This window comes from Opisthocomus hoazin, chromosome 10, assembly GCF_030867145.1.
Source record: "Opisthocomus hoazin isolate bOpiHoa1 chromosome 10, bOpiHoa1.hap1, whole genome shotgun sequence".
Lineage (NCBI taxonomy): Eukaryota > Metazoa > Chordata > Aves > Opisthocomiformes > Opisthocomidae > Opisthocomus > Opisthocomus hoazin.
Window position 1 is genome coordinate 21,835,938 of NC_134423.1, and position 138,909 is coordinate 21,974,846.

At 42.9% G+C, this 138,909-nt stretch overlaps 5 protein-coding genes across 13 annotated transcripts in view; 2 read left to right on the forward strand and 3 right to left on the reverse strand.

Moving 5' to 3' along the window:
• The window catches only part of RAMAC (RNA guanine-7 methyltransferase activating subunit), a 3,957-nt gene extending 2,611 nt beyond the window's left edge, over window positions 1-1,346 (forward strand). For all 4 annotated transcript variants that reach the window (XM_075432108.1, XM_075432109.1, XM_075432110.1 and 1 more), the window contains one exon: window positions 220-1,346. In XM_075432108.1, the coding sequence (XP_075288223.1) occupies window positions 220-409 (190 nt within the window). In that variant the 3' untranslated portion in view covers window positions 410-1,346. The remainder of the gene's footprint in view (window positions 1-219) is intronic.
• A 17,097-nt stretch (window positions 1,347-18,443) lies between these two features.
• On the reverse strand, window positions 18,444-22,925 carry C10H15orf40 (chromosome 10 C15orf40 homolog). Of its 3 annotated transcripts, none has more exons than XM_075431461.1 (5): window positions 22,784-22,924; window positions 22,582-22,708; window positions 22,236-22,363; window positions 20,097-20,226; window positions 18,444-19,360 (listed from the first exon to the last, which is right to left on the reverse strand). In XM_075431461.1, exons 1-4 carry the CDS (start codon window positions 22,856-22,858, stop codon window positions 20,134-20,136), a joined length of 423 nt encoding a protein of 140 aa, XP_075287576.1. In that variant the 5' UTR covers window positions 22,859-22,924; the 3' UTR covers window positions 18,444-19,360; window positions 20,097-20,133. The 3 variants fall into 3 exon arrangements, 2 of the variants coding, with proteins under 2 accessions (XP_075287576.1, XP_075287575.1); XR_012765128.1 differs by lacking the exon at window positions 18,444-19,360 and adding an exon at window positions 19,442-19,925 and having other exon boundaries at window positions 20,047-20,226; window positions 22,784-22,925; XM_075431460.1 differs by lacking the exon at window positions 18,444-19,360 and adding an exon at window positions 19,442-19,925.
• Window positions 22,926-23,414: 489 nt separating this feature from the next.
• BTBD1 (BTB domain containing 1) lies at window positions 23,415-41,186 on the reverse strand. Of its 2 annotated transcripts, none has more exons than XM_075431458.1 (8): window positions 40,777-41,186; window positions 33,989-34,145; window positions 33,327-33,432; window positions 31,511-31,708; window positions 31,052-31,244; window positions 30,409-30,496; window positions 25,104-25,250; window positions 23,415-24,202 (listed from the first exon to the last, which is right to left on the reverse strand). In XM_075431458.1, the coding sequence occupies exons 1-8, from the start codon at window positions 41,157-41,159 to the stop codon at window positions 24,044-24,046; spliced, it is 1,431 nt and encodes a 476-aa protein (XP_075287573.1). In that variant the 5' UTR covers window positions 41,160-41,186; the 3' UTR covers window positions 23,415-24,043. The 2 variants fall into 2 exon arrangements, with proteins under 2 accessions (XP_075287573.1, XP_075287574.1); XM_075431459.1 differs by having other exon boundaries at window positions 24,109-24,202; window positions 25,034-25,250.
• An 8,539-nt stretch (window positions 41,187-49,725) lies between these two features.
• On the forward strand, window positions 49,726-71,035 carry TM6SF1 (transmembrane 6 superfamily member 1). Of its 3 annotated transcripts, XM_075431859.1 has the most exons (10): window positions 49,727-49,904; window positions 51,975-52,078; window positions 53,467-53,564; window positions 54,545-54,648; window positions 55,515-55,597; window positions 56,936-57,057; window positions 61,826-61,930; window positions 63,925-64,017; window positions 65,025-65,144; window positions 70,660-71,035. In XM_075431859.1, exons 1-10 carry the CDS (start codon window positions 49,810-49,812, stop codon window positions 70,849-70,851), a joined length of 1,116 nt encoding a protein of 371 aa, XP_075287974.1. In that variant the 5' UTR covers window positions 49,727-49,809; the 3' UTR covers window positions 70,852-71,035. The 3 variants fall into 3 exon arrangements, with proteins under 3 accessions (XP_075287975.1, XP_075287976.1, XP_075287974.1); XM_075431860.1 differs by lacking the exon at window positions 63,925-64,017 and having other exon boundaries at window positions 49,726-49,904; XM_075431861.1 differs by lacking the exons at window positions 61,826-61,930; window positions 63,925-64,017 and having other exon boundaries at window positions 49,726-49,904.
• A 225-nt stretch (window positions 71,036-71,260) lies between these two features.
• Window positions 71,261-111,559, reverse strand: HDGFL3 (HDGF like 3). The gene is made up of 6 exons (XM_075431862.1): window positions 111,117-111,559; window positions 88,266-88,342; window positions 84,824-84,962; window positions 83,365-83,523; window positions 81,651-81,797; window positions 71,261-73,621 (listed from the first exon to the last, which is right to left on the reverse strand). Exons 1-6 carry the CDS (start codon window positions 111,198-111,200, stop codon window positions 73,616-73,618), a joined length of 612 nt encoding a protein of 203 aa, XP_075287977.1. The 5' UTR covers window positions 111,201-111,559; the 3' UTR covers window positions 71,261-73,615.
• Window positions 111,560-138,909: the final 27,350 nt, after the last annotated feature.

Below are 138,909 nucleotides of genomic sequence, written 5' to 3' on the forward strand. Positions count from 1 at the left end.
TTCCATCGTTTAGCAAGTAGTGTGTTTGGCAGTAGTAAGAAATTAATGAATGATCTCTGATGACTGTAGATATGTTTTCATCAGTTTGTCATAAAAGCAGATAAGTAATTGAATCTATAAACAGTTTTCATGAAAACTGTAAGATTTGGGAGTTCATTATCATTCACCTTTTTAAAAATCACAATTTGTGTGAATCTTTGACATTTCTTTTCATTGCAGGTTTCAAGACGGTAGATATTTTAGAGGGGACAGATACAACTGGCAAGGTGACTATAGATCTAATCAGAGGCCAGAAAGAAGCTGGGGTAATAACTACCAGCAGCACAGACAAGGACAATCATACTCCTCCCACTACGGACAGTATGGCTACAACTCCTACAGCCCGGGGCCTCGTTACCATCCCTACTGATTATACTTGTAGTTTGCAGGTCCAGTAATGCTATGTAACAAATTCAGTTAGACTTCAGCTTTCTTATTTTTCCACAGTTTTACAGATAACTAAAGAATCAGTATTACGATCCATTGCTGTTTATCTGTGCTGTGAATTGAAAAAGGGAGTACCTTTTATGAATAATAAAAGCATATTATGTGAGGTTTGTTTAGAGTCTGTAGATCTTAGATTACATTTCTGTCTCATTTTTTTGTCTGAATACATACTAGCACACTTTTCTTCCATCACTGAGATTTCTCTCTGTTACGTTTTAGAAGACAGAACGGGTCAGGGGAAAACAGCTGTGGTTTGTGTGCAGCCTGTAGCAGTGGCACATTGCCTTAAGATAGCTCTTTTTGAAAGTGACGTTCTGTGTCTTTGGAGAGAATTTTTTAGTTTGGCTTTTGAGAGTGAGAAAAGCTCAGTTTGGTTTGAATTTCAGATGCCTTAAAACTGAGAAGAGAGATGCTATTACGGAAGTATTTTACGGGGTCGGCACAGTGTCTGTTGACTCAATGGCTTCAGCTGATTTACAGTATTCCTCTTAAAACATGGTCTAAGAGTTTGAATGAAAATTAAGTAGTTTACGTATGTGTCTTCCGTTGTAGGAGTTCAGTAATATACAAGTTTCACCTGAGGAGTGATATCAGTATCATCTTAAAATAAATGTGGTATGTGCGTAACAAATTTTGGAATTCCTATTTCAGTAAAGCTGTAAAATTGTGATGATAATTGTAATTAGTTTGTATGAAATACTTTGTGCATGTAATAGAAGAAAAGAACCATGATCAGTACTGCTCTGTGCTTTTTTGCATGAGAAAACAACATCAGCCATGCAGAGTGTTCTTCAGTTCATAGAGTTTAAGTTCTGTTGTTTTTTTTAAGTATTCACAATAAAAGTATAGATCGCATGTAAGGATGTTTCTGAGTATTTCTGAAGCCTACTTTTGAAACTTTCAGCACTGCACCACTGTCAGCAGGCTGTCAGCTGCGCAGGCAGCAGTACTGACAGAGAAGTGTTAGTACGGGACAGCTGTTGGCAGAAGTTAGAAGAATGGCCTACTCAGCTACACTCAAGAGAATGAGACACATAGTTGATTAACACTCCAGACTTCTAATTAATCACTATCTTACATTCTACTATAATAGGGTCAAAGTTCTCTATTTCACTGTTTACATGATAAGCTAATTTGTATCAGGAGAGCAGTGCATTTCTTTGTACTTGGTATTTTCTTCAGCTGTTGTACAGAAACATGGAACCATCCACGCTGGCTGTTGTAAAAGTCATGACATTATGTGATAAGGAGTGCAAATTAGTCCATCTTCATTTAGAAACACAGAATAAACACAGAATTCAAAAGCACAGTCTCCCAGCTTGTAAGATGCTTTTAAGAGCTAAAGAGCATGTTTACTGTTGATCTCAGAAACACAGGCTCTGTGTGGCTTTTATGGAGTCTGACACAGGAGCCGTGACAGAAGTGTCTCCACCTACCTGCTAAGAATTTCTGCTCTCTGCTTCTCATGTAGTATTTATTAACTGTGTCGCAGGTTTTAATATCCCACTCCCGGAAGTATTTGCCTTGGTTTCAGTTGGGTAACCTTAGAAATCTTCTAGTGAGAGGTTTGTTTCTTCTTAAGGAGTTCTACTGGATGAAATGCACCCTTTTTAACCACCATTGACATGGTGGAGCTGTTACACTGGGGGCTACAGGATCACGCAGAGTTCTTATCTGTGCCCTGGGAAGAGCCTGCAAGTTGGCATGGTGGAATTCCCTTGCAATGCAGAATCACGTGCCAAGTGCCAGATACTCCAGCCTCCCACCTCCAGGAAGGGAGCGCATCTCTTCCTGCAAGGAGCCCGACGCTGCCAGCTATGCCACGGAAGTCAGGCTGTGCCAGGGTCTTCTCCTTCCTGACCATCTGCGGTAGCATCTTGGGCTGGAATAAAACCTGGCAAAAGGAACGGATCCTGCCTCAGCTGGTGCCTTTCCTCAAGCCCCATCACTGCCTTATTTTTAGTGTTTTTCAGCTAGTGAATAAAAAACCTACCACAGTGTGACCAAGCTGCAGAAGCAGATTGACTAGGATGGCCGAGGTGGAAGTTATGGCTTGGAATCACACATGTCATGACCTCAGCACTCTTACGCCGAGTTTCTTGACTGTGGTGCCAGGAGAGACACAGGCGAGTGCAGCTTCCTGGTTTCTGTCTTGACATTCGTGACTCCATCCGGCTCACCGTTAATTGCTCTCAGTTCAACTTTAAGGACCTGTATGATTTACAAACCTTTCCATGGAACAATTATGGCAAGAACTTAATTTTCTTGGGGGAATACATTTCTAAATACATGCATGCCTTGCACGGGACAGAAAGGTAAACAGAATTCAATATATGTTCCCTCCAGCAGTTTCTACTTAGATGAATTAGTATGTATGATTAAGTCCAGTTTATCATTTCTGTCAAGCTAAATAAAACCAGTAAGTAGTGCCTGCAATTATGGTTTGCGCATTATAGCGTGTTTGAGATGACAAAACTGAAGCAGAGTAACTTTAACATTTGCAACTTCCAACACTACAGAAATTGTTTGCTTTAACTATGCTGGAGATTGCAGGGTAAACATTAAAATTCAGCATCGGGAATCTGACTTTAAGAAATCTCTTCCATCTGACATTTGCTCAGACATCATTATTATCATGAATAAAACAAAAGACCGATAAGTGTTCTGTATTAAAAAATGACTGCCACATTACCGAGAGCTTGAATACCCCAGGAGTTCTGAGCACGGCTGTTGCAGGAGTTCTAAATCCTGAACACATACAGCAGTTTTGTATGGGCTGTTAATTGATACTGAAGAATTACAATGCTAAATTACAGGTGCTATGCCCAACAACTAAGAAAACTCGGTAGCTTTTATACAATTTCTTCACTAGCATTTTAAAAAATGCTAACAGCTTTCAAATCATAGCTAAGCTGCTAGGTACTTGAAGGCAAAAGAAAGTGCATAGGAAAAAAACCAAACCTTACTGTGATCTGTGAGATACAATTTTACAAGCGTTCACTGCTATTCAGCCTCTATTTTGCCTAACTGCAGCTGCAAACAGAAGTGTGTCGACGTGCTTCGCAGGGTTAGAAGCTGAGCTACTTTTAAGAGGCTCTCTAGTAGAGAATTCAGACAGGGAAAACAAGTGTCACTTCTGAGATACAGATAATCAACATTCAACTTCTAGAACAAAAAATATATTTAATCTCCTACTGTTTAAATATATTTGAATATATTTAAACTCATACTATTAATTTGGTAATAAATATTCTGCTTAACCAAGAAACGTTCATATTTGCCTCTTACACTTCTTATACTGAGATGTTGGAAGGAAAATGCTTTTTGTATGAAATTTAAGCTAAGGTTTTGCCTGCCACCACCACTATTCCTTGGGGGGAGGGGAATCTCTGAATTTCACAACTCTGGGTGAATTCTGTTAGCTGGTCCAACTGATGCAGTCACACCTTCTCCACCTCTGACAAACAGGAGGGGGTAGGAACAAGGAGCAAGCAGGAACGGGGAACAGGACTGCTCCTTATAGCAGCTACTGACCCCCTTAGGAGCAATTTAATGGAACAGCACCTCCCTTGCCTTTCATTTGCCAGTCAGGAAAAATTACTATAATCTGTCCCCTTGTCCCTGTATGTTAGAAGAGAGCTACGTAACCCTGCTTAAATTATGCATGGTGCTGATATGCTAATGACCAGAAGCTAAGCAAGATCACAGGGCCGATCGGGTTTCCCTGAAATTAAGTACCTAGGAAACATGCAGCCTGATTCGAGACACGCGGAGGTAAATCCTAGGGATCACAGCAGAGTCCAGCGGCTCCAGCGCTGCCAGGAGAGTGGATGGCGACTGAACTACGGTGGTGCACAATGATCTTGCCTCTCAAGAGGATTATTTTTTCATTAGGCCCCACGGGCTGGCATTTATTTTTGTGTTTACCACAGCCTATATTTTTCTTCAGTAAAGGATGGACTGCACTTGGTGGTTGTCAGTCCTCACTTGCTTATGTGAAACAGTGATGCCAAAGTGTTACTTCTATACAGCTCAGCCCCTGACTTTCCAAGTACTCTGTCCTGTTAAAACACAAATTTATTACGAGAGATGGTGCAAGTTGATAATAACTATATTTTCCTTTAAGTCTAATCAACACAGAACAGGATAAATCATATCATCATCATCCCCAATGGTTACCTCTTGTGTTACCTGTGACCAGCAGGAACACAAACAAATGTTGTCTTCTTCCTAACACAGAGATGCTTTTTTTTTTCAAATAATACTTCAGCAGCTAGATCACTTTTTTCAACAAGTATGGCAAGTATGGGATGCCTTTATTTTTTTTTTGCATATTGTGTAATTCAAACTGCTTCACTAATAAAAGTTGCAGCAGTAACAAGTATCAAAGCTGCTCCTGCTCATTGTTTGAAAAAAACAAACAACCTTACCTATTAAAAAGATGAGTTGAAGAAAACAGCTTAGTTATGTGTTATAGAACTACAAAAATAACCAAGGCCCCACCTTGTCCACAAAAAAAAAATCTTCCAGGATTCAAGCACAATCTTCAAACTGAAACATGTTACATGTTAAAAAAATGATTAAGACACTAAGCTTTTGCAAAACTTTTATTCAATGTGAGGAAAGACAATTTGGTATTTATATACCCACATAAATGAAATACTTAAGATTATAATTAGTACTGTTGAAATAAAGATTAAAAAACCAACCATACTGTAAGAAGTTTCACATAGGTGTTGGCCACCATGCCCAAAGTCAGATCTGAATTTTTTTCTGAAGAAATGCTTGAAATGATACATTTTCTACTGAAAATGTGCTCAAGAAGAGTAAAGTAACAGTAGTAACTGCCAAGTGCAACCAGCCTCAAAAGCTTACACTTTTTTTTACAAAATAAAAACTAATTTTTCCATAGCAAAGGCCTGGTTTTTAAGTTTTACTGTTCCAAAGTCATCAAGTCATCTTGATTTATGAATGCCACTGAGACTTAAACCAAAGTACATTGAAGAACGGTGCTTTGGTGGTTTTAACAGTACGAACATTTAAACACAGCATAGGAAACGTCTGGAGTTTCGATCAGGTTAGCGCATGAGCTCTGGGTGGACACATCTTCTTCTCACAGCAAGCTGATGTTACTGGTTTATAAGCCACGTGCTTGAAACGCCCGCTCTGAAGGGAGCTGATGGAGCATCAAGCTTGGGGGTACGCACGCCCTCCTCTAAATCTCAGCTACAGCCAAACTGCTACAAGAAGGTAAAGGAGCTTCACGTTAAATTGCCAACACTGGCAAATCCTATTTCCCCAACTCTGAAGCTGGGAGGATACTCCCATCAGCAGAATTACGTTTTTAGTGGTTCTAAGGTATGACAGGAGCAGGAGGGTACGTTGTACAGCCCAGGCAATGGCAACAAGGAGCACAGCTGAGCTAAAGGAACAACTGTTTCATGGCCCACTCCTCACATATTCTGAATCCTGTAGGGGAAAATAAGTTTTGAGATTTGATTATTGGTTATCAAGTGACTTTACCACCATGCCACAGCCTGGGAGGTGGTGGGGAAGAGAAACTGCTTCCTCCTCCACAGACTCCAGGGACCTCCTCAGCATCAAACAAGCTGGCAGAATACCGACCTAGGAACCTGGAGGCAGTTAAGCAGCTGAGTCATTACACTGGCACAGCTTAAGTCCTTAAGCAAGGTGGAGAGATCCAGGGAACGATAAACAAATAGCTATTGATCACATATCCTGCAGTCTGAGTAAATCCAGTTGAAGAACTTCTTTAGACCTTACCAGCAGGATTTTAATTTTTAGTGATAAAATAGATTTATTGCTAGGTAATAAAAGATCAGCCTAATCTTGCTTCCCTTCATACCTGCATTAGACATATTCTCACTACTGGCCTAAAAATGTTTTTTTAAATCCGATACTGTTTTTACTCTCTCCTTCCTATCACTACACAGGCATCAGGCTACTTATTTCAGATATATCTGTTTTACCAGTTCCTCATATTCTTGAACACTCCTGAATACAAGACTTTTTACAGCTACTTTAAAATTCTAAAAATACAACTTTGCCACAGCACCAGTCATTCTACCTGAACTAAAATGAAAGTTAAAAGGAAGGGATGTTTTCAAAGACAGAACCAGACACACGTGTTAATTCCCAGCTCAGCTACAAACCACTTTTACTGCTTTTGTGTCTTGGCTTCCATCCGTAAAACAGTGGTTCAGTCTGCCCTGTTTCCCTCTTCCATGCTCTCTGTACTTCAGCTACAAACCCTCCCGTGCTGGGGCTGCTCCATTCAAAGCCTAGGAATGGTATATAGAATCATAGAAAGTTTTGGGTTGGAAGGAACCCCTAGAGGTCATCTAGTCCAACCCCCCCGCAGCGAGCAGGGACACCGCTAACTAGATCAGGTTGCTCAGAGCCCTGTCCAACCTGGTCTTGAATGTTTCCAGGGATGGGGCCTCCACTACCTCTCTGGGCAACCCGTTCCAGTGTTTCACAACCCTCATTGTAAAGAATTTCTTCCTTATATTCAGCCTAAACCTACCCTGTTTTAGTTTAAAACCATTACCCCTCATCCTGTCACTGCTGTCTCTACTAAAAAGACTGTCCCCATCTTTCCTATAGGCTCCCTTTAAGTACTGAAAGGCTGCAATCAGGTCTCCCCGCACAACGCGTTAGAAACGTTCTGGTGGAATTAAATTTGTTTGATGATTTTTAATTTTTTTTTTTTTAAACTAAAACCAAACACATTATAGATATTATGCAGGCAATGACTTGATTTAAACACTGCCTTTATGTCACTCCATAGTTATACAGCATAGTATTTAGAGGCTTACAGCTGGGATTCTGTGGCCTAGCTAGCTCTCAAAGCTAGACCTGCACAAAGAGTAAGTGATTCTAATCCTATGGGTGTAGTAGAAAAGTCCTTCAAAAATATAAGTAGCATAAAGACAGCTTCACCATAGCTAAGAGCTATGGGTAGTCCAATTTGATAGTTAACACTGAATTAAAGAGAGGTGCACTAAAACCGAGGGGGAAATCTACGCAAACTAGATTTCACATCAGAAAAACTTGTGACAGTTACTGTATTGAATGTACTATTCGTATAGTTAATTGATTTTAAAAGCATTCAGGCACACACCATACAATCACGGCAAGAGTGAGCAAAATTCCACCCTTTTGCAAGTATTACAGTGTTTGCCTTTTTTTAAAACAAATAGATGTAAAAATTTTAATGCAAACTACTAGAACTACATAGTTCAGCATCTAAGTTTCAAAAAGATTACAGGTAAAGTTGTTCTTTGCACCTACAGCAAAAGAAGAGGAAAGAAAATACAGTGGTAAGGGGAGGAGTGGACGAGGCAGCTATGCTGATCGAGGGAATGTCCTGGTGCAGGGAAAGGAAAGAGAGGAGTGACAGAACAGCCATCGCAACAAATGTGTCTTGTCAGAAATACAGAGTCGTCTTCTAGAAGAGTCTGTTGAAAGGTCAAAGCGTCCTTAGTAGCTAAGAAGACGAAATCATCTGACTGAAGGTAAAATACAAATCTATTTAAAAGCCACTTGTGATTGATGAGAACTGGAAGACAAAGACGGCATCGCGGTCCCTTGGCAAGAAAATTCCTCCAGATGGCATCTATTTCTCATTAATGCTCTGGGGGAGGATCCTAGACATCCCAGCAGGTCCCATCGTGACTTTGGATTCAAAGCTGTCCACAAACTCGGCTGCTCTTTGGCTCAATTCCACTTTTGCTGTGCATGCATATGGCATGCAGCAGTGCTACAGGACATTGGCTGATGAATGACTTTTAACTGTTAATTTCTGTCTCTTTTGATCACACCTCCTATACCATGTTTTAAAAGGCAGAAACTTGCCTGTAACCATACCACCCAAGACACGCCTCAGAAAACCTTCTCAGGCTCTTCACATTTTCTACTACTAGTATAGAAACTTTAAGGATTGCTAGAAAACACAAAGAATTGTAACACAAAAAAAAGAAAGGAAGTCTTAAGAAGTGAATGTCAGCTCATTTTTGTTTATTCACACCTCTCAAAGTGAGCATCAAGATGACCAAAATGCCAACCCTGAGTTAAGACCATATCAAATATCTGCACCTTGGTTTCATTTGGCAAAATCAGAGGAGGCCTTTAAAATAATCTCTAAATGGAAAAACCTTTACTCCCTGCCCACCACCAGCTTGTTCCACTCTACCTGTTGTGATGCCACCATACCACCATCCCATCCCTCTGTACGCAGAACATTTGTAGTTGGGTTTGGGTTTTTTGTCCAGTCTAATTTCAGATTGAGGGACAGATTTTCCATGCTTCCCTCTAGAAGCTTTTCTCTGGACCTCCTGGAGCTCATTGCCAAGTCCTTCTTTCTTAACAATGGCTTAAGTATGGGACCTCTTCCTCCTTTACACTGTTTATCATTAGCTATGGATTTGTTACTTTGGGACAGCTTCATTGTGGAATAGGGTGGGGCAGTGACCTTACAGTATTTTCGGCCACACCACTTGGGATAAAAGCAGCCTATCCAGAGATCCCGGCTGAGTTCAGGAGAGCCTGGGATCCTCACAGTGCTAAGCACCTACTAAAGTCTCTACTGAGCTCCCCTACTATTGCTTGCAAGACAGACAAGTAGAGTTTAATATGGCAATCTCATAGTTAACTACACAGGTGCCTCATTTCAACAGCTGAGAGGATGTTATTTAACAAAAGAAAATGACCACTAGTAATTAAAAAAAAATCACTGACACCTCACTAGGATTTGCCTGGATTAGCACAGAGGTGGAGAGCACTACGGACCTGCAAACAGGCACAGGGTCCAAAGAGTAGAATTCGAGTTCCTACGGATTAAACTGCTAAATAAACCACATTCTTTCCTGTGAGCATAACAGAGACAAATATACAGGAGCAGTCAGTCCACTCCAGCATGCTGAGAACCTAAACAAATGTTCTAACGCACGAAGGATCTTGTGTGTATAACATCTGCAGCGCAACTGGGGTGGGGAGGTGCCGTGCTGGGTCTGCACTGTTTCCGAGGCTGACGATGCCCCACTTGTCCCCGTGACGTTGCTGGCCCGCAGGCAAAACTGGAGAGAGCACGACTTGGTAACTGGGCTGATCATCTGCCGGCAGATGATAAACTGCAGATTCCCATGCAGTAACAGCAAGGCCTTCTATTTTAACTAGCAAAACACTATAGCAGAGTCACTTAATCTGTAGTCACGATTTTATTTAATTCACTAAATTGTTTACTTTGTGTCCACATACTACTCTGCTTCCAAGTCAAATTAACACATCACTTCAGGTTAAGATAAGCATGCATCCTGAATACTGATACAGGCCAGAATGTGATTATATAAAATCAGTTTATAAGTTCTCTTCACTGGCCCTTTGTCAGGAAACTTCACTATACACAAGAGGAAGTAAAGGAATAAACCAAAATCAAACACAGTATGCTTAAGGAACAATTTAAATGGGTATTTTAATTCACCATTGTAACCTTCTAACAGCTTTCAAATTTATGTGGCTTTAAATGATAATGATTTTGACAAAAACCATTTTTTTCCTCTGTGAAAGGTATTAGCAGCAAATTGAAAAGCTGAGGGAAAATGAAGTTGCATTTTTCGCATTTGTTGTGAGCCTAATCTAACTGTGCAGTGGGAGAGGTATTTATCATGCACAGCCCGTCCTTCTCTCTGGATGCTCTCTTCCAATCTGGACTGGAAGCACCGTGTGTTAAAGGATCACTGACCAAAGTCACGTACATCATCTCTCCCTCACAAACGAGCACTGCGAACACTGCGATAGCCACAGACACACTGAATAATCAGGCCCCAATGGGGACCTTGTGGCTCACGCAAAAAGTAGACAGACTAAACTACCCAGAGGACACAGAAGACAGTTTTTTTCCCTAAGCCATACCGGTCCCAAAGAAAGGGCAAGCCAATGGCTTGGAGCTGGTCTGTCTCACCACGAAGTACAGACATACACACACACCTCCCCGCCCGTGGAGCCCTGCCACCTTAAGTCTTAGCACAACCAGTTTTATTACCTGGCTTCTAGACGAACAGTGCTCTTATCCCTTGTATTTACACAAGGTTTCAAGTACCTAACAGGAGCTTTACACTGTGAACACGTTATGAAAGAAGACAGGAGACAAATACCACCTTACGCTGGCTTGTACACACCACGGTGTTGAGACCAAGCATTGTTTCACAAAACAAAAGGCTGGGTCATAGAGCTGCATCATATAATGTTGTCACATCAGCACACTCCAAAAGAAATCTGAAATAGAGTTGTAACCTTGGCTGCATAGATTCATCAAGTAATCAGAGCCCATGGTGAGAGGTACGCTGAGGTACACAGAACTGCTTTCTTCATAGTTTCGTATTCCTGTCTCCGGGCACTAAATGCAGTATCTCCAACTACTAAATGCAGTCAAATTCAACGTGCTTCCAAAATTACAGAAAAATAATTTGTGAAACTGAATCCACGCCCATTTAGTTTCTTCCACATAAACCTGCCTGTTATATAGCACTCTTGGCCCCTAACACAGAGGGATTGATATACGCCCCAACATTTCGGAAATCATTTTAGGTTGCTCTTTTTGCCATAAAAGAGGAATGCAATGCCTGAGGTAGTGAAGAAAACTGAGCGAGATTTTCATCTCCTTCCAGGAGTCCCATGATCTACTTCTAAATCTTTTGCCATTACTATTTAATGGTATTATAATTACTGTAAGTCTCTAGCATTCAGCATAACCACAAAACAAATACAGCCTTGATTATGCTCTTATTATTATTTGTATTACAGTGGCAACAAGTGACTTTGAGCTTTACCAAAGAAACAGAGGAGTGTGCATCTCCAAGAACCCACATCTAATCTAGAATGAGATTTGTAGGTTATTACAAACAGAAAAGACTGAGGGAAAGGGACAACACAGAGGTTGCTATACCTAGTTTATATGCTCTTATTTTCTTACTTCAGAAGTCTGACATTCTTGTTTGGAAAATATTCTGTCCCTCGTTAAACTGGACACAAAGATCATCAGCAGTCCTAGTCTTTCTCAAACATTGCCATTTAGGACAAGTTCTTCTCTAAAATCCTTAAACACAGCTACCTCCCTGGCTGCCAATACAATGTTTGCAAGTCTTGATAGCTTATTCTCTGCTGCCAAACCTGCCTCCAGTCACACCCTTCTGTTGCAACTAAGAAGTCACAGATTTATTTATTCTCTGAAACTGTGGGCTGTATTTACCCTCTGCAACTGAACAGGCAGGTAACAGTAGATCAAAGGCTCCTTTGTGGAGAAAGCACATCATTTCGGAAGAAACAAAGATGGGTGTCTCTTCTGCTCAATGCTGTTCGCAGACAGTAAAGAAACAGAAAATCAGTCTTTGATTTACCCTCTCACATATTACACTATTAAAGGAGTCAGTTAATAGGAAGATGTGGTTTTACCATTCCCAAGTGATTTCACTTAAACCTTGAAGTGTCATCCCCTTTTGGCATTTGGACTTTTTCAGTTGTGGAAATTAATACAGCATAAGGGCTAGGTCTAAAAATCAGAGATGAAAAGTGGCAATGATGGGTATGAATTTCTCCGAGTTCAAATTTCTTTTCTAATTAGAGTCTTAACACTTTATTTTCTGACACAGAAACAGAAGACAGTGTCTCCCATACTGGAACAATTCTCAATTCCATCCACAGTTACCTTCCCCTGCAGCGCAAGCTCTCACTGTACCCACCGACCTGAATGAGTGTTTCTGGCAGCAGCTCCTTCCACTGCAAAAGGCCGGCGGCTGGGCTCCCAGTGCTGCCAGTTCAGCGTAATGGAAACCTGTGGGAGACTTCACAACACCTTGGATGAAGCGCTGCAGATTAGACAAGACCCTGGGAATTGCAGTTGGCAGACTCTGGTGCTGAGGGGATGTGCCAGCCTCTCACAGCAATTACAAAGTGTTAGTCCTGACTTGCTGTGAAGGATAATAGCTCAGTCACCAAAAGGAAAAAATGCTGGCGAACTGTAGCTCTCTTTGTAGAACCAATTTACTTAAATGAAATGGGAAGGCAGAATAGATGAACTAGTTATGAGCAGCTCACAAACTTTTCCATCTGAATTTGCATTTTAATCCACACAGCTCTAAATAACAGCAACAGTAGATGCTCCTTCTATATTAACACATCAACAGCCCTTACATGAATCTATCATTTCAGAAGATGAATCTTTCCTTCCTGAAAAATTTCAGATTGGCATTTAAAGGCTCAGGATTCACACTAAGAGGGCCACAGGTAATATCTTCTTCCCACCTAGATTCATACATTGCAAGTGAAAAACATCTGTGAAAGTTGTATTGCCAATGATTAGATTTACAGTCTTTGAAAACATGACAGGTTTTTCCACATTCTAACTTGCGTGCTAAACAGCAGAGCAGGTGCTATAAAGTATCTAGAGTCTATCACACCCTCTATTCTGTGCAGGTTCCTCCCCAGCAGAACTTCGGACATGCAGCAAATACTTCCAAGCAGCCAAGCAAAATTGCTCCTAGCCCAATAAACGACCTTTGATTCATGTAAATTATTCCCTTTCTTTTTTTCCACTCTCCCCATAATGTTTTATTTTCTTTATTTTTGGACTGAAGAAGTTCACCTCATATGCAGACCCAGGAATCAAACTTAAGTTCTGTTTCTTCAGAGAGTCTAACCAAGGTACCTCCCACTAGATAACCACAGGACAAAGCCTAAAACCCAGCCTGCAAATAGGTAAGATCTGAAAATGAACTAACAGAAAATGCTTATTTAAGTTCATAAGCCCAAATATGTAAAACTTCGATCACTTCACTAAATTCTTCCCCAGGTAAAAAACCCAAGCAGGTCCACTGATGTGAGCAGGAATCACATGCAGCTAAGAAACCAAAGCTTTTCTATAGGAAAGGTTGTTAAACACGATTTTCCATATAACACATTTCAGTGGAAATTTTCTTCACAGCCTTGTGACACGAACAGTGGTGCAGATTATCTTCTGTTTCTTGTGGAGGTGTATCTTACAGCAAGATCAGAGAAAAAAATAGTTTCAAATTCAGATATGCAATGGCAACCCCACAAAGCTGGCTGAAAGGCTTATGGCAAGCTCTGACATTAACATGTTCCTTTTGTCTTTGTTTCTTTAAGTGCATAACACCTGTATGCCAACACCTCCACTGACAGGATCACTTTACTTATTTTTGCAGATTTAGGATTTATATACTTTTCAGACAACTGAAAGTTGTGTTTAATTAGATCTTACACCTTCTCTGCTTTTACACACACAGGCACTTAGCTACTGAAAGACTGGCCTTGCCGCACATCCACAATTTACTGACAGCTATCGTCAAACCAGTATTTTCAGATGCTCTAATTTCGCATTTATCTTTTGTTGGAAATACTGCCTGGCACTGTATTAAATAAAGAATAAAAATTCTATTCTAGCTGATATGTGACAGCAATCACAGCACACAGAAGTCGTACAGTTTGAGAACTACATTATAAGCTGATAATATTTCAAAAATATTTAACAAAAAGCTCCTGGGTCTGCTTTAGTAGCTGAACCTGAACTCAGTGAGGAAGTGACTGAGCAGAATCAAACATTCTCATTAAGTAAAATCAGCCAAGTGCACTTTGCCTGGCTGGTCCCCTCTATGTATTAGCATTTATAGTCTGCCAGTGATGAGCTTAATCAGGTTTTTCAAACAACCCCCCCCCCCCCCCCAAACCATAAACCAATCAGGTTTATTAGTAACAGATTGCACTTCCATTGTAAATAGGCAGCTAAGAAACTGAAGAAAATTGTCTGTTCAGAAGCGCATCCTAGCAGCTAATAGCAATCTTTCCCCATAGCAGGAGCATGACCTCACGTATGTGCTAGCTGATTGCTGTCAGATTTACTGCAGACAACATGAGAGATTTTATTAAAGGGCAAATGCCAGGAGGCTATGCAGAGCTGTCACAGGGCCTCACTGGCAGGGAGAGGTTTGCCCTCTGATTGCAAAGACTGTATCACAAGGTCTTTTCTTCCCCCTTCCACAACAAATGCATCTCAAAGGGCTGTCGGGCCCAAGAAACAGAAAAAGAAATGCAGTAGCATCTAAGGAGGTGTCAGTAGCAATGCTGAAGTGACAAATAAAGAGCAGAAACAACCCCAGAGAGCCTGGTCCTGCTGAAGGGCACTTACCTGACCCAGCACCAGCCGAACCGACCGGGAGCGGCAGCCAGCGGGGAAGCGAACCCAGGGCCCAAAGATGTCAGGAAGGTGGCTGCTCGAGCTGAGCATGTGGGGTGATATCACTACCAAATTTAGCCCCGCAGACCTTCTGAACATCAGCAAAGAAGCAGAAAACTTCGCAGATTTTAAGACAAGCTATCGAAAGTAGCACCAGTAAAAAAAGGTTCCACAGAAATAGCTTGTTTTAGAAAATTCAGCTTATTAACTCCCCTGTCAAACAGACAGGCACCAAGTATCTCCTAACACATACTGAGAGCTTTGAAATTTTTTATAAATTGTGCCTGAACACATCCTGGTTTGCAAAATTCTACTACACTGAAAGCTGGCCAAAGGAACAACATGCCGCAGCCCTTCCCATGTGCACCGCACATGTACTAGGTAATAGAAAAAAGGCAACGTAATGACAGTCACCCCAGAACTACACTGTGTAACCCCAGTTATTCTCCTCAGGCAGACAACTGCTTTACCTGCGCAGCACAAAAATGAGGCTTTGACCCTCTGTTGTTCATTCCAACATTCTTTTCTCCAGAAGTCCATAGTTAACTGTTCTCTTTACAGCATGTTTCTATAGTGACCAACTGCTAAATTGATACTCAATGTATTTTCCTTTCCATCTGCCTTACGTCAGACTTGGAAACTGAAAATGTTATTTAGACAACATTCCAAAAACTGAGCCTCAAGCTGTAGTAAGATGCTATGGTAGACTACTTCATCACTCTAACTTCCTCAGCTCTTGAAACAATGCAAAACCAAATAAATGCAGTATTTACAGGTGAAAGAAAAATTCTTCATGGCTCATTAATAATTACTTTGAAAGCTAATATATAAAGGACCAGGAAGAAATGAATTCCTAGTACCTTAGAGAAGTATCAGACTCGTCCTTTCAGGCACGTATTTCCTTTCTTCAGCAGCTTTTTGACTGTTTATTGTGCCCTGGTTACATTAACAGCACTTTGCCCCAAGTGCAGCAGCCTTCCTAGAGAATAATAACCAAGATATGCATTATGTGTAGGTAAAGCACTGTGTTCCCAGAAGGAGACGGGGGAGCACATTTTCATAATAGCTAATACGGCAATGAATCATCCTCCTGAGGTAAAGACTAAAAACATAAAGAGGGGAATATAGTAGGCTGAAATAAAAAATTTAAAAAAGGGACTCATCTGGTTCAAACTTTACATATGCAAATAAACAGCATGAGAGGGGAAACACAGAGTGAGACATGCAGTAATGAGCAGAAAGATCAGGTGTATCTATCTTCCTGGAGGCTGAAAGAAGGAAGATATTAAACTGTGCTTTCTGGTAAATTGCCACTGCCAGTTATTGACAAAGTTGTCAATTATACAGGATTATTTAGACTGATGATACCTGAAGAAATGGGGATTCAGAAACACTTGGGACTAAAAGGAGAGATAGGAATGTGCTGCAGATGATAAATGGAGTGGATTGAAAGCAAAAGAGCAAAGAGGCCAACTTCAGAGGGTATAATTAAATATCCTTAATTAGCATATTAGAGTACTGCAATGAAACCACATACCTACTTTCAAAGTTGGATTTTAGACAATAAATGTAACCAAGTCAATGAAAGACCAAGAATGTTCTATGCCATAAGACTGCCTGGCACGGAATTTATTCAGATAATTCCTATTTTGCTGATGTTTAAATAACTTGATTACATTAAAAAAAATGCACTGTCTGCCCAGGTCTGTAAACAGTATGATATTAAATCACCATTAGACAAGTTTTACTGAAATTGGTCAGACAATGCATCAGGAAAAGAGGACAGTGCTCGAGTCAATAGTAGGATTTTCAAGCAGCTGAGTAATCGTGTAGCTTTATGCACACGGACAAAGCAGGGACCAACAAGGAAAAAGAGGGCAGCAACGGTAGCATAGGAAGTTCCATCCAAACATGAGGAAGAACTTCTCTACTCTGAGGGTGATGGAGCACTGGAACAGGCTGCCCAGAGGGTCTGTGGATTCTGCTTCTCTGGAGACATTCAAAACCCACCTGGACGTGGTCCTCTGCAGCCTGCTGTAGGTGACCCTGCTTTGGCAGGGGGTTGTACCAGATGATCCCCAGAGCTCCCTTCCAACCCCGAACATTCTGTGATTCTGTGATTGGCACCACAATGTTTTTAAACTGGTCTAGGAGTAAGAGTTAAAGTTTTATTTTGAGGCAGGGGATGCGAGAAGTGTTTTTAAAGTCTTGGAAGAAGCCTCCTACAAACACCACACAGCTCTGTTCTATTAAAAACATACTCTGCTGAAGAGTTAGGGATATTTGCTACCACAATTTTCCTCAATAGAATGAAAGATATTTCATGGTGTTCATGCAGAGGTAGTTGACAGATTAGGATTTCAATACAAGATTTGAAAGAGTTAGGCCTAAATCATGGTTTTGGCATTGACTTGTTTGGCCACGCAAGCTGCTTAACTCTTCTGTACCTCACTTTCGATATACAATGGACCAGCAACTCCTGCCTCCCAGGCATTCCAGCAGGATACAAGTATCCACAACCAAGATATGATGGATATAACTGGAAGACTGAATGAAAAACACTGATACGAGGCTCCCAAATATGGCAGCACCCTGGTGTTATTTATACTATCCTTCTAAAATAATTTTGGTTACTCATATTAAATAAATTGTCTGTTCCCAGCACACAAAGGCTTTATTTGCCACACTGCTAGCTAGTCCATTGTTTCAGTCTTACGTGAGACAGGGCACTACTACCAGGCTTTGATTACTACTGTGGCTTCCATCTGCTGTGGCTTTTTTACACAATCACCAAGCCCTCAACTAAGTAATGCCTTGAGCAAGAGAAGCTTCAATATACGCGACCAATAATATTTCTGCTTCCTAAGAAGCAACACTAAAAACCAGCCAACTGCAACAAGTTTTGAAAAAATACTGTATGATGACTGGACAGATTAAAGCAAGTCTTAAACGCCATATTACAATCCAGACGAAAGAAAAAGTACTTGGCTTGGCCAAGCACAAAATCAGTATTATAAAAATGGCTCCTCCCTCCCCACATGCACATTTACAAATGCAACAGAAAACAGAAATGCAATAGAGAGGAGCACACAGTGGTTGTTTTCCCAAGGACTAATAAACTTCCTAGCTGAATGGTACTTGTCTTCTGATTGATAAGTGATGAACATGACAGTATGTCTGGCTCACATTACATAAAAATGACAGCATAATACACTGAAAGCTGTCTCCAATACATTTGCCTTCAAGTTACTTTCACCAATTAGGAAAAAAAGATGCAGAACGCCAGCCGAAGGTGTTTAGGAAAGGTGAAGCCTCTGAAGCAGAAGCTAGCAAAGACTAGACAGAACATGTCGACAAGACAGAGAGGGAACTGAAAGCCTAAATCGGCTATTGCTGTAGATAATCATCACTGAAGACCAATGTACTACCGAGACTGTACCTGCCTACCCAGCTCCTCCCTCAATCTGGGTCTGAAGTCATGGGAAAGCATAATAAGTTATTTCAATATAGTATATAATACACATAGGGTAACACATGGTGTTAGCTTCCAAGGAAATCTTTATAATGGCTGCCGCAGCATCCAACTCAGAATATAACTCATAAATGCAGGATTCCTCAGTCTTTGGATTGCTGTTTTCTATTCACAATAAAAAGAAGTTTAGGCAATAAGAAAAACAAACACATACACTTAGTTTTGGCTTGCTTTGCTTTAATTTTTCCGCAAGACATGGCACCCCCTCTGCTGGACAAGAAAAGATGAAACAGCACGGAGCTGTGAACCAAACCCGACTAACTGTGACACAAAACCAGCCAGTACGGACTGAAAAGGGTAAGTAAGGAAACACAACTGCAGCAATGTATGGCTGACCGAAAGCCTGAGAAAATAAGGAGCCCAGGTGCAAACCATTAAGCAAAGAACATTCACAATTTAGACTTAGCTCTCCAAACACTGTCGAAACAGGAAAGTAACATTTCTCACAACATCTTTAAAATGCATCACCTCGAAGGAACTGTCATCTTGACAAGCACCAGTTCTCTAACTCTAAAACCAACTGTTGCAATATTTAGGATAACAGGAAGCAGAAAGAATTTTCTAAAGCAAAATATTTTTGTCCACAAAAAACTGAATTATGAGCTATAAAGTCTGCACTGCATGAAGCTGGTAAAGAAATTTAGCTGTAACTTATGCATTTATAACATTGTTTTCCAGGAGAAGGTATGACAAACCTTAGGCAAACCTTCAGAACAATTTTTCTTTTTTACTTCAGGCATTACATTTATATATATAAATTTTTAAATATGACCACCATAGCAAAGGTAGGACAATTTCAGACATCAGCAGCAATGCAGGTGAAAAAGCAAATGCCTACCAGAGACACGTGCAGTATCACATACACTTTTGGGAAATACTAGTTAAATCTTACTCTGACCTCTGAAGCATGATAAAGAGAGAAGTTAAGCCTTCTTCTTGTTAGCCCTGAGACTGGAGTACAGTTGCCCATTTTGTCTCAGACTTCTTGTTTTGTTCGATTAACGACTCTGCCTGGTTCTCTATGGGTTGGAATATTCTGCATTTTCAATCCAAGGAAAGATTGTAGAAAAGTCCTGTTTAAAAATAACATTCTAATAAGTGACTTCTAGGAAACAATTTCTTTTTTGTTAAAAAAATAAACACAGAACAAAGTCTGACAATACTTTTTGCCCCTTTTATTAAAAACAGTCATCACACTTGACATACATTTGGCAAAGATACATGATTATATCTCTACTTTTCCAGGAAACTAATTATTACAAAGTGACACCATGTATGCAATTACTAGGTTCTGGGTCAGTTTTTCATACTGCAAATTCCTGGTTTTGTTTCAGTTGTTTGGGTGATTCTGTTTTTAGCTTGCCTGTGTGATCAATAACAGTATATGGGCTTCAAATTGGTTTATTTTAGATGTACATATGTGCACATAGTGCAAAACTGCACCCAGTACCTGCCGCTAGATATTGAATAGAATATTCTTCTAGGGCCTTTGTTGTCAAGACAGACTCATCCTTGTGTACCGCTTTTCACACGAAGCCTGTCACTCCAAGCCTTTCACTTTGTTAGCCAAAGCTTCTTTAGGCACCAGGAAAGAGGACAAATCTTACCAACAGGAAACTCTCCACAGGGGAAAAAAGTCTGTAGTGACAGAAGCAGTTACAGAGCCTCAGTAAAGACAAGTTTTTCTAACCAAACCTACACAAAAACTTCAACAGCAGCTATATCAATAAGGGGGGTAGGGGTGAAGAGGTATCTTTACCCATATTCTCAACAGGATTAGATTTACAGAAGGAATATCAGTCCATTTACCAAGACGCATTGTTCCATTTCCCACTCTTGTTTCAGGTCAACTGGAAGCTTCCTTTTTCAGTTTTTCTAAAACCTCATCTGGCGTCATCGGTACCAAAACCTTCACCACTTTTTCACGGGATTTACCACCCTGGTTTAGACACACACAAAGAAAACGTCTGTCAGAGAATCACCACCAAATACACATTCCAAAAAAGTCTCACTATAATGCAAACATATCAGGTACTTTAAAAATAATTCTTGAAGCGTGGGTATGAAGACTTAACAGCACTAAGAGACAGTTTATCAGTGTCCTTTCTAGTTATCTGAAAGGTGGAAAACAATGTCTCATCTACTCTCCTTTTAAAATTGGATACAGCTCCCAAAGCGTGCCCTGAATCGATGCTCTTTTTATAGGCTAGAACAAAAAGCAAGGAGTAATAAATTTCCATAATTCACTTGTATCATCTAGAAGCAAGACTCCAACTAATATGCGTTGTTCTTTTAAAAAACTGGGTATGTATATATATATATATGCATATTTGCTAACTGTGTACTTTCAGATCTTTCTTCAGAGTTGTCTCCCACAGAGTACTAGTCACTCTTAAGCTGAGTTCTCAGGCTGATAATATCAGCTAAATGAAATCACATCATATATAACCTATAAGACACTCAGATTCATACAGCAGTTATTTGAATATCATGAACCTGTTTTTGTGTTACTGAAAAAAAAGGCTGTTTTACATAGGAACTCGCAAACCTGCAACCTCATTTCATATTGCCTGAAGACACAACTTTGCTACTGTTCAGTAAGCCGTGAGAAACAAGTTGCTTGCTAATCTGCAGCCTGGCAAAAACTTTGTAAAGCCCACAAGGGATATCCTGAAGGAGGAAAAAGTCCTTAACTCCACTTTACAGAAACATAGCGTGATAATTAAAATGAAAAATAGATTCTTGAAGCAGTCTAGCCAGCTGATGATGAAAATCAAGGCCCCTGTCCAGAAATTTGGTAACCTCAGTTTTATACTAGATCATTTCCCACCAATTTCCCTGATTTGGATTGGTTTTGTTAATGTTAGCACTTCTCATAAAGCAAGTAGCACGTAAGAGAGCAACCAGTGCCAAAAATCACTTGCATCTTACACGTAACAGATCAGGGTGGAAAAATCTAAGCCACAGATAAAATACAGACTTTGCCACAACGCTTTGCCGAGAACAAACAGTGGCTTGTGAAAAACAAACACCAGCATGTAATTATTTGGATGTTATTTGGTCAGAACAACAGAGTCAAGAACATCAAGAGAACGCTGTCCCCTTTTATGTTCAACTCTGCTTAGCACTTCTGAGAATAATCTAGTTAAACCTGAACATCCCTTTAAGGAAGGAAAACAGTGTTCTCTCTAAAATGTTGACAAACAAATGAAGCAGCTTGCCCATGATTCAGGAAAAAACAGACTCAAATCTTCACACCTCTACCTTTCGGCAACACAGCGCTCAAGTCATTGCTCATGCTGCCATTTACCACTGTCCTCTAACGGACTTCCACAACTACTGCATTAAACCAACAGACAAAAATAAAATGCGCAATTTTTCACTGCGCTCGTATGTTCATAAACTGTAAATGAACATGGCTGGAAAGACTGACTTTAAGTACAATGAATTAATAAAACAAATTATTTATTCAGTGCGATGAATAAAACAATTTCACTTGCCAAAGTCAAGACGTGTAAACTCTAATGCACAGAAACTCGAGGCCCAGCTATAATCCAAGTGCTTATCTATGCCCTTACCTACGCGTGACAGCTGTCAGAAAGTTCTCACTCAAATACAGAATTTACTTCAAAAAAATGAAAAGTTATTAATAAAACGCCCATTCTCCACAAACCACAAATTTTGTGAACTGCATTTGACATGAAAACAAGAGAATCTTTGAAGAACACATGAACCACACAAATCTGGAAAACGCATCGTGCCAAGAGCTGCCCCGATTCACGAGCTCCAGACCAGCCGCGGCGCCTCCCGCGCCAGGCCTGCGCCCCGCCAGCCGCCCCACCCCCCCGGCCGGGCCGCGCGCGGAGAACAGCCCCGCACCCCTCAGTACGCCTCAGAACCGCCGCCGGGCAAGACCGAGCGAGAAAACCCCAGCCGAAAGGCACGCACCTTCTCCACGGCCAGGCCGCTCCTCCTCACGCCGAGCACCGCGGCGAGGAAGCGGCAGAGCTCCGCGTTGGCCTCCCCGTCCGACGGGGGCGCCGCGACGGCCACGCCCACCGCCGCCGCGCCCACCTCTGTAACGAAGCGCGCGGGGTTGGCGCTCGGGCCGCCCCCCGCGCCCAGTCACCGCCTCCCCCCCCACCGACGCCCGTCCCTCCAACGGCGCGTTAATTTGAAGCCAGGCCAGATTGCGGATTGGCAGGTAACGGCGCTCTTAGGCGCCGCGGGCCCCCTCAGGCTAAACGCGCCAGCCCGCGGCCGGCCGGCCCTCCGACAGAGCGCCGGCGCCTACCTGTGACGGCGCTGCAGCGGGCGCCCGGCTTGACGCGAACCGCCACCCTCACGCAGCCGTCGCCCGCCGCCACCACCGGTCCCGCGGCGGCGCCCGCCTCCGGGGGCTGCTTCGCGGCTCCTTTTCCCTGAAAGAGAGGAACCGGCGCGGTCACCGCGGGAGCCACCCACCCGCCGCCCCCCCGAGGCCCTCCCACTCGCACCTTTCGGGGCATAGCCCGGCCACCGCTCCGCACCGGCGCCGCCAGCCGCCGACGGAAGCCGGCGAGGGCCAGCATAGTGCGGCGCGTCCCTTCCAGCAACACCGGCTAGCCCCGCCCCGCGGCGCCAGGCTCCGCCCAACACTGCGCCACGGCCGCCGAGCGGCGCGGGAGGGTGGGGCCCGGCCCCCCCCGCCCCTCGCCCCCCGCCGTAACACTGCCCATGTCGCGACCGAAGGGGAAGGCGGCGGTGGGACACCCAGGGCTTGGGGCACGACCCGCACCGCAGCAGGCGCGTAAGGAGACAGCAGGGAAGAGGAAAGAGGAGCGCTCTGGGTGTCTGTGCTCTCAAATCGTTACTTACGTCTGACGAGCAGGGGGGCGCAGCGCTCTGTAAGACCCCCGCCACGCGCTGGATACAGGCACCAACTGCACCAAGGGAGGGCGTGCAAGCTGTGGAACTAGCCGCACACAAACAGTCCTTATTTCATACTAACGTTTTAGTATTAGAATGTCCCATGAGAAAATGACATCATCGCAAGCCCTGCATTCTCCCACCTTTTCTTTAGGCACCTACGTATACACAGTGGCTATTCCCCCAACCAGTGCTGTGTTCCAAAACAGCCCTTCTGAATTAAAGAGACATTCTGGAAAGATCTGTTTATTGCTGAATTTGACTTGGCGTTTGCTCAGTGCAGCGGCAGGTGCTGTCTGCAGTGCTGTGTCCGTTGATTCTCCACGGCTCATTGAAGAAGTCAAGACGATAGCAGTGTGAAGCCAGCTTTGCCGATGGGCTTCAAAAAACATATACAGGAGCAATTCAAGCCCATAGAGTCATTCCAAGGTAATTTTGCAAAGAAGTGTAAGCTGGGACTATGGCAGCAGCTTCACTGTCCTTTTAGGACAAGTTAGGGAAAATGTACACAAGAAGTTCATCATGAGTAAGTATTTTCCAGTTCAGAAAATGAATTTTACTACACGAGAAATGAAGGGGTGAAAATATAAAGCAATTAATCACAAGATACTATTTTAAACAACCTTTTCAATATACAGAGTACTTATTCCATTTGACGTTTTGTTAAGAGGAAAGGCTAAATTACATTCTGCCAATAATGATGCAGAGAAAATAGCTTTTCTGGTACCTCTCAAACAAGTTAGTTTTGTTTTTACACATTCATGTAATTTCACAGAATTTTTTAACTGCTGCCAATAGTGAGCTGAAGTCCACTGATACACTGACACATTCGAGATGATCATGTAAAATTATGTATAAAATATTATTTCTGGTATCTGTCCATCTTCTATTGATGTACCATTGTTGTTACCTGGAGAACTATAAAAGACAAAACATGTTTTGCTAGCAGTAGGAGATTCGTGGATCACTTTCTTCAAACCTTTTGTTCCATAGTGGGAATCAGGACCCTGAAAAACACCAGCAGACATTAGCAACTGAATGGAAATGTGCAGCAGGTCCCATAAAATGTTCAAGCTTAAACACTACTGGCTTAGGTTATTTTAATAGTACAAAATTTCTGTACCCACATCATGTAAGTTATATACAAAACCACAGACAACAGAAGCAAATGCCCTATGTCTAAATATTAAAAAAGTTTCTCTCACAACAGACTTAAAGCACTTGATTTTATCCAACTAGTAACGAATAAATAATTTTCTAGCATTTCTCCTTGTCACATAGGTTGTCCATACTCTCACTTAGTTCCTCACCTCAACTTCTTTTAAAGTGAAACATTTTTTTTCCAACCCACTCAACTTTGGTTTCTGTATAGGGAATTATATTTAAAAGAACACTAAAAGATTTTTGAGAGAACACGGAATAAATAGATTTGTCTATAACATTAAGGGGAGAGACTTTCCCAGAACAAGTAATTCCTTCCTACATTTCAGCACTAGTATACTAAAAGTTACAAAAATAAACTTTTAGTTTTCTTTCTTGACTCTAGCTAGTGGTTAGAGTATCCTTGATAAAAGAAATCAAACTTAAATTTTGATAGATAGCCGCCAGATTAAATATTCTGGATAATGCTTTTACCCACACAGAACGAGTGACTTCCATTAGGACTCATTCTAACTCTTACATCGAGCCAGTAAGTGGGAAGGCATGAAGGATCCAGTTACGAATTCTGTGCTATGGCACAGAAAAGCGGTAGCAGTCTTAAAAGTTGCTGTGGAGTTTAACTATGGCCTTCTTTAGCACTAAATATAAAATAAATGCAAGAACTGAAAGACTCTAACCAGAAGACAGATAGAAGAACAACTCTTGCATCAAAATAACGTTTTTTTCCGCACTGTTAGCCACTCTTACTTTCAACGTTGCACAAGCTGTGTAGCAAACTGTTGGTAAAATCTCTATTGGTTCTTTGAACATAACTCTGAATGTACTGGCTGTTCCATCACAACTAAATCCAGTATCGTTCTGTCCTAGTGTTTGATTCTTCTCATAATCAATTATCTGTATAAAAACATAAAAATAGTATTTTTGGTTTACAAGCTTGAGCAAGATTCTTACTGTATATGCATATTAGAGTGTTACAAGCAAACACTTGCCTACTCCACCCAGTTTAATAGCAAGGATAGTGCAATCTCAGAACTGGAAGGAACGTGTAATTTCCCGATACCATTAGGGCTGGCCCAGCAGCATGATGAACGATGGCCTGCGAGTTTTACACAGGCTGTCCAATTCATGTGCTAGATTCAACACTGCTCCACCCAGGTTATAGTTGTTGCTTGGGAGATGAAGAATAGCTCTTAGACCTTCAGCTTCTGACCTTCACGTACTACATATAATCCTGTACTTCGATTTGCTGATCTTCGTATACTTACACAGCCCACATGAGGGAAGCACCTTCACTGGCTGTGGCTAATTTAGTGAACGAGTTTTTACAGATAATGTCAGCAGTCAGTGATACATTTTTAAAAGAAAACAGGAACTTGTGCTGCCATATTTTACACAATTTATTTCTATTCTAGAGTCAGTATAAAAATCTGACTACATATTATTTCTTTTGCTTTCAATTTTAGTGGCAAATAGGAGCCACTAAGATGTAGTAATAGTAGGTACCTCACTTCTCATTTTGGATAGCAATCCTGATCCATGCTGCAGAACACCTCTTGCAGAAACTGGGTATCAGAGCCTTAGAATAACATGAACACTTCTCATGATTACTGCACTAAGAAGAATTCTATAAATTAATATTTTATTATTAAATTGCAACATAATTTTTAATATTGCACAAATGAGATAAAGCTCTATTCTAGACAAAATGTGCTCTTTTTTCCCCAGCCACAACCAATAGAAATATTAATTATAATGCTGAAGTCATAAGCCACTTTCACATAATATGTATTGCAAATACATCTTTTATCACTATTTTATGACAAGTATTAATTGCTTAACTCTCTGAAGCTCTGCTAGTAGTGATGTAGGTCCAAGAAGAAAGGTGGAGACACAGGACTTAAACACCTGTCTGAAAAGATAGTGACAAGCAAGTTTCAGATTCATCCGGAACTGAGGATGCTTCCTGAATAAGGAGAACACGTATAAAATGGATGGCCTTCATCTCTCCTATGAGGAAAGCCTGAGGGAGCTGGGCTTGTTCAGCCTGAAGAGGAGAAGACTGAGAGGGGACCTAACAAATGCTTATAAATATCTGAAGGGTGGGTGTCAGGAGGATGGGGCCAAACTCTTTTCAGTGGTGCCCAGCGACAGGACAAGGGGCAACGGGCACAAACTGAAGCACAGGAAGTTCCATCTGAACATGAGGAAGAACTTCTTCCCTCTGAGGGTGATGGAGCAATGGCACAGGCTGCCCAGGGAGGTTGTGGAGTCTCCTTCTCTGGAGATATTCAAGACCTGCCTGGACAAGATCCTGTGCAGCCTGCTGTAGGTGACCCTGCTTCGGCAGGAGGGTTGGACTAGATGACCCACAGAGGTCCCTTCCAACTCCTACCATTCTGTGATCTGAGCCATAAAGGTACATTATCCTTTCAGTCTGGATCAGGAGCATGTTTTTCAAGTGAATCTTTTGAACATTCTCACTTAATATGTTTTGGTTTGCCTTCCAAGAACTAAATTCTTTTCAAATGAAATAAATCCAGCAAACATGCTGAGGGAGCACACCAAACGCTCTCCTCTGCTAACAGGAATTTAGCCAAGACGATCAAACAAGAGTTAGTGCAAAGCAAAAATCCCCAAATACATGTAGTATAGCTGCTAGGTCCTCGGTACCAACTCTTTTGTTCAAAAGATCCAATCTAGTGCACTATGCTACTCCTTCACATAGATGTATTGTTTGAGAAAACCAAACTGATGGCACTTCAAATAGAGGAATTTGCAAGTGAGCTTTTAAACTGTGGAACATAGAAAAGCCAACAAATTCCTTCAAAACCTCATTAAAGATACATTCTCTTTGGAACATCGTAAGCAGAAAGGCACAACATTTTTTTCTTAAGAGACAGACACAAAATTCCTGTCCTTAAGTACAGGATGGTAATGATCAAATAGGAAACAGAAGACATAAATTGTCATTTAAATAGGATGCCCAGAAATGAGACAAAACAGCAGTTCCACCACATGCCTAGAAGTCTATGAATTAAGATAGGGACAATGACATTTCTGTCCCTAAATTAAGTCACAGATTCTTTCTTTCACAGAATTTCCCACACACCTAACAAATCAGTGTGATGCGATAGTACCAGGTTATGAAATACACAGCAGAGTAAAACTGTGCCAGTCACAGAATACTAGTACCCCATTAGAAAGCCTAGAATCAAATCAAAACTCATCTCAATAATAAACAGAATTCAAAACGGACTGAAATTCCATACTTTGAAAGGAAAAAAAAAAAAATACAGTGCTGGATCAGTATTACTAGAAGACAATCCTGACCACAACATGCTAAGAGAGATCAAACAGGCTACAAGAGAAGGAAATACAATTTCAGCGGTGTCTTCAATTACCCGCTCAGACAGGGCAAGTGTCATATCAGGACATGAAGCAGGGGTGACATTTTTAGATGTCCATTTCATGAGCTTGCTAACCAATTGCTCAGTAGGAAGAAATGCAACCCTTGATTTGGTACTGAGTGATGAACAGGATCAGATTCAAAATTTCATACTGGAAACACTATGTAACAGTGTCTATAATATACTTAAGAGTCAATGCTCCCAGGTGAACAACAAAAGCAAATCCACCACAGCTGTGCTAAATTCCGAAGAGAAAAATGAGGAAGCTTGTTCAAAAGAAGCTAAAAGGAGCAATTAAGAACATCAAATCCTTATAAGAAGCATGCATGCTACTGAAGAAAATCACATGCTCAAGTACAGTATTGGTACATATCACCTACTAGGAAAGGCTTGAGAAAAAGGCGGAAAAAAGCTGGCATGGCTGGTCAGCAAAAGGTTGTTACTGGAAACAAGCAAAAAAGAGAATCCTATAGAAATATGAAGTCATATCCAGATTAAAATAGAAAAGTTCAAACTGAGAGATTAAAATGTAAAAAATACAATTAAGCAGTCAAAAGAACGTTTAGGAACAGCTATCTGAAAGCATCAAAACCAGTGTTACATCATTCCTTCAACACAGCAGTGGCAAAAAGCCCAATAGACTCTCCGGTGGGCTAAACAGCACGAAGATATAAAATGCACAGCAAGATAAGGATAAGGTCTTCACATAGGAGCCTGGAGAACATCCACACAAATGAATAATTTACAAGAAGGAACCGGGGAGATTCCCATGCCGGGACGATGGTTTCAGCAAACCTAAAATCGAACCAACTTTACAGAAGAAGTTATGGTAACAGTAACATACAACCTTCTGCCTAAGGCTGAATCAGCTGCAAAAAAGATGTCAATCTTTCCAAAAAGCTCTGGGTGAGGACAAGCCTCTAAGCCCCAACGCGTGTACCAGGCGAGCTAAGAATGTAATATAATGCCCAGTCAGGTCAGACAAATGGTCCAGTATGCTGTGACAGTGGCAAGGGCAGAAGCTGCTGAGCACATAAGTCTGGGCTCTGCTGTCCGTTCCCCCAGCATCCACAACTGTTCTACTAGGGGTGCTACAGTGCACATCCCCCTTCTGTTCCTTCTGGAATCTTCTAATGGCTCTGCCATTGATGAACGAACATGTTAAAATACCACCAAATTCAAAACAGGGTATCTGCTTTCTGGTGGCAGTATGTTTAGTACCCTCTGCATTGCAAAAGTACCCTTATCTGTTTTGATCTTCTGCTGGTATCAGTCAGAGTCTCTTAGTTCTAATGTTCTGAGGTTTGGTGAACAACAAACAATTCTGCATTTACCTTATCCATTGCCCTCGTGATTTTAGAAGCATTGCTCACACCTCCCCACAGCCTTCTCCCCTACAAACTGGTGAGTCCTAGCCTTTTGGCAGCTCTATCCTCTCAAATAATTTTAATTACCCTTTTCTCTACCTTCTGATTCTACTGTGCGAGACTGGGAACTGCACACAATACTGTCATGGTTTAACCCAGCAGCCAGCAACTAGGACCTTGCAGCCGCTCACTCGCTCCTCCCCATAGTGGGACGGGGAGGAGAATGGACAAAACGTAAAACTTGTGGGTTGAGATAAAGACAGTTTAATAAGACAACAAAGGAAGGAATAATAATAAAAGAATATGCAAAACAAGCTATACACAACACAATTTTTCTCACCACCCAACAACCGACTGGACAGACAATCCCTGAGCAGTGATCGCAGAACCCGTGGATTTCCTGGAGCTCACAGATTTCACTGAACTCATGGAAAAGCAAGAGCATTGCTGCTCCCCAGCCAACCCCCGTTATATAGTGAGCATAATGCCTATGATACGGAATATCTCCATTGGCCAGCTTGGGTTAGCTGCCTGGCTGCGCTCACTCCCAACTCTTGTACTCCTGCTCATAGCCGAACATGGGAAGCTGGGAAAAGTCCTTGATTTCTTAGCATAAAACCGTCAGTGTATTATCAACATTCTTCTGGTACTAAATCCAAAACACAGCAGCTACTGGGAGGAAAATTAACTCCAGCCCAGCCGAAACCAGGACAAATATTCCAGATGCGGGTATATCTGGTTTTCATACAGAACACAATGTCACCTTTTATCTTGTTTTCAGTGTCTTCCTGATGACACAGTGGGCTTTTTCAGCAGTCACTGCATGTTGTGTCACTGATTTCAGAGAGCTGTTGACAACAAATCCAAGATCTCTTTCCTGAATTACTAGAAACTTTTAATAAAGGAAAGACTTTGTGCAAAACTGAACAGATTACAAAGCTATGAAATTCCTCTACAGAAAGCTTACAGGAATTAAAGGTTAGACCAGACAAGTATCCTGAGGAAAGATTCACCAGGAGCTACTAACCAGAGAAACAAAATTGGTCTCAGGAAATGCCTACACTGAAAAAGACTGAAGGACAGGAGAATACAGCAGAAAGTGAGAAGAGTTTCATATTGTTCTTAGTCATCTGCTCACGACCACTGTTGGGGACAAAACACAGGTTAGATTCCTGGCCTATCAGATAGCTCTGACTCAACTCAAATACACACCAAACCTTTTGTAAGTACTACAAGTGTAGTTTCTGCATAAGCCTATTTAAACAGAATATACTGTACCTGTATATTAACTTGATAGTCTGTGGGTCCATGAATAGATCCATATAATCCAAATCCCACTATGGAAATTCTTCTATTAACTGTGAACCTAGTAACACACAAGCCAGGAAACGAATTTTAACAACTGTGACAAGTGTGTTACCTTATTGCCAGTCAAGTAGCACAAAGACTCCCACTGAAAAGTGGGGAAGAAAATTGAAAGTGACATTATTTTTTTTCTAAAAAAGTTACAATTTAGATTTCAATAGTAAGAAAAATGCTTTCTAAGGTATCAACTTCACAGATTAAGTTTTGCTAATCCCCCAAGATATTCAGAATCACTAAACAAAAATAACCAGAGATTCACTTGAATATCTCCAAAATAAAAACAGATCGAGAATTGGTATTTTAAAAAGGAATATGAAGATAACAACCAATCACTGTAGAACGCACCCAATCCTCCTGAACTATGTTCTTTGCTACTTTATATTTTACGTGCACAACAGCCCAAGTTATTTTAAAATAAAGGAAAAGATCAAACATCCCCAAACAGAAGCAGCATGTTTGTTACTGTATCTTACGCCCAAAAGCCAAAGTTGAGTAATACTTTCCCTTTCTTCCCACGCTTCTCTGTCTCTCCTCCAAACAGTTTCAAAAGCCATACCTAATCCGATCACTTGTTCCACTGTAGCCCCAGCGACTCTCCACTTGCTGGAACCTGTTAATGCTGCATTCTTTTCCTCTAAGGCAACATCTTGGTCGGTCAATATAATCTACTTTAGGTTTAGGATTGACAGTAAAATGCAGAAAGAGATTTACTACTTCCCGATCTGACAAGATTCCAGACTGAGCAGGGCCTGTAAAAAGAAAAAAAACTTCTAAGATGATTTGAAAAATTACTCCAACTGTTGTATTTAAACTACACATACTTGCAAACTGAAGATGACAATAGTATTTTCCAACAGCCAGAGTGTACTCTGCAGAATGTTTTGCTTTCATTTGTGCATCACAACTTTTATTTGTGCGGTATTATAACAGAATAGAGTGTTAAGCATCTAAACACTCACGGGTGAACAGTGCAGAGACATGGTGTAACAGTAAGACAAAGAATCCCAAAACTCACCTGCTGCAAACTCTTCAATAGTCATTAATGGAAAACGGATTAAGGAAAGAGCTCTTCCAAGGACTTTCTGTTTGTTTCCAAATGTCACAGGCAGTTGTTGTCTTTGACATTCTGCTTCTGCCCAGCGAACAACAGCTCCAAAGAGTCTACTTTCTCGAATACTAAGGGTATCTCTTTCTAGAACTGCACATAATGTGTCTAAAGAAAAAAAATTTAACAGATTTAGATCAGTTTTCATCCAACCAACAACAGTGCTACACATTAAGTAAGCTTAAAATGTTAAGTGAACACTAAGAACATTCATAATATGACATCAAAGATAAAACAACTTATCTTATCTATAAAGAAATCTCCCAATGGTGTAGACTCCAAACTAAAAAAAAAACCCACCACTTTCCTGCTATGAAGACAGCATATGTACTTTCTTCTTGATTCCTAAGAGTGTGATTATATATAATCTATGTAGTGACAACCAATATCCTAAAGAGTTTCTATGGCTAGGGCAAGATCAAAATTGGAAGTGACAAAGCGGTGAATACATACTACTAAAAAACCAAGTTATTCATGATGACATTGTCATATTCTGATCAGCGTGGCCACCTGCCAACCTGGATCAACTATAGACACAAGCAGCAGTAACACACACAAAACCAGTTTAAAGATTCATGAGTGTGATGTTAAACATTGACATATTTGCCGCCCACAAAGCCTGAAGGTGGAACACGGATGTGGGCCAAGGTAGTCTCAGGTGTTTTACAAAAGCAAGTTTTCCTGTATTTCTTACTTGTTCTGACATTTTATGAGTAATAGGTATGCAAAAATTCTCAGTTTATCATAGAACACAAGCCTGAAACAAAGGTGTTTTCATATTCTGAATCTTCTCTCTTTGGGAATTTTTATATGCCCTAAATTTAAGCAAGGCATGTTTGCAGTCATAGAAAATATACTGGAGAGTCAAAACAGATTGGCACTTATCAAGAGTAGAGATGAACACTCACAGTCGGGGTACAAATCCTACTGAACATGAGCTAACAATGACTACAGTTTCTTTAAGGAGCTGGAATATGTTCCTTAAGTCTGAGTTTTTCACACAGTCTAGCTGAATTGGAGTAAAATCTTAGACACACAGGAACAATGAAATTAACTAACCAAATTTACAACTGCTGCCTTTTCATAAAAGATGAAACACAGAAACCAGCAGGTCAGATTTTTCCCCCCCAAACAGATTTCATATGTGATCTGTGCAACTCTGAATAGAAAAGTACCATGTGGCAACAGAACAGTATGATTCCTGTTATGTGCAAAAAGCAGGTGTGGATCCCTCAGGGCTGAGGTACAGCATTAAGCAAGTGGAAGCTCTGGCTTTAATGAAAGTGTAGCGTTACCATGGTGGGAGCCCTGGGACACCAACACTAATCAAATGGGGACCCAATGCAGTGGAACCCTGCTCAGGAGTGAAGCTCGAAGGAAAGCACTGCAGGGGTGGATAACAAAACTCGCACCGGTTAACATATCGTACATATGCAATGTCCGTTTTGCTCATTAGCAAACTCGCTGACGTAACGCAGGCGCTCTTGTCCGAATTCTGAGAAAGACAGCTGGCCACCGCCTTGGTGCCCATGCAAAGGTGGGTGCAGATGAGAGGGAAAGTGAACTACCCCAGGTCACCGTGACAAGGAAGGAGGCAAGATGCGCTTGGGCCTCTACATACTTGGATGGGGGAGGCGAACTATCTTGGGTTTCTGTCACAAAGGCTTCTCGTGCCCCACAACTGCCTTCAGAATTTTAATGCTTAGGACACGTGAAGTTAACTTACCTATATCAATATCAGTAAAGCCTTCTGCACTTATGGCATCCATAGTACTTTTGTCTATTGTGTCAAGACAAAGGCTAGCAAGCTGAGGTTCATCAAACAAACGAGCCTAAAAAGGTAAAGAAATATATCCTCAGCATAAAGTTGACAAAACACTGATCTTAAAAAGCAAGCATTTTTACTCTAATATAGATCTAAATTAAAATACATTGATTTGTCTAAGTACTCTTCATGTTTATACCTTAAAGAGCACTTAAATTCTCAAAATAGCAAATAACTAAGGAGAAATCACCACATGCAAGTCTTCCTTTGTGCTTATGTTTGTACTTTTGGCAAGATAACTAAAACAAGTACACATCAAATCCACTATAGTGAACTGAAGCACAGTCTTCACAAAAAATAATTAAGAGATTCATGAAAACACACTGTAGAATAAACTGGCTCTATTTGAAATGTCCCAGTCCACTGCATATTAAAAAAAAAACCCAAACAAAAAGCCTTTCCTCCACAACCGAGTCTGTAAAAATGCTAACAGAGCAACAAGGCATTTTCATACATAAATTATAGACTATGTGATAGCAAACCTGCTGTGAAGTAATATTTAGTCATTTCCCTCCAAATACTGATTTTCCTAGTAAATCAAAACTAAGCTTAAATTTACCTACTTGAGTAAGCAGCATAAAGGCATTATCTGCTCGGAGGTGCTTTGTTAGAAAATCCACACAATGTGCTTCCAGGGCTGGAACTGCATACTTTTTAGCAGTGTATAAAGTGGTCATGACTGTTTCTGGACCAATCTGAACTTCATCTGAATAAAGAAACCTAGAAATCAATACACAAATATAGATCATAAAAACATATCTTGAGGGGGGCAGTCAAGCACATGTCACTCTTTCTGCATTTAGAAAACAGGTCAAAGATTTGCACTGTGAACATGCAACAGTTCATCATGTAGCATTTTTACAAACTAATAAGCTAGTTAAAAGATTGAAGAAAGAATATTACATTAACCTAATGGCATACATTTGTTTTAAATATGTATTACTCCCTAAGACTCATCTGGCTGTACTAGTTATACATAGCTACCAAACTGAAAACAACAGCTGAGCTGCAGAATTACTTCACATACGAATGCGTGCTCTTTCAGTTCACTAGGAAGAGCTATGTTTCTAAACATCAATACATAACCCTCTATGGCTATATTACTGAACTTCATTTACTGACAGCGCACACAATCTTCCCCACCATGAGGGGAACAGCGTCAAGGACTTGCAAAGTGCTAACACCTTATGTCTAAGTTACCACTCTGTAGTGTTCAGAGGAGAGGAAGGGGGCAACACTCTAGCAGATGACCTTGACTCTCCTGTTCTTGCCACAGCAAAACACTCTGGCTTGCCGCCACTGTTTGAGGCTAGATGATTGGTTCAGATTTTAGCATAAGCTGCACACCAAAAGACAGAAGCCTCCACCAAAAGCCAGAAAAACCCTGTTTCCCAAGCAGCTGTTATTTGAGACCAGACAAGATAACATTTATTTTAAGGTTCTGTATGGAAAAGATGACTTTTAAAAATAGCTTTTCTTACAGGTGACATTGAGGACAATCTTATCAATATTTCATCAGTTTTCCAGATAGTAATCAAGAACAGCATGTGATTTACAAAAATACATTTATCCCCAACACACAGGTGATTAAACATAATAAACCAGGGTACATTAGTAAATGCAGGAATTCCACAATGAAGATCAAACCTTTCCTTTATATTTCTTGGTATTTTTTATTCAGAACCTCCTGAACAATGCATCACAAGCAACACGCACAGACAGAAGGTGTTTAGCAGAGTTTGTATTTAACAGAAGAAAACTGTGAAAGTAACAGGCTCAAACTTGTTTGCAACACAGGGAAATCTAAGTAGTAGAAACCTAGAATGAAAGTCTCAATAGAAGTTCTTCACTGTTTATATTTCTTATATTCCAAGAAAACTCTAATTCTCTGTAATTGCTAACACACAACTAAATACGGCATTCAACATTAAATTTGCTGCCACTTACCAACAGGTACAATTTACCATTACAACACTCCAATCTACTCACGTTTCAAATCACTTCTGAAATGTGAATGATGCTCTAGATTAAGGCTTTAAACTGGATTTACATCAAACAGCTTTTAGAAAGAATGAGTTAAATTAAATGCTAAAATTATTTCAGTAAAAATTTCATAGAGTTCATTTAGAACTTACTCGTGAAAGTTATAAACTATTTTTTCTAATGAAAATGATGGGCTGACTTGCCAGTCAATCACTGACAAATTTACTTTCAAGAAACTAACATCTCGTAGGTACACAGGTTTTGTATACCAAATTGACGAGCAGTTCATTAAAGCACTAGAATAGTGCATTCAGACTTTGGTTTTAAGATTTTTTTTAAAATCTGTTTAAAATGCCCTAACCTTCCTTTAATGACTTCATAGGAGCTTGGAGTCCAGATCACCTAAGAACTGAACATAAAATAAAATAATAATAAAAATAATAATGAAAAAAAAAATCACCAAGTTGTTTTTAGAACATGATTTTGAGTTTTTTCCTTAAGCGTGTCCATTCTGCAGCCAATGAACCAAGACACCAGAGGAGCTTATCTAGCTTGTGGTTTGTTTTCTACTACACCTTCTTAAGAATCAGGCTGCAGTTCCAAACTGCACTTTTCTGACCCTTGTTTTCCCAGGAATTTTGCAGGCTTTTTCCCCATACAATCAAAAACCAATTACACAGCCAAATGACAGTTCTTATGTGGCAACAGTGCATACGCATCCAGGTTTTTCATTCACGTAAGATGTATGAGGTACAGGATGCTTTCTCATCCCACGAAGGACACAGCTGAGGCTCCGTGCTCCAACTCCTCCCCTGCCGTACGGCTGGATCCACGTTAAGAGACACTCCCCAGCTGAGAGTGTGTCACTGACAAACTAACAGGACTTAAGTGAATGAAGTTCGGACAACTAAAATTTGCACAGCATCTCAAGCAGTAACTAACATATCAGTGTGTTACCAATACTATTTTTAGCACAAATCCAAAGCACAGCCCCGTACCAGCTATTATGAAGGATTCAACTCCATCCCAGCCAAACCCAGTACGTTCTCCACCCCTTACTGCATACTATTCACATCTTGTTCAGGTCTCACACTATCGCAACACACCCTCATTAACCACCTGTTCCCCTGTAAAATGTACATAAATATCCACAAAGCGTTCAATGAGTTCATTCGGTCTATGACTCTGGGCTCCATCCATTATGGTAGTAGCTCAGGACAGGAGAGGTGGTGTGCTGCGCGGAGTTACTGGGCACTACTGACCTCTTCTGTTTCTAGACATCGGTCACCACAGGGCATAACAACTCATAGCTGCAGAACATGTGATATCATTACATACTTTGAAACTCCGAAAACTCATGACAAGAAGCGTCCAAATACATTAAGAAAGTCACATTGTCAGGTTTTTGTGCTTAGTATTTCAAGTTTTTGACAATGCCAATACTTTTCTGTGATTTTCAAAGCCAAACAGTAGTCTTCTGCAAATACTAGAAACTGTGAATTTGCAGAGCTAAAAGGTAGCTGTAAAAAACTGAAAAATGGTAATAAAGTACCTTGCTCTAGGATGTTGTATAATCCTATTTCCCTTCAGTATACAGATGGATGATCACGATGTATTTAACTACTCATAAAATAGGAAATCTAGGTGTGCCTTCTCTTCAAAAATCCCTCTGCTCATGCGCCAAGAGTTCTGTCTGTGTTAACTCTCCCATTTGTGGCACGCCTGAACTAGCACACCTTTATGTTTATACCACTGTTCCTCCTCCACTTAACTCAGTGGGGCTCAAGGTCACTCATCCTTCCTCCTTGCCTTCTTCCCTCCTCTCCTTCCCTTCGAGAGACTTCTAGAAACAACCTGCTCTTCAGATATCGACTAATTTTACTGTCATCCAGGACAGGAGGTGTGTGTGCGTGCATATGCATAGTGGAAGAACACTTTTTGTGACCTGAACAAACAATTTTTCCAAGTGACCACTCAATTTTTCGCTTTACATAAGCCTCTCATACATTTTATGCCACTTTACTCTCAGATTAGAGCTTCTTTCTCCCCTAGTCTTAGCACCTTCCCAACAGCTGAAATATTTTCACCATTATCACAGGAATCTTTTTCCAGTTAGTTGTGATTACCCCTTTATTTACTGCTTGGCAAAGTCCTCTGCAAAGACACTTGGAAGATGGACTGCTAAATTTGTGCCATGTCATCACTTTTCTTTATACCACAATCAAAGGACAAGTTTACTGTAAAATGTGAATGCAATAAAAAAAACCACCTTATTAAGATCAACAAAATGAAACCCTAAGGCAGAATCCTACTGACACAACTCTAATTTTCTTCATAACTGCTATCCAATTTGTACAGTTAGAAACATACAAAACAAAGCTGTTTAATTGGGAAGCAGATTCAAACTTCTTAACTTTGATATTATTTCAGCTCTCATGGATTTATCTGTCAAACTACTGAAGTAATCAGGTGCTTCTGAAAAACTCCTCTGTCTCACATTTGAAAACTCTTCAGGCAAAAGGAATGCTGGATGAGAAGCCAAAACACACACCACAGTCACTTCTAAGCCTTTGAGCTCAGCCAGTTGTTTTCGAAAAAAGTTCTCTTGCCTCCCCCAGCCAATTTTAAAAGGCTCCCCTTCTCCCATCTTTACAGTGAAGAATTTAGCCCACAGACAAGGAGGACTACACAACTTTCTCTAAGAGAAAAAAGAAACCCTAAAATGTACTATTGGCGTTACAGTGGTACTGATTCGAAGATCCAGTAATAACCTAACGGTACAATGTATACTGTTAAGCAGGTATTCTTTATTACGGCGCTGGGCACACAGGAGATCTCTTCCCCAAACACACGCGCCAAACACCCTTTTCATTCCAGGTTAAATACAATCACAATACGTATATTCATTGTATTTCCTAGAAATGCTTAGCATATTCATATATCAATTAAAGTTTCAGTTCATTATTTTTAAATACTTTAACTCTACAATTTTATTATTTGAGAGTCCTCTGTCAGAAAAAGGTAGCAACTGTAGCCAATTTTAAATTGTGTATGAATATACCCTAAAGAAAAATTAAAAAGCAGACATCACATGACCTTGGTGACTATCAGCTGTTTAAATTGTTCCATTTCTAACTAACGAAACACATCAACTACAGACAGGACCTAAAAAAACACGTAAGTAAATAAAATGCAAGTGAGCTGTGGAACATTAAATAATTAGTAAATTATCCCTAAAAGTTTTTGCATCACTTGAACATCAAGGTAAAGGAAATGTTTGTTACATGTATTCAAAGATGCCAACTTCATTTCTATACAATACACCTCAAATTGGTCTTTGCAGAGATTAAAGAAAGGTCCTATAAAAGGCAGCCATCATTATCTGACCAATTTACTAATGACAGATAAAAGAGGCCAACAGCAAAAGGTATAATTCTGGCCAACACCATGAAAAAAACCAGATTGTCTTATAGTTGGTATACTTTAAAAACAGTGTATGCAAGCATGGAAGAAGTCCAGTACTGGTCTGTATCAAAGAAGTTCTCCTTAAATATGTTTTTAACAAGGTGTTGCAATGTATGTTGCAAGGTATTTATTCCAATATAGGCCTAAAATATATGTACATAATACGGAAGAACGTACTAAAAAGCTGCCATGTATTTCATACCAAAGACGACATCAAACCCGAGATGTTTCAATAGTTCATCAGTCTGGTGATATTTAGACAAGATACAAGTATAATCAGTTTACTTACGCAAGTCTCTTGGCCACTACGTACTAGCAGCTCTACCAAGACAAGATGGCTTTTGTTTGCTTCTAACAACATCTCGTCATTCACTTCTACAGTTTTCAAATAACATCCTTCTTATCTTTCCTGACAACTCTCCCGTTTCCGTGTTTATATTTTTATCCAAACTCCTCTCATTATATTAACTTTTCACTGTCCAGTGTTTCCTCCACATATATATAAACACACCTATGTCCATAGTCATTCAACTTTTGAAACCATTTTGCTTGAAAGACATTTCCCACTATCTACCACTCTGCAATGCAAACTCTTCACCTTGCCACTCCCTCTTTGCTGAGAATCCACAAAATACAGTTCATTTGCTAACTGCAACAGAGACACTGCTGCTGCATGCTGGTTTGTTTTGATTTTGGGGGTTTTCTTTTTGTGGGGTTTTTTTTTTCTCTAATCAGTTACTGCAACTCCTGTGTCCAGGATTACCAAAATGACTAGGTGACTTTATCTCACTGTTCTTACCTGTCAGGCCTCAAAACAAAGAGAAAGTTGTTAAGACTCTGGAGCTTTTCCCATTACAGAAAGCTTTGAGACACTATACTTTTTCCAGGCAATGATATTACTTGTTTGCCCAATGTCCATTACAGAAATCTGTTTCCTATATTTTATAGTGGTTTTGCCTAGCAGAGGAGTTTCTTTGAGAAAAACCTTAAGGTTAAGCAGTTTAGTTACACTACCACACCACACAGCCTGATGCACAAAGAAACTATTAGTAATTGTTTCTATGAACACCATAAATTTTATTTACAACCACACTGAGTAAAAATAAATGGTAAACTCATCAGTTTTGTGAGCATGAGAAGTAGCAGGTCCTATTCTGTCCAAATTAGAAACCACTAACCCATTTTACATACTTTTTGTAACCCATTTTACATATTTTGCCATCACTGCACCCATGGTCTCACTTGGGTGGTTTCTGTGTAAAAATCAGTTACAGGCTTCTGCTGCATTGTCCCTCTCCACCCCAAAGTATCTGAGATAGGTGTCATTATGATGGGTATTACTCTGGTAAAAAGATACAGCAGTTTATCACCACTGCTGAAAAAGTGAACAGTGAGCTGAATAAAATTTTCAAAGTAAGTATCAAATGAAGTGAAAAGCTGGGTATGACAGCCTCTGTCCGTCCTTCGCCGTTACTACGAGGTGGATGGAGAGCTGCAACACGCAGAGGAACCACCAATTCCCATCATCTTACAAAAAAAAAAAAAAAAAAAAAAAAAGGAAAAAAAGGCAAGCCAGACAGCCACCACTATCAATGCGCTTTTCTGAGCGGACAATTCGCTGCCCTGAGATTAGGGCACTTCTCCCGGGGAAGGGATGCAGGGGAAAGAGCAGGCAGGAGCCACACCGTGCTGGGGGGGCGGCATGACCTTGCGTGCCAGCCCACAAGGTGCTCACGCCTTTTCTCCGCACCTCCCTCCACGGGCAGGCCCACGGGGGACAGGGAGGGCTCTTCGGGGACAGGAGCCAGGCCCGGCCCGGCGGGAGGAGAGAGCCGCCCCCCCCACCCCGGCCCCGCTGCGCGCAGCCCCCGGCCCAGCAGCCCCCGCCGCGCCGCGGCCTGACCTGAGGAGCGCCAGGAAGGCGGCGGGCTCCACGTCGGGCAGCTCGATCTCGGCCGAGGTGGTGGCCATGCCGCCGTTGAACATCGCGTCGAAGACGGCGCTGCCGGCCGCCAGGACGAAGCGGTGGGCGGGGATGCGCTGCTGGCCGGGCCCGGGGGGCGCCCCGCCGCGGGGGCTGCCCTTGCCCACCACGAAGTGCACGTCGCTGAGGAGCTCGTTGGAGAAGAGGAAGGCGAAGCGCTCCCGCAGCGAGCCCTTGGTGGCCTGCCAGTTGTACAGCGGCTCCCGCTGCAGCGCCGCGCCGGCCTCCGCCCCGCCGGCCGTAGCAGTGGTGGCGGCGGGCATCTCCACGGGCGCACCCGAGCCGCCGCCGGCCGCCGCCATCGCCGCCCTGAGGGGCCGGGCCGCTCCGCTCCGTGCGCTGGCGGCACCCGCCGCGCGCCCCGACGTCAACCGCTCGCCGCCCCTGCGCCGCGCATGCGCCTCTGCCTCGGGCGGGCGGGCGGGCGGCTGAGGGGAGGAAGCGGGGCGGGAGGCGGACGGGTCCGTCGCGCCGCCCTTTGGACCGGGGTCGCTTGGCGGCTTTGCGAAGGCAGCCGGTACCCGCGGGTGCGGGGGGTATGCGCTGCCAGAGCTGCCAAGGGGGAAAGCCCGGACACGCCAAGCGCAGGGCGCCGCGGCAGTTTGTGTCGTCTGCGTGGGGACGTGTGGGTCTTGCGGCTTTTCTGTTTGGGCGCGTGAAATGCAGGTTAACTTTTATAGTCCCTGGTTCCTTACGGTAACGGGCAAAAGAAGGATCGATCACCGATTTCAGCTTTCTGAAATAATGCCGAAGCGCTAGTGACGGGGCGCGTGTACCTCACCGTTCTTTGGCGAAACAAATCCATTCGGCATCCCGGGTTTTACACCGAGGAGAAAAGAGAAAGCAGAACTACCCGTAGTGAGTGTAGCAGAGCAGCAGTGCGGGTTTTGTGCCTAGCGCTGTTAAAATTCTGTGTTAAAATTTAAATTACCTGTTAAAATTTGGGGCCTAACGCGGTTAAAATTTCAAATTCTGGCAAGCAAACCAGGATGGTTTTCAGCGCACTGCCTCAGGGGCTCTGGGGAAGGGAAGGGGAAAGAAAAAGCAGGTCCGAGTGCCTTTCCCCAGTCCTGCCGAACCAGGCGCCGGCCGTGGAGAAACCAGGCGGGTTGCTTGGCCATCTGCTGGGGTTTCGCTGTAAATACAGCAGCAGTTCCAATGCCGGAGCTGAAAGCTATTTATCATGGCTCATGACTTGTCAGCATTTATGGAAGCGTGTGGCTAAAAGAGGAATGGAATATGTCACCACTCTGCATTTGGGTTTATAATTAGGACAAAACTGAGCCCAAGCAAATGTGGTGCGTTTCGCAGAAGAAGTTTTAGAGAACCTTAAGCAAGATGGAAGCAATTTCAGCAGGGTAACATACAGTGGGAAAGGGCACGAGAAGACACAGTATACCAACCAGAAAGCAGCAAGTAGCTTTGCACAGAGGCTATATTTAAAAATAAAATCACACTGCTGACTTAGAAGAATGAAGGTATCACCTTTGCGCTTTGCTTGTCCCAAGGTGGGCAAAGAAGGGAAAGCAGGAGAAGCCCAGATCCCCTCCAACAGCGTAGGAACAGGGATGGAAAAAATCATGAGGGAAATGGTGACACCATGGACAAAAATAAGTAGTTTTCTGGGGGTGTTTTTTTCCGGTCATGGGATGATCTGGGTATTAATGAGAGTTTCCGTCACTGCTGTCTTTCTGCTTTTACTTTTCTGTGTTCACACGTGACTGCTCTGCTTACAGAGAACAGTGTTTGTAAAAAGTGAACATATTGGCAGTTCCACACTAGAGGAATTTAGCAAGGATGGAAGAGGTTAAGGAGAAAATAGGGAAAGCTATGCCAAGGAACTGAAAGGAAAGCAGCTGAGGCAGGCAGAGTATGTTAAGATAGCTTCAGGGATGAGAAATCAATCAGAAGAAGACAAACCTATGCAAGATAGGAAAAATGGGAAAGACCTATGACATGGGCTGAGAAAGTTGAGAAAGAAAATGAGGGCAAAGAAACAGAAATAAAAATAATAATTTTTATAAAAATAACATGAAAGAAATCAAAAGTCTAAAAAAAAAAAAAAAAAAGAAAAGCAGGAAAGGAGAGAAAGGAAAGGAGAGAAAAAAAAGGAGAAATGCGACCTGGATGCCCATCAGATGTGATCAGCTAAAAGCCAAATGCACGAATTTAAACAGTTTTGGAAGTGAGAGTTAAGATAATATTAAGTAACAGAATTCCTTTTGAAACTGAGCTTTTCTGCATGTAAACAATGAGCCTCAGACATTTGTTCCACCTTGTAATCTTTATGCCAGCTTCCTTCTTAAAAAAAAAGTCAGCTAGTTTTTCTTTGGCATTATCAGTAGGTGGATCATAGCCGTGGATCGTAGCCATTTTAAAATGTGATATCATGGGATTGTATCGAGCAGCCCAGATCAGAAATAATACACAATGCTTTTCCCAAAAGGGGCTACACAGGAACGTCTCTAAAATACCGTCCCGTTGTTTGCTTTCTTAGCATGTTAAGTTTTTGTCTAGGAAATACAGCAGAAATTAATATCGAGAAAAATATTTATATAACATAAGCAGTATTGGCACAAGAACAACTTTTTGTTTGATCTCATGTATCAGAATGGCTACAAATCAAGGGCTGCAGACAAAAAGTTCAGCAGTATTATATTATGTAGCTGTGAAGGTTGTCCTGATCACTGGCCAGCAAACAGAAGGTCAGGGAGTGTCTACGCTTTTGAGCAACCCACTTTCATGGTCTACCTAATGGCCTGAGCAACCTTGTGTTGAGCTGGTGCCTTTTTGCTGCGGAAATCCATGAAGGAAGAACTCCCCCAAGTTTTGAGGTTCCTTTTGCCTGTCAGCAGGGAGAGAGAGGACAAATTGGGTTTACATATACTGAAGAAGAACCAGAGAATGTCCTGATCAAACTGCAGGGATTTCTGAGATACTTGTGATGCCAAGGATGTCCCAGAGACACAGGACTGCCTGCCCAGTGGCCCTGGCCTTCCCCGCCGGTGAAACGGGGCCAGTTCTGTGAGAGCCATCAAAAGGGTTTGAGTTACAAAGCGTATTGTTTTCAATCATTTGTTCCTGAAATTATTTAAATTCTCCTCCCTTTCCTTTTTTCCCCTACATGAACTCAGCTTTGTGTACGGTCGAAGGAGCTACTGGTTGCTATAATCAGAGTTTTTGAGCTGGCACATATTTTTACAGTGATTAGCAATTGTTCTCGTAATGGTTAGCATCCTTTCTCTGCTTTAGGAGGGAAGAGAATAATTCAGAGTAAATCACGGATTTGTTTGTGATTAAACTTCCTGGTTGGGGCCATTTGATGACATCTTTTCCTTTCCATGCTCAATTAGATTCTTAAAATCTCCTACATCTGATCCATGCCATTGCTGTGAATGACAGCCATGCGTATTGCCATTCCCGTGACTGAATTACTAGTAGCATTAAAGTTACTCAAATGTGTAAATTTGTAATAACAATGCTTTCAAATAATAGTATTGTTATCTCCTTGGGCTTTTTGTTGTGAGTATTATTGTTTTCTTCTCTCTGGTTTGCATTAACCTACACTGTTTTGATGTGGGGTCTGCAGCTAACGTAACCTTGCCGGTTTTGGAGCACCTGATCCATGTATGCACAGAAAACAAATTCAGAGTCTTAGATCTGAGGAACACTAAGGGCAGGGAATCTGTTTTTTTCTTATGTTCTTGTAAGGTGTGTATATAATGTTGATAAAAAAGCCAAAATAAGAGCAATCGGTATTTTTTCTTGGTTATAAATTCAACTCTAATCTAAAACTGACTGTAAGAAGTATGCAACATTCTCAGAATTTTTAAAGTCATAATAATTTCTATCATTTCTACAAATGACTCTCATATGCGAGCACTTTATTGCGCATTTTCAGCTGTGCTGGTTAGTTGTCCTGGAGTATTAAGGTTGTTATGTCTTTTGTGCCCTCAATTATACTGATAAACTTATGTGATCTTCAGTGATAATAGTAATAATTTCTACATTAATTTCTCTTAATATATTGTAATCATTGCTTACAGTACACTGTTGCCATAAACATTCCTGCTAATCAAAATAGTTCAGTGAAAATTTTCAGAATCCTGATTTAGAGATGTGTACAGCCGATACAAACATCACATGGAAATTTTTAATCACTCCAGTTGTGGTGGTAGCTCTTTCAGTTTTCTTTCTGCACAAATTTACAACACATGGCAGCAGGAATATCCTTCCTTAGCTGGAAGTAATTACCCAACAAAACCAATTAATAAGCCTTAGAAGATTCTACTCACCACATACCTATTTTACATACAATTTCAAATACTGACATGGCTGGCTCTGTGAAAAATCTTTGACATATTTTTTAAATAATTAAACATGTTCTGTTACTGCATAGCTGGAGAAGCAAAGGAGGGGAAAATCTTTTATTACTTATTACCAGCATATCTTTGTGATTGAGCAGTGACTATTTTGTGAAGCTATTTACTTTGCAATCCCTGCTAAACGTGTTGAGGCACAGCAGCATTCCAGACAGAGCACACATTTCCTCCGTTTCCAGCAGGGTGTTCAGCTAGCAGTTCAATTTCCACACGATTAACAAGATTCTCACTGAGAAGCCGCACTCTCGCCATTTACAGTTTAAATCGAATAGTACAACTGACATAATCCCTTTTACTGTAATGCCTATTAATTTTACTCTGACACGTCCCTTTCCCTTTTAAGATTATTCATTGGTGAATAGATGGGTGGTAGCACAAAAAGCAGCTCCATTTTTGAGGTACTGACACTCAATTTTGTAAGTGGAATGGCCACTAATCACTAATTCCTCTTTGCATGCTTCTTTGGTGCTGTGATTGCTGCTGGAGAATCCCCCCAGATCCTCAGCAGATCTTTAGCATGTGGCGTCCTGACCCTCAGTGCATACCATGTGAACTACATTATATTGCCTCCCGTGCACCACGGAGCCTGTGATTTACCATACAGCATCATTTATTAGGTCTTATTGCCCTCAAATGACAAGAGATTCAGAAATAGAATAGGTTGGATTTAAAGCTGTTGGAGGGTTACAGTTATGTGTGGTCTAAGCTGCTCCCTCAGCAAATCAACAAATTAACAGAAGTCCCAAACATGAAGCTTTTAATTCATCTTTTAATTCACCCTTTAATCTATCTTTATCTGGACTATTGGCAACTGACTTCTCACTCGCTTGCGAATAGAGGAATTATGCTCTCAAGAATGTATCAGCTTAGTTCAATAGAAATTGAATGACAGGAGTTGTTTTGTACCAGGATGGCATTTTGTAGCTGGCATCATAATGCAATGAATGCTTGCTGCTTGGCACAGCCGTATGCGAACACATGAGCAATGCTTCCATGAGCTATTAATAGCACCTCTTAATCCTTGCATTGATCTTCATGTGCTTGCTTAAGGTTCACCTACCTATATTTGTATACATTAATGCCATTTATATGATGTAAAATAAAATCAGCTATGTCTCAGTATAATGTTAAGCCGTACAATTTGTCAGGATTTAACAGGCAGTTGTTAAAGATATGAGCTGTTTCCCAGACGAAAAGTAGACACAAAGACCTAATGGCCAGTTAGTCTCCTACTTTGAAGCTGGCCGTTAATAAATCAGCATTTTTATGTCCTCCAAAGTATTCTTTTGCTGGCACACTTACAAATGCCTTCTTAGCCCTGACATCAAGACTGATCTGCTGCCGTTTGGTAGAGAAACTGAAGAGAAACATCTTCCACATTATAAATACTGATTATTGATCCAGTAATGGTCTAACCGAGAAGCTGACAAACAGCTGCCCAAGCATATTCCTTGTGAGTTGAGTACTGCCAGCCAAGGGGCCACGCAAGTGGGTCTGGTTTGTTGCTGCGGTCAGGATTCCCTGAGGAATCTGCCATGTGGCGTAAGGCTGACACTTGGGATTCGAGAGAGAGTTGGGCTACCTATTTAAAGATTACCATTTAGACAGAAATCATGTCACTTCTGACACAGGAATGTTACAGTACGGTGAAGGATCATCAGGCTTGACACCGTGCTGCTGAAGGGACTGTCTTTCAGATGAAACGTAAGATCAGAACTCAAGGAATCTCATGTTGTCAATAAATATGATCCTCGGACGATTTCTGCGTGGGAAGGAGTCTTAATTTTCATGTCTTCATTACTCCATTTTGCTGTCCTAAGCTTCACTGCAGTTTACATAGGATGTACATGTTTTTCAATCTTATCCTGACATCTAATATTGCTAAATAGTTAAATAGTTATAGATTTTCTAAAAGTGATGGGATCCACGTGCCTCATGATGATGTTACCTTTTACAAAATTCAGGAAAAAGAAAGAAAAAATGCTTTTGCAACATCAAGAAATTAATATAATTGAGTATGTGACAGGAAGCTGAGGAGTTACACTTACTGTGGTGACAGCAGCTTATCAACACCACTTTCACGTAACACTTTGATGAGTAATGATATTGTTAAAGACACCCTATTCCTACCTTCATTTTCATACTGCTGTTCTAGTACGTGTGAATAGAGGGAGGTGTTATGTACAGTGGAAGGTGAAGTTCTTCTTTCCCCTTCCTCCCCCACAAGAACACTCAACGCTTTCAAGAAATGCATGTGTTAGTTTTTGAGGACTCCTGCTTTTAAACTGAGGGTGTTGTTTGATCAGTAAGGTAGTTTGCTGTTTGACAATTTCTCACTGAAAGCCAAATTTTGAACTATTTGCTGTTGGAGAAGTTGATCCGTGGCATTGGGCTGCACTAACTGAGCAAGTTTTCCCTTTTTCTCTAGAATTGGTGTCAACTATATAAATAAAGGCAACAAGAATGCCTGCGATGTTATTTTCTTTATAAAGGCTGAAATGAAGGCCAGGATATTTTGGCACAGAGAAGGAAAGTTGGAATTGGAAGGATGTGTAGCTACTAGAAATCAAGATTTCTGATATGGAAAGTGTGGAACACCAGAATCCACGTGTTCAACATGATCATGGGTGGACTCGGGAGCCTCCTCTGTCAGGAAGTGGGGAGGAATGATGGAGCTAGAAGGCTCACTAGTGCTTCTTTCAGGGGGCAAGAGATGACAACGAAAGGAAAAACATGGCCTTTTGAACCAACACTTCAAACATCCCGCTTCAGAGGTCTTTTCTGCTACCAGATGACTTTTTTTTTAATCAAAAGTTGATAAACCTCAACACAATAGACACAAACAACGCATCCCGTACAGGTGAGTTGCTGTGTGCCTAGCACATGACGTGCCCTGGCAGTTTCTGCTCAGAGGCTGAAACGGGACGGGATTAACCAGCCTGGTGCAATCAGTGCTGGAAGATGCTGGCAGAGTGGTAAGGAAGAAGGCTGCCGGACAGCATGTGGCTTCACAGACACACGAACTAGGAAGAGAAGCTTGAGCCGTGACTCCTGAGAGTGCATTGTGGCAGCTGCGTACGAATAAGCAGCCTATACGTTTGGAAGCTTGAGAAGTAAACCAGCTGTGCATCAAAGGTAGGCATTTGGAGGTGGTAAATTTAGCCCTGACTCATCCAATGGCAATTTTGACACTTGAGTGGACTAAATTACTTTTAGGAGTTGCATCGTGTTTTTACCAGATAGTTTGATTGAGCGTAGTTTAACCCATTCATATACCTATGGCCAGATTCTAGACCTTTCTCACTTGAAATAACTATGCAAGAATTTGTTTGTATTTATTATATCGGACATAGATATGTTCTGGGTGACCAAGTTCCTTTCTGTCAGAGGCAATCCTATCAATTAGTCTATTGCTTAAACTTATCAAATAACATCTTAAAACTGGACTTTTATTTTTTTCACTACTCTTACTGTAAAAGACTTAGAAGACCCTCTACTGCTCACAGCTAAAAATCTGTTCCCCAAAACCAGTGAGAGTTTCTTCACAGCTTTGTCCTTCCAATTAAAGAGCTCTTTCCTCTCCCTGGTGTTAACTCCTCAGGTATTTACAGGGAGCACTCGTGTGCCAAGCTCCTCGGGCTCTTCCCGACGGACAGGAGCCCCACTTCCTCGGCCACCTCAGCACCCTCCTTCCCACCCCTGCAACACGAGGCCGTCGGAGCTGTGCCCACTGTTGCAGGTGGGTGCGCTTACAACAGCGTTCACACTCCTGAGCGCTACCAGAAGGAGCTGGCCCCTCATGCCAGCAACGCATTTGCGGTTTTTCCCCCAAGCACGGCAGGGTGACCGCTCTCTCTTGCCAGTGCACGGGACCGAAACGCTCAGAAGCTCCCAGGGACAGCGGCTTTCACTCCCGTCTGTGCCGCAGGCGAGACTCACCCCACCTGTGTGCTTAGCGTTCATACTCATGTACAAACAACGTCTGGAGCCAGAAAAGAATGCTGGATAAATTAAAACGTGCCTAATTTTTGTTATTTTTTTGGCATTTAAATGGAAAAGGTGAGTTCACAATTAAAACATTTTTTACAGTGCTAATGTCCTTGCTCTTAATAACCCAGCTACACTCTGGCACAAGAAGCGACACACGATTCTCCCTTGCGGGTTTCTGTGCCAGAGACCCACGCCTGGCTCAGAGCACGGCCCCGCCCCGCATCGGGTCGCGTCGGGCCGCGATCAACGCCCGGCTCGGCGGGCGCGGCGGCACTTCGCTTACAGCGGAGCCCCCTCCCCGCCGCCCTCCGGGCCGCTCCCCCCTGTCGCCGGGGCAGGGCCGAGTGGGAGCGGGGCGAGCCCCGGGGCGGGCGGAGGAGCGGCGCGCGGCTCCGGTTTCTGAGGCGGATTTAACCTTTCCCGCCGCGGGGCGCGCGGCGCGATGGGGCGCGCGGCGGGCAGCGGCCGGCGGGGGCCGCTCGGCGGGGCCTGAGGGGCTGAGGCGAGGCGGCGCCTGGGGCCGGGCGCGGCGCCGGCCGCGGGGCGCAGAGGGCGGCCGCCGCCTCCTCCCGCCGCAGGGATGAGCGCCTCGGCCGCCACCGGCGTCTTCGTCCTCTCCCTCACCGCCATCCCCGTCACCTACCTCTTCAACTGCCTGGCGGCCGGCGGCGGCAGGTGAGGCCGGGCGGCTCCCGCCCTGCGGGGAGGGGAGGGCGGCGGGGGCGAGGGAGAAGCCCGGCGGGTATTTTTAGCGGCGGCGCAGGGAGAGGGCGGCTGCGGCCGCGGGGCTGAGCGGAGGGCGCGTGTCGGGCCTCGCCGCGGGCGGCCGGGCGGGAGACGGAGACGCGCCCCCGGGTCCTGCCCGCGTCTTTTGACGGGAGCCGCGCCGGGATGCAGCCGGGGAGACGCGAGCGGGGCTCCTGCCTCGGAAGCCCAGCCTGGCCGCTCGCCCCGGGACCCTCGGAACTGCCGGTCCCGCATCACCCGAAGGGCGTCCCGGCGTTACCGCCGCTCCCGCACGCTGCTCGCCCCGGGGCTGCCCGGTCGCGCCGAAGGGACAGCCCGGCGCGGAGGGTATCGCCGGGCCTCGAACCCGCGGCTCCGCGGCCTCCTCCCCACCCCCGCTCCGGTCGTGGCATCCACAAACAAAATCCATTTCTATTTAAAAACGAGTGGAAGAACTGCCCGGGCTGGGAACGCTCCCGTGCACGGCGGGACGTGCGGGATTTGATCGAAAACGTGCGTGTGCCCTCGCTCTGCCGAGAAACAGGATCCCAGCATACGCCGCAGATCTAGGAAAAAAGGGTCTTCCTCGTGGAAAAAACGGTGTACTTCAAGGTCCTCGTAGTCTTTCGTGATCGCACAGCCCGGGGCGTTCTGCAGCTTTACTGCACAAGTACCTGCTGCATGTTTTTAAGGCTTTGCTACACGTGTTCCTTCTTCATTTTCCTCCTTCTGCCCGCCGATAACTCATTTTTTTTGTTTATCGCTGCTAGAGAAATGCTGAATAACACAAGCTGACTTGCTTGGTTCATTGCCAATATTTATTTCACATTGATAGACCACAAAAGTCACTGCAATACTAACAGCTGTAATGGTATGAGGAAATTCGTCACTGGGAACACAGGCTAGCAGAAGAGTCAAACAGTAAAATAAATCAACAAGCTAGTACTGCTTATCCTGACTCGGAAAGTATGCGTGTATATATTCTGAAATAGTTGATCTTCCAATTTTTTTTGCAATAACTTTAAGTCAAGTTTCACTAAGGCTGAAATTGTCGGTCAGTGTTATTTGTTTGTACACAAGTTATTTTCTTGACACACGGAGTGACACCATGTATAAAATCATGTGCCAAATATTTTTAGCTTATGCTTCTGGACTTTACCTAACTTTCCCCTCCATTTTTTTCCTGCGTGCACAAGCGTAGAACTGAAGACTGAGAAGGAGAGTCTGTCTCAAAAAGAGCTAAATAAAATTTGTGCACTAAGAAATGTAAACCAATTGCAAACTGATTTTCTTAACTCATGTTTTCTTGGGGAAGGAAACAAATTTGGTTTGTGCCGAGGATTTTTGTGCTTTCTTCCACCACCACTTTACGTGCGCTATCATTAGAGCCCCCATCTTCAGAGAAGAGTTCTTTTCTGCCGAGCCCACCTGTGCTGATTGCTGAATCCCCCAAGCGATCCTGCCTTATAGGGCCAGGGAGACCTTTAGTAGCACTTCCATAACTGGAAATTAAACCTAGAGCCATCACAGGCACTCCACACTGCTACTGCTAGTCCATGGGACTGATGTGTTGTATTTGCAAATACATAATTTCCTGAGTAGATAATTTATTGCTGAGGTTAGACTAAATGTCTGTAACGATCCTTTTTGGCCTTGAAATCTCTGTTTGTGACGTTCACCTCTTGTTGGCCTTTAAGTTTTCCATCATTTTTGTTTATTTTTGCAGATACCAGTATGAAAACTGATTTTAGTCAGACAAATCTAGACTCCTGGATATGTTGTTTATCTAGCTATTTTCGTATTTTCTTTTTTTAGATGATCATGTGAAAAGACAGGCACATAAATGCTGCAAAACTATAAAATGAATAATGTGATAGACTATGCGATGGACTTTCAAAACAGCCTTTTGAAGTATTAAAAGTTACTTTAAGAGTATTTGCATTTGAGGATAGCTGGTAAGAAAAGCTGAAGAAATTCTGTCTTTCTTTTAAATTCTTTATCTTTTTAATACTATTACAGTTCCTGGGCAATTGTTGCAGTTGGATTCCTGGTTCTGGTTTTTATTGCTCTGTTGGCTCGTGTTCTTGTCAAAAGAAAACCACCAAAAGACCCGCTGTTCTATGGTATGTCTTGGTAACAGTGAAGCTACATTCAGAAAGTGTTAATTTGTAGACATGATAACATACGACGGTTATTTCAGATTGAATATTTAAGGCATGGCTTCAGAACCCAGTCTGGTGAGGTGCTAAGGAGCCAAGAAAGAAAGACTGGGGAAAAAGGAGGAGAAATAATGCTTCTTTTGAAATTTTTTATTCTTCTCAAATAGGAGATCCAGCTTAGGGACAAGTCAATCCCCTATTTGAAAAGAATAAGAATAACACTCCAGTTGGGCTGTGAAACTGTTTGAAATACTGTCATACCTGCTCTGTTAAGATCCTCCTTGTAGCAGGACTTAGGCACCACAGTGGACTTCTCATCTTTATCTCATTCTGAGTGGACTCATTTGGGATTTTTAGATCTTTTGGATCAGTGGCCTCCATGGCTTGGTTCTTCCTACGATCGAATTCCTTAGCCCTCCCATTTTTATTAGGCTTCTGTGTTAACTCACCTTGGTGATATATAAGAAAGTTCAAACCACCCCAGCTCCTGGCTCAGGCTATCTGCAGACTCAGGCAGACACTGGGGGGTTGGGCTAGATGACCTCTAAAGGTCCCTTCCAACCCAAAGCATTCTATGATTTCTATATTGATACTTTGACATAATAGAGATATTGATAACCTTTTAAAAGGAAACCTTAGACCTAGATTACCTTATAGTAAAAATTTAGAAGGAAAAACACTGCTGTTTCTTCAAATTTTGCAAGACAGGCCCATAGGCAAAGCAGTGTACAAACCGCCTGTATTTGCCCTCTGCCTTCCTCCTCGTTGCAACTCATAGGTGTCTGTCGCCAGTGTTCTGTGTGAGGCCGGGAACCCTCAGTTCACACTGGAGTCAAAGGAAACAGATAACATAAACCTACTGCAAATACATTTCCTGTCTCAAAGGAGCAACTCACCAACTTGCCAGATAGGTCTCCTGTAGCTAATGCACTTTGCCTTGTTCACCTCCAAAAATGCCAAGTCACATTTTCCTCTCCACCTCCTTTTTGTTGTCCTTTCTCCTTTCCAAGAGATGACTACAGTCAGGGTTGTATATTTTGTGTGACCAACCTTTTTGAAAGGCTACATAGTCCTTTCTGCAGACACTGACTTTCCATGGAGGCTGTGCCTACAGCTCTACAGAATTTCACATTCCTAAGAAAAGCTTCCTAAGAACTTTGTTGACTAACCACTAATTAAAAAATACTAAGCTATGTTAGAAAGTCATATTGTATGTTAAATATCCGTGACCTCAAAGTAGATGCATCTAGTTCAATAGATCTCTGCCTGACTGAATTTATCAGACTGTAAAGCAACTGCGTGATTCCAAATCTTTATTAATTTGTTATTTTTTTCCCTTTATCTTATTATAGTTTATGCTGTATTTGCCTTTACCAGTGTGGTGAATCTAATAATTGGACTGGAACAGGATGGAATTATTGATGGATTCATGACTCATTACCTGAGAGAGGTAAACAATTGTTTGGCTTACAAATGTAAATAAAATCTTTACTAGAAAGAACTCGGTATAGTATTTGTCACAGAAAAATAGCCACTTACACATTCAGAAAGGTCATCTTGAATTTGATCATTGACCTGTTTCATTACTGTTATGGACAAAACCTTCACTGACTTGAAATCACTGAGTCATTTCAGAAAAATAGCACACCTTCCAAGCTCCAATGTTATTGCACTTAGCTTGAGTAATACTGTTCTGTATTAACTTCTGTGGGACTTGAGTAGACTACACGTTTGCAGAAAGCCGTAGATACTCAGCACTCTGGAGGGGATGAGTACTGCAGCACATAAATGTGTTACCAAGAAGGAAACAAAATTGCTCCTTTATTTTTGCTAAAATTCCTTTACTAAAAGGAGTTAAAGTCGAGTTAAAAAATGATGATGCCAGATACCTAGTCAGCAGAATCTGTTGGCTGCTGGATATCAACATCCACCAAAAATAGCTCAGTAAGAGCTTGATACGAAAGTCACCGAAGTCGTTGAAAAGATTCCATGAACTTCAGTGTGAAATGAGGTGCTCCTTACAAGGTTATGCATTGTCATCAGTACATTCAATACTGTTGTAGATCTCTAGGTTGCTAAATATATCTTTATTTGTTTCACATTAAATGCATCTTTATTTTGTAGCTTGTATCACTAAAATATGGAAAAATAATGTTTCCATAACGTAGCAGACCAATGCTGACAGTGATACGTAGGAGGTTTCCCTTCCATCTAGCACCCTATTTTGCAACTATAGAACTGATTTAATTATACCTGATCCTACCTAAATCAGGTTTGTGCTTGGGAATGCGTATTGTCAGTCAAAAAATGTACCTCTGGATTCAACGAACATCAGTTACTTTTCAGAAATTGTTTCCCGCTGTTCTTTATTAATTGATTATTTGTTATTCTTCCTCTAATCACTGTATCTTTAAAATAAATGTTCCCTAGGGTGAACCACATCTAAACACTGCATATGGCCATGTGATCTGCTATTGGGATGGCTCCGTTCATTATCTGATGTATCTGTTGATGGTGGCAGCTATTGCATGGGAGTAAGTCATTTTGATTTGTGCACAGTTTACTTTGCTTGCATTCTCATATAACCTACAAAGGGCTTTCTTTTCTATGCAGTATTTAGCTTTTTATTTGAGGACTGTTTCATGTCTTAGGCCAACGCAACGCTATTAAAATTTCATTATTTTTAGGAATTGTACCCTCATCAGGTTACCCTTTCTCTCTGCTGAATAAGCCCAGCAAATGCATTGAGTTGTAGTCTGTCTTCTTCATTCTGCAGCAGAGAGCATAGCCCCTCTGAATGCTTTGTGTTTGTTAAAAGAAAAGCCTAAAGATGATGCACATTAAAACCATGTGTGAAAATTTTTTTTTCACATAACATTTATGATAGGAATAGTGTATTGCTTAGCATGACAGTGATCTCTCATCCATGTTAGAGAGTATCATGTAGTTTAAGAGAAAATAGTTATGTCTAGGTTATGTTTCTTGCTGTTGAATAAAGAGTTTGAGAAAATAAGTACTTAAATTCCAGAGGCTAACATGTCCGCTGGTAATAGAAGCATTACCAGAATGAAATTAATTATTAATTATTTTATAATTTTGTACAACCTGATGTACAAAATCATGCAGTCAGCCTTCAGATGAGTGAAACATAACAGCAAATAACTGAGTCTGCACAAATCTCGTATTGTTCATGTGATAACCTTCTCACACATGAATGTAGGATCTCTCCATCTCCCCCTCTCAGAGGCAAGAGTCCACTGTTGACTTGTGGTACAGATTTTAAAACCTTTACTTACTAAGATACAACCATGGCAATCAGTATAATATTGGAGGGTGATTTGGGGTAGTGGACTTTTAGGGATGGTGCAATAATGATGTCTTGTTTTCTTTTTTTAAACAGACAAAGCTATAGAACCATTGGCCTTTACTGGCTAGGTTCCATTACCATGAGCATCATTGTCTTTATGCCTGGAAACATTGTGGGTAAGGACATAATTTATATGACTAACTTTTTCCCGTGAAACGTTTTCGAAATTCACCATTAGGCTATCTGTATTTTACTGCAGCATTAGTTCCTTTCTGTAATAATACAAAAGAGGAATTTTAGGAGTGTCAGTAAAGAGATGCAAGATACTTCAAAATTTAAATATGAGGAGGGGAAGATAGAGACCAGGAAAAAACCCCTTTCAATTTACATTGTTGTCAAGGAAAAAATATGGGTATTTTGTTATACCCATAAGGCTTTCGTCCAAACTAGGTTTAATTTAAGCAATGAGACATAAAATTTACAATTTACATAATAGTCTGACTTTCCAGCAGCTTACAAGAGGCATCCAAATCACCTTTAAAAGTGAAATCTGGAAGTATTCTATTTTCAAAATGAATTTAGCATTCCTACATTACTAACAAAAATCAGTGCATACCTGTGCTGCTAGAGGTTGAGAATTGTAATAAATTTTACATCATTATTACTGACAGGCGGTCCTTGAAGAGTGCCCTCCCTCAGTTAAATATTTCCTTTTTAGCAAAGATTAAATTGATGCAAAGTTGACAGGTGTTCAACTGAGAAAAATGTTCATGGGTCCAAATGCTGTAGACAGCTTTAGAAAAGCTCGCTATGGACCTGCTCTTTATGACAGAGGAGGAATATTCATGGCGCAGCCTGGGGCCAGTCCAGTTCCCTCTTCTGTAGATAGACATGCATCACAGAAAACAGTCAGCAGATTTAAGTCGACAATATCTCTTCCTCTTTCCTCTAAGGAAGGCCAAGAAACTTGTTCTCAAGAGCATGCCTTCTGCTTTCCTTTCTGGGAGAGTAGCCAGTGTAACAGACCGTTTTTCCTGATTTACCTGGGCTGAGGATAGCGCTCTCTATTTTGTCCTCGAATATCAGCACAGAGAAATCAGGACTTTGGAAAACAAATGCAATATCAGATCCTAAAAAGCCGATGCATTCCTTTTTTCCAGTTTTTAGAGAATGATGTGTCTATTTGAAGCAGGTTCCATTAAGAGATTTCAAAGCTGTCCCATCCGATAGGATTACCTACTGCAGAGTGACAGAGGTGGTTTGCTGTCCCCTCAGAAACCCTCTGATTTCCGAAACGGCTTCCTGTCTGATAGGCTCTCTGTCACCTGTGACTCCACCACTATTGAGCACGTGACTTTCAACAAGATTTGTGTGTTGCTTTAACAGCGATTTCTAATGTTGTATGTTTACATTACCATAGCTGCTTCAGGTTTGGTATTAGGTAGGATATTTTTTTATCTCTTCTGCAACACAGCTTACAAATACTCATACATCTTATAATTATTTTTTAACAGGCAAATATGGAACAAAAGTGTGTCCTGCATTTTTCTTAAGTGTACCATATATTTGCCTTCCCATATGGGCTGGGTTCCGAATTTATAACCAGCCTTCGGTGACTCACGACACTCCAGTCAAGGTAATATTATTGTATGTAACTATTGGCTACTGCTAGGACAACTGAAACATGCTTGCTGTTTCTAGTGAGTTGTATAGGTCCTTCAGTGAGCATGGAACGTACTGTAACTGTTCACTGTTAGGACAATTGCTGTCACGCTGTGTAGACACTGTAAAAATATCTATACTACAGGACCATTTCATTATGGTGGGATAAAGAAAAAGCAAAATAATATTATGTTTAAAGAACTAATTTCTCAGTGTAATCGTGTTACTACCCTCTATCTATTCAGTTTCTGACTGTTTCAGTTTCTAAGCTGATGAAAATATTGACATATACCAGCTTCATAAAGCACCACAAAATCCTTAGAGAAGCTCTGCAGGAAAGTATTCTTCTGCAGATGACTTACAGATTTCATGTAATTTAGTAATGTTTCATATGTGCATTCTGCAATATTAGATTTTACAGGTAAGACATTGTACATTAATTGATATGAAAATTATGTACACACTTTTTACTTCTTAAAAAAAATCTGTAAAAAAATGTTTACTTAAAACTCCTTAGACCTTTGCCTTTGAATTTAGTAGTTGGGCTATAGTAACATTAACTGAGCAATCAAAAAATGGACTGTTTTGTAAAAAAAAATCCCTGCAGTACAAAGCACAGAACAGATCTTTAACTTTTTGTTGCTATAAGCAAGCCAGTTTATTGCCACAGCACACCATATCAGTTGTAAGTAATATAATCAATTAATATTTTTGCATCACAAGAGCTCTTAAGTCTCAGTCAGGTTTATTCCATAACTGAAAACATAGACATAGATGAAGCAGGCAGTTCCTATTCCATAGCTAACAGGCAGTCAGTGTGCATGGGGTGAAGCCTCTGGCGTAGATTAACAGCAGTTATTATATTTATATTATTATTATATGATGCACTGACAGATTTTCCCAGACATGTATGAAAAAAAAAACATTCAGCCATCCATCCACGACTCTTCAGTAGGAAATAGAGGTGTAGACAGATGGTCATATCTCCTGAAGTTTGAAGAACCGCTACAGAATCACCATTTTTAGGGCAAATACCCATGAAAGGCAAGCTGGGCAGGACTTCAGGTGCCAAACCCTCTTCTACCCTTCTGCATAGGTTTACAGGAAGCCACATAGAATCATAAGTTGGAAAAGACCTCTAAGATCATCACGTCCAACCATCACCCCAACACCACCATGCCTGCTAAACCATGTCCTGAAGTGCCACCTCTACACGTTTTTTGAACAGTTCCAGGGACGGTACATCAGGCTGCCCTGGGCAGCCTGTTCCAATGCCTGACCACTCTTTCAGTAAATAAATTTTTCCTAATATCCAATCTAAACCTCCCCTGACATAACTTGAGGCCGTTCCCTCTCGTCCTATTGCTAGTTACTTGGGAGAAGAGACCAACACCTGCCTGCCCAGTTCCTTCAGCTGCTCCTCATAAGGCTTGCTCTCTAGACCCCTCACCAGCCTCGTTGCCCTTCTCTGGACACGCTCCAGCACCTCAATGTCCTTCTTGTAGTGAGGGGCCTGAAACTGCACACAGTACTCGAGGTGCAGCATCACCAGTGCCGAGTACAGGGGCACGATCACCTCCCTACTCCTGCTGGCCACACCATTCCTGATACAAGCCAGGATGCCATTGGCCTTTTTGGCCACCTGGGCACACTGCTGGCTCACGTTCAGCCGGCTGTCAGCCAGCACCCCAAGATCCTTTTCCGCCATGTAGCTTTCTAGCCACTAGAATGTCCCACATGTCCCATCCCAAAGCAATTTGAGCTGATTTACATAAAGGCATCAGTAATTGTGACCAGAAACACATTCTTTAGAGTCATCAGAGTAGAGAAGTTAAGTGTAGTTCAAGGTAGTGATGGCGATTTTTGCCATTATATTAGTGAGAAATCCTTTGCATGGAGGATGGATGAAGGTTTCAGTTTATTTTCCTAGTACTGCGGACACCACAGAAATTGCTGTTATACGTGATGGACTGCTTATTTGCTGAAAAAGAGCTGTGTCTCCTATGTTTATCAGGAGCTAAACCACTTACCTAGGTTTGATATTTTACTTCGGTATATATTCCAGACAAACTTTGTTTTAAAATTTTTATTTCAAAAAGAGAGTGCATAAAAAGCTGGTGATTTGAAAATTTAACATTGCACTTCTTACTGAATCCTTTCCTGTAAACCTAAACTTCCTTGCTCAGAAGGTCATAGAAAAAGCCTTGATTCCTTTCACTGAGGCCTCCTACCCTTCCTAAGTAATTTCTTTTTTAGAAGTTGTATTTTATCTTCACAGCTAATTTATGCTCCATATCTGAGCATAAATACCTGGGTTCAATAACTGTATACCTTAAAATGCCTGTAAATCTTAATATGACTACTCACAAATTTTCCTTATTTTTGTATACAACTCTCTCAGTCCTAAATTAAGTGTTCTTTCCAGGAAATAATTGTGCGTAAAGCTACTAATCAGTTAGCTAATTATTGTGAGCCCTGAAAATATTTAGTTCTCTTGCAAGAGATCATTTGCAATTAGCTGTAAGATTGAACTTTTTTTAGATATCATTATTCAGAGTTGGTATTAACAGATTTAGGAAGAAAATGCAATAATGCTTTTAAACATGACAGTGCAAGTATATAGAAAAATACATGAAAGCAGCGGAAGCAAGGTATATTCTGTTGGCCAGGGTATTTATTGCTATAATGCTATTAAAAACCAGTTAGCTAAAAAAAAAAAATAAATCACTGTGGGGACAGAGAAGAGGTAATCAAGTTTGGGGTGTTTTCTAACAGAGGCAGGTGCATGAGAGACGAATGGAGTTATGCCCTCATCTAGAATCAAACCAAGCTGTGCTGCAGTATTTACAAAGCCCAGCAGGTTCATATACAAGTGTACCAGCTCAGAAAAGTTCATTGTAATTTAAAATTCATTAACAGAATTAATACACAGAAATTCAGATCTGCGCATGAATTCTGAAGGGACTGAATTCTATGGACAGCAAACTAGATTATCCCAATTCCTTAAAACTGATCATATAAGAAACCTCTTGGAAGCTGTGGAAAGTAGCTTTTTCCTGGAAGTGAGAGATCCTGCAAAGTGTGCCTACATACTTCCTTGCTAGACAAAAGAAACAGCAGGGTTGGCGAGATCTGTGCAGAGTCCAATGTTGTTTCTAATAAGTGGGAAACCTGTGGCAGGTCATCTCTAGTCGGTCAGTGTACTTGATGCATAATTCATTTTAGCATCTACTGATGTGACTTTGCTGTGTAAAAGAAGGGTAAGGCAAAATGACTTTCCATTATCCTTAGGTAGTCTACACTGAAAATGACTTGCAACTCAGCAGCCATGGGAGGCCTTTGTCTTTCATAGGAGTAAATATTAGAATGTAGATACTCTTTGCAGGTAGTATTATAAACATTCCTACACGAGTACTTTAAATAATGTGAAGTGACACCGTACTGCCAAGATAGATCTGTTATTTGTGTTTGAAAAATGAACAAGGGTGTCACTTTTTTTTCTGAAAAAGATCCTTTGAAAGAAAAATAGAAGTAGTTTTCTGACAGGGATGGCCTATGTATTTAAAATAGCCTTGTTTTTGTTAAACTACAATTCAGATCTTGCAGTTCTTACTCAGGAATTGTGCTTGTAAGATCGGTTGTCCTGTTTCAATAACTTTATTGTGAGTATCTTGATCCTGAGTGCTTTTAACTGTGCCTCTACATCCTAATTATTGTTTTGTGCTTTGGAGACAATTCCACAAGTGTATAACGGGAAGGAAATCAGATTTTTCTTTTGCTGTCTGCGTGCCAACACATGGCTAATAAAAAGGAAGGGGAAATGAGTAACACATACAAATGGGGAAGTTTTTCCTCTAAACTACAGAAAGATACTCTGATGTGCTTATAAATTGGTCTGTGACAAAAGTGCTGAAAAGTCTACCTCAGATTATTTCCATGGGTCTTGTCAGTTTTACTGTGTAGGCAAAGAGATGACTTTGGTTCCTCCGAGCCACCTTCCACATTAGATATCTATGTGGCCTTTGCCACCAAAGAGCACGAACCCCTCGCATCTGCCCATGTGGTGCTGCTTCCTGTTCTGAGGCCGAGGAAAGGAGGCACAGAACCAATCAGATCCAGATGCTCAGAAAGTGCTTCAGCTTTTATTTTATGCCAGCGATACTCCATTAATTTCAATAGTGTCACAGGCTGCTGAAAACCAGCATTCACCACCAGTAATGAGATAGACCCTCATTTTGCTGTCCCTCCAAACAATCCTTTTACAAAGTGTATTAGATACAACTTCAAATGTTTGAGACAAACCTACGTTCCCAAAGTTTTTCTACCTAGGGACATTCAGGAAAATTAATTCATTCCAATTAAAAAAAGGCACAACTTTGAAGAAGCTAGTTATGCTGCTTTAAAGCCTTATGTCATTTTGGAGTTAGAGCAGTATTCATTTGATTGAGGTTGCTTTGAAAGTAAACTAATCTGTATCGGAATGGCTTTAGTTGGATCCATCCATTTCTAGCGTTTATTCAGATTAATTTTGCTCACTGCATCCTATAAAGTCTGAAGTCACCTTTTTAGATGTGGAAAACTTTCTGTCTCTGAAATCAGTGGATAAACGGGGTAATTAAGTGAGAACTTCTTATGCTTCTATCATAATGTCTCATTGTTTGACCCTTCTTGTAGTGACTGATCTGGATTTAGATACATGTCACGTGGAACCAGGATGCACTTAAACACGTTCTGTGTTGCAGGTGGTTCAGGAAGTCCAGAAGAAAGGACTCTTAAGACGACCAATAGATTTAATATTAGCTGCGTACCTTATTCTAGCAATGGGGTTTTGCATATTTAGGGGCATGGTAAGTTGAACATATTTTAATGTTCTGGCCTCTAATTTTCAGTCAAACCTTTACATTTGAAATCATTGTGTCTGTGTGAAAAAGTATGTACAACCTGTGACTTTCAGGGTTGGAACAGGCCTTAGGTATATAAAGGACAATTTGATTATTTATGATAATTAGTGGTGCTTTGCTTCTCCGTTTTGTCCCGTGTGAAGTATGTTTTTCAAAAGCAAGTAGGTGCACCACCACAAGAGTAAATAGCATCCCAAGTGCAGATCAACACGACCTAAAAATTTTTTCATTGGTCTGGTGTTACATTTATGGCCAAGAACATGGAGGCAAACCAACTAAATTAAATCACGTTCTAAACAGAGATGCATAGTTAAAATTAAATAGGAAACCAAGTTAATTTACACTGCATGAGATAGAACATTTCTACCTGAAAAAGCGATTTGTTGATGTTACCTGAACAACACATTGTTTCTATTTACCACAAGCTGATTGTTTAAAAAAATGTTTGCTTTTTAAGCATAGTTGATTGAATGAAAGTTTTTAGGGGAATGAATCAGTACTGAAAACAGTTGAAGTAGATAAATCCAGTAGTAGGTAAATCTACTTCCTTTGTCAGCTCTAAAGCATTTTCTGTCTTAAGCAGAAGGGAAGTTGTATGTCATTCAGTAAACAGAGCTCAAATGTTCAGGTGTCTTAGACAGCCGCCTGCTTGATTTGTAGACCTGATCCTGTCTGGAATAATTCAAGTAAGAGGTGATGATAAGTACCCAAGCAACATTTTATTTACCTAGCGCAGATTGTCCTTTTGTAGTTCTGCTGCTCACATTACGCTGTCATCTTCTGCTGTCTCTCTGAAAACTTGCCTCAAAAATATTTTTTTTCTGCCGTGTCACAGACTGCTTTATTTCTTATCAGTCATTCTACTTCAGAGCACCACTGATGCAGGTTAATCAGCTGCTTTACCTGCAGTTTCACTTTTGTTGATTTTGAGAGTGTGGTCATTTCCTTATGTATTTCGTTTACCAAACAGGCACTGCTGACTGGCCTTTACTTATACACACAGATCAGCTGAGCATCTCTGTGTAAGCTGCAGTAACCATGATTTTGTGAAAAAGCTAGTAAAACGTAATTCATTATAGTCCACTCAGACCGGCTGCTTGGATGCCCATGTTAGAAAAGAACAGGGAGGAACAGCCACTGTTCGTAAATCTTTTCATTCCCCCCTCGAAGTCACACAGCAAATACATGTGAAATGAAGTTGTGCAAAACTGAGCTGTTCACTCCTGCAACTTAGGCATTAACAATGCCTTGCCATAAAACACTTAGTGACAGCTGTTGACACATATTGCTAACTCAGAATAGTATTTTTTGTAGTAGTTTTAAGGGCTGCTATGAAAAGGAACTGCTTTTACAGCTGGGTCTCTCTTCATGTTTATTAGGAACTTTGTTCTTTCTATAGGGATGCAAAAATCCAATAATCTCTGCTTTCCTACTCTCTCTTTAAAATTATTATTTTAAGTAACACCTGTCTCTGCAGTGCTCTCCACTGCTACCTTCCTACAATGCAACTCTTTTCTGGGACTACATCCACAGCTTGCTATCCTACAATTGGGTGCTTAACCTGAAGTTTCCACTATTTGAGCAATTTTCCATTGGAAAGTTCATTTGCTGGGATCAAAGTCTGTTTATCAGAGCAAATCAATAGCAATTACACTTTTACTACAGCATACCCAGCTGACTGAATTCTCATCCAGCCAAAATCTTTAAAGCAGGCTGTCAGCATTTCCTTGCAAACCCTCTGAGCAGGAGCTGAGAGGAGGCTGCATTTCAGCTCTTTAATTGGTGATCGAATGGATCACCTTTGCAATCAATTTTGGGCAAGCCTCCAGGGTAGCAGTGCTGCAGACCGCTAGTGGCTCTTTAGGGCTGATAACAGGTATCAAGTTAGCTCATTTTAGAGCAAATCTTTGTTCACGGGAAGTTTTAAAAATTCTTCTTAGATTGCTCTGGATTGCCCTGCTGAACTCTGCCGGCTATATATTCAACTTCACGAGCCTTATCTAAAAGATCCTGCTGCCTATCCTAAGCTTCAGGTAAAGCATTGACTGTGGAGCATAGAGTGTTAAGTGGTGATTTGTTAACTGGCACAAAGATGAAGCCATGGGTTTCACAGATGACAAGATCAGCAAGGGAAGTATTTGTTCACGGCAAGTTAAATGGTATTTCATATTTTCTACTACAGCCATTACAGGGTACTGACTCTTGTGATACTTAGATTCAAATCAGTTACCTAGAGTTACATGTCCTAATTACTTGGGCTTCTTTTAACATAGTCCATGAAACAGATCTGCATGCTTTTTATGATCATTCCCCTTCCTTAGAAGGGCAAAGTAGACTTTGAGTCTGGAATAATGGAGCAAAAAGGGGTGTAGTAGGACTGGATTCCTTAAGCTCATGTTACACTTCTGTCACCAGTGACACACTCCTTGAAACATGACAGTTTACAAACCCTGTTTACCCAAGCATTGCAGAGGAGGCAATGTTGTGCTTTAGTTTTGTAGTATTGGCAAGGTGTCTGTTCTTTTGCAACCCTGGCTGCTGTGTGGGGCAAGGCCTGAAGCAGCAAGAGGATTCACAAGTGAGGCCATGAGCAGAAATGAAGTATCTCTGCTGGACCTCTTCCTTCTAGAAAAGGGGTGGCGTGGTGTATCTCACACCTCCCAGCTGAAAGTTCAACAGAGCTTGCAAAATGGACACCCGTGTTGTGTTGGGCACCGAGTTAGGTCAAGCCTCACTTACTGGCATGGTGGTAAGAGGGCAAGGGGTAGGAAAACATGTTCTGGGATGAAGAGGATTTGTATAGGCCAAAGAAACACCAGCTGTCAATATTAGTGGAGGCTTAGGGTAGCTGGATCCAGCCAACAGCATCCAGGTGTGAAACTCTTTTCTCAAATAAGTTATAGCTGCAAAAAGGCCTGGGAATCATTGCTGCAAGGAGTGTAGTTTTGAATATTCTCAACTCCTCAATTAGCAGTTGGCTCATTTTTAAATGCATCTCCCTCACCCTGCAAAGCAACTAATATTTCTGTTTAAAATGCAGATGCTGGCATACATGTTCTACTCTGTGCCATACTCTGTGATTGCTCTGTATGGCCTCCTGGTGCCTGGTTGTTCCTGGATGCCTGATTTAACCCTTATACATGCTGGAGGACTAGCTCAGGTATTTCTTTGTAAAATGTTCACTCTTGAATTACAAGTTAATAAGTAGAGAACTATAGAATAAATAAGGGGCCTGGGGCTCAATCTTCCCATGTGGGTTTTATGCCATTGTAACTCAGATCACCTTTTATATCTGTAAAAAACTAATTTAAGGAAGTGGAGAATCAAACCTATTATGTGTCTTTAATGACTGCATTCTTGCTTTAGTAGACTTCCCTCCTTCTGCAGAATCTTTTTATTGGGCTCATTTAAACCTTATTAAGCACCACGCACTCTGTAGCTGAGACCACAAAGGAAGCCTGTATTAAAGCTTTAACAGTCAACTATGTAAAACAACCCAAAACACAACAAAACAGTAAAATACATTGTTTCCATAATATGTTATGGCCAACTAGGTAGCCTGAAAAAGATAAATGGAAAAAAGTATCTACTAGTCACACAAAATGAACAATATCAGTTGATGTTGATACAACACTGGGAACGTCCTGGGCCACAAACCACAGTAACACTCAGACATGCTCATGTTGCTAAAGGCAGACCAATGATCATACTTTAACCCATTCTGTTCTGATTCCCCTAAATAAACAACTGTAGTTAATTTCTAGATGGCACTGATGGTTATGAGAACACTGACCAAACCAAAAAACGTGAAAAGGAGCTAGTAAATGACTTCTCCTGACATACAGATGGCCATTTAGCAGTTGAGATGGTGGCAGTTGATTTGTACCGTACACCAGAAATGCAGTGTGCTCTGAGCACCCAGACAATGCAGAATACACGCACATATTCCTGCAGCAATAATGAGAGCATAGGGACAAGGAAATAAGTGTAATTCAGGTACCACTATTAGACAAACACAGACCAACACTTGTTTCCCAGGCCTTAGATAATAATCATGGATACAAACTACAGTCCAGTTTAACTGCCCACTAAGGATGGGGGAGTGACAGTTTATTTTCTACTTGTGAGCAACTATCACAGAGAATATGTTTTCCTTTTTTTAATTTGTTTTAAACACACCAGTTTATAGAGAATCTTCAATCACCAAATTATATCAAAACAGAATCTGGCAAACATAATAGTGAGGAGGTTTAAATGCTCAAAAAGGTATCATAAATATCATAGAACTGAGTTTGGCCCAAATCTAATCAAAAAAAGCACAAGCTAGCTAAAGTAGGCAAGCCAGTGTCGGGAACCTCTCTCTACTGACAGATCACGCAGGTTTCATGAATTCCCCAGACAGTCAGGAAAGAAACCACTCCTTCAAAGATTATTTAGCACAAGAAGTAAAGCAGAAGTCAGAATGTGCTGACTATCACAATCTTGCAAATTTACCAAAAAGCTCAGCCCTCAGCCTCCCAGACTGGAAGCGATTTTTGTTTATTGGTTTGTTTACATTGGAGGTGTTGTTTTTTTTTTTTTTTTTACTTTTAAATATTTCCCATAACAGACACTTTTTTTTTTTAATGGCACTTTGTATCTTTCAGTTGTATGATTAATACATGCAACATTTTGTTGCTGAGTGTAAAACCCCTCTGTTGACTCTTGTGGTTTGGCATCAGGATAATGCCGATTTACACATTAGACAAGGAGAAGAAAAGCTACTGGTAACCCAAAGCTAACACTCAAAACTCCTTATTTTACTCTTTAAAGCTTGTCCTAGGCACAAGCAAAAACCATGGGCTGACAAAAACCAAGAGAACTGTATGTTGCTGCACACTCCCCATATTTTATCCTGATTCAAAAAAGCATTTCTAAGTTTGGGCGTTGTTTTTTTTTCGTAGTTTTTACTGTAATGCACTGCAGAATGAACTTCAGTCATCCTACAACTGAACATGATTTAATTGATTTGACTTGGTGAACTGTGAGCAACCTGGGTTGAAAAAATGTGTGACAATGAATTGAAGGCTCGCTTCTCTTGTTTTTGGGTTTGGTCATTTTGAGGCACAAAACACATTTCCAGGCTGGTCTACTGTTTTCTCAAGTTAAAACACTGTAATTGATAGTTAAAACATATGTAGTTACTGAAACACATTTTTCTTTCTATTATGCACAAAGGTCTAAAAAAGGTAAATACCTAATGATGGAAACAGTGGGCATTGCCCCTGTGAATGAACACTGCTCCTACAGATGAGGAATGTGGAGATTTTACTTATTTTTATTTTGATAATCAAAAAAGTCTCAAAATACCATGTGAGGCATCTAAACTAAGAACCTCTAAAAGTGCCTAGCCTTTCACACACAAAGAGAAATACTTACTGGTTTTCAGAATTACACGTAGCTCTCAGCTAGAATTACTCTGTAACTAACACTCAGCCTCCAAAAACAGGCTGTGACCCGTACTGGATTTTCTGAAGCTTCAGGAAGAGTTCTTTAGGTGTCACACAACTGAAATACCAGGAGCTTTGATTACACAAAAGGGTTGGAATAGCCTCTGTGAACTTGCTAAAATTGGCATTTCCCTGTGCACATGAGCCACGAGAAGAGACGAAGAGCTGTAGCCCTGCTACCCAAAACCGTTCTGTCACACCAACTCCATAGCCCACTTCCCTTCCCTGCTCTCAGGTGTAGAAAGTTGTTCTCTGTTGTTTCTCCCACAAAGTGTTTTCCTTAATCCTGCAGTTTCTTGTGGCTAGTTTCTGCAGTGCCTCTTGTCTATAAGAGAACCTAAACCCAAGGAACATATTTTTCTCAGTTACTCTGTCCCCACTCTATTTGATAAGACCTGGTCCAAACCCCTCCAGAATCAGCTACAATCTCTGATTTTCGTCAGTTTTAGAGAGAAGGCACAGAGTGAAGAAAGACTCCTAACCTTTTTCCAGGCCCTTCTCTGTCCCTAGCTGGAGGACTTTCTTGATTGCAGGGTAAGAAATACTCCAGGTACTACCTATGATTAGGCTACAGGCAAAAAATACTGTAAAAAAAAAAATCCAAATTATTTCATACAGCCAAGAAGCCTAGTGAGTAGCAGGCGTGCACAAGTTGCAGTTGTCAAGTTGAGCAGAGCCACGTCCAGCACCAGGCAGCTTCCAGTTGCTGTGGGACAGCCTGATCAGCAGACTGGCCGAGGCCTGGAGGTTAGCAAAGGCTGTGTGTTAGGTGGGTAAGGCCACCTTAGAAGTTTACCTGCAGCATCTCACTTGGGCAATTTCTCAGACAAGGTTTAAGGGTTCGATCCTCAAATTTCTCCACTAGAGAGGCTTCAGTAACAGAAAGCACCAAGGAAAGGCTTACTCACTGAGAGGACCTGGTCACAGCAAGGTAACACAACAGACTCTTGCATACCACAATGCCCACCTGTTGCACAACAAGCACAGAGGTCTGCAGTAACCAACAGCTCTTGCCTGACTGCTTCAAACTGTGGATTTAGTGCAAGTCTGCCTGGTACTTGCAAGAAGAACAGGACTGGGCTACTGGTGAGCGAGAGATCCGCTTTTAAGACACACCCCCTGCCCCAAGGAGGGAAAGCAGAAGCAGAGTCGAGTCATGGAAAGGAAACACATGAGACTAAAGACATAACACAATTTCCACAGAGGCAAATCAAATTAAAATTAAAAAAAAGCAACTTCAACAGACCTGAATATCCTCCTTGGTAATGAAAGGAAAAAGCAATGTGTTACATTGAAGAACAAGTCTAGTAATAACTTCATTATATGGTGCATCATTAGCTAGTAAAAATCTTCACAGGCTACAAATACCACAAAATGCTTCTGCTTTTTCTTTTTGTAATACTCAAAGCTCACTAATGTGACACAACTCTTGTAAGAGACAAGACCACAAGTAAGGCTTAGATCTTCAAAGGCATCTAGGAGGCTGTGGGAATTCTGGGTCTCGGAAGCAGCCCCTTACAGCACTTCCTGACAAGGCTTACTATGAATTTACTGGCCATTCTTGGAGACAGGCAGGCCTTGCAATCCTCCATAGAGAAATATGCAGCTTAGCATCTTTTTTTACCCTAGTAGAGGTTCTAAGATACTACCAGGAGGCTGTTAGTGTCTAGGTAACCATTAGCCAGCCCCAAACCTCCTACCTGAGGCCTGATGGTGGCTGGCTGGCTGGCTGTCTTCTCAGGAAGCGGCTGCCTCGTGGCAGAGGCCTTTGCTGCTGAGCACCAGTGCTCTGGCTGCCCGGGCTGCAATGGCTCCCGAGGAGAGGGGAGGTAGCAGGGCTCTGAGCGAGACCACCCTGGTGCCAAAGACAGTTCCTGCCTGAGCCAGGTGAGAACAAACAGGCTGCAGGAGACAGACTGCATTAGGAGGCTGATAGAAAAAGGCTGCTGATAGCAGGCTCCTGAACATCTGTTTACTCTGTAATAGCTATTTACAGAAACATGCTAAGTGGCACTCCGCTGAAGTGTGTTTGTATTTGATTTCTTTGATTACTCCGTTTCCTGACTCAGGTTCGCTAGATCAGCTCTCCCTGTTCAGTGGAGGTGGTTAAAATCACCTGAAAACCCATTTCCTTTTCTGTTTTGATGTATGGTCTCAGCCTAACCTTTTGCTAGGGGGTGTGTGTTAAAACACCTGCACTGTATTTCACTTTCTACTTCGCTCACGGCGAACAGAACTGTGTTCTTTGTGAGTCCAAAATAACACCTGCTGAAGGATGTGGTTTGGCCAGTGTACTGCTCTGTGTTACTAGAATCCTGGTGTCCCTTTCTCCTGCTTTGCTTAAGATCAGATTGATCTTTATCTTCTCAGATCTCCTCCACTGCTAACCAACTAAATAATAATAAAAAAATCGGACACACAATAGTTAATGTGAATGAGCTGTGGCTTGAAATAGCAGGTAACAGATGGAGACAAAAGACAGCGACTATCCTGATGCTTCTATCTTTAAATGTTTGTTTATGCTAAAAATATGTTTCAGCCCAGCAACCTTGTCTTTGCATATAACCTTCACTGTAAGCTTAACCTACACTTCAGAACCACCCCCATCCCAAAAGCCAAATCTTGCAGGCGTTTTCTGGGATCATCAGGAGTGCTGGGATCAGAATCTGGAAGACTGGGTTTAAGCCCCAAACTAATATAGCTTCCAGGAGGTGATTCCTGGCTTTACTCCGAGGGAGCATCTGCCCGCTGCCCCTCGGTGCCGAGCCCAGCGCTGCGGGTCGGTGGGGGTGAGCCCTGCACAGTGCCCATCTCCGCGGTGACGCACCCTTCAGCGGCCATGGCCTGCGGAGCCACCGTGGACCCTGGTGTGTGAAAAATCACCTATAGGCCAAGGGCGAAATCCTATACCTGATGTAAAGATCAGTGCCACCGTGTGCATAAAATAAACCTCCCACCGCGGCAGTGACAGTTCCTCTTACGCTTCTTATGCCAAGATATTAATGACCTTAGTTTAGACTGTATTTTTATACCACTGTGCAAAAGTATGATGGATAATTCTGGAATAAAAGGGCTGGCTTGGAAAATGTTGCTGGAGAGGCACACTTGCATGCAGATTGTGCTGTCTTTCCAAAATATACATCAACTTTACCTTTTTTTAATATATACGTTATATACACACCACAGGCTCAATTTTCCCATATTGGTGCTTCTCTTCATGCTCGAACTCCTTACATCTACAGAGTCCCTGAAGAAGCAAAACAGTTTTTTCTGGTATTGAACATAATGTACGGGATTCTTCCCCAGCTGCTGGCTTACAGGTGTGTCAACAAGCCAGAGTTTTTTATGAAAACAAAACAAGAAGAAAAAACAGAATAGCACAACTGTTCTCAGCTCCTCTTTTTGGCTATGTGTATAATTGGGTTGGGGTGTAACGGAACTGCTCAAATGGAACCCAAATGAAGCGTGTAAGATGTGTAAAATTGGACAATTGTGTAAAGTTGCACGGTCTGTTTTGTTTATCCTACTCAAAAAGGGAAAATAAAGATGACTGCCTTCAGTACCACTTCTCAACAGTTTGACTTTGCGCTGCAGTGGAGTTGCTAGTTCACGTGGCTATTTTTAAGTATGCTGCTTAGTTATAGAAATACTGCATGACGTTAAATAATAATCATGATGTCAGTGTTTAGCCTCCACACGCTGCAGAATCCCAGTGCTCGCAATCCCTACACAGAGCTGCTGTGGAATGTGAAGGTCAACATTTTGAAGTGTCAAAAATCAACGTCCATAACTGTCACATGCACATGGTTTATTCGTCAAGAAGTATGTCTTGTGGGTCAGCCTTGTTAAAAATCCCAAGGAATCTTTTAAGAAGCCATCAACTCTTATGGTAAGACTCCATATATGATAAGCAAATCATAGTTTTGTTAATTCTTTTAAGGATTCACGTCTGCAAGGGCCGCTCATCTCCTCGAGGCGCAGCACGTGCTTCCTAGCACTTCAGAGCGGGACACAGAGGGCTTACTGCTGTGACCGGTCGGGCCTGACACTGTAGCGTGCGTTTTGAGAGAGGAGGGGGTTTGGGCCGTGTTCCTCCCTGCAGCTGCTCTTGCTAATGCTGCTGGGCCATAAACAAGCAGCAGATGATACAGCGGCCTTGCTTTGCGTAGTTTATGTTTCTGTTTGCAATGACACCTATGTCTATGACTTCTGTGTGCATTTATCATACAAGCAGTACCGTTAGTGCCTTTCTCAGTGATGAAACTGGCTGATCCATTTTAACTGGGAACACTTTATTTTGGGATGTTGACTTTTGGGTGTTTTGATATGGAGAATTGTCTTTTTAAACCTAATTGGTAACAAGAAAGCATCAGCTCACGCGCATGCCTGCTGCACCCTGCACAAGGGATTCCAAAGCAGCAAGCGTGCACGCCGCAACGCCCTCCCGCTGGACACGCGGTGCAGCTCACAGCGCTGCTCAGAATTCTGAGAGAGCCCCCGGGCTTGTACCTCCAGCCAAAGGGCCAGGTCCAAAATGACCACAGCGCACCTCAGTCCCTGCTTCTGGGCACAAAGGGACTTAGCAACGACGTCCTCCAGCACCCCGGCTCCCTGGCGCGGGCTCCTTCCGTGTACGCTATAATTCGGGCTAGCTCCATCCCGGTGCGCCCTCCCGAGAGACCAGACCCAGAGCCGGGGGGCTGTGAGAGGACGGGCTGGCTCACCAATGGCCACCGGAGCCTCCGGTGTCACTGCTGAGGTTGTTAAAGAAACTTTGAATACATTCAAGGTGAATTTAATAACCTCCTGTTATCCAGAAAAGGCAAAGTACAGAAAAAATAAAGATCTCACCTGCACTTGTATCTATTATGGTCAACTCATGTTAACAGAATGTTTTGCTTTAATACTTGACTTACATTAATACCTCACATTATTACACGTATGAAGCCAAATATGACGCTAACTTAGTTGCTTACAACCTCAAACCTTACTCCCAATACACATTCCAATAAATTTATTCTGTAAAAACAATACATTTTTTTGTTTCCTTTTTGTTTTGTTTTTTTGTTTTTTTGTTGTGGTTTTTTTTTTCATTTTTTACAGTAAACTCGTCAACTACAAACCTTGAATACGCAAAAGATGTTCCAAGGACAAGCATAACAAGGATTGATAAAACCAGACTAAATATGTTTTCACAATAAAAGCTGGCATAAAAATAAATAAAAATCTCTATTATCACAATAGCAACAATAATGTACACAGAATAATGGATTTGGAATGCTTACTTACTAGTCTAGTTCTATTTCTGAAAGGAAAAAAAAGCCAGAATGACAGCATCCTTTTTTAAGCCTTTCATTATTTAAAATCGATGTTTTCTTTTGGTTTCCCATAGGGTTTTATATCACAGTAAGCTTAAAAATGGAAAGCGTCCAAATGAATGGTTTCAAATTGTGTTGGCATTGGAAAAAATCCTTGTATTAATCTAAAGAAACACAAAAAGACTTTCACTAACTCCACATATAGGAACTAAGTCAGATAGTGTACATTACATCATGGTTTTGAGAAGTATCAGGAGTATAACTAGCTAGGTACTTCTAATAAGGAAAGGTATTTTATTACATTATTGAACTTGGCGGTGATCTCAACTGAAGAAGAATTTTTCTTTTATGTTGTAAACTGATCAAAACCCAACAAAGTATGGATATAGGGAAATTTAAAATTATGTTTGTAGGTGGAAGATATTGTAGTCTCATATGGAGGGGACTCATTCCTAAGATTTACTTGCTTTTACAAAAACGCTGATTTAGAATGACAGAATTTGGAGTTACGCCTTTTCTGTCTAGAAAAGGAATCTAAAACATGTTCAAGTATGCAATATCTTCATAAACCTCAGCCACCGGTAAAGGGCAACTTCATGCAACCAAATAGTATGAAAATGAAAAAGTAACCCTTAGAAAAAAGGGTAGAATGTCGTTTCTGCAAACACAACCGATAGGAATGTGAATAATGTGCATACAAACGGGGATGCTGCTGATGTACTAATGAACAGATGTGGCGACTCATATCAAATCCAAGAATATTAGACAACCAAACATGTAACCTTCTTGTGTTTTCCCTTAATATTCAGCAGTCATTATGTTGGTTAAGTCTGAAAGAGAGAGAGAGAGAAACAAAGATCACATTTAATGTAAAACAAAGCATGCTGCTACGAACTTCACAGAACTCGTGCCACGTTCCCACACTTCAGAGCCACAGGTACAAGCGACCACCTCGTCTGCTCGAACAGAAATTTTTTTTCTAGAGAAAACTGCTTACATTACATCGGCGGAACATAGCCCCACAAAATACACAGTTTAAAAGTAAACATTTAGGGCTTTATTCAGACAGGCAGCTCCAGTCATGTACGTGGGCTGGTTTGTGTTTTCCCCAGTCACTTTGTTACGAATCTGACAGCACACCTCGGGCACAACCAAACTCTGCGTTTTTCCACTACGCTACATCAGCACCACGCCTGGTGCGGCCGCTCGGGCAGTGCTGCTGGCCCGGGCGCCTGGCGGTGAGCACACCCTTTTGTTCAGAGAAAGGGACACCGCGCAAGCGTGCAGAGAGGGAGGTGAGCAGTCTTCGCAGCTAACAAGTCTGAACGTTGCTTCTGAAGAGGAGACAGCCTGGCCCCGAGTTCGCTGTGAGGTGATGACAGAAGAGGAAGAAACTCCCACTTCACGACGGAGCCAAGGTCAGCTCCGGCTTCCACTGGCACTGGTGGGAGCAGGATCAGACTGTCTTCACTGATACGGCACGTGTCTCCGAGTCTCGGTTTCTTCACATTCAACAGAGAGCAAACCTCACCTACAGGCACAGGGCCACGCTACGTTTGTCCAACAACGTGAAGACTTGCAACGCTACGTGACTGCCTAACCCCGAGCAAGACGTCCCTTCTCCTTTGTGAAGAATGCCACCCACGCCCTGATGGACGGACACAAATACGATACACAAGCAGTACAAAAGACTTCGTACTGCATTTGGTGCGATCACTATCAAGGAATAAGCAGGGGGGTACGGCTTAAATCCTCTGGGGATGATGCACTTGTCATTTTACACAGGATCTGGAGGAGGGTATGAGAAGAAGACGCTTTAACACCCCTGCAGTAGCCATTTACCGCCTAAGCTCTCTCCCTCTGGCCCATCACACCTGCTGCGTGCGATGCCATGGGTGCAGCGGCCTGTGCTGCTCCATCCGGGAGGATGGGAGCTATGAGAGCCCGCTCAGCAGCCGGGGATGCCCTGCTGCTTGCTGCCCCTCTGAGCTCAGGGCTGTGTTCAGAGCGGGTCTGCTCTCCTACGACAAAGGGTTTGCAAACAGTAAGTAACGGAAACCGCACTTTCCGTGTGGGAGGTCCTGGTACATCCTGACTAACGACACATGATCGGGGGTTATTATAAAATGCTTGTGCGTGTGATGACGAATTACAGGAACTGCCGGAGCCCTGCCTCCCCCCCCGAGGGTGTAGCAAGGGCTGCTCATCCATTGACTCTCTCCTGTTGCAGAGGTGATGGGATTACACTTCCAGTGCTTCGGAGACGTGGCCTGGAGCTGTTCACTGCCGGCTCTTTCCCTTCAGAGGGAAGCGCAGACACCCATTTAAAACAGCTACCACCGATGAGTCAGTCAGACCCTGCCTTCTGCTGAAGCTCCTCATGATGGCTGCTCCCCGCGCTGACAGGCAGGGCGGGCGGTGGAAGAGCCCCCATGCCATCGCACTCGGCCCGGCTCAGGGAAGCCGTCCTTTCCGAGGGCGAGTCCTTTGCGCTTACTGACAACAACTCCCCTCGGGGCTGCGGCCAGGGGACGGGGTGGGCACGGCGCTGACGCAGGGCGCTGGGACTGTGGATACTCCCGCTCCCCGCTGCCTCGCAGATGGCCCTGGTGGGTGGGCCACAGCGTGGCACGGGGGGGACAACAGAGAGCCAGGTGTGCAAACCACCCCCACGGATTTTCACCGTTTCCAGCACCACCTTCGTGTGCCACACGTGCTGCCTCCCGGGCGCCCGGCCAGGAGCCCCAGCAGCAGCAGCTCGCTCCTGCCCGGCGCAGGCAGCCCCAGGCAGCGGGGCTCCCGGGACCTCGGCTCCTTCCCCAGGCAGGCAGGCGCTGCCAGCCGCCCGCCGCCGCGGGCACTGGACGAGGACGCGGCAGAGCTGAGCAGTTTCCATGGTCTCCATGGTTTCACGTCTCTTCAGAAACAGAGCAACTCGCATCATTTTGTCTGCAGAAGTCTCTCAGCTTTACTGTACGATCCGGTGCGACGTGTGCCGCGCTGACCAACGCTACCGCACACAGAAGAAACAGCACAGAATCTGACTGATGCGAGTGAAAAATTTCAGTCATCAATAAAACCGAAGGACAGGGAACACAGAGAGCAGGGAATAAAACTAAACCCACAGACGGCTTTGTTTTTTCTGGCACTGAAAATTCCTTCCTTAGCAGTGCCTGGCAACTGACTCTGCCGTCCTGTCCTTTACAGGCTCTTGCTGGATGGGCAGAAGGATAATTATTTACTTGCTCTGTATGATCATTGTTATTCTATGTTGGTTTGAGGTCAAAATGGTTACAGGATTCAATGTACCCAGAGATGCAAAGAGTGTATTTCATCTCTACGGCTGCTTTAATCTCTACTTTTATGGTTCTCCTGAGTTATGTCCCCTTGCCTGACTTCGTGGTGCTGTTACCTGGAGCTGCGTGAAGGCAGCAGACAACACACCTCTTCGCACCTGGGAGCATGCCACTAGTGGAGTTTTTACCTAAAAGTTTTTACTGTGCAACAGTTAAACACATTTTTACAAATGTTATCTTTTTTTGGAGGGGCAGAGTTTAACTTACCTCAAATTGCAGAAATACACACTCTGTTTTCATTTTCTGGAAAAATGCCCACATGAACGCTTTTACATTGAATAGAGCCCCAAATGCTAGGCTTTTAATGGCGATAAAACCCCAAACCCGTTACGCAGCGTAACCAATGTTATTCTCAAGAAGTAAAGAAGGAAGAGCAAAGGAACCAAACGTCTCAAAACCACATCCGAAGGACACCATGAACCTGCGTTTCTCTGGCCGGTTTGGCCGTAACACTTGTCTTCCACAGCAGTAACTGGAATTGTTGCTACCCCACAAGGCATCACAACAAAAAATACGTCCTGGACACTGGCTGTTTTAAATATGTTCTCCCAATTGCAATAGTATCAGATGGCAGTAATTTTGGACCAGATTTTGATCCCCTTATTCATGCTGGCAAGCAGTCGCTTCCACAAATAGATCCACTGACTCCCATGTTAGTAACTGATTGTCAGCGTGAGTAAAAAGATCACAGTCCTTTAACCCACTTGAGTAGTCAAGCTGTACCAGGCGCAGAAAAATGTGTCGAATTTCCAGCAAATCTATTACTTTTCAAAGACTCAGTAAAATCAGTCACCTGCTGAAAGGCAACCACATGCATCCCTACACAAAGAGAATGAATGCCTCCTTTACCAACACGATGGCCGGACTGTCACTAAAATGATGAATACCAAAAGAAAAACTTGCCACACCCCCCGAGTGCTGACCTTCACACTCAAACGCTCTCTGACGGGCGGGCACTACAGGCAGCTTCCAAACGTCGTTACATGGGTATCCAGAGAGGAAAAGCACACAGCAGCTTAGGTGTTCAGCTACAAGGATTCAGTGTTTTGCCAGCCAAGAACCAAACACACCAGTCACTGGAGATTTAAATGTGGAATGTAAATCTGCTGCCATGAATTCACTGATTTATGAGCCAATTTTGTGCCACAGAGAGTAAACAACACAGAGCCATGAATACCTTTCCCAGGAATATTCCGTTTATGTGGTCTTTTGAGAAACCCAAACAGTAAATGTAGTATTTAACGGCAGAGGACTGCCATGGGGGGGGTTCTGTGATTCTTGACTTGAGCAAGCTCTGGGATGGGCAGTCTTAGCTAATATATTACTAGTTAATTAATATTAGATAATAAAGCCCTGAGGTGCAGGCTTTGCATCTTTTTGCAGAAGGAATCAGCCAAAGAACAGCAGCGAGGGAAAGAGCTTGAGAAACAGGTAGTGGCAGGACACAAATGTAAACTGTGGCCGCATCTGAGGAAGCGAATGTCTCTTCTGTGGAGAGTGCCTGTAGTCCTCAAGAACAGTTGAGGAACTAAGGGATGGAGATAAGAAAAGAAAGCAGATTTTTCAACCCCAGGGATAGAAAAAGAAAATCACAAGTTGAGCCCTTGAACAGTATGAAATTGGCTGAAAGAATATGATAGCTTTGGAAGTACTTTTATTTGCTCTGGGTTTTGAGTCTTTAGGAAGCCATCGCTTCACATTTTCAAGCTTTCCTCTACCACCTGGAGGTTAGAAATTTCATTAAAAAATGTGGGCGAGAATGCTCCTGCAATCATTTGACTTCAGCCGTTAACCCTTCCAACACATCCCCATAATGCCGAGGGCGAGCGTGCGATTAGGAGGCAAGACTCCCTCTGCTCGGAAGAGGGGGGACGGGTCTTCCGCCCGCAGTCCAGGCATTACGAAGTATGGCCACTGCCTCACTGCAAGTAGCATTGTTAGGAGAGAAGCTGCTGGTGTCCTCTCGGCGGCTCTCACGCGGTCAGACACCCGGGAGGTATGGAGCACGGGAGCCGGAGCCTCTCCAGTATGCAGCCTGTGGGGAGCGCAGCTGGGTGGGAGCGGAGCCCACTGCCCCCCGCAGCCCTGCCCAGCCCCCACTGCCGGCATCTTTCAAGCAGCCAGTCACAGCGGCAAACCCCAGGGAATGAAACACACTGATCTCTCCGGTATTGTCTCGTCTCTTCACCTTCCTGGTACCTTTCTCCCAGTACCTTTCTCCCTCATGAGGTTCAACAAGGCTGAGAGCAGGGTCCTGCACCTGGGTCGGCGCAACCCCTGCTATCAGTACAGGCTGGGGGATGAAGGGATTGAGAGCAGCCCTCCGAGAAGGACTTGGGGGTGCTGGTGGGTGAAAAGCTGGACGTGACCCATCAGTGTGCGCTCGCAGCCCAAGAAAGCCAACCATATCCTGGGCTGCATCCCCAGCAGTGTGGGCAGCAGGGTGAGGGAGGGGATTCTGCCCTTCTGCTCCGCTCTTGGCCAGAGGAGGCCACAGAGATGACCTGAGGGCTGGAGCACCTCTGCTGTGAGGAAAGGCTGGGAGAGTTGGGGCCATTCAGCCTGGAGAAGAGAAGGCTTTGGGGAGACCTTATTGCAGCCTTTCAGTACTTTAAGGGGGCTTATAGAAAAGAGGGGGAAAATCTTTTTAATGGGGCCAGTTGTGATAGGACAAGGGGCAATGGCTTTAAACTAAGGGAGGGTAGATTTAGACTGGATAGAAGGAAGAAATTTTTTACAATGAGGGTGGTGAAGCATTGGAACAGGTTTCCCAGAGAGGTGGTCGATGCCCCATCCCTGGCAGTGTTCAAGGCCAGGTTGAATGGGGCTCTGAGCAACCTGGTCTAGTGGAAGATGTTCCTACTCACTGCAGGGGGGTTGGGCTAGATGACCTCTCAAAGGTCCCTTCCAACCCAAAGCATTCTGTGATTCCGTAAGTCACTTGAAAGCAGCTCTCCCTGGTGTGGGTTGTGGGCAGCCCAGTGCCCCCGCCCCAGGCAGCGGAGTGGTGCCGAGTTTGGCAGGCAGGAGGGCCATGCCGAGGGTGGGCAGCTCCAGGCCCACGCCACAGAGGGGGAAGCCCACCTCCCACAGACTGCGTGCGGTTCTCACAAGCAAAATGCCTTTAAAGAGACCCTAATCTCATCTGTGCTGGTGGCTTTTAGCAGACTGAGACACTCTTCTGAATTCCTCCGTGTGAACAAGAGGAGCCTATCCCAGCTCTGCAGCCATGTGTTGGTGGTTTTCAACCTTCGTTTCCACAGAAGAGAAGTTTAAGTGTGCGGGCTGCAGGAGCGCAAGGCCCTCCAGCAGACTCCCAGTCTGGATGTCCCACAGAAGGTGGCCGCAGGCCAGCCGGCCCTGTACCCCCCGAGGTGTGACTGGCTGTGTAACACTGACTGAAAAGCACGAATCTGATTACTCCTTCCCCGAGCGCCTTGTGTCTGATGAAGGCGTACCTTCTACAAAGACACCCTGGGCTGGCTTGGAGGACACCAGGAGATGGAGTGTCCCCTCCTGGTCCTAGAAGAGAATTGCACTACTGGCAGAATTGGAAAAGAAACGCTGAGGAGGATTTACATGTGCAATGCTGATTCTGCGGCAGAAATGCCCAAGGTGAAATGTCTGGACCAGGATGCAAATTTCTCCAAACTTAGCAGTGCTTTTACCTCAAGCTGTCCTTGAACCTGTCTCTCCACCTCTCTTTAGTACATGGTACTAAAGCTCCACCTTCCCTGTAACGTTAAAAGCACCCAAGACCCAGCTGAAGACTACGTTCAAGGGGGAGGTTGAGCCCACACGCTGGGGTTGCAGAAGCCAGAGCAGAACCAGCTCCTCATGTGGGTACGACAACGCTGACTGCGAGTGTTTCGGTGGAATTGGTGCTGGCAGGAAGGGACGGAGACTGTTGATGTATGTCAGCACAGGGGCTCCTGGAAACCCTGCAGAGCACTACCATGTTCTCGCACGCTAGACTCTACCTCCCAGCAGTTACAAGCATGTCACACACAGAAGGATGTCACCAGCCACAAAGCCAGTATCCTAGGTGATTTTTTAGCCACTTAATTTGCAGCTGACCTAACTCCATAAGCATTTGGTCTGTACATGGAGAACATGCTTGAAGTTCATAGACACATCCCCCGTCACTGCCCGCCTGAAGCTCTGGCCACCTCAGACGGACCTTACGCCAGTTTTCGCACTCAAATACCAACCTGAAGACACGGAAGTGTCACAGGGCTCACTAGCCAGAATGTGGGCAACACCTTCACTACGCACTCACCACACTCCTCAGCCCCAGGCTCTCGGGTTCGGCGGGCGCGGGGCTGGGGAGGCACAGCCCAGCACAGCGTCTCCTGGCGTCAGTCTCCGGCTCAATGCAGCTGCTGGTTCAGAGCGAACGGGAGAGGGTCAGGGCACATGGCCTTCCTGACCCCCCGAGCCACCTACCAAAGCGTTTGTCAGGCGAAGAGCCACAAACCACACACACGGTTGCACAGAGAGACAAGGGGAAAGGAAGCTCTGGGAGGAGTCTTTACGCGGGAGACGACAGCAGCTCCCCAGAGGTTGTCCTGTGAGAAGGGGCTGAGGCTGAGCACGCAGCTGGGTGCTAAGGCACCTCGCGCTGTCAGCTGAGAGCCTGTGCTGGCTGCCTTCCCCTCACACCTGGGGATTCGTGTCACTCAGCAGCTCCGGGGACAGCCCGGCCCGGCTGCTGGCCACGTGGCAGCGCCTGGCCTGGGAACCGCACGGGAACTGGTGCTGAGCCGGGGCTGGCAGCGCTGCAGCAGGGAGGCTTGTGCTGCTCCCAAGGCGCAGAAATCACAGCGCTTGTTAAAGGCGGCTGACAATTAACCAACTCCCAGGCCAGCCGCCCCGCTCGGCAGCCTTCCTTTCTGTGGCTGTGGTCACAACAAAATGACATTGACACGAACACATAGCTGACACAAACAGACACGAGGAGATCACATCAACCTGCCCTGAAGCAGATGGTCTGTCCCCTCCTTGGCAGACCATATCCCAAGCAGGATCTGCTCTAAAACCCAGCGTACACAGAGTCTGCAGTGTGCACTTGAACCCCATAAACTCCAGAGAAGTCAGTGGGATTGCACAGATTTTAAATGAGTGTGAAAGGATCAGCAGGCTCCCACTGTTTAGAGAGCCCAAATGCACTATGCAAACAGTCTGATTCTGCTCTCACATCAATTTTGCATCATTCCAGCTCATGGTTTTCAGCAGTTACCCTCAGCTGACATCCACGGAGCGCTGGAACAAAAATCATGCTTATAGTATCTTTTCTCATTCAGTTGTTTCTCTAGAGCAAAATTTGTACCAGTGCAGGGTCCAGTCCCTTGTTTCTGTTCTAGACACATTCTGAGCACTGAAACGCAACGTCAGAAGGCTGCACGTGGTACGCACGGGTCACTGCAACGCAGCACCTTTCACCCCCCGCGCCAAAGGCCCCCAGCAGCGACCGCGTGGGAAGGGAAAGATATGAACAGATTACCCCTTCACTGGTTTTCTGCAAATCTGAAGAAGTGTTTCTTGTGTCGTTGCCTGCGTCCCCAGCATCAGAGCTGCTCTTATTTTCTTCCTCTTTGCAGTCCTTATCATCTTCATCACCAGGAGATTTCCGTGACTGCTTGGAGGATTTCTAAAACAATCAACAACAAAGTTAAAAACTGAGTTTCGGCCACAGAAAGACATTTCTGTGACGTATGCGAAATCCTGTCTGATCACGTGGTTCCCTGTTCCAGGTGAGTACTGGGGAGGAGATGTGGGGTGAAAAGTATTTTTAAGGTGAAGTAGTTGGAGTTACTGCCATCACTGAAGCAAAGGGAGTTCTGTGTTCACCACAGGTCAGCAGCGCAGCTGAGTGTGAGACAGACACAGTAACAGGAGAGGGGTATTAGTGCTGGCTCACCTGTAGGGTTTGTTAGTTAATGAAACAGATGGTGCCAGCTTGACAAAAGGTTTGATTAAACACAGAGACGTAAAATGAGAATAACATTAGCAGAGCTGCTTTCCATACTTTTTTTAGTGCTGTCAGCTTTAATATATTAACATTAAAGCCATGTGGAACCAATACATCTTTTCTGCTCCCTTTATGTTATGCAATTCTACAGTACAAAAGGCTAAATTGTGGCATTAAGCCACCATTTTCCTAATCCTCTGTTTGCCCAGAGTCTTCTGGAAAGAAGATGGTAGACCAGACCTGAATTTCTAATGCAAAACACACAACAGGGGTGAAATTACTTCATGCATTTTGTTCAGTGGATGAACCACAAAAACTCCTGCTTTCTCCCAAATTATGCCTGGATCACATTGTTTGCTTCCTTCTTTTAATTTCATTTAGTTTTCACTTTCAGAGAAGAATAACACGAGTGTGAATGCACATGACTCTGCCACACTTTCCACAACTTTTTAAGCAAAGTACAGACCTGGAGGCACACAGAGAACTGGAGGAAGTGGCCATAATGTTGCTCCCTTTCACCCAGGTGAGAAGCGAGAAGCGTATCTGAACACAAAGTTGTCACTGCGCAGGTGATTATGTTCACCAGCCATTATGAGGCAGTCTAAGACACATGACTCTTATGTTCCTCATCTACGCTGTTACTGAGATATTAACAGGTCAGGTAGGTCTTCTGTCTACAAATTGAGTGTCCTGCTGCCTGCTCAGTGAATTAGTTCTTCCTCCCTCCCACTCTGTATCTTGTACTGAAGTATTCTACACTCAGCTACAAGAGGAGCCGCCCAGCACACCTGACCCTACCACATCTTTTAGCATGGCATCTGGGGCACTCGCACTGGGGGCAGGAGAGGGAAGCTTGAATTCTCCCAGAGAGGAACCAGACCTGAACTCCTGTCTCCCAGGAGGCACAGTCCTAAGGCTTTTTTTGCCCTTCGTGGGGAAATACCTATCCAAGATGATCAAACCTATCAATCCATCTTTGGGTGGATTTTCTTCCCAGCCCTTCTGAACGCCTCGCCATACTTGCACCTCTTCTCAAAGTGTGGGCACCAGAACAGGGCAGAGTATTTCAGCTGCTGTCTCACCAAGGCTGCCTACAGAAACAAGCGCACCTCCCTTTGCCTGTTTGAACACCATAGTTGCGGCACTGGAATCAAAAGCTGAAGAAGGAAGAACAGATTGCCGTGAGGTGGACAGCATTCTAATTATAAAAGCACATGGGTAACAATGGAAAAACTCAGAAGATCACCTTTGAAGTGTAGGATTTTTTCCGTTTTGAGCCTGCTTTTTCATTCTTTCTTTTTCCTTTTCCATCCTCTTCTACCCGATCACCTTCCTCCTCACTGCTGGCATCTGCTGTATTTCCTCCTTCTCCTTCAGTTTCTGATGAGCTCTGTTGCTGAATTGCCTTTCAAATAAAAATAAGAGTAACAACATAAACAATAAAAATATCACTAAAATCTATTACTTAATTTTTGTTCTGTACTGAAGACAGAAATCCTGGTAACAGACAGCTGACACTTTAATCACGGTGGTCAGGAAGAGCTCAGGTCATTCCTGCAATTACCAAGAAAAAGGGCCACAAAGACAAATTTCTCAGTCACCACTTGGAAACGGTTATCAGATGCAGATTTTGGGATTGCATCTTCTGAAGGGTTTACACAGAAACAGAAGATCTGATAACAAAAATGCGCTTGCTGGAGAACTAAGGGCTGCTCCGTGGAGAGGCCTGGCACGTTCTGCTCTGGGCAAAGCTACGGAGACTTCTAGACTGTGGCTGCAACAGGAGAGACTCACTCAGGAGAGAAGATGGCTCTTACAAACCGCCCCAGAGGGCAGGATCTCTGTGTTAGGAAAGAGCACACGCTGACAAGCAGGCTGAGAGCTCTTTGACAGTCCGTCTCTCACAGCCTATTCACGAGATTTTTTCAAATCCCCAAGTGTATGCAAAACATCTGTGGGGCTGAAAATATGCAGCGGGAACTGCGAGGGGTGGCAGCTTGTCTGCAGGTGGTCCGTACCTCTGGTTTGTCAGGTTTTGTGCTAATAATGTAATAGGTGTTCGCCTTCTTCTGGAGGTGATTTTTGCCTCCAAAGGGCCCCATTTTTTTAATAAGAAAAGCTCTTTGGTTTTATACAGCCTACCAACTACTCTTCTCTCCCTCCAGCTTCACTGACTTTTGCTCCGGACATCCAACAGGGAGAGCTGTTGTACAGCAGCTACTATCTCCTAACGCCAGCTTAAATCTCCACCTTCTCACCCCTCACAACTTTGGCAGTGGTGTCCTACGTGTTATACATTACCAATGTAAAAATCAAAAGTGCAGTGACCTTAAGGTCTGTGTAAAATACACTGAACCTGATATAAAAATAAACAACAGAAAGAAGTCAGAAATTATTCATGTTTATATTGGAGTAAATAAAACCTTCCATTTTTAATTCAGCTAGATCTGCTGCAGAATTTTCCACTTCACCACCCCAGAACATCACAGAAAGCAAAGGGCTCTGCAGTACGATTAAAGTTCAATTTGTCACAGAGTGCAAGACCAGAGCTGTCTTTACATTACACAGTTACAAAAGCTGTGAAACTTTCTAGCTCCACCAGACCCAGGACCTTCCACACCACTCGTACAATGTTTACACCGACAAGCAGTCTTCAAAAAAGAAGACAAGAAAGACAAGGAGGAACAGAAGTGAAAGTCATTTACCTGATATCCAGTAAACTTTACTCCAGGGTTGTTTTCTATTTCCCACAGGCCTTCATTAAATCCTTTTCGCTTGTTCGACTTCCCAAACTTATCTTTATATTCTTTATACGGGAAAAGGTCTTTGGGTCCCAGGAATGCACTGCATTTTAACAAAGGTAACATTGGAAAAAGGATTTCAATTTCTCCTCTTCAAAAAAAACAAAACCCATTAACAGTGCAAATGTCTTCCCTATTCTTCTGCTCATTCCATAATTTTTTTTTCAGTTTTATTTGTTTGTTTGTTTATTTTTTTATTTAACGCACTGGCTTTGAGTTACTGCTGTGAGTCCGATTTAATGGACTGGCTCACCATCCTGATGTTTGATGTTGCAAAATCATGCTGGGTCTCTCTAGAAACAACAAAACCGAGTCTCATTTATTATATTAACTACTGCTGGGAACTGGCACTTGAACGGTTTATGAAAGGCACTGTATGACGTAACTGCCTGCGATAGCAAGGGACCAGACCTCCAATCCTGTGTTTTACAAACCCAGAAAGGCCTAAAAATACCGTATGAAAAGTTAAAGCATGTGAGGAGTGCCTAGAACCCACAAGCCAAAACGCGTCCCTTGTCCTACTGGACAGAAAAAGCAGTGGCATTTATTCTCCTCTATACTGCCAGTAAGCCTGTGAGCTTCTTTCTTGGCATAAGCCCCCCACATGCTAGATTCTGTGTGAACACAATAACACTACTCTCTCCCAAAAATCTTGTAATTTCATATAAGACAAGAAACAATGGGTGAATATAGGCAGATGAGTAATACAAGGAAACAATGAGACACACAGGGTGCTTGTGGCCAAATCATTTTTTAGACAGCACAGCAAAGGAGGGATTTTGTGCTCTGCTGCTGCATTAAGTCAGCTACGCACTGGGCCAACCAATTTCAGGCACAGGCAGCACAATGCAGGGAAAAATAATAATAAAAAAAAAGAAGAGTGGTGATTTATCCTGCTTTTTCTACATACTTTACAGCAAAATTCTAACTTCTTACGTAAAACTGAAGAAAGCATAATTTCCTTTTCATTGGGTATCTATATCCAGTGTGTTTACTGTGCTCTGTATCACGGTACTGGGATGGCTAATTGTAAGTGAAATTAAAAACAGTGAAGGCAAAAACCCCTTCATTCCCACATGGAAGATTCTATGTCGCCAATGACCGGAGCTGAGCAAATCATGGTCTCCTTCACTACAATCACTGTCCTACTTTCCTGATGATCCCTGCAATTAATGTTAACTCTATGGTCTCAATTGCCATGGGATCTTGGAGCTCCACCACTTACAACACATTTATTCTCGTACCATCAGCACGAGGTTGGGAAGTTGCCCTTTTTTGCAGACAGGCTGCTGAGGCACAGAGATTTGGCCAAGGTCAAACTCAAACTGATAGCAGAGTACAGAGGAAAACCCAACTCTCTTCAGTCTCAGTCTACTACCTTACCCACAGGATCACATTTCTTCCTTGCTGTAAACATCATTTTAGATTAATGCCTGATTTATATCCTGATTCTTCCAAGCATTTATGAATGTGCAAAGTTTCATTCACTTAAACCATCCCACTGGCCAAGAAGTTTGCCAGTACAGAGACGACTGGTGGCTAAAGGCATCAGATGAGAAGCCTCTGGGGAAAGAGCTTCCTTTTAGCTGCGCAGGAGACGGAATGGTATCCACACTCAGTCGTCGCATTGAGAAATATCTCAATTATATAATTACAAAGCCAAGAATGCATTTCTACCTGAAAGCCAAGCAGTGATTTCCAAAGTAACAGATGTCTTATTAATATTAAAGGCTAAAACAGAGCACGAGTTCTGCATACATTATTTTATCTATGCTTCTGCTAGGAGATGCCTCCTTGTTGCCAAAAATACATACAAACAGTTCTACCACCAATAACAAACTGTATGAAACTTACAATAAGCTGCCTTAATTTACCTCAACAGTAATGTATGGAAATGTTTCTACAGCCTTTATGTATAGTAAACACTGAAAAACTGTCTACATCTTTGTTTGAAATAGGTTCATTGCCACTGGGAGAGTAGAACAGTTTCCACTGCTCTGCTATAAAACTAAGGAGCTGCAAGCCACAGTTCATTTTTAACAGTTATTTTTTTTAAATTATTAAGGTATTAACTACAAACTATTTTCCTGTTTCAGATGTTACAGTCAGATCATGGGCTAACAAAACCCAAACAAAAGGAGATTAGCAGTTTGGGATTCACTCATTTCAGAACAAAGGTGGTCAGAGTCTTCTTCTCAAAATGTTTCTCCAGAAAAATGCTTCCATTAAAAAAAAAATATTACATTTCGGTTTCTGATTTTAAAGCATCATTAGTGTATATGAACTTTTCTCTTTTTGGATCATTTTGTGACAGTAGTAATAGATCTCAATACATCCAAATATCAGGTTGTTTCATTACAGTGATAGGAAGAAATATTTTAACTAAAGAGAGGCTATTTTGATCGTTATTAAGCAGAAATTGCCTTTAAAGATTTTTACAACAAAATGTGATGTATGAGCTATAGGGCTTATTATGTTCTGGAATAATGTCAAAATTTAAAATTAAATTTTTTTAATACAGCTTCAAAACTCTAAAACTGAATGTAAAATGTAACCAGAATTTCATTTTTTATTTTTTCAATTTTTTAAGGAATTCTAGAAAACGTGTTCCCTGCAAGTGGGGAAGGAAAAGTTTTAAAATGTAAACATTTAATGCAAAATGGAAATGGCAATTTATTTTTTTTAACTGCCTCAGACATAGTTTAAAATAGGCATGTACATTATAATTTTGGAACTCTGTACTTTGTAGCCATTTCTACGAGACCTAACTCACCCTTTCAGTTCTGGTTCCCTTCTTTCCCTACGAGCTCAGCCAGCTCAGGTCCTCCATCGCTCCCGAGCGCTCGCTCCTACAATATCCCCAGCACAAGTCTCGCAGGCATGCGTGTGTTTCACAGCCATGCGAGGGCCGCTGAGACTCTGGGGTCTGCTTCCTTTCATTTTACAAACTACCTAACGAGCCCTCACTCAGGACATGAACCCAGACGTGTCGGAATACAATAGTCTGATCTCTGCTATCATGTATATCCAAGTAAAATATTTTGCTCCTGCATCTGAGTTCAGATGACCCTTTAATAAACTTATGTCAACACTTTTCTTTACGGGAAACACAGGCACTGGTTATTATTTATGCTTAGACCATGGTATACGATCCACGCAGCAGCATTCCCACCCACTTTCAGGTTTCACTTCCACGTGTTAGTACAAATGAGCTGGGCTCGTAGGACCTATCTCTAGGCTCCCAGTGGCTTCAGTCAGGATTTGTTCCAATAAAATCAGCGGAGATGACATTAGCTGCAGTAGAAGAAGACATTTTCAAAGGAAAAGATTGTGTTCATTCACTTACGTTTCATGAGTCCCAAAAAAGAAGATGGGGTATTTGTTTGCTGGAGGCTTCACGGCTCCTTCAGGGAGTTCATCAATCTGTGAGACAGAAATGGAAGAAGCATTATTCTCAAATGTGGTGTCCCTCGTCCAAGAACCCCTACCAAGCCATGGCAGTGCTAGTGCAGGTATCTCGCACCCCTGGGAGGTCCCACTCGGTGCTGGGGTGGGGAAGGGAAGATGGCTGCTGGGTTTTCAGGCAGGCAGGTCATACAAAGTCAGCATATGACAGAACCACTACAGGGAGACAACAGAAGACCAAGGAGCAGACAAAAAGTTTGAATGATTTCATGGGCATTATAATACACAAAGGCAGTAAAATCAAGTCTGCTTAATTTAAATGTTAACTTTGGATGCTGCCTCACCAAAGACACGGCAGAGCAGAGGGTAACCCTGCCTGTCCCACACAGCCACCTAAATAACTTCTGCAACAAACGGGGAACAGATGGCATCTCTGAGCCTCGGCAGCCGGAAAACCGGACAATCTCTCACCGGTGCTTCCTGGTGGTGATGGTGGTACCCGGCGCAACACACACAACGCACACCAGGGAAGAGGGCCGGGGACTCTCCTTCCCCTGCAGCACCCTAGTAACTATTTTTGGTCATCGCTCCCCTCTGTACCCCATCTCTTCTTTCACATTTTATGCCCAGCCTCATATTTCTCAAGATAGAGCTGCAGAGCAGCTAAGGGAGGGGTGGTGAGGGTGCTCTCCTGAGACGTAGCCAGGACTGGGACAAAGCCTCACGCTGAGCAGCGCCTAGACCCGGTCTTCTGACGCCTGAGAGCGTTGGTTGCGAGGCTGGAGGTTAGGCCCACGACTTAGCCTTGTCCATACCTAATTTTTCAGTCTTCTGCAACAGAAATAACAGAATCCAGGTGCCTACCCACATAAACCAGAAACACAGCATAGCTTTAAATAACATCTCAGTGCCTGCCTTCCCAGAAATGGCACTTCTGAGCATATGTGGGCACCTAAAGCTAAGCGCCCAGCGAACTCTCCGGCTAAGAAGAGGAAGCCTAATGAATCTAGGTATCCATAGGGCAAGACCAGAGAGCATGTGAACGGCTTGCTGCCTGGCTCTTAGGCAACTGAATATCAACACAAGCACAGTGAATCCTGCCAAATGTCACTGGAACTGAGAGCAAAGTGCTGACATACCAATGCTGGACCAAATCTGTTCCTCAGCAGAGCACGGGGATGGAACCTGCATGTTTTCACTCAGGAGGCCAGGCCCACATGTGCTTTCCTTCTCTCTTCCTGACGAAGGACCCCAAAGACTGAATTCTTATTGATTAATAAACACCAGATTGTTTTCCAAAGATGTTCTCTTTCACTGTAAAGCATCTGCTGGCTACGTAGCTCTCAAAGGAGTACGAGCTTTTATAAGAATCCAAGTCCTTTTGGTCTTTCTGCAAGGACACCCGTTGGGGACGGAGAAACCAGAGCCATATGTGGAGCTGTAACATCACAGGACTCCTTTCTGCAAAAGAAAGGGACGCCTATCTTTTAGGTCAAAGTGGAGCATTCCCTGAAGCCATGTCAAAATCAGGGGATATAAGAGCACTTCCAAACCACTCCATATCTCTTTTCTATGGCAAGACCCAGGGGTACAGATGGTGGGGCTTGGCATACCGGGCCGTGTGTCGCCGTGCCCTCCCTGCCCAGCATGGTCTGCAGGAGACAGCCCTTGATGGCCAGAGGCATCACATGCCTTGTGGGCACAGCAATTGCACAACTTCTTTTACTTATAAAAGCTTATGAGTTGATAAATAAAAGGAGAATCTATTGTATAAGTGCACATAGAAGGGAGATATACACTGGTGGAAGATGGAAGCATGCATCCACTTTTAGCTCGGCTGTGCATAAGAAGGAACTGAAATGATATGACAGGCTGTTCGGTGTCCTCTTCGTCACCAGGAATACATAGAGGAGAGACTGCCAAAGATATTTTTTAAAACTCATTATTTTCTGACATTAACTATCTGTTTTTAGCTAAGTGCCCATAATGTGGTTATTTGCTCACTAATTCATGATTTAAATACAGGTATTAGACTACAACAGTGAGAAAAAGACTGCCAGGGAAAAACACCACAACTTGCTTTACAAACTGCAGACAAGTCAGGGAGATAGCATGACCCACTCTGCAACACATTTTATGCCTCCTTAAAGATGGAATTATCTATGCATCGGACCAAAAAAGGCTGTGCTGGCAGTTTACCAAGTACGGGGGTAACACACCTCAACTGCCTGGATGCCACAGCCATCTTCCTCTTTACTACGACAAGAAAGATGTCCAGAGAGATACCAGACCCCAAAAAATGTGGACTCCCGCGAGTGAGATGAACAATGTCTGCTGGGACTGGAGTGCGAATCTCATGTGGCTGCTGGAAATGCAGCGCCAGCTCTGGGCTGCATTACAGAACAGCGCAGTCCAGTTACTGTCTCAGCCCTTTAAGAATTTCTCATGAAATAAAGCAAACAGCTGTAAATGATCAGTAAAGCAGCGGAATGAAGACATGCTTAGCAGGGAACGCTGATCAGAAGGGGATGGGGATCTTACACCACACAACGTGCTCTGCTCCAAAGCAGTGAGGATCTTCTCCTAAGCAACATCCCAAGTGGAGTTCAGCCCACGCCATATTCCCAGCACTTTATGGCATTAGCTAAAGAGCAGCACCAAACCGACAAAGGACGGCACACACATCTGTCACGCAGCTCACCTGCTCCCCATTTTGTGGCGTATGTCTTTATTCATCCGAGTATCCCCTCTGACTATGTATCATCACAGGAAACCATAAAAAAAGCTTTTCATAGCTTTTGAGAGTTGGCATGCACATACAAACCCATGCAGTATAAATCTGCACTAAAAAGCTCAAGGACAGAGTGTTAATGCTCCCACTCTAACATTTCACTCTGCAGCTGAGGTCAGGACTTCTCCTGCCTTCCGTGATTCTGCTGTGAGCTCCTCAGCTCTCAGGCTTATGTCACTAATACTGTAATGAGGTTGAACATGAAGTGACAGTGCTATCTTACGGCCATTTAACTCTGCGGCAAAAAACTCCAGGGAATTTTGTGAAGGATGAGACCCTCTCCGCCATTAGGAAACATCTCTTCCTTTTTCACCTGTTTCACGCAAATCCTTGCATTAGGGACCTTGAGAGGAGAGCTTTGCTCAGTGCGCCCATTCCCAGAAAAACCACCTTAGCCCTCGGTGAATGCTGAGCCCTTAAGTGCTTATTTAGCTGCAGAACAACACCAGCACTCTTTGATGATTGCTGCTGTTTTGTTGTAACAGAAAGCAAGCAGTACAGGCAACCATACTGCAGCTCCCTGCTGCTGCACTCGGTCACAATTTATTTCCATCCTACAAGACGTTTCAGTTAAATATGCTGAAGATTTTGATCTGATGTTTTTCCCCCGTATCAGCGAGATCAAAGACAGAGAGAGGGAGGGAGAGAGAGCGAGCGCGTGAGCACAAGAGCGAGAAAAGCATTGCTGCTTCGAACCAGGAACAAAAGAGATAAGTGCACCCATACTAGGACACAGTGCTGTAGTCACAGAAACCCCACTAATGACTAAAGCATCTGTCTATCAGAGAGCCACACTGCGATTGCATCTTGCTCCTGGAAGGAAAAAAACAGATTTTAAAGTGCCCGTTATAGCCTGCAATCAAACCGGAGATCCATCCCCTCCCGAACCAGAGCAGACAGCGGGCTGGAGCCTGCTGCCACAGAAATCAGTGAGGGGAGCGCATGGCGTGCAAATCTGATATGTGCATCAGCAACAGCATGGGCAGCCACTTCAATTATGGCTCAAATTAAAGCAGGTGGTTTCAGATTTCGAGTTTTATCCCCTTTGCTCCCGTTGCTGTCATCTGCTTAATGAATAACAATTGCTTTCTTTTTGCACAACCTCAGCAGAGCTACACTTCCCCGCATTTGTTTGCCAACCAAGCAGCAGAGCTTTAAAGACGTAACTGCCTTTTTTTTTTTTTTTTTTCCCGGTAAACAAATGCTAGGCTTCTGGGGTCAGGAACGCTGAACAGAAAATTCAGCCTGGACCTCTCAAACCAGAGCAGGGCTTTATCAAATGGTGTTGCCAGGGACTACAGATGTGCAAGCAAGAAATCCGTCTCCTTATGTTGTAGCTTACAGGCTGGGATGTATATGCAGCCCGACTATTCTGCTCTCAGTGGTGCTGAGTAATGGCTGACTTCTCAGGGGGTATTTCCAGCTGGTTCTCACAGGCTGGGTTCGGCGGTACCCACACGGCAGCACCTTCTCCCCAGCGGCTATGAGGTTAGGGACCCTGGGAAGAGAAGCGCTGGCTGGGTGGATCGGACTGGAGCTGCAGAGCTGTAGCCCTGCGGGGCACAGAGCTGCCCTCCGAGAACACACCAGTGGCTCCCAGCAGCACAAACCATCCCCGTGCCTGCCCGTGGGATAACGCGGCGTATTCCAGGCAGGCGGAGGAGCTCCCTGGCAGGGCTGGTGCAGAACCAGAGAAAGCTGCACCCCCCTCCCCGGGCTGTTCGGCTCCGCAGCGCTCCGCAGTCCCTGCAAAATGGGAAACGTCTCTCCCAGAGGCAGAGAAAACGGCAGGCTTTGTCTCTCTGTTCGTCTACGGCAAGCGGCGTTCTGCGGAGGTTTAGTTACTGCAGCAGCCAAGAGAGGGGCAGCTCTGCCCATCAAGGCGGAAGGGCATCGCAGACGCGTCCTCTTCCGCTTGGAGGGACAGCAGGTGTCACGTTGGAGGGCGACCACACACTCCCACTCCTTCGGCCGGGGATAAGCTGCTGCTCAGAAGTGGGAATTCCAGGCTGTCAGGGTGGCTTCTGGAGCAGACCCTGTTCTATTATGTTCCAACAGAATTTTACACTGGGAAAAGAAGGGCATTGTGCGAAAATACCTGTCAGGTCTATGTGTACAGATAAGAAAGCTTTACTTCATCGCACAGAGATGCTTATGTGGGCACTGAAACCACAAGAACAAGTCCTTTTATTTCGCAAAAAGAGGGAATTAAAGCTGCAGAGCAGTAATCACTGATTGTTTTGACATACTGTAAATGCCTTTGATTGGCAAAAGCACACAGAAGCGCTGCGGAGATCAGTATCTCCCACTGAAATCCCTGGAGTCGCTGCACAGCAGTCGAGCAAAGGCCTATAGTATTTTTGCTGGAGAGCGGTTCGAGTTGCTTATTATTGCCCAACACATGCAAGCAGCTTGATCTTTTGCAGTTAGCTTATTAGCAAAACTCTAGATGGATAAAAGCAGTACTCTTCAAAATCCATTATTAAAATAGGATATTTTGCTTTTCTACTATATTTTTATTCAGATTAATTTAATATGCTTTCTAATAGCTAATGCTACTGGGAGTCAGCAGTACGGCAGTATCTTTTCTAAACCATTATTTAAAATACTGTTCCCTAAAATGTAAAATATTAATTTTTTTTTCCCCAGAAGATCGTAAAATGTTAAAAAAAAAATCCAACCTCCTTCAAGCTAAAAACTGTGACTCAAATTCTACAGTACTTAAATTGGACAGCAATCCAACTAAAGCTGATTGGAGACTGCAGAATTTTTCTCTCATTTATCAGGGCTATATGATATTTGAAGCAGAGCACAACTCCTTCCCCGATGTACATCATATACCAGAACTCCTAGCGTGGAATGCTGGCACATGCACTTTTTCACCCATTAAAAAAAGATAACCCTGTGAAGGATGAGACTAGCAGCAGAATCCAACTTAATAAGGTGGAATTGCATAGCTACAAAAGTAAAAATTAAAAAAGTCTCTGGGCATGGAAGAGAGCCACAAGCAAAAAACAAAAAGCAAAACAAGATTAAAAACAGCAGAGCATACTTTTGAGCACTGCTGAAAATGGCTGAAGGGTATCCTGCAGACAGCCAGAAATGACAATATAAAGACATCAATCCTCCTTTTCTTCTGTGCATGCTCAGGACCTCAACGAGACAGAAGACAATGAAGGGTTAGTTGGAGTCCAAACAATGCTGGCAGGCAATGTCTCACCAGGAAAGATCAGCAGTCTTGCAGCTGAGTTCAGCCCCTTTACATCCCTAATTAGCAGCATATTTTTAAGACAGGAAGTTGAAATACACTTTCTGCAGAGCTGCTTTAATCTTCAGTATGAAAATGGGGCCAAAGCTTATAGTTCTGCGTGACCCGTATCTATATGCATGGCTTTGTAGACAGCAGATCTATTCATGTGATCCAAGGCCTCCGTGAGCTTTCAGGGCTGGTGGGCAGAAACCTGTCAGAGGAGGGGGCTCGGGGACAGACACAGACTAGTCCTATCTCTGCCACCCGCCTCCGGGATGACCTTGGTCACATCACTGCATCTCCTTCAGGCTCACTGCTACAAATGGGGACTAGGGTACCGTACTCCTTACAGGGCACTTGAGGGCCACTGCTAAACTGCTAGGGGTTACTAACACCAAATACTTCCAGCTCTGTCGGAGGAGGATTTCAGGTTACCAAAGTGTAATCCTCCCAGAGAGCACGCCCCCAAAGTTAGCCTGCTGCAGAAATGCTCCATTTTCTCCAAACGCAGAGTTTCCCTGCCACTGTGAGTGAAGCAATGGTGCTACCGCTAGCATTTTTTTTACCAGTCTGTTCCCTAAGGAAAGGAAAGGATGTGATCACACTATTTTCAGCCTGACTCTTACCTGCAATAACTCAGGGACACATCAGACGATTTTGCGAAACCGGACAAACAGAGAAAGGCCAAAGAGATATTAAATTACCCCACGCTTTGTGATAAATAGGCTGTCCGTCAGAAGATGGACCGACAAGCAGTCCATATGCAGAGAGACAGCTTGCAATGCAGGCTCAACCGAAACATCAGACAACAGGGACTCCACATAAAGGCAAGCCAGAGAAAAATCAACTTCTTAAGTTTCAAGGCTCACAAAATTACTTTTTGTTTGTGGATGAGTGGGGAGAGGTTGTTCATTTTCAACAAATATTGACAGCTCCGAGGCATTCTGTGTTTACTTTTCTTTCGTTTAAGCACAGTGAAGCTTGATTCTCCTTTGTCTGAATTGTTCCTCAGATATCAAAATACCGTTTGCCATGTACATCCACCTGAGCAAACCATAGTGAGCCCACTAACACCAAATGAAAGCAGCTTCTGATGACAAAATCTGGTTATTCTACTTTATTCTCTTACTACAAATATTTTTGCCTTGAAATACAAAAGTGTGCAAAGAATGCAGGTACAAAAATGTGTTTGGAGACATACAGCAAATAAAAACTAAGTAACCAGTCAAGCAACAAACGAGAAATTTTAGAGACTGCACATTCACAGACATCGTATTTCTCTCCTGCTGCCCTTGTCTCATGAGGCAAAGGGACATGACATGCCACACCATCTTCCTCCCCAAAGCGCTCAGCCAAACCCTGCCACCTTCTGTATCACACCTGCTAGAAAGAGCAGACGAATAGTATAGGAACTCATTAGACTGAGGAGTATTTTTTAGCTTTCCAATATTTACACTAGAATTTTACTACTTCACTGATTTTGTCTGTTGTTAAGGAAGAAAGTTATATTCCTGAGATAGGATTTTTTGGCCAGTCAACTTGACCAAAACCTTTTCAATCAGATGCAGCCTGCCTCAAGCATTGACATTTGGTCAGATAAACACAACCAAATTTTATACTTTAGACTCATCTGTTCCACATATCCAAAGCTCCATATTCCACTGTTCAAGCATTTATTAAAAGAAGCGTTGCTAGTCCTTATACTCATATTGGCACACTTCAAGTCAAAAGGTAAGCAAATTTCTGGAAGACTGCAGTCTCCTAGGCTTGGCTGGCTTCATTTACTACTTCTTTTCCAAAGTAATTGACTTGCCCAAAAAGTCAGTTAAAAAAATTGGATTGGCACAATATTTCCAGACTGAAGAATACCGAGCGTCCCTGTGCAATATTTGGTCCAGCTTCCCACAAAGTACGCAAACCTCTGTCGACACTCCACCGCTTGTGGCTAAAATTGTTTTGAGTAAGGAAATGCGATCGATGGAAACTGCGGGTCCCAGAACACCCAGAGCCTCCAGCTCGCGTCAGGGGAAGCACAAACGTACTGGAGACAAAGCAGAGAACAATCTGCTTCACTTGGTGCAGCCCGCAGGCTCCTGCTGGGACACCCTGGAGGTTCAGCTATCACCTGGGCCTTCGGGTAGAGAAAACCTTCCTGCTTGTCTCCTCTGTGACCCGTTTTGTTACCGTCAGCTGTAGCTAAGGAGTATAATACCAGGGGACCAAAACACTCCTTGCCACTGAACAAGTGCCTCCATAAAAAAAATGGTTAGTGTTATACAGGAAAAGAACAGAAAATCTTTGCCTCCTAAAAACACAGAACATTTTTAGTGTCCTGCAACCCTCTGAGCTTCGGGTGCAGCAGCAGAGATGAGACTACCTGAGCCTCCTGACCAGCCCTCCAGAGGGAACGGAGACGCAGCTAAATGTGTATTTGTCTTCAGTATGTTGCTCTCTGTGGACCCACAGACCATAAAGATTCATGGTCTTAAATATCTGAGTATGTGTATCCAGACCAGAATATCTATTTGCAGGATTTGAGCACCTACTTCACAACACACACTTCTGTTTGGCAGTATCATGAACCTATTTACCTGTTACCTCCCCAGCTCTCTGCAGGCGCAGGCGGTCTGCACCAGCCGAGCGGCGTAGACAGCGCAGAAGCCACACAAACAGGTATTTTCTGCAGGCACTGGTAATGGTGGAGGTCCCCGAGCCGACACCCCAGCTTGGCGCTGAGGACTGGAGAAGCGCACGCATGCTCGGGGCACCACCTCATGGCACGTAGGGTGCTCACGTGAAGATGGTGGAGTGGGACTCTTCAGCAAGGAAGAGAACCCCGTCTGGATTTTGGGGCTATGGGGCAAGTATAATCACCAAGTCACTGGCACACAGGCCAATTATTTTGTTGTGACGCAAATAACACGTACAACAACAACAGGTATGCAGTCTGGGGGGAATGAGAAGGAATGAAATCTAATTGCAAAGCCAATGAGATGGAGTGATTTGCAATAATTTTTCAAAGGCAGGTTTTCCTGTTTACTCTGCTGACAAATGGCAAACTGGTACCTGCAGAAGAGCTCAGCCCCTGTGGAAAGCCTAGGGTCACTATAAACCCAACCACTGTCTGTAAATAACTGTTTCCATTACTCCCGCAGCCTTAGCCACCATCTCTGGTACAAAACAACCAATTAAACCAGCAGACTGTTTTGCTAAGATGGAACTTTTGCCTGTGTTGACTGGGTCACTAAAACCATGGAATGAAAAGAGAGTCGTGGAGTCACAGTGGTCACAGTGCAGCACTTGGACCCAACTTTGGTATTTTTACTGGGTTTGCTTTCAACCTCTGCTCAGATTTCCAGGAGCTGTCATTATGGTGTCAAATACCTTCTTTGCAAAGTCCCTCAGTCTAGGTTCAACTCTTAGGAATTTTAATCTGTCTGCCTAAAGAGAATGAATTTTTTCAAGCCAAGTCATACTCCTCCCCACCTGCCTGTTTTCCTGCTTCCAAAACCTCAGAATTAGAGTTTGCATTTAGTTCTGACCAAAAATGTAACGTTGATGAAATTTACTTAAATAATCCCTAAAAGATTAACAACCAACCTTATTTATCAAAATGAACATTTTCCTCAAAAAAAAAAAAAAAAAAAAAAAAATCTCAAGCAGCAGCTTACAGGAATGAAACTCTTTATATATAAACATACAGAGCACTCCATTATGTACATGCAGACCTAAAAACTTAAATCCTAATTACTAAACCATGTTAGAAAAAAACTTACTCAAATGAAATACTAAAAACATGCAAGACAAAAAGATGTATTTTTAGAGCTGTAAATGGCATTAATGTCAGAGACAAGATGAATATATCAATACGGTAGTGACCAGACTTGCTAGGGTGGCATGCCCATTACTGCGAAAAATATATTTTACATCACAAACACTAAATATCAGTTTTAAGCATGTGAGTACTGTCTTCTAATTTACATGGATTATTCACAGGCTTCAAGCTGCCTATGTGTTTATATACTTGTAGCATTGACAGTTACTTTACAACTTCCTTTCTTTCTATCCAGTAAGTTAACTTGAGTATGTGTATGAGATATGTGTAAGTATTTTGTGTTGCTTTCAAATAACCTCTCAGAATACGGTGTTTCCATGAACACGAGTTATCTACAAAACCTAGTGACTCCACTGCAGTTAGGTTACAGAAGTCACAAAGTTTACTCCAGAATCTGGTTTCTTCCAAAAGTCTCTGATTTTCTCTAACTTTTCATCTCTAAACAAGACCAAGGGCTTCTGGCCATTGCTTTCTTTCATTTCAATACCAGACCTGGAGGGATAATCAGAAGATTAATTTTAAAGAAATGATGACTTTAAAAGGATACAGGCTGTCAAGGGACAAATTACTCGTGTGGAACTGTAATAGCTGTTTTCCCGCATACATTAATATTAAATTTTTAAAACACTGTTTACCTCTGAATCAGGAATGGCATCCATACTAAGCATGGGAGCTTAGCACTCTCCCTTGGCAGCTCAGTAAAAAAACATGTTTTAAATCAGGTTACCATTTTGTTTTGAAAGGCAGCTGTAAAGAAACAGAATATTATTCTGACTCATATTGAGCAAGTAACTGGGCAATTACACATAACAGAGAACTTGGTTAGTGAGACACATATCTGGCACTAGTAAGGACATCAGGGAACACGGCACATACAAATTGATCTTGGGATCCAGATACTGTTTTTATATATACCTCATACAAATCAACAAACTCCAACCAAAAGTCTTCAGTCAGTATTCAAAATTTTAATTCTAAGTGTCACTTGCCTTCACTTTTCAACGCACTGGTGATGACACATGACGTGTCCAAACCACGGTCCACAACCAAAGGGTTTTAGCTCACACTGCTTTTAATTGTCAAGATCCCCAATGCAGTCTCACACATAGCATTCACAATGGCAGTCCTCTTCAGTAAGCCTGCCTTGAAGCCAGCCCCGACACCCCTGGTACTATACCAGGTCACCTGTACTGCTGGCATTTGACAAACAAGTAAACTAACACCTTCACCTAGCAGCAAATGTTTCAGTAAAAGTACAAGCTTCTCATTAAAAAATTGTTCCCCTTTGCTCCCACATCTGCTAAAGAAGCTGGCGTTTCTTCTTAACATATTGCCACTAAAATCTTTATTATTATGGGCTTCTAGAAACTGAGCAGCTAGAGACTTTATCCTGCACGCACAGCTGGGCATACAGTTTGGCAGCACAAACAAAGCCATTGTCTTCCTACGAGCAGATCCCATCCAGAACAATAACATGGCAATTATATACTCAGGTGAATCCATTCGTTTGTAAGGCAGGAGATGGCATAAAACATCTTCCAAAAGGTATGGAGAAAACATTCATGCATTTTAATGCTGAAGCGACCTGTCTGACAAATGTCTCTTCTCTAACCTGTTTTCATCTTCTAACAAGGAATTCTTGTCATTTTAACAGAGGTACCAATTCAAAAGACCTGCTCAGAAAACTGACCCACTCCCTTAACAACAATAAAAAGCTCCAAAGCAGACTCTCTCAAATAAATGCAAACAAAACATTAACAGATAGAACAAGGTTATTACTGGGGATATATTTTTGCAGAAATTAAAATTCTGACCACAAGGGTTAACAACTTTATGCTAGCTTCTTCTAAAAGCTGTGATACAAATACTGACTGTGACAAAATCAAAATCAAGTTTGCACAAGAGGAAGATTTTGAAAAAGAACTCCTGATAAAAAGCAGCAAAAAGGGGTACCTGAAAATGCGAACATATGTGAGTCACCTGATCCAGATACCATATGAAAAGAATTATCTGTTGAGTTTGCTGCACCACTAATATCTTTCAAAAGCCCTAGTATTTGGAGAGGCACTGCAGCAAGGAATGTCATCTTTTATTTTTTTCTTTTTTCAGACAAACGTCTGCCTTCTCCCTTAGGCTGTGGTCTTACTTTAGGTTTCTACAGGCACGGCAGCACACATGTAAGCAGTTTTATTGAAATCAAGGAATCTTTATGCAGCTGAACTCCTTCACTACCTTTGGGACATGGTCTTTAGAGAGCAAACTAATGGCATAGGTATCATCTTCTGCTATTCAACAGCAACCAGGACAACGATCCTCCAGCCCCGCAGCGGATCTGCGCAGGGCTACCCCGAGAGCACACGAAATGCCCAAGCCCATGCCTGCTGGAGGATAATGAAACACAGTGGTCACAGCACGCTGCTAAGTACACAGGAACCTCAATTCTGCAAACACTTCCACATCTGATTAATCCTGAATGAACGCTATCTAACTGGATTCCAGATAACAGTGTCTGAAGAAACCCTTACAGAAATACAAATTTACACTGGCTCAGATGGAAACAGTGACATCTGGGCTGAAAACCAACTAGCAACTAATCAGTTTGAGAAAAAGATGACAAAAGATGCCACTACAGTAGGGCACGGTGCCTGGCACGAGAAGCCTTGCTTAGGTGTATTCCCTGCCAGGATTTGCCACGCTTCTTCCATGTTCTGAGACAGCAAGCTGGGAACCTTTGCAAATATTAAGACAAAGACAGTCTCTTATGCTCATATGTATGTATGGATAAACATGCAGTCACTTCGCTACACCCAGCCATGGTAAAACCAATACAACAACTGACTCACAGAGTCCTGGGTCTGTGAAAAATCCGAGCTGCAAGTAAACCGAAATTTAGTTTGCAAAAGGAAAAAGCTAACACATCTAGGAGAAAGAATTGGCAATGTAAGAGCGAGAAAGCTGGAAGCAGCAATACTACAGGAAGCCAATAGTAGACCACAAGTTACCTTTGAACAACCAGTGTGCTGCAAAGGTCAAGGCAATATGCAGAAATCCCCATATGCAGACACACATCCTGCCAGGGAGCTGGCAGACAACCCTCACGTGGTGCAACCGCACCCAGTAAAATTATTTTGGTCCTGTGCAGGACATTGCCGTGCAGACTGGTAACAAGCTGAAGGAAGCTAAAGCAAAATACACAGATATTTCTGCCAATGCACACACTAAAAAGCAATCAACGGGGCCGGAGGGATTGATTTACATGCAGTGATGAATAATAAATTATATCCCAAGGAAGGAAGGAAGGACGGAAGGCCATGCACGGATGGCCTCACTTCTGCTACAGGGTGCGATCGCACCCCTCCACGCCTGCTGGCTCTGGAGCCACCCTCGGCCATTGTGCTTGGGTGGTCTCTGCACGAGCAGCAGGAATGAGAAAGGCAGAACTTGAGAGGAGGAAGGACACAAACCCCCTTTTGAGGCAGAGTGCTCTGCCTTCTGTCATCATCTCACGCTGCTTCGTCAGGATGGCCACCCCACAGCACAAGCTAGTCTAAAGGCCACTCCATCAGTGCCATCCCCCCTTCCCCCCAGCCCACGGCTGCTGCAACGGGAAGGGACTGATACAGGCCATGGAAAAGGTGAACCGTAAGTGCCCTACATCTAAAGTTTTCCCAGAGGATCCATGGAGGAGGAGCTGGAGGAACTGCCTCCTAGTTACCAAACATCAGGTTAGGGACTAGGGTAACAGCCAGGAATGGAGCCCTGGATTGTTGTTTTCTTCATGTGGAGGAGATTCCAGGTGAGGAAGATACCCCGTCCTCCAGGAGTTAAAAGAAGCGGTTCACAGTATCCCTTTCATGGAGGCTTGAACACTGTAAAATGTAAGATTTGGGGAGCTGAAGAAAAACTAGCAAAAAAAAAAAAGAGCTACTTGTATCCAATGACCTTATATGAAAAATGCATAAACATATCAAGGGAGGGACAGCAACTCCAGAATTGTTCTTTGCACCTATAGCATTTGGTCCTTTATCTGTACTTTCCTGCTGCTCCCACCTGGACTGCATCTCCAGACTGATGCTACATATCTCTGTAAGGTCACTCCCCATGTCATTACTAAGTTTCAATATGTACTTATATTTAGTACACTTAGTAACCCAGTCTGATATGGGATTGATTCCCAGAAACGGTTTGCATTATTGTGCAATTGTGTCTTGAGCTCTCCCAGACTTAACATTTCTTCTACGCATTGCCTCAGTGTGGCTTTACTCTGCCGTGCTGTAAGCGGCTTCACAGGTAGGTGCTTCCCAAACCCAGGGAGTACAGAGTTACTGACTTGAAAGGCTGACACACTGTTTCCTAGTGACATCGCTGACACCACAGCGATACCTGTAAGCTCCCTACAGTCTGGAATTTCCTGCTTCCTCCCCGGCCCTACTTGCTCTGCTGTATGTAGGATGATTTGTTAACTGGTGGTCTTAAAGAAGTTCTTTGGTGTATGGTATTCCTTGCCCTGTTTTTCCTCTTTTGTTACGTGATGTCTTCTATTCCAGCAGCCAAACCAGAGCTGGCAAACAGCCTCTCTCTAGGTTTTTTACACGTCGCTGCAAGGCAAAATAAACAGTTGTTTCCAGTTCGCATTTTCAGGGCTACAGATGTATGCTAATTATCCCTTCAGTCTGCTAATAGAAAACTGAAAGAGATTTAAATGTACTTTTGTAAGGCAGAGGCCAAAGTTTATAGACACCTGTGCTTCTACCTTTGGGCTGCCCAGAGCACAGTACAATGCCATTTCCTCCCTTTCTGTTGACTCTGAAGGTATTTTCATATTTCAGCAGGGCTTTGCAAAAGGCCAACAGACAGATATTTAATCCTTTTCAAGAACTTTATGTGTCTTTTTGGAGCCCAGGATAGTATTTGGGTTGACCAGAGACCATTCGATGGGGAACTTCAGAACAGGGCAATAGGAACTACATCATAACATGGGAAGTTCATTGTTTTGCTAAGACGCTGTAGTATTCACTCACACTTCTTACCTCCCTTTTGTTTTCTAGAATAAAAAATCAATACAAAACAGCAACAACAAAAACCCCCACCAACTCCAGGTCTCATATGCCCTTTAGGTAAAAGGAAGTACTATCAAGAGTGCCATGTCAAATAGTCTGAGTAGAAGAAAGGAAAACTGGAAATGAATCTGCAGTTTATTTCCAATTTCTGTAACAAGTTTAGAACTGGCTGTTACACAAATGAATGAAACATTCTCAGCTGTGCAAAGCCAGTAATGCAGAGACCTTCCCAAGAGGAGGAAGCAAGGATCTGTTTCCTTCTTCAAGTTTTAGAAGCTTTACCTCATGATACCCGCTTGTCTGCCAAATATTTCTTGGAATCTTTCAAATAACTGTTTATTCTAGTTGCTCCTGTTGTGCTTCAGCCAAACTACTGCGCCCTTCTCTGTTCACGCTGCCTCTGTTGGAGTCCAAAATCAAGTGATGTGCTACCACGGCCATGTGCTACACCTATGTTTTGAGCATCTGTCTTTTCTATGAGAGTGAGTATATCTATGCACAGAATAGGTATGTGTATACACACACATACATGTCCATGGTATGCAGAGATCAGAGATACACACGACACAGAGGGAAGACTTGAAAAGTACCAAGGTACCTAAAGACACAGCAAAGTACTGATGTTCAGCTAATCCCTAACACCTTTAAAAAGCTGGCTCCACAACCTCTTCCTGCCTGCTCCGCACAGGCAACTTCCCAGTGTTTGTTGCTATATATATCACTCGAATTACAGTATTACTGAGAGGCCGCAGGCAGACTCGTTCTCCCTTACGCCTCTCGAGCATACAGTGGAAAGGTCTTTACTGCTCAGACAATACCATTTCAAACAGTTAACATCTCGAAGCTCTCTACATTGTCATCACTTATCCAGCATTATCAGGAAATCCTTTTACCTATCCTCAAATCACAATTGTATACACTTACTGTCAGCAATCACTTGTTTACAAGATTTTTATTACCCTAAATGCAGGAAGACTCATTAATGCATTATTATGATGAGGAAATAAGGAAATCAAGAGCTAAGACTGAAAACTCAGCCTTCGTTTTGCTGTCTATGCTTACCAAAAATCCACTCCAGTTGGGGGTCCTAAAAGGTTCCTTACACAGTAATAAAAAGAAGAGATCTGTCAATTAATGTAATGGAAAGTAACATTTCTCATATCTTTTTGCAGTAAGAACATACAGACTGACTTGACAGGCTACAGATTTCACTGAACGAGGCACCCTTCCTTCAGACAAAACATACATCCAACAATTTCCATGAGATTAGTTGATGAAAATTATTCAGTGGCTTCAAAATGACAAGGAAAAATATCTACCAAAAAGCCTGTACAATATGGGTATGAAAAACTTGAATTGCTTATTGCCTCAAAACTTCTGAGACAACTGTCTTCATTTTGGGTTAGCTTCATTTGGACTTAAAATCATGACACTGCAGGAGAAAATGTATTCATCTATTGTCATTTACACAAAAAGATCAGACTTGCACATTTGGGGCTAGTTATTTAAACTAATTAAAGAAAAAAAAAAGAGAGATTTAAAGAACAGAATTTTAAAGAAGTTTTCCCAAATAACCCCGCCGTGCTAACAACAAACATAGAACATCTTGGCCCTAAAATGATTTGTTTGCCAAACAAGAGCAACTGGAAAGGTTTTACTGTAAGCTACGGTTCAACTTCATGTATTAAAAATACTCCATTTTACGCTACAATCCTCAGATGAAATCTGTTTTTAAGTCACACTTAAAGCAGAATGCAGGAGCATGGAGAAAGACCATCAGCTGCTGAGGTTCCCCACCTTCTGAACACCAGCAGAATTCACACTTCCCTCCTTGTTATTTTTGTTTTAGGAAATGAAGGAAACAGTACTCACTGGGCTGATGAAGTCACTGAAAAGGCACTCACACCTACTCTAAATATGACCAGGTATCTGCAAATAAAAGTTTAAATGCTATCTAAGCAACATGTGTCAACCTGGTGCAGAAGGTTTAGACAGTAAAAAGAGTTCCATAAAGGACTCACTCCCTTAAATGTGCTCTTTTCAGACGCACCAGAGCAGGAGTCCTGGGAGCGCTGTCTGAAGAAGCCGTGACCTCACCAGCAGTTCCTTGGTTAAGACAGCCCTTTGCAATGACCAGCAAATCACATCTCACCTCAGAAAGGAACAAACAGAGACCTGCCATGAAGAACCGCTCGCACATCTCCACGGAGTGATGTATGAGTGAGCTACATAATTAAAGAGGGAGAGAGACGGAAGAGGCTCCAAGTTGGTAAAGGAGAAGTCACAGGAGACTCATATTTAGTAACATGGCAAAAGTGAGGTCATAAAACAGAGCAACCAAAAGGGGAAAAAGGAGAAAAGCACACGGTGAAGGACTGGACAGGTCCCAAATGGCCAAGGAGAAAAGCTCAGAAGACTGCAGACTGGGTTTTGGCAGAAAACCACAGAGAAAGATCTGTTGTCTATTTCTGATGGACTCTTTGAAGTTTTCTGGATCTAATCTGATTTTTGTGTGTCATTCTTTGCCAAAAAAGATAAACCCTGCCAGGGAAAACCTACCTTCCCTTATCCTTATACTAATAAAAAACCAAATGGTCTGGTTTAAATATCAAACACTTAAAATATAGGATCTTTCTGCTACGATGTGTTTGAGAGTTTGATTTTTCCAAGCTGTCATACTTGCAATTATAACTGACCAAAGTTGTTCTTGATTAAGTATCTTGTATTTACCAAACTATGAAGTACATGGGCCTTGGTCCTACACTGAGAGCTTCACCACAGTCAGCCCACCAGCTCCATCCGCACTTCACTGAACTGGAAGAGAGACGTTTTATTTACTAAGATGCCTGCATAGGGGTGTCCAAACTACATATTTTTTAATTTTTTTACTGATACTGAAAGTCTTCTGGAATTCTGTGACTCTGTAGCAGCAATTTCTTTTAATAGTCTCTAATATTATATTACTCTGTAATACTATAGTGTTATTAGCCTTATCTTTTTAGGTTTTAGTCTAACAAAGTCTTCAAGCATAAGCTTGCCTTCAAGCCCTTCCCTTGGATTGCTTTAGTTCACACTTTAAGATGCCTTACTTTCATGCCTTGCTGGATGGGGAATACAGTCAACAATACTGAAAAAATGCACTCAGCTAAAAACTATCATGTAGTCCTTACATTTATGATGCTCAGCCCACCACAGACACTAGTTCCCATTAAAATGATAGCATTTACTACTTATTACTCTAAGCAATATACTGAAAACTTCATACCCATTTGCAACTGTAATACATTGAAGTGCCCCAAATACCATTTTGCCATCGCATTTGGCAGATGCTTTTTAATAGTGATATTCGCATATGAGGATTGTCAGCTAACTAGCAAATCTGGAGTTCGAGTAGGTGTTAACTCAGAGCAGCAATAAAGGAACTGGACAAGACAAACAGGAGTCCAGAAAATGGGAAATTCACCTTCACAAGACAGTAAATACACCTTACTAATACTGTGACACCGTCACTTTAAAGGCAGCATTCTCCTCCCAAGACAAAATGTTCTAAATAGCTCTAAACAGCCACGTGTTTTACACTAAAATGCAGTGTCTTACCTGTGTGGATCTCTTTTGTATCATCCCAAATCAACTTTACCATCCCCACACAAACTATTTGTGTTTACCCAAATCTACTCGTCTCCCCAGATGTATGATCCTAGATTTCCGTTCAATAATGGCATTAACCATTTACTTGGGCACACTCTTATTTATTAAGGTAATTCCAGACTTTTCCTCCGCTCTCTACAGTTGCATTAACAGCTTCCTTCCTATTTTTAAATCAGCAGCTAATTTCAGCAACTAAGTGCTTATTGTTTCTTCAGGGTCACTCATAAAACAAACACCACTATTGATCTTTCTGAACCTACCACTAGTTTCTCCCTTTTATCTCATCTGAGTTACTATTCCAGGGGCAATTTCTCAATAAACCAGGACATCTATCCTAGTTAAACTAGGGTATGTGAAGCAAGAGATTTTTCTGTCCATGTATGCTCATATAGCTCCTATCACAGCAGTAGCCAAGCAACTCATCAACATTAGTGATTTTGTCTCCACAATGCCTTTTTAAAAGGAAAAGTGGTGTTAACTATCTTTACAAACAGGGAACTAAGACACAGTGTTTCAAAGGCAAAGACCACTCATGAAATGTAGAATGAATTCAATCTTTATTTCCTGTATTTTAACTGTAACATCTTCCCTCTATTTTTGCACGCACCCTGGATACACAATTTCTTATTTGTTGGATTACAGGGATTGAAGACCTGGCCAGTTGGTATTTATCCTGCATTTGCGATGAGCATCTGAAGACAACTGACACCACAGGCTAACATAAAAACTATGTTAAACCAAACCGCTGCCAGTATTTCATCTACTGTTATTATTAAGCTTCTATAAAATTCTTGGGGCCTAAACCCTAAACCTATTCACTGTCCTCCAGTTAAGCTAAAGGAAATTTTGGCTTTGCCCAAGAAAACATGATACCAAAATGCAAAGCAGCCCTTCCTGATAATAAAACATAAGTGACATCTTTCAGACACGAAGTATCTAAAAGCATCTTCTGAAGAGAGTGGTTTTATTCACCAATTCTATTTTAATAGGGTATGCACAGATAAGATTTACTGGCCATTACTGTTTTGGCTAAGTGTGGCAAGTTTGGCCCTTTTCAAATTAATTCTAGACCAGCCCACAAAGAAACTTTAACTACAGTGTAATCACTATAACGCGCCATCAACTATTAGAAAAAATTTTTCAGTGGCTCCTGAGCGCATCATCAGCATCTGCCCACTTTCTTCATGGCTTCTCTCTCTTTACTGACAGTGATGAAAGTCAGGCTTGCCGGTCTTGTTCTTGCTGATCACTAGATCAACACACCTCCAAAGAGCGGGGGTGGAAAGCTAACAGCCTAGGACTAGAGATTGCTGCCTAGGCTGGATATGCCTGCAGCCTTGTGCCACACAGAGCGGGCCAAGCCCCCGAGCATTACACCTAACGAGGGGCAAGTGCAATTGAGCTAGGTGCACATCTGCACCATGCAGCTGGACTGCTCCTGGGACCTAAGGGAGAGCTGCTGTATGACGCTACCCACGCACACAAAAATACAGGGTTCATCCTGAGCCAGGTGAGTTCTGTCTGTGTGTTTCATTAAAGGTAGGCAGAGCCCTTCCGTCCTGCTTTAACACTGCCCGAGTTTGTTAAACATAGTTTAAGAACTTTGTCCCTAGACTGGAAATTCATGCCAAAGGTCTCAAGAGAGGCAAACCACCATTTGGTAGGGGCAATAACACTGCCATTTAAATGTGTTGTTACTCATATTATTAAGCTAGTATATTAGCATGAAATATGTAAGTTTTTACATGAGAATACAAAGATCAAACATGCTAATTGCATAGTGAATGAAGAAGTAGGTAGCAAACACTCAAGGATCTGGAAACCAGCGAATCCCCTGGATAAAAGGCATTCAGTTAGAGAATCGGAGTTGCATTCCTCAAATACTTCTTATTATTTGTATATAATAATGTTTTCTGGGAAACAAAACAAAGACCAGTGTCCTCACTAGGTTTTTCCTTTGCTTAAGGAAGTGTTCATCAGGCAAAACTGGGCAACCAAGAAGAAGAAAAGTCCTAGTGAAGATGGTATGAACTGTATTCTTCATGAGCAATACGTTAGGTTCAGGCAGGCATCAGCCTGACCTAACGTGGCAGTGCATGTAACTGCACCACGTGTTACAGGAGCACACTGTGCCTCTTGACAATCCGGTGAACTCCAAGCTAGCAATAACGCTCCCCTGGCCTAACTGCTCTCCTCCTACCCGGTGGTAGGCTATGGGCTCTCTACAGTTTCTATCTGTGCTTGCTAAGTCAAGTCAAAACTAGAGACGGCTTTGTCTTCACCTGAACTTTACGTCCTGTTACTTTGCACAAAGGACTTATGTTAACAGCACACCTACTTTTCCCTAGTGAAGATGTACTCTGTTGGATATTATTGCCACTCAGATACCTATTTAGACACCCAGTCAAAGGCTATGACCACCTGCATAGCTTGTAACGATTTTTTTAAAGGAAAGAAAATGCCATTAAAACAAAAGGCTCTGTTCTGCTTCTGGGTAAACAAAGGCTCAGAAAGGAAAGGGATTAACATGCTTCAAGGTGGTAATGGTCTCAACTGTTCACATTAAAATTTTCACAGTAAATTAAACCATGACAGGGGTAGGAAAGAAGTCAATTTTCAGTGGATCACGCTGTTCTGCTGACATAAATTGCCATTTTTTAGGTAGTACATCCACCAACCTGTATAATGATAGAACAACAAAACCACAACCCAGTGTTGATTGTTTGGCCTTTTGCATGCCAATTTTAGCCTGCTCTGCCAAAATAGTTGAATGCACCACCTTATTTACATGCTTCTAGACATTTAGCACCCTCTCACTACTCTTTCTTCAACAACCTTTGCTTAAGCCCGTGGTGCTGGCCTGCCCTCCTTGTACAGTGCCTGCTGTTCAACAGCGTTTCCCCTGCTTCCTCACTTATACTCAGGACACCTTTCCATTCCCTTTCCACCACTCACACCCATCCTTTTCCCCAGCTCTTGTCAAGGGCAATGCTAAATGTCAGTCCGTCTTTATCCTGCCCATCTACGTTTTCCCGCGTGTTGCATACAACGCTTCGTTATCTTCATGCTCGTTGTAAAGACCAGCAACTTTCCTTGACTAGAAAATGATGGCCTGAAGCACTACCCAATCGTCCCGGTGAGGTTGGAGAAGACAAGTAAATACAGACTCTCACCGGCTGATGCCCGCCAGCAAGTTCACCCAACACGTGTTATGCAGTGAGTTGGCACAGCAGCAACCGAAAAGGAGGGAAGGGACAGGCTGTGTGGGAGTGCCACGGTACCAGACCCCCAGAGAAAGCTCTGCTCTGCCTTACTGCAGGGGCACCAGAAATGGATGGTTAAATACAATGGGGCGCTTCTCTGACCGCCAGATGCTCGTGATGCCTTTCCACCTCGGCTGCGGCGTAAAACAAAAAACGACAAAGGACCATGAAGGAAAGTCAAGGCGGTAAAGCCAGACCCAAGCCCGTGGCTGAGCGGGAGGCCCAGCGCCCAGCAGGCCCGCTCCCCGCAGGCGGCCGCCGATCCGCAGGGATGCCAGCACCCCACGGGGACCCCGCCGCACCCCGGCGCCAGGCCCTGCCTCGCCTCACTCGACCTCTCCGCGCCAACCCGTGCCACCCGCCGCCCCGGGACAGCCGCAGCCCGGCTCCGGGCCTCGCCCCCTCCCCGCACGCCGGCTCCAGGCCCGGGCCTGCCCCAGGCCGTGCCCCTTCCCCACGCACGGCCCCAGGCCCGGCCCGGGGCCTTGTCCTCCGCCCGGGTCCTGGGCCGCGCCGGGCCCCGGGGAGAGGCCGCCCTGCCCTGCCGTGCCCTGGGCGCCGCTGGGGCGAGGGAGGGCTGATAACGAGCAGCACCGCTGTCGCGCAGGCAGGGCTGCCGGCTCCCCGAGCCTCCTCCCCGCGGTAACAGCCCAGGTACAGCCCGCGCTCGCCCCCCTCCCTCCCTCTCTTCCTCCCTCCCTCTCTTCCTCCCTCTCTTCCTTCCTCCCTTCCTCCTCCTCCTCCTCCTCCCGGGGGGCCGGGGAGAAATCTGCAGATCAAAGAAAAGATGCACAATAATAACGGGGTGGGCGCGCACCGCGGCCCCCCGTCCGCCGGGGCCGGGGCCTCCAGCGGGAAGCTCGCCGCGGCCCGGCCGCTGCCTGCCCGGCGAGGGGGGCGGCGGCGGCGCGGGGCCGGGGCCGGGCCCCCCGCCGCGGTACTCACCCGGGCCGGCCAGTGCGGGTACCCCTTCATTTTGGCGAACACCAGGTCTCCAGCCTTGTATTCTCGGGGCCGCGGACGAGCCATCGGGAGCCGCCGCGGGAGCCGCCGCGTGTCCCCCCGCCCTCCCACACCCCCCGCCCCGTACACACCGCCCCGGGGGCAACCGGGCGAGCCCCCGCGGGGTGCGATGCGCCGGGGCACGGGGCGCAGCCGGGAGCGGGGCCGGGCCGCGGGCAATCCCCGATCTCTCCGGCGGCGGCGGCGGCGGCGGCAGGAGGAGATGGGGTGTGCGTGAGTGTGTGTGCGAGTGTGTGTGTGTGCGCGAGTGTGTACGCGGGGGAGGGGGAGGCTTGGACACAACCCCAGCAGCCCCCGGTGCCAGGGAGCCGGCTGGCGGCGGGGGCCTGGCCGGGCGGGGGCGGCCGGGGAGCCCTCACCCCGCGGCGGCGGGCGGGCGGGCGCGGCGCTGCCCGCGGCCCCCCCGTGCGAGCTGGCTACGCCGCCCGCTCCATCCCCGCCGCAGCCGCCGCGGCCCCGGGAATATGGAGCCGTCTCCTCCGAATTACTCCTCGGGCAGCGACCGAAAACAGGATCTTCTTCTCCCCCCCAGCCGCCCGCGCCTCCCCCCCGCGCCTTCCCTTCCTGTTATTTTCTAGGTACACAGATCGGTTTCTATGAAAATAGGAGAGCAGAGCGCGGCTCCGGTCCCTCCCGGCCCTTCCTTCCCGCCGAAGCATGACACGGTTCTTTATGCACGCCCGACATAGAGGCTGCGCCACGACGAGAAGCCGGCCAGGCCCGGCTGATCTCCGCAGCAGGGCCCCCGAGCTGCCCTGGCCGGAGGCTCCCCGCCCTTGGGCCCGGGGGTGCCCTGGCCCCCCGTGCCGTGGAGGCCCCGGCCCGGCTCGGCTCCTCCGGCAGCCTCGGCACCCCCCGAGCCGGCGGCACACACCCTGCCCTGCTGCAGGGCCGCAGGCGGACCCCGCGCTTTCCCCCGGCCCTCCCGACCGGCCCGAGGCCCAGCCCCAGGCAGGCCTCGGGCGGAAGGCCTGGCTCCAGGGCATGGGGGTTTCTCAGTTCCCAGTTCCTGTACCCGGCCTGTTCCCCTCCGCCTGCCTTCTCAGCCTAACACTGAAAAACCCCCCAGCCACAAAGTCCCGGGCCTGGGACCTGCTTAAATGAAGAACAAGGGCTTCCCCTCAGAGGGGGTGTGGGACCTGGCTCTTGCTGGGAACTCACACCTCCAAACCCAGACATTGCTGGGTTTACCATGTCATTATCAGTTAAGTTGTAATGTTCAGAAATCTATTATTATTGCCATTCATTATACCGAAGTATTGTCTAGAGGAGCAAAAGTAGGAAGGCACCTGCAACTTGGGCTACAAGGAGAAGTCTAGAAAAGATTTTTCTGCAGGTCTGGCTGAGGCTGTAGCAGTGGGCTCCCCAGCCATTCCCACCTGTGAGGCGGCAGCTATCCCCTTCGGGTTCAGGGGGACAGCTCTGCCTGGGTGCTTCTCTGCATCCCGAGGAAAGCACCTGGCTGCAGGCCGTTGCCGCAGATGAAGAAGGAAAAAGGTAGCTGAAGGCTGTAGGGTCACATTTTGGGGGGCAAGTAGGTGGACCACAGAGAGCACCACCAGTCTGTAAGTGCTGGTAATGGCAGAGAAAGAAAAGAAATGCCTCTTCTAGCACCTGTTCCTGGGCTGGAACAGGACCAAGAAGACTCTTACTGTTCATGGTGTCCCCAGATGTCCTTCTGGTACCCAAACACTGCTGTTGGCAGTATGTGAGTTCATAAAGTTTGTCACTTGGGGTCATAAAATAGGATAAGGACTTCTCTGCTGGGGGAAGCACTGCTGTAAAATCATTAGCTCAGGTATCAGTAGCAGACTAACAATGGAAAAAAAAAATCTAAGAAGCCGTATAAACATTTCGATGATTAGCCTGCGCTGTGCTCAATGCTGTTATCCATTCCTGAAGTACTGAGATCAGTGACAGGGTTGCCAATGCAGCCACCTTCAGTACAGACAGGTGGCCAAACAGCTCACTTTCACTTTCACATCAGATGATAGGATTTTGCATTCTTTCAAACTGATACCTCATTTCAGTTTAAATTCCCTTCAGAAAAATGTAATATAAAATCTCTGAGTACAGGAGCTGTGGACTCAGATCCGAGTCTGTCCAGAATAATCCTGTGTCTCATGTCCTACCTCCCATAGCTCTATAATCCCCCCGAACTAGCCTTATCTCCAGAATACGTACGAGAGACAGAGCGCGGCTTTTTTTTTTGAAATACATTATTTTCTTCTCATCTACAGCAATTAATATCTCTTTCCAGTAACTTATTTAGTGACCTTAAATCAGAAAGGAGAAGGATATATGCCCATTTCTTCCAAAAGGAAACTGTACACATTATATACGCATCCATGCAACAATGTATTGCTAATGTCAGCAAAATTCAAAGTGACTAGATACTGAACTGAAACATCTCATTGAAATGCCCACTTTTTAACTTCTGTTTGTCCCAGCATTGGTGTCTGCAGAGGATGCAGTGAATGAATAATGGTTCTGGTCTGCAGTGAAGATAATCACTTACTAGGGCTTCAAAGAAAACTCATCCCACGGACGTGCGAGGATGCAGCTCTCTTTTTCTCTTGTGTATAGGCTGCAAAGGATAAATGAGTCGCCAAGGTAAAAACTCGGTTCAGCTTTGGGCAGCTGCAAACTCAAACACAGTTTGCAGACAGTTCCTCCATTAAGCCATGGTTAAGATGCTGGGAAAGGATGGGGAAGAAAACGCAAATTTCCCTGCTGATAAATGAAAAACAAATCAAATGTTCCAGATATTAACAGCACAGAAAACCTCTTCAGCACAAATAGCAAAGGAGTTTCTTAGTGTGCATAACCCCGTCAGCCACTCATCATAGCATAGAAAGCCTGAGATCTTCTTCTGTGTCACCTGTATTCTGTTCCTTTCTCTTCTATTACAAAGAGGAGTTCATCTCCCTCTTCTACACAGAAGTGGGAAAGGGGAGTGAAGAGAGTTTCTTCCAAACACCTCAAGAGCAGTTTCAGATCATAAGTATGAATGGAGGGGTGCGGAGCCTCACTAATATGTATGCCACATATATATAGGCCAGGTCCTAAGTCTGCAGAAGTCAACAGCTGAGTCTGCTTTGGGCACAAAGAGCAGCAGGTCACAGAGGCAGCAGCACCATGTCCTGACAGAGCATGGGAGACCTGCAGCAGGGATGGCACTCTCCTTCCCACTGAGCTCCCCAAAACGGTAAGACCAAGCTCCCTCTCACTTCTCATCCCACCAGAGAGGTGTTCTATTTCCAGAGCAGGGCAGTAGACACAAGTACAAGCAGGGGAAGGGAGTAAAGGCAGAGGCCCAGCAGGACCACGCAGAGAGGTGGCAGGGCCAGGAGTGTGGTCAGCAGTGAAACCGTGAGTCACCCAGGACAGACAGTATCTGAGGTAACTGTTTTGAAGCCACTACTACACTACTGAATTTTGCTTTCCCAGTAACTCCCAGGAAACAGTTTTCTTAAGCTATTGAGGAGCTTTAAGCCAGCCCTGATCATTTCCTCCCGATTCATATGAGGAGGAAAAGAACTATCTTCCTGGTCGAAAATTTTCATTGAGAAAGAATTCCATTCATTCAAAAGTGTAGATCAGTCTTTAAGAAATGAGCATGCGGATATAAAAGGCCTAACTTCAAAAACACCCTCCAAAGTCATGAATAAATTTTTAAACATATGTAAGTAAGTTTTGCATGAAATACTCCATGACCATAGTTTTGCACACACACATTGGACATTTGTAAGAGAACTGTCTTGTATATGGACCCTGCTGCTATCTTGCACTTGCCATTTTGTGAGATGCTGCCTATATTGTGTCTGTAGAAGTGACACAGATTATTACATTTGCCTCCAAAATTCTGTCCTGGGCCACCTTACAATTTTTGCTTTCCCCACTCAGATCTCTTCTGATATCGGCCTACAAATGCTCTGCAGCATGGCCACTTGTCTAATCAACTTTACTGTGAATAAAATTATTTCTTTTTACTTATCTATCTATAGCAGATATAATTTTCTTTCTTGCTGCATTTTCTTTTCCTGTATGTAAAAATGTGTCAGCGATGATTACGATGATTAGTATTTTGCTTATGTCCACAGTAAGCTAGTGCTGTTCAATATTTTAATAGGAAATTGTTCTGAGTCACAACTGGGCCATTCTGCTGTGCAAGACATGTCTGAGAGCACTGTCTGCAATCACAGAGCTACTTCATGTCAGGCAGAAAGAGGCCGTGATGTTGTATGTCCATCCCAACATGCACAGAAAGGCACTTACTGTGCCTATTAGGATATTCTTAATTACTGGAGATAAGAAGCTCACCAGAGGATCTCAAGCCTTCTCTGTAATAAGCTTAGAAGGGAGAAGGGTGTGTATCATAGCTGGAGCAAGTTATCTATACTCAGTTTCATGTATCTTCTTATGTTATACACCGGAGCAATCTCCTCATCGTATTAAATTAGACAATCTTTAAAGTGATTGCTTTACATGTTGCAGAGGTGTGAACTCGTATCCTAGAGGCAGAAAAGATGGGAGCACTTCCGTTAAAATTAACTTCCTCTCTGGTTGGGAGCCTTCCACTGTTAGCTGGAAAGGTTTGTATGGGATGGAAATGTTATTAGCAAGTATGCATTGCTGCCATTCCTTGTTCTCTACAGGCATTTGAACTAAAGCTACAGCAGACAAAAGACGTCTAAGTTAAAGCTGCTTAACAATTTCCAATTCAAACCTTTGTTTTCAGTTGCTTCTACATTTTTCATAATTTAACCATTAGAATTTAAATTTTCCATGATGATTGTATGGCTAAAAATCAAAACTCTTCTGATAATGACAGTAGAAGAAATAACTGTAAAATTACCTAATGGCCAGGTACCTTTTGTTATCTTAAGAATATCCATAAAAATGTAGCCAAGTTGCAAGACTCTGAAAAGCATTCCTACATACTCAGCAGGTGCTGATAAACAAGTCTCAGATGTTCTGTCTGGACCAAACATGCTCTAGGCTAAAGTGAATGTGATTCAGCCATGACTGGAGATGACTGTGGAAGCAAAGCTCGTGAGAGGAAAACATGGCTGTGTCCCTGTGAGTACCTAGATACTCTACCTGAGTGGAGTGACCAGACCAGCATGCAGAGAGAACTGGGAAATGCTGGAGGGCGAGCAGGAGCTAAAGCCCGGGAAAGACATGAGAAAAGCAGAAAGGGATTAGGATGCAGAGGTGAAGGCAGCCACGAATGTAAGAACAGGAACATTTCAGAATATCTCAGAATACATCAAGATAACCCACACATTATCAAACAAAGTTCTGTGGCCTGGTACATCTCATTCTCTGCTGGTAACTTCTCAATGCAAAGACCAATGATCTGTTACTGTGCCGCAAGGTAGCTCATCAGCTTATGTGGAAGTCTTGACACTGCATTCAAAGGTATCGGACTCTATGACCTACTAGACTCCCTAAGTGGTAACTAGCCTGAGATCTTCTACAGGGGAAAAAACCCAACCAAACCAATACAGAAAGAGATTATTAAAGATTGTATCACAAACCTCCTAAGCAGACAGCAGAATTACAGTTGCACCAGCAACCTGAGCCCAAGTATTTCCCAACATTTGACTACCTGACTTTGCAGCTTCGCTGCTCTTTGAATTTTCTCTTGTGGCATGTGAGATGCTTTAGCAGCCATTAGTTGAGAAACATTCATCAAAACCTAGTAGTTCCATTAATATGCAGTAAACGTTATCTGTGATACAAAGATTATCTTGTCGGACAGAAGTTGTACAGTCTACTTTGCTGTTTGGTAGAGATGTCATTCGTTACAATGACACTAATGACTTCTCATCTGCATTTGATACACTAATCTATAAAATGCCTCTTCAAATGGCCAGGTGACAAACTCCATCTCTAAAGCTCTAAAGCTATAATACCTAGGAAAGAAAACCTGCAACAGACATTTCTCCTCTGGAGAAATATTTTAAATGTGTCATCTAAAGCCCCAGAAATTTATTGGGTGAGAAATATGTTGAGAGTTGACAGGAACAATAAATTTAGTGCCAGATTCATGACACTTACCCCATTGTAGTTTCCCCTCATAAATACTGGAGGAAAGGATTTCTCTCACATGCCCTCTGGTACATTCGTCAAAGTTCCTTTTGGAGTGTGACTTAATGAATAATTACATCTCAACACGGACAACAGAACATATTTATTTAAGGAGCTTTGTAAATCCACTTTTGTGCCACCTGAATGACAGGGCCAGAAGCCAGGGAACAGAAAGAAAAAGGTGGTTACATGTAACCTCTTGAGATTATGGAACAAAACAGTCACAAAGTCCCCTCTCAGGGGCAGCAGTTTGATGTTGGGATGTTCCTGTTTCTCTAGAATTCACAGCTCCAAAACCCAAGCTCTGAATCTCATCTGTTGCAATGCATAGGTGTTATCACAGGAGAAACAAGGAATTAATTAATAATTCGGTCAGGAGTTTCTTCCTGGATAGCTTGGCATCAACAAGAGTTTAACATAATCCAAACTGAATGACTGGAACGTCATCCCAGCTCTGCTGAAATCAGTAGAAAAACTCTCAGCATCTTTCCCATGATGTCACCTCTCAAGCTTTCTTCAGATCATCCTCTTCTATTCCCATGGTCAACATCACAGGACTCTCAGTAACTCAAATCTATAAAATGGGTCTTATCTCCCTCCGCCTCTTTTACCTAGGCCACATCCAAATCTTACTATCTTTCTTTTTTCCATGAGCATTTTTCTTCTCCATGAAGGCACTTTTCTCCAGATATCACCACTACACATCTTTCTTGCCCTCTCCCATCCACATACCCTCTTTCTCCAGTTCATGTGAACCAGGGCCTTTGAGGATACGGCAATTCATTACAGTCACTTTGCTTTGCCCAAGAGTCACTTGGAAACATCTTCTTCCTGCCATACCTGTGTTTCACACATTGGCTTCACTGAACCGGGCATCCTGCTGCTGCTTTGCTGTGTGCTAACCCCGGCAGGCAGTGAAGTCCCACACAGCCACTTGCTCACTCTCCCCCACAGTGGGATGGGAAGAGAATCATAAGGGTAAAAGTGAAAACTTGTGGGTTGAGATAAATGGGGGTTAAGCTTAATGGAGAAAGCAAAAGTTGCATGCATAAGCAAAGCAAAATAAGGAACTCATTCACTGCTTCCCATTGGCAGGCAGATGTTCATCCATCTCCAGGAAAGCAGTGCTTCATCACCGTAGTGGTTGGAAAACACTTGGAAACATTTGGAAAACAAATACCATAACTCCAAATGTCCCTGCTTCCTCCTTCTTCCACCAGCTTGTATTGCTGAGTATGACATCATATGGGATGGGATATCCCTGTGGTCAGTCGAGGTCAGCTGTCCCGGCTGTGTTCCCTCCCAACTTCTTGTGCATCGCCAGCCTACTTGCTAGCGAGGCAGCGTGAGAAACAGAAAAGATCTTGATGCCGCATAAGCACTGTTCAGCAAGAACTAAAACATCCCTGCATTATCAATACTGTTTTGGTCACAAATCCAAAACACAGCACCATATGAGCTACTGTGGAGAAAATGAATCCTATCCCAGCCAAAACCAGTACATCTTTTTTCACATTTCCACCCTCATCCTGCCCAGACCTGCTGCCTCATCCCCATGACTCCTGGATGATACTAGTGCTCAAAGGGACTTGGGGGTACAGACTGTTACTGGGGTTCAAGGCATTGAGGAGAGTCCTCAGGCTGTGTGGCCATGGTGATGCTGAGGGTGAAGACCATGATGGGTGCCAGTATGAAAGTGGACATGAGGAAGTGCTTGAGGAAGTGGATATGGATGACACTGTGCCCGATGGGCTGCAGGGAAGTAAGTCGTCACTGGCCAGGCAGAAATTGTGGCAAGTTATTTTCTCTCTGTCCCTCATACACAACAAAGAAGGACCCAGGTCTCTGGGCAGCCACTCCTTTCCTCCCAGGGAGTCATGAGAGGCTGTAAGGGAGGAACTGAAGCTGCTGAATCCACCACCACCACACTTGGTCTGAAATGTTATCACTAAAACCTTCTGGGTGTACTCTGAAAGATCAGCACACCACCCTGCACAATGCAAGAACTGGATTCAGCTGGCTCCCGTGAGAACTTCTTAAAAGCACATTTCTTCACACATTCCACATATCCACTACCTCCAGATCACGTTTCTTGCAATGGCCTGCAGGACTGCCCCTTCGTACTTGCATCTTGTCATGTGGCAGCCACATGTCGATTGTTTCTCCATTAACCGTGCCAAACCTAGTATCTTGCTCACCTGTTTGTCTCTCGGAGATCTCCAGCTTATACTCCCTGCTCGTGACATATCCTTCATATCCTGCTTCTGAAGAATCACAACCTCATTTGTTTTGAATTCCTTCCCCAAAACCCCATCCCTCCCAGACACCCAGGACAGCTGATTAGGTCTACCACATCTCTAATGAGTGAGGGTTAGCATAGGAGTGTAAAGAGTCTGGAATTAAAGTGGTATATAGGATGAGAAGAAAAGGTCATGAGTAGGATGTGGAAGGGGAAGGCAATTAGTGTGCTTAGTAACAAGTAAGATTATAGCTTGTAATTAACATGACTTTGCCCAGTGTTTCAGTGATCCCTTTGTTGTATAATGTATCCCTTTCCCCCTAGTCTGACTTTGTTTTCCTCAACACTGCCCTCTTCAAAGAAGGCATGGTTTTCTTCTTCTGAGTTTGGACAGTTATATGTTTATAAATAATGAATAGAATAATAATAAATCAGGGCTACTGCACTTGCTAGCAAACGGCTAATATGCACTAGGTCTCTCAGAAGTCAAAGGGTCTTTTTCTGCTACTGTTTATGCCACGGCATCTACTTTGGATACAGTGAAGTTGCTTCTGGTTCATATCGCTGAGAAACTGAGTTGCTAAAATGTAAAATCTCAATAAGATACAAGGACAATAGAAATATTACAAAATAATAAACATCCTAACAGATTTGCAGAGAAACTATTATAAGCCAGGAAATGGACTTATTTCTAGAGCAGTGACAACATTACTATTTAATTAGAACAGTGACTTGGTAAGGAAATTGCTTGCTTCTAGCCACTTGTTTATTTTCTTCTTTAGCTGTCATTTCTGTTTAAGTGGATGCTATCTTATTGAAGATAAATACTAGTGCAAACTTTCCCACTGAAGTTCAGAGAACTACAGTGTTTCAGAATAAACAGAAAAATGATATCTGTCTTCACTGAGTAGCAGCAAGGGGCCTAGTATATTGCTGGAAGACAAGCATAAAATATTTAGGCTGGTTAGTATTAAGAAAGTCAAAGAGAATATTATGAGATGAAGCAGCCAAACAGAATTGGCAATGATAGTCTTATAATGGACAGGTATTTATCGACTGTTACTCCCGCTGGACACGATGCTACTCCTGCTGGACATGATGCTCCTGTCTTACTCAGGCAAACCTCCCACTGGAACTTTCAAAGGGCATATTGCCTGTGTAGACATGAGCAGGGACTTTGGGACCACAAGCGATGTCCAAATCTTCTGTCCATTCATATAATGCCTGTTTTAACTGCTTGTATTGCATCCTCCGTCTGCAACTTCATGGGGTCTGACAGCTTGTCGTACTGGGCAGCTGCTGGCCCTATGAAGATAAAAGTTAGTCTTTGTTGCCATGCGGCCCATGGTGCCCAAAGAGGAGAAATAGTTTGAACCCTCAGAGCTGCTTTTTGTCATCCAGTGAACTTCTGGAGCATGGCTAGCATGGCACTAAAAAGGCAAGAATTGGTACATCCGGTTAGGCACCGCAGACCTTTCGTTAAATTGTGCTGCTTTGCAAGCCTCAGTTTAAGTGGATCTTGTGCTTAAACTGAGGCTTGCAAGGCAGCATAGAGCTTAAACTGAGGTCTAGCTCTGCACCTGTGTGTCATTTTGGACCCTGCCAACTGGACAAGATCCACTTTTCCATACATCTGTGTGAAGGACAAGTGTCAGGCAGCAATGGCGTGAAGTTGATATGACCTGCAGTTTGCTGCCCTGTGCAGTGTCCTCTGCCTACTACCAGCCTCCCAGGATAGTTTTTACCTTACAGTGGTAGCTTAGGGAACTCACAGCATGCAGACTTCAGCATCCAATATAGAAGATTTCAAACCAATATAAACTATTTACCTGGATATCAGTAATAGCCACATAACATAATATTACCATTGTTAACAGGGGATATGACCATTCGAGATTCAGGACAGTAATATAAACCAGTAACTGCAGCCTATTCTATAACTGAACACCATAAACTGTTTTTCATCTAGTACTGGCCATCATATAGACTTTGTACAATTTGTTTGCCTGTTTGTTTCAGCAATGGGACTTTAAATGAACAGGCAAAAGATGGTTCCATTTTGTGTTCATTTCCCAAAGTTAATAAAGTGACAAAGGTACACAAATTAAAGTGAGGAATTAATTTCTCAGCAAATATGTAGTTTAAAATAATTGTAATTTTAATAAAGGTCAATAGGCCAAATACTCTTGGTGCAAATTTGCTGACACCAGTACAAGGAATAATAATTTGGCCAGTGTGTACCCAGTGTACCCAGTCCTCTGCTGCACAAGGCAATGAAAGGAAGCACACTCATGCAAGCCTGCCGAGTGTAAAACTCCCATTAATTCTGACCGCCCACTTGCACGACCAGCAAGATTCTGCATTTGAGTTCTCCAGCCAGAATTTCAGTCTTATAAATACTATGTAGTTCTGCACATTTACAGACTACTAATGAAAAACTGGAAGATTAAATTTATACTAAACGTTACTTAAACTGTATACATATATCACGTAAAATTGTATTCAGTGAAGTATACACACACAAAGCTGATGTAAACCTTCAGCTATCAGGAATGTTATTTACACATTCCTTTATTTCATTGAATATGAACTCGTTCTCTCTCACACTCACACACATTCTCATACACACACACGCTATAACGAACCTACTGGTTCTCACTGATCCTGAGAATCCCTGAAGGGCTGGGCGGAGGTCCAAACAGCCGTCTCCTAGTAGATCACTCTGCCATATGTAAGCCTTTCTACACAAACATTTGCCAGGAAATCTATCACCGTCAATGCAGCACCATCATGTGACATGATAATAAAAATGTTTATGTGCAGTCTCTCTCAGCGTTTTGCAGAGAGGGAAGTATCTGTAGGAATGAGGACACTGCTGCACCCTCTCTTTTAACTATCACATTTTTAATGGCAACAGCTTTGATCCTCTCAGTGTCCTCCTTCTGTCAGTAACCACTCTGGTTTGGATTAAGGACAAATGCTCCATTTCTCTTGTTTTTCTTAGTGAAGTGCCCCTGCAAGCTCCTTTGTTTGAAGCTTGTGCTTCAAACACTTAAAAACTAGGGCTCTGAGCACCTAAATGCTTGTCTCCAGATTCATGGGATGTAGTTCATTGCCAGATGTGTAAAAGGCTGCTGCCCCACCATGCAGCATGCTCAGCTCATGTCTTCCAGTGAATGGGCAGTAGCATTCGGAGATGCTGCTACAGTAATGAGCAGAAGCCAAGTCAGAACACGTACAGTTGTTATTACTGCAGTCGATGGGAATCTGGGTTATGTTGTGATGCTCCTAAGGCCTGGAGCTTTATTGTTGCTGTCTATCCATGTACTGACTGAGTCACTCGGATGCTACAAAAAACTCCAAGAATAAATGACTGAATAGAATGAACGATGTAGTAGAGACACCTCCATATGAAAAATCCTACAGAGGGAAACCAAAGATTCTTACTTGAAAAGACTGAAGATGTTATCACTTGACGTTGTGTCACCATGCATCGGAATATGCTCATGCAATGCCAACAGCTGAATCTGTGCTGGATTCAGTGGAGCCTTCCCTTTCTTGGCTAACAACTCTGCTGGGGGTGGATTTGCTTTTAAAATGTTAAATTTATTCTGTCTTTAAGGCTGATTAGTCCCAATGATGGACTTTTTTTTTCTGGTTGGTCTGAATTCTTCATCTAGGAGAAGGTGTCAATATGGTGACAAAACTGGTTTCACTTCTAATCTGTAAAATCTACACAAATCACACAACTGGGTTCTATATTACAGTATACACACACATGTGCACTCTTGACACATGGCTCTTGCTATTAGGAGCGAAAGCTTTTTTTCCTGTATTTTGGTGAGTTTTTCACTAGAAGTCAGGGAGGCCCAGCTGGGGGCCCCTGCACTATTTAAAAGGATACTGCAGGGCTGTTTCAGTGTAAAAGTAAAACCAGATGACACTGAGAAAAGGGCTTCTCACTTGCTTGCCAAAACCTCCACAATTTCAAAATTAATCTATGCATTTTTTCATATTCATTTCTGTGATCATTTATAACATACAAATGCTTTTAAAGTGGCCTCCAAAGCAGACTTTCTAAACACTCTGGCTTTCCATTGTACTTCTAATCATCTTATTTGTAGTGTAAATCGAAGATAACGTTGGCTTTCTCTAAAATTAGCTCGCTTTCAGAAATGCATGTACTATGACTCCTGCTTTCCTTACACTGCTAATGATGTGCATAACAGGTAAAAAAGCTGATAAAAACAACGGGCATTTTAAAGGATTCAGTGGACTACATGTTCCTTCCAGATACAATCTCAATTATTTCATGAGGGTTGAGCACAATAATGTCAGTAAACTTTTGCCCAGTGTTTGTTCCTCTGTGAAATAATGGAATCAATTTGCAGCTGTGTACTGCCTATCCTAAACTGGCCATGTGTATCTTTATGAACATTGCTTGTACTGCCAATTTCTATCAAAAACTGTTCAGATTGTTTTCAGTTTGGATCCCTAGACCTTTTAGAATATTTTTGAGGATGACATGGAAGCCAAGCACTCAGAACACCTTATTTAAGTTCATTTTTCTCCTTCGACACTAAAATGGCCACCAGAGTGCTCAAGTAACCTGGAGTCAATGCAGATTGGCATGGTCACGGAGATAAGCAATACAGAACTAAGTCCAGGGATGGTTTTTGGGAATGTTATGGTGGAGTGCATAGAAAAATCACAAACTTTTTCTTTGCTCTGCACGTGTCTAGCACCTAGTCCGGTAGAGCCTATGTCTGTGACAAAGGTTTGTTACAAAAACTAGATACGGACAGGTTATGGAAGCTGCCTACATCTGGAGAAATGAACAACATGCAGGCCCAATGTCATAGCAAGGGTTATCACAATGTCAATTTTATTTATGATCAGTAGTAAATAATGTAAAATTTGTGATTGAGAAGCTAATCTGTACAAATGCAACTCTGTATTTAAGGTAATATATTCTGTAAATTTTAAATATTCTAAAGCCACATATTCTATTTACCACAGAAAAATGATGTTGTTAGCGTATATCAAAGAAGAGTCAAACAATGTATTGGGAAGGAGGTACCATCGGATCCTCTGCCTCTTAAGCATCACTGAAATGAGTAGGTCAGTGGGCTCTTTGAGTAAGACAAAAGTTGTAAGATACATGGTTTCTTCTAAAAATCAGAAGCCAGGCAGCCCAGGAATTCCTAAGATGTATCTAGGACTGGTGTGAGAAGTGGTTTGCCAAAGGAAAAGAGACAGGGCCAAATAAAAAGAGGCAGAACATGAAAACTCACTGAAAAGGAATTCTGAACAAGCAGTTATGTATAGAGGCTAGACTTTGGGGTAGGGTGCGGGATGGAAGAGCTTTAGGCCAAGATTATCTGATTTCTTCTTTAATCAGAAAAATCTGTGACTCTAGATGTGTTTTCAAATAGAGATGTCTGTGAACTAGTCCACAAGTATTCAGTGCTGGGTATTTGGGTCAATAGGAGCAGGAATGTGTTTGTATGAAAATTAACTGAAAGAAACATTAGCAGACAGAACCATAAAATACTGCAAAGCTAGGATTTCTAAACCGGGCTTTGGTCTGAGGATAAACCGAGAAAGTTTTGGCAAACTTTTCTAGGAAATATGGGAAGTCCACTGGGAAGATTTAGTTGAAAAGTTTATATCCCAACCCCTCCAAGAAGTCTGTCAGACTGTCACTCGCATGGAAAACTTTACTACCATTCCTTGTACACGTGGCCACCAGCTACACTCCGCTTAGTTTAAAGCAGAGAAAGCTGCAGCTGTAAATGGCTAGGGAAACTGTTAAAATGCGATCTACTATAGATGCATATTATGTAGCTGGTGGAGACACTCTGAGCACCATCAAAAAACCTGAAGTCAGTAGGAATCTTTCCATTAACAAATAAACTTTGCATGAGGGCCATTTTATAGCATAGTTTACTCCAAATTGCATTGATCGCACTGTTTGTAACTCTGTACCGTGCTAGACCAATGGACTGACTGGTCAGCTCCAAAGAATATAGACGCTTCTAGACATTTTATTGTGACTTTTTATGGATTCAGGGAGAAAGTAACAGCACATGCTGATGAGATGTGATTTCCATGGGAAGTGTTCTTTTATTTTTGAGCTTGAATCCTGTTGTCAGGAGACACGCTTGGGACTCTTCAGAATTATGCCTGGTGGACGCTCATTGAATCTCAGGAGCTTTGATGGTTTGCTGTTTCTGGTGCTGTCTCACAGCAAAACCAGTTTCCTTTTCAGAAATGGGAAGCCAATGCTCCTGACAGCTACAAAAGTTTGCAGCCTACTTGGAAAAACTTTTGGGTCAAGTCCTGCTTTAGTTTTATACAACCTGCCCTGAGGTGGGAAACTGCCAGCATACTGCTAGCTGTACCATTGCGTCCAAAAGCACGGCAGCTATTAATAAAAGAAAATACCAATGAGGAAGCTTCTGCAGGACAGACTAGCTCAGGGATCGTGGCTTCAACGTTTTTCTGATCATTTGTTGATGCAGTTAATGGCACTCTCTGAAGCTACTTAGAGCGTGCTGGTGCTACCGCCATGGTGTACTTGCCAGAAGGACTTGTCCAGCTGAGATTTCTCTTCTCCCTGGGGTCCCCTGCATTAGCCAAAGGTGCATCTCCTGCATGGCTGTTGCCAAAACCATGGACATACTGCTGTCTGCCACGACACTGCTGGGTCAAAGGGACTGCTTTTTCCCAGAGGCAGTCCAAAAGTGTTGCCATTGTTGTACTCGTGTACAGATCCAAGTTAGCTAATTTATTTTCTTTCAAGAGAGCCATTCAGCTCTCACAGAGAGGACAGAGAGAAAGGCCACATAAAGAATATCTATGCTGCCATTAATGTAGTCCTTCCCAGGCCTCTGACCTTTCTCACCAGGAGGGTTTTCCAAGGTTTGTTCTAACTGTTAATAGAAAACTGTATTTCCCTGAAGTACTGAGCAATTTCCAGCAGAGGTCTCTGCCTACTAATAATTAAAGGTTGGCTGGACTGCTTACCCACCACAGGAATCAAAAATCAGTTAGAGTTTGCCCCTTCAGAGGATGAAGAAACAAAACCAAGACTTCACAAATCTGAGTGCCTGAGAAATCATCATCTGCTTCACAGGGCAGTAATGCCCATCTATTACATACACAGAGATTCTCAAGAAAGGTTTCCTTGTGTAAGATATTTTAAATAACTCTGCTGAGGCTTGCACAGCACATGTAGCCTATCTACCAAACCCAACATGTTTCAAAGAATTTAAGAATTAAGAGCCCCTCATTGTTAAATACATCAGAGAATTACTAAACTATAAATATCACACTTCTTCTGGATGCAAACCAGACAAGTTCATTTCAAGGGAAGAAAAGAACCTTCTCCTTTCTTCTGAGTGTACTGTGATCCCTAAGCTGAGATCTAACTACGGTCAAGGGGAACTGCTCCAACAGACATTTAGCTTTTAGGCTACAATATCTTTGTTTCTCATCTGGCTCTAATACAAGTGTACTGTCTGCTTATGAGAAAATTATTTATTTTTATGCCTACATTTCCCTGTCTTTATTTACTAAGCTACTTCACTGAGTGGGATGCACTCATAAAATGCAAGGTGCTAAAAATAAGGATTAAACATTTCTACCTTTAGGTCTGGTCTCTAATTGTTCTGTGCATCATCTCAATTTACCGAGAAACTTTAAGAAGTCTCAAACAGAGGCTCTTTTGAAGCTCAAACAATATCATTGGGGTGGGGCAAGTTCCCTTCCCTTACCTCAGGAAAGAACTTAAGCCTCCTCTGTGCCAAGCCGTTTGCTGTTGTGTACATTTTGTTATGGAAGAGAACAGTGTGACATGACAGCCTTGCAGCAGAATCGCCATGACTTCCCCAGCTCATACTACAATTGCAACATCTTCTTGTGTGTGAACATTACAATAACTGTGGTACAACAACAAAATACTGCTAATGGCTGTTCACGCTGAAAGCTTCTCGATAAACATATCCTGGCATAGTCTTTCAACTGTGATGTGAAAGGTGCACGTTCCTCTCATATCCAGCTTTCCAAAAATCACAGTTCCATATTTCAAATTGAAACAAGGCCAGTGACCAGTCCAGCACATCGGTGTCACCACCACCAGCTTCTGTAAAGAGAAGACCACTGGACACATACCACTGGAGCATATGCAAGGTCTGATCCTATCAGTCTCAGTGGGGTGACTCACAGCAGTAGGTTTTGTAGGGAATGCAAGAAGAATCACAACCCAATTTCTTAACAGCTCTTACTCATGTCATAGAATCTAGCATTTGTAGATGGCAGCTCTACATACATACATGCTCTCACTCACTCCATTTCCACAAAATATTACAAGCTGGGGCATTGAGGCAGTACTGGAAGCTGCACATATAGCACTGAGAACAATACTGAGAACAAATTCAGTCTTAAAACACAACAAATGACAATTGCAAAATGAGATAAGGTATTATGCTCTTTGCAGCACATAGCACAAGATCTGCAACTTACTTTAGCAGAGGAGCACAATTTACTCCGACCTATACCAACGTAATCATACTGGCGTTAATGACATATGGATGTGATTGCAGGCCAGATTCCAACAGCACTGTAATTCTGTGTTCAGCTTTGACTCAATGCCTCCTACTCATGCACAGCTAGCAGAAGATGTATATGTAGAACAAATAGACTGACAAGATGCTCACTTGCTCAGTGTCCCCCGCTACAGCAAGCCCTTTGGGACAAAGTGAAAGAGAGGAACTGCTTGTGGTTTAGCACAAGGAATTTTAATCAAACAGCAAAAAGTTCCACTGTGTCTCAAACTGAATGTTTCAGTCAAATCAATGCCTGTACCTGTCTTCTGCTTATAATTCACCATGAGACATAAGTCCCATGGTACTCTAGTAGATATTCTTGCAGTCCTTTGAAAAAACTCACTTGCAACTCAGTAGTTCTTTGATTTGCACACTCTGAGTAGAATTTGATTCATGTTTCAATCCCTCTTTCCCAGAAAATACTTGCATTCCAGCTAAAGCTGATCCTTGTTTTGTTAGTATTGTCTCTGATTTAAGATGGTATGTGGACTTTTTGGGGAACTCACCATAATCCAATCGGTCCTGCTACCTTGCATTTAGCTGAAAAATTGTATTGTGATTATGATAACGGGGAGATGAGAGGCAGACCTGCTTAACCTCTGGATATCAGGGTTCAATTCCAGTTCCGATACTTTGCAGTTAGATCCTTTCCTCCCACGTAGCTGCTGCAAGTCTGGATGACACTGTAGATAAAACTTGCTCCTCTTTCTACCCTGCCTATATTTATCTTATAACTGAAAGACCCTGGAAGAAGCTACAATAGGAGGCAGGATTGTCTGGAAACAACACAAAGATTTTATTTGGTGTTACAGATGTTCAGAACCTCTGAAAATTACCTGAAAGTCGTAACAGTATCAGAGACTATGTCTGAGGAGACTATCGCTCCCTTTCTCTAAAGCCAAGGACAGCAATATCCTCCTTTATCCCAAGAATGAGAAAGACTGTTTCATTAACACCTCTGAAGCTCTGCAGCTATCACACAAGTATCACTGTGGTCTGGAACAGTGAGTACAGTTGACTATATCCCTCCTTCTTACAGCTTTTTTTCTTAGTTTTCCATAAATATTCTGCATTGTCCCAAAATGTTTCCATCAGCCAAGATCGTCAAACCAAGACCGTTCAGAAAGCTTATCTTAGAAATAAATCAAATGAACAGCAAGGAAAATGAACTCAGGCGACAGGTTCAAAGACACCTTTATCATGTTTTGTACCTGAAAAAGCTCAAAGTGAGTCTATTCGATTTCAGAATATGACAGATTAAAGGTCTGCCTTGAGCTCAACTATTCACTGGATTTTGATCCATATGAGGGACCAGGATGCAGAAGAAAAGTATGAAGTAAAGATGAGCAATAGAGAAAGAAGAGAGAAGACACATTGTATCTGTCTAGTGTCCAAAAGTGGCTCTTATGTTCACTTCAGGTGACAGAAGCAGAGAGACTGAGGAACTTTCTGTCTTTGTTTAGGTCCCTAAACAAGAGTTAGGTCCCTCCTTTCTTGCTGCTCCAAAATGTAAGGCCTTGCAATAGGCTTTAGCTACCTTCAAGAAATGAAAACGGGGCAAGAATGGACCATGAACCTGGCAGAAGGTGATGAATAATCCAACCAGTAAAGAGGGTCTTTTTTCTTGGCATGTGTTCTTTGTAGAAAAATTGTAGCAGAGACGTTCAGAGCCATTTTACCACACATCTCCCTCAAGATCTATCCTTCTATCCTTTACATCTTCCATAGCAAAACATTTAAAGGTGTCTTTCTATTGAGAAAGTTCACCATTGGCCTGACAAAAAACATAATTTTTCCCCCTACATATTGACTTCAGCAGAGATATACATTTGTTATATGAGAGCAGAATCTGGGAATAACAGAACACAGAAGCAGAACTGCACAAATTATACAAGTTCCTTCCTTTTAAACTTGGAATGTGGTCCAGCTTTTAACACAGCACAAGGAAACAACAGAAAAAGTGTTCAACAACAGAAAAAACATTGCTGAACAATGTGGAGAAAGGAGCAAGTCATGAGATTACAATTCTTTACTCTCAGTTTTTGGAGTCATGAACATTAAGATCTCAGCAATATTTCAATACTTGCAGAAGAAGAGAACTCATATGTATTCCACCTGTCAGATATTTGGTGTAATACTGTAATTATTTAGCCATTTTACAAAACTGAGTGCTATTAATTCAGTTACCTGCAGGTGTGAATTCAAGATTTTCAACAGATTAGATAGTGTAATTCCAACAGCCGCAGTCAATTTCATGCCTGATAAAGTTGCACAGACAGTACTCATTTTTATAAATTAAAAAATAATATACTTCTGCTGTGTACTGCTACTCAAAGTTAGCATTTTAAAAATCAGAGTCACCTTTTCAGGGAAAAAGGCCTGAGGAAATGCGTAGGAAGGCCATGATTTGATCATGTGCACAGTCTTTCCTTATATCACAGTCCACATAAGAAAGATCTTGTAACATAGTCCTTGAGTAAGGATGCAACCTTTGGCTTGGTTTTCACATTGTAAAAAACAGATGAAAACAGAATATTAACAACACTTGGAATTATAATACATTATGTTTTGGACTGGCTAGAGGAATACAATGCTGAATATCTGAGCATTCCCAAACCACATTTACTGTAACATGCCAATGGCACTAATTTCTCTATGCTTGGGTCCTTTTTCTCACATTTCTGGTTTCCACTTAGCTTTAGATTCTGTAAGAATTCTCAGGACTGAGAATAAAAAAATATTCCCCCCCCCCCCCCCCTCATTTAATCAACTTATATTTCTGAAGTTTTGCATTGGTGCAAAGAAGCCACATAGCTGCTAAGTAAAGTGCAGCACTTGGTGCCAGGACCCTAGGTTGGAAAGGTGAGATGAAAAATTCAATCATTGTGTTATGCAGAAAAAACCTCAAAGCACACCTAACCCAACTGTACCATTCTGACGTATTTTAAACGATGCAGTCTGCAATGAAAATAACCCTAGGTGCATGCCCTTGTATGCCTTAGGGCAGCAGTCCTTAAGACACAAGAAGGCTGTAAGTCGACTCTTGCACCAGCACAGACACAGGGTCATGCACCCGGATCCAGAAACTTGGACTATCCTCCAGCTTAGACATAGCTTCTATAAAGCATACAACTGTCTTCAACATCCAGCTACCCATAGCTACTTCTTCCATAAAGTAATCTTCTTCCACTAATGTGGCAGCATATAATTATTTTAGACAAGAACAACAACAACAAATAAAGCATTCAAATTCTACTCGTGACTCAGTCTCAGTCCTGGGACTTTAGAGAGGCTGCAAGGCCAAAACACTGGGGAGGGAGCTTTCTCTTTCCAGTGTGGGTTTTGTTTGAAACCATTTTCTGTACACAGAATTAAACATTTTTGTCTTCATTTGAAATGCCCTGAGACTCTCCTTTGATGTTAAGTTAGGAAAGGGGTGCACTCTTTGCTCTTCACAGAATTTGTGCAATTTTGGGATTTTCAAAGGCACTGTATTAGTTTTCCATTTACATCCACGTTAAAGCACAGGAGAAATACATCTAAGAAAGAGCTGTGATTTCATATAAAGATAGAAACTATAAATACAAAAGGAGAAATTTGGCATCAGAAGGATATCTTCTGCCTTTGTAGAAGAGCATTACTGCTTCATGAGGTATACTAAATTTCAGGAGCAGGGTGCCAAGTAGGGTGATATTTCTGGTCTGCTCTGCTAAGCCATGTTCTGCAGAGATTTCTGGGATGCAGTGTGCTCAGTTTAGTTGCAGGAGTATTTGTGGTATTTATATTAGTGCAAAAGTTGTTGATGTAATGTCATGATGGTGGTCTTCTACCCAAATACAACATGTAATTAATGTGATGAAAACCACAGCTTTTCAAAGAAACTTTGGCTTTTATAGATGGGTGTGCAGACTTCTGGAGTTTGCAGAACACATCTGAATGCAAATACACATGCTTGATTTCCCCTGAGCGTTGTGTGAACAGTTATTATTACTGACCTGGAAATTATTCTACTTTCCCTGTTCGACTATTGTTTTTGTCTGGGTTATATGCATCCCTGAAACCAGACGTGCAACACTTGATACATTTCCATTACTTAACATGATCACGTGTATTTATTATCTTGAAGTTTGAAGCAGTAAGAGTTGGTTTGTGCTGTGCACTTCATGGTCTGTTACAATGACCAACAGGCCTCATAAGAGAAAATACAGTGTGTTGTGAAGAATCTACGTCAAGTTAGGCATTGCCTGGGATATCACTGTCATAAACCTCTTGAAACAAGAGGAAAAAAAGTTTAGGTTTTATTTTTCTAAAGCATGCCTGTGTAGATTTTACTCAGACAGCTACCATGTAGCGGACCCAGAATTACCTCCCGTTGTCAGCAATGAAAAGGCTGGTGTGGCTAGTTCTAATTCCATCCAGAAGAGTGCAGCAGCATCCACCCGTGCTGAACATGTCCTCACAGGACACGCAGAAAATGACCCCCCAAAAAATCATCCACTCCCTGCAATAATAGCCTGACATGTAAAATAATATAAATGCCAGTTTAACAACAAACTGATTTCTTTCAGTCACACAGAAGGGTAATAGAAGGGGGATGGGAGTTGACATCAAACAGTAGCTATTGCTCTTTAGCTCTGAAAACAGAGTAATTTACTTTTTATTGCTATTTTGCTGTAAGCAAAACAACTGGTGACGGAGGAAGTGATTGCTTATGAATACTGAAGATTTTTTAAAAATAAGGAATTAGAGGGAGGGGGAGTATAATGTTATCAAGAAACTACCTTTGCAATTGCACAGGGATACAAAAAGGATTTTATAGAACCGGATTCTTATGCGTTCTGCAATATCACAGCATACATCCAAGCCTTTATTAGCTCAGTTATTCTCACAATTTTCTTAGGAGGCTGGAAACTATTCTGAACGAGCATAAAATGCCTTTGCAGATCTTTGCTTAAAATCAAACTGAAAGTTAGAATTGTGGCTGTAGTTTTCCTGCAGGTCTCCTGAGCTCGAAACCATCTCAGTTACCTGTAGACAGCCCTTCCCCTCCTCGGCATGAAGAATGCACCCTCAGAGCACGTACCAGGCTCGTGTCACATCTGCTCAGGGGCACTAGCAAGAGAGCGGAGAGTGTGTAATGCAGTGCTGGCAGCCCAGTGTGAGAGGAGGCACTGTTGTTTTTTCTTACAGCTGAACTGCATGGTCCGACTGAGGGGAAAACCCCCATCCCTTTACTATAAAGACTGTTGCAAAGATATGGGTGAGAAATTGAGACTGCTTTCCAACTGTCCCCTTACAAGAGGTTTTTCCTCTGTCATGACAGAATACAGGAAAAAGAAGTGAGGGTAGCCTTGTTGTCAAACACAACAGGGAAAAGAGTAAGAACAGAGAAAGTGAATCAGCGAATACAGAATTTTTCCTTTTCATCTTCAACATGCAGGTTTTTCTCCATTCCTGCTTTGTCTCCCACAATATCATCACCTGCTCACTGGCAGTTCATTGATGCCCTGCATACCTTTCAGTGGGTTCTCCTCCAGTTTGTTCCTACTGTTTTCCTGAGCAAAGAAAGATCTCCTCCCTTTGTGCCACAAATAATACGTGAGAAAGAGCCCTTCAAAGAAGATTCTCTCTCTGTGAGCGGTAACAACACACATAAGTACACAAATGTCATCTGCATTGGTAACTAGGTACTCCATGCACTCCTTCACCCTTTAGAACCACCGCTGCGGTTGCTCTCCAAATTACAGCCCCTCAGTTTCATTCCCAGCTACTGCTCTTCATTCTTGTTTGTGCAAGATACGGCTGAGAAAAAGCAAAAGGAGCCTGGAGATTTTTGTCATTGCTCTGGAGTTTAAGAGAAACCCAGGTACTCCCCCCACCTCTCCCCTGGGAAGGAAGGAGATGCAGAACTAGCTGAAGGGTAAGGATGGGCAGAGCGGAAGCTCTTCCTGCTCTGTCCTTCGCATACAGAGGGTAAATACATGCTTTTTTGCTAAAGCAGGGGGAGGCAGACCACTGGGAAAGCAAACTAAGCAGATGATTTCTCTCAAATGAGTTTATCCTGCATATGCCTAGGAAGGCAGAGAGGCTTACAGTCTGTAGGACATCAGTGAAGGCTGGAAGCTCTGCACGGTGACTTTCGGAAGAGAGAGAAGTCCTCATTTTTGTAGGTATTATTAACAAGCACTGCATTACTGTGCATATGACAGCATTAGGGAAGTTGTTAGTTTGGAGCACGCTCTATTCAAGCTCTTCACAGCCTGAGAAGCCTGCGTATACCTCTCACTTGCACATGGCCTCTCTGTGCTCAGGAATCCAGCGTAAGGTTTGTATCATCCCACACAGAGGTGCAGATGTCAGCTTCCCGGAGCAGCAATAACGTGTCTCCTCTCTAGTAAGTTATGTTGTTTTCCTAGTGTCTCCTCTGAAGTCACTCTGGCTGCTCCCGATTCTTCCACATCTCTATATGCCATACACTCAGACATTTTGTTCTCTTTGAGAATTTTTGGCTGGAGACTGTCTGAATGTCGTAAGGTATATCTGTCCAATTTTGAACTTGCTGAAACTGGCCAAGCTCACTCAGAGTTCGCATTTTGCATCTACACAGGATCTGTGTCATGCTATCTTGCCAGCAAAGATAACACTTTTCATAGTACAGTTGTTACATTGGTCATGCAGAAATATAGCTGCAAACTAGTCTTTTACAGTGGAGATGGGGGCGTGGAAATTAGTAAAACTTATTTGTTCTTTCAAAAGTATTATATTTTGACCTGCATCAGTAAGCTAGCAATTACAAAGCGGTGTAAGCAGCCAGCACGAGCCTATGTGCTCACACATGTAACTTATGATCTCTGTTGAGACATGACTCTGGTATTATATGCCCTATTCTGCTGAATTCATTGAAATTATTCCCAACTTACGTTACCATAAATGAGAGTGGAATTAGGTTTAACATGAATATATGCATATGCAATTATACTATGTATTCATATATGTGTGCATAAATTACCTATGCATGGAGTGCATATATATATACACTGACATTCTTATAAATCAGCAGATTCAGATAAGATAAATATTTTTCTAGAAGAGGGCTTATATAATGACTATAATTAAAAATAATTTTGGAATTAAAATGAGAACTCACACTGAAATCTTTTTGTCTGCTCAGTTTTACTGCAGTCTAAGTTGCTCAGTACAGATGTTAACAGTAACGTATGACTTGCAACTCAAAGATCCTCTTTTTAAAAAAATTAGGAAGCCATTGCAGTTTATGAAATGTTAGGACTAGCTGTTTCTGAATATGAACGGATACAAAGAGGAGGTGAAAAAAACCCAGGATGATTCAGTTCATCATTGACAGTCATCTCACTGGTAGTTGTGTTTATGGCTTTAGGCTGGAATAAGAAAGGCAGGCTAGGCTTCTGGACTCCGGAAACGATCGTCTGTGGTAGGAGATGTGCAGACAGCAAATGAGTAGGAAATGTGTTACACATCTTAAGAAACTTACAGTCTGACTCAAAACCTGAAAAAATCAACAGGGAAGCTTCAAAGTACTGAATTCTCTCACTTATATCATCATATGACAGGGAAGGCTTTTTCTAGTACATGGTGCTTCCAGGACCTCTTTTCAAGCAGCACATCAACATGCTTTCCCAGAAAGTGGTAACTAATTTCCGCAGTCTAACCCTGACAGTTTCTTGGACTTGCAACTACTAGCTAAGTGTACAGTCTTCAGTGATTGCCTCTACTTAAATTTGTAAACTTCAAAAGAGTGGTGGAGGTGGGAACTAATGATAACAGTAATGAGAGGACACATTATGGAAATGCCTACACTGAACGGGCAGAAACTATAGACCAGGAAGATTAGTGACCAAAGATTTAAAAGACTGAAGCAAAGAATCAGCTCACACTTCAGACATGATTGGATTGGCTTTGAAAAGAAAAAAAGAATCAAAAAATTGTAGAATGCTGATATATGGTACTCCTTACAATTCGAACTAATGAGAGTTTTCCTAGAGACTTTGGCAAGTACAAGTTCGTCAACTCTTAGTACTGCACTCAGGAGTTAAAAGCAACTTCTCTGTTTATTAAACTCATGCATCTGCAGGCAATAATTGCAAGTAATTCACAGTCAGTTTTACCAGTTTAGGATAGGAGCTACAGAAACACAATACAAAGAGCTACAAGTGCTTCTGTGAAGCTCTAAACCAGTGCAGAATTAGATGCAGTGCTCACCAGAGAGGGACTGTTGCTTTGCGACATTACCTTTCCTTTACCTGTTTATAGAACAGACATGAAAGCTGAAGGGTGCTCACAGGGCATGGAGCTGACAGGGCTAGAGCTTAACAGTGTGATGTTTCAACAGTACATTTGCGAGTTAGCAACTTCGTGTAATCCAAGGAGTGCCAGAAGGCATGGGGAGCCGAGGGGGTGCAGGGTGAAGGCAAGGGGAAATGAAAAGCCAGTCTACCTGCAGAAACACACTTGCTGAGGTTATGTCAAAATCTCACTAGCCAGCAAACTGTTCAAAGAAGTTTTCCAAGCAATTCAAAGCTGACTTGATCACGCTATGCATACTTAACCCAACTTCACACCGCACCTTTTATATGTCTTGCCCTCCCCTCAAATGCAGGGGACTGGCAGTAAATGCTGCTCTGAACAAAACCTGTAGCCTGGCTTTCTCTCCAAAACCTCTTTGATCCAGCCTTCCTTCTCTTACTGCATTGTCCTTCCCAATTAAGAGTCAAACTCTTGTTTCAGTTTGGAAATGAACGCTCACTTGCAAGCTGAATGGAATCCTTATGGGCTGTATTTCAAACTCGAAAAGTGTTTCTAGTTTAGCTGCATTTCTTAAACCTATGCTCGCTGATTAATCAGAAGCTGCTTGTGAACCCTTTTCGAGGAGGACCTGGCACCCTACTTAAAAATCCCTGGACAAAGTCCAAGTAGTTTAGCTGTTTTTTAGGCTTTCCTATTCAATGCAGGGCATCAGACAGGAATTTTTATAACTTGTTTCTCCACTCTGCAGGGTTTTACAGTGTATAACTTCACTAAAGATTCATCAGAAACAACAGCCTCTGGTTTTGCCACAGTATTTTCCAAAGTACTTAGAAAACCGGAGCTATAAAAACCAGATCCCTTACACTCCATTCAGAATGGATTTCTGCAAATACTCCTGTAAGCACTAGGACACTCATTGTTCCAGAGCGATATAGGCTTGCTAGCAAGAACTATTCAAAATACCTGTGTTCTGAGAAATCAGATGCTGAAACGTACAGAGTGGCTACCTCGCAGTGTGCATCTGTGCCTTCTCCTTTGGAGTCACAGAAAGATGACAGGATCTAGTTTTTGAGGCTCTTGTTTTCTAAGGGAAAAAACCAAAAAAGATACAAATGAAAAAATGGAGCAACATACTTGGGTAGCAAGGGTGGGCATGTCCAGGCCCTGTTCAAATCTCATGTAAAGATCTGAGCGTAAGTACTCGTAGCATCACAGATGTAAACATCTCTGGAACTGAGCCTCTGTCAGTGGAAGCTGCTTCAGCTTTCCAGACCGACTCTGAAAAGCTCAAAAAATAATGGTACTACTATTCTGAAGTGAGGTTACTTCCTTCAACATCTGTGGTGAATATGTGATACAGGCTGCTATAAGCATCACACATATTTAAAACTAACAGGAGATGTTAAGGCTTGGTCCAGCCACACTGTGGTCATTAGGAGGAGGGAGCTACACAAATGCTTCATGGGATACATATGCTGTACTAGGGGTACTAAGGGCTTAGCCTATTCTGACAAATCTCCCATCCTCTCCACATTCTGGAGAAATAACAAAAAAACTTTCCAGAATATAGAGTATAAATAGGGCCCTAAATATCTATTTTTTAACACAGCTTTCAATGATGAGATATTTACCTTCTGTTTAGTTGATGGCATTTAAACTAATCTCTACCCTTGCCTACTGCACAAAAAAAAAGAGAGAAAAAAAATCAATAAAATATCTGGCAACATTTATTACATTATTTCTAATGGCTCATTAAAATAATGACACTTCCTTATGGAATAAGATAGTACTAATGTCAAAACAGTGCTCTCTACAGATGGAATGTGTTTTCAGATTTTTTTTTAAATAAAAATGAAGAATCATGGTTTTTTCATTCACAAAAGCCTACGGTTCTGAATCAACCAGAGGCACTATTATTTTTTTTATTAACACATACAAAATTATTGGGATATACAAATGTGTTTCCTTTTTGGACACAGTGAAAGCTAAATTAATGGGCATTACAGCATTAGTTTACATCACACTGTTTCAAAAAAACCCACTGTTTATGATTAAACAAATAGGTTTATGTGTATATATATATATAAAAAGAGCTTGAAATAGCTGGATAACAAATCATTGATTTATACTATCAAAATCCTGGGAGCAATTGTGTCTCCTACGATTGTGCCCTCAGCTTTCAAATGATGATTTCACTGATAAGACTTCTCATTTAAAAAAAAGACAAACCAACAAATATCACCCAAGTCTCCCTAAAAAACCCAGAACACCACCCCCCACCCCCCCCAAAATACAAAAACTTAAAGCAATGGCACAACTTTCCTCAGGCTAGTAATTTTTCCTGACAGTTTCAAGCACAAATGGATTATTTTAAATATCACATAAACCTAGTGTAAATTAAAAAAATAGAAGATTACTTTACACAATGCATGGAAACCATGTCTAGTGAGCACAAACATTTACAACTGTGTCTTGTTTTTTCCTTGCA

Excerpts from the sequence above, each read along its gene's own strand:
- TM6SF1 (XM_075431859.1), top strand. The coding sequence starts at position 49,810 with ATGAGCGCCTCGGCCGCCACCGGCGTCTTCGTCCTCTCCCTCACCGCC. Across the intron at positions 54,649-55,514 it reads GTGGCAGCTATTGCATGGGA|ACAAAGCTATAGAACCATTG; the intron begins GTAAGTCATTTT and ends TTTTTTAAACAG. Across the intron at positions 64,018-65,024 it reads CTGCCTATCCTAAGCTTCAG|ATGCTGGCATACATGTTCTA; the intron begins GTAAAGCATTGA and ends TTTAAAATGCAG.
- BTBD1 (XM_075431458.1), bottom strand. The coding sequence starts at position 41,159 with ATGGCGGCGGCCGGCGGCGGCTCGGGTGCGCCCGTGGAGATGCCCGCC. Across the intron at positions 30,497-31,051 it reads GGAACAAGTGATCGGATTAG|GTTCACAGTTAATAGAAGAA; the intron begins GTATGGCTTTTG and ends GTGTGTTACTAG. Across the intron at positions 25,251-30,408 it reads ACTATCAAGTTAATATACAG|ATAATTGATTATGAGAAGAA; the intron begins GTACAGTATATT and ends GTTTTTATACAG.
- HDGFL3 (XM_075431862.1), bottom strand. The coding sequence starts at position 111,200 with ATGGCTCGTCCGCGGCCCCGAGAATACAAGGCTGGAGACCTGGTGTTC. Across the intron at positions 88,343-111,116 it reads ACCCGCACTGGCCGGCCCGG|ATTGATGAACTCCCTGAAGG; the intron begins GTGAGTACCGCG and ends TCTGTCTCACAG. Across the intron at positions 84,963-88,265 it reads TTTTTTGGGACTCATGAAAC|TGCATTCCTGGGACCCAAAG; the intron begins GTAAGTGAATGA and ends GTTAAAATGCAG.
- C10H15orf40 (XM_075431461.1), bottom strand. The coding sequence starts at position 22,858 with ATGCTGGCCCTCGCCGGCTTCCGTCGGCGGCTGGCGGCGCCGGTGCGG. Across the intron at positions 22,709-22,783 it reads GCCGGGCTATGCCCCGAAAG|GGAAAAGGAGCCGCGAAGCA; the intron begins GTGCGAGTGGGA and ends CCTCTCTTTCAG. Across the intron at positions 22,364-22,581 it reads CCGCTGCAGCGCCGTCACAG|AGGTGGGCGCGGCGGCGGTG; the intron begins GTAGGCGCCGGC and ends GCTTCGTTACAG.